This window comes from Vipera ursinii (genome assembly GCF_947247035.1).
Source record: "Vipera ursinii genome assembly, chromosome: 2".
Taxonomy (NCBI): Eukaryota; Metazoa; Chordata; class Lepidosauria; order Squamata; family Viperidae; genus Vipera; species Vipera ursinii.
The window spans coordinates 56,234,216-56,378,394 of NC_139513.1; the positions used below are offsets into that span (position 1 = coordinate 56,234,216).

General features: G+C 40.4%; 2 protein-coding genes across 6 annotated transcripts; both read right to left on the minus strand.

Annotated features, from left to right (window-relative positions):
• Window positions 1-17,162: 17,162 nt before the first annotated feature.
• LOC310635731 (protein SPMIP1) lies at window positions 17,163-22,538 on the minus strand (the record flags this gene model as incomplete). The annotated part of the gene is made up of 2 exons (XM_083354952.1): window positions 17,163-17,524; window positions 22,100-22,538. The coding sequence occupies 2 exons, from the start codon at window positions 22,536-22,538 to the stop codon at window positions 17,406-17,408; spliced, it is 558 nt and encodes a 185-aa protein (XP_083211078.1). The 3' UTR covers window positions 17,163-17,405.
• FLNB (filamin B) lies at window positions 22,329-120,665 on the minus strand. 5 transcript variants are annotated; one of them, XM_083354950.1, is made up of 49 exons: window positions 120,250-120,646; window positions 89,934-90,182; window positions 88,673-88,770; window positions 87,702-87,849; window positions 86,299-86,417; window positions 85,228-85,305; window positions 83,618-83,780; window positions 82,332-82,529; window positions 80,249-80,386; window positions 78,558-78,684; window positions 77,900-78,036; window positions 76,859-77,052; window positions 75,766-75,879; window positions 72,938-73,081; window positions 71,645-71,768; window positions 71,251-71,411; window positions 70,245-70,335; window positions 69,867-70,036; window positions 61,347-61,464; window positions 60,787-61,049; window positions 59,529-60,126; window positions 58,997-59,170; window positions 57,774-57,936; window positions 56,756-56,916; window positions 54,361-54,528; window positions 52,647-52,727; window positions 51,721-51,844; window positions 49,160-49,316; window positions 47,464-47,653; window positions 46,485-46,732; window positions 44,819-44,896; window positions 44,204-44,306; window positions 43,380-43,520; window positions 41,432-41,560; window positions 40,430-40,603; window positions 39,938-40,096; window positions 39,508-39,711; window positions 38,862-39,014; window positions 38,353-38,475; window positions 36,183-36,449; window positions 35,788-35,925; window positions 35,579-35,694; window positions 33,141-33,273; window positions 31,065-31,241; window positions 30,618-30,836; window positions 29,841-30,044; window positions 29,373-29,486; window positions 24,132-24,288; window positions 22,329-22,467 (listed from the first exon to the last, which is right to left on the minus strand). In XM_083354950.1, exons 1-48 carry the CDS (start codon window positions 120,539-120,541, stop codon window positions 24,167-24,169), a joined length of 7,944 nt encoding a protein of 2,647 aa, XP_083211076.1. In that variant the 5' UTR covers window positions 120,542-120,646; the 3' UTR covers window positions 22,329-22,467; window positions 24,132-24,166. The 5 variants fall into 5 exon arrangements, 4 of the variants coding, with proteins under 4 accessions (XP_083211076.1, XP_083211074.1, XP_083211075.1 ...); XR_014491492.1 differs by lacking the exon at window positions 22,329-22,467 and adding an exon at window positions 25,241-25,365; XM_083354948.1 differs by lacking the exons at window positions 22,329-22,467; window positions 24,132-24,288 and having other exon boundaries at window positions 27,903-29,486; window positions 120,250-120,665.
• Between the last annotated feature and the right edge of the window lie 23,514 nt (window positions 120,666-144,179).

Consider the following 144,179-nt stretch of genomic DNA (forward strand, 5'->3'; position numbering starts at 1 on the left):
AATTTTTTACACATTCCAAAAATTTCAGGTAATGTATCTGTTCCATATAAATATAAAAGCATGATAGGCTCTGTATTTGTACAATGGCCAATTATCTCAGTGTGCAGAAACATGGATAACTACAAACAGAAGTTGCAAGCCCTCTCCTTGACTTCAGAGTCATCCTGGTGAGATAGTCAGCATATAAATTGAATTTGAATGAAGTTTCAGAAAAGCAAATGTTCTGTGCTGGTGGTACTAAGCTCCCAAAGATCTACATGGGATAAATGAATTCTTCCTAATAAAAATAACTTCCTGTCTTTTTGTAATCATCATTTCTTTCCTACAGCAATTTGAAAAGTAAAACAAAGTGAAACAAACCACTACTCCCTCCATGCAGGGAAAATTTCCTTGAGTCATTCTTGGATATCCTATTTGCAAATAATATCTTACTTACCTAGTTGAGATGGTGTAGTTGGGGAGCAGGGAGGAGTGCAATCTTCCTGCCTTCACTGCAACTTGCCTGTGCAACATTTGCCTGCCGGGTCTTTTGGCAAGCTCAGCAGCAATTCCTATTGGCTTCCAAAAGCCAATAGCATAGCTGACTCAGGAATTCTGGGAGTTGAAGTCTATGATTCATAAAAGAGCAAAGCCTGCAATAGGCTTAAGCCAATAGCAGCACAGCTTGTGCAAAAACTTTTTTTTTTTTGCAAAAAATGGTGCCAGAACACCGTTCTGAGCGTTCTATGAGAAAAAAAAGCCCTGCTTATTCTTATTGAAAATTTGGGTTTTACTTACCAAAAAGAAGTAAAATTGGAAAAAGGATTATAAAAAATTGGATTAAAAAAAAAATTAAACAGTATGGGTGACATCTTGTGGCTAAACCTGATATTACAATTTGTTATTGTCTAAAAGAGACTTGGCTTCAAGCCCAGACTATAGATAAGATGTTTGCAACCTTGGCAGATATCAGCTGTGAGAAGCCCAGTTGTGTTCTATACTCAGTGAAAAAATTATTTTCATTCTCTGATTGTAAAGCTTTTAATTTAACACACCACTAAGAGAACATAGATAAAGATGAGGAACAGACTGTCATGTTGAAAGCAATTTATGAAACTGTTCTTACAGCTTCTGATGAAATAAGAAGCTACAGAAAAGAACAAGATGTCAGCCTAGATATATGAACCCAATCTTTGATTACAACTAAAGAATCAACTACACAGAATATAATAGAAGAAGTGGAACAAACAAATACTATGATAGAAGATTCAACTGATCAACAAACACAGTTAACGGAAAACCCAGAAAAGAGACTGACAACACTGACTTATTAGTGAGGATTAAAATAGAATATACTTAAATAGACAAGATGTGTACTTTGAATACTAGATTTTGTTATGAACTGAGATAAAAAAAACTTCGGTCATTTATAGATATTAAAATTTAAATTTGAATATGGATTTGTTTATAAAGGTTGAATGTAAAAGTAATTAAGATATATATAAGCTAAAAATCTATTGATAAATGTAATAAACATGTTTTTACTTAGCTGATATAATAAGAACTATACTAGCTTAAATATGAGATAGTAGACATTAAGAGAAAAAGAGAGGAAGTATTTGATGTTGAAACGAGAGAAACTTTGGTTACTAAATTTAAGACATTTGGAAATTAATAGAAAATAAGAATGTTATACTGTGTTATTAATTAGATGATGTAATATGGTGAGAAACAGAATATATTGAAATAGATAGGACATGTATCCTGAATATTAAACTTTGTGATGAATTGTGATAAAGGGAAATTTGGTTACTTAAAATTTGGAAATTATAAATATTAAATATTTATAATTAAATATTAAAAATATTAAAAATATTTATAATATAAATATTAAATATTAAATGTTAAACTTAAATATTAATGGGAAACTAAAAAATGGGAAAAACTAATTAAGACATTGATTGTCCATAAAGACTGAATGTTAAAATAACCAGGATATGTATAAGCTAGAAATTATTGATAAATGTAAGAATGTTTGGGCATGTGTGCCCAAAGAGAGTGCTTTGAGTGCCGCCCCTGGCACTCATGCCATAGGTTCACCACCATTGCCCTAGATAAACATCGGAATTTGATTGTCAATAAAGGAATAGGTGATTTTCTTTTCTTTACATATAATTTTTTTCTTCATTTCATCTTACTATTTCCACCAGAGGGCGCACAAACCTTTCCTTGCTTTAGCTCACAAGACACCTATTTAACTATAAAGCACTTCCTTTTTACTTTGATTTACTTAATCGAACAAAGGAGTATTTCTGAATTTTAACCAACTTAAGGTTCTCCTGAGCCTACAGAAGGGTGTTCCAAGTTACAATTTTTACTGCTGTGGTGATGATGAACTGCCCAAGCCCAAACTATTGGCCTTTTTTTTCAAATTGAGGAAATGCACAGCTTAGATAGGAAAAAAAGAGGATTCTGTATTTCATTCCTGACCTAGAACAAATTCCTATTTTATCCAGTGAAATCATTTCCTTGTGACTCAACTGGGAATATTCACAACAATAAAATTATTTCCCCAACATGGCTTCATTCCACTGAGGAGAAGAAGCCAGAAATAATCAATTGTTTCTTCCACCAAAAGGATCGACTGCTAGCCTCAACAAAACTCATTCAGATTTCAAATAAAGGCAACCTTTCCCCTGTAATTTTCCCTGTCATAATTCAATGTTTGTGATAATTTTCTGTTTTCTTCTATGTCATGCTATACTGAAAACTTCACTTGGTATCTGCCTTTGACTTTACTTACAGACAGCCTGACTAGCTTAGTGGCTACATTAACATGTTTTGCAGGACTGAGGGCCAATAGGATGCTTATTGAATATACTTTTTTTCCCCTGAGTTGAATATGTTCAATCATTCATCAAGCAAATGGACTGAGTTTGCCCAAGATCTCTGAGTCATAAGGCTATTAAGGCTTTAGCTTGCTTGGTTCAACATGAGACGGCAGGCAGACAAAGCAAGAATGAGAAGAATTTCTTATTAGCTGCAGCATGAACACTAAACAAGTTGTATATAGTAGAAAAATTACTGAAAAGTAAATGCTGTTACAAAAATAAGCATATACAAAATCTGTAAATGAAGTACAGTTCCCCAAAACTTGAGAGCTGATAAAATACTGAGGGATTACTAATTACAAACCCATATATCATTAGAATCCCTTGAAAAAATTCTTGAAGGACACAGGGCATTCATACTGTTAAATAGTGGGCTCTTCAGTGCAGGAATGACGACACGAGGCTGAGTTCAGGATAACTCATACTTTATTTCTTGCTAGAACTGTATGTTGTGATTCAGGGTCAGCCTGTGGGTTCGGCAGTTGGGTCGGATGACTCAGAGGAAGAGGAGGAGGGGGTGTTGAAGAGCTTGCTGAGGGGATTGTCTTGTCAGGGTTGAGTCGAAGCCTGTTCCTCCCCATCCAGACCCAGACCGCCTCCAGGCAACGGGACATCACGTTGAGGGCATCGCTGGGGTGGTTTGGGGTAGAAATAAAAAGTTGGGTATCATCAGCATAATGGTGATACCCAACTCCAAAACCACAAATGATCTCACCCAGCGGCTTCATATAGATGTTGAACAGGAGAGGCGAGAGAACCGATCCCTGAGGAACTCCACAAATGAGAGGTCTCAAGGTCGATCTCTGCCCCCCTGCCAACACCAACTGCGAACGTCCCAGAAGGTAAGAGGAGAACCACTGGAGAACTGTGCCTCCCACCCCTAACCCTCTGAGACGTCGCAGCAGGATACCATGGTCGATGGTATCAAAAGCCGCTGAGAGGTCTAAAAGGACTAGGACAGAGGAGCAACCTCTGTCCCGAGCCCGCCAGAGATCATTCACCAGCGCGACCAATGCCGTCTCCGTGCTGTACCCAGGCCTGAAACCCGATTGGTACGGGTCTAGGTAGTCAGCGTCATCCAAGAACAAAGGGAGCTGCTGCGCCACCACGCTCTCAACAACCTTCGCCAAAAAGCGAAGGTTGGAGACCGGATGATAGTTGTTTAAAATTGCTGGGTCCAAGGCAGGCTTCTTGAGGAGGGGTCTCACCACCGCCTCCTTCAAGGCGGAGGGAAAACTACCCTGACTCAAAGAGGCAGTAATCACTGCCTGGAGCCAGCCTCGTGTCCCATCCCGGGCTGCATAAGTCAGCCAGGATGGGCACGGGTCCAACAAACACGTGGTGAAGCTCAGCTTCCCCATGATCTTGTCCACTTCTTCAGGAGTCACAAGATAGAACTCTTCCCAGATTAAATCGAAAAGGCCGCCCGTATCCTCTTCGTCAGACTCTGCCCAGTCGGAGTCCAAACCGGTCCGGATCCGAGCGATTTTGTCCGACAGAAATCGGCTAAATTCCTCGGCTCGACCCTGCAAGGGTTCCTCCCTCACCTCCTGATTAAGAAGAGAGCGAGTTACCCTAAACAGGGCGGCCGGGCGATTATCTGCGGACGCGATGAGGGTGGCAAAGTGGTTAGACCTAGCCACCCTCAACACTGCGAGATAAGTTCTCGTAAACAACCTTAGTCGTAACCGGTCAGATTCGGATCGGCTGGACCTCCAACAGCTCTCTAGGCCCCGTCTCCGACGCTTCATCTCACGGAGCTCCATGGAGAACTATGGGGCCCGTTGGGATCTGCGTCGGGTCAAGGGCCACATGGGTACAACTTGGTCGAGTGCCTCTGTGGCTGCCCTTTCCCAGGCTTCCACTAGGGCATCGACCGAGCTGTGAGCAAAGGAGGCAGGTGGGGGCCCAAGCATCGTTTGGAACCACTCAGGGTCCATAAGGCGCCTAGGGCGGAACCATCTTGTTGGCTCAGCAACCCCACGACAGGGAGTGGCAAAACGGAAGACCATCCGCAGGAGATGATGATCGGTCCATGACAGGGGTGAATTAATTGGGGAACCCCCCCAAGATCATCTAACCACCGTCCGGATAGAAAAACCAGATCGAGCGTGTGCCCCCCCCCCGTGAGTTGGGCCCAGAATAACCTGCTTCAGGTCCATGGCCGTCATGGAAGCCATGAACTCCTGAGCTAACTCAGATGATCCCCCCAGGGATGGTAGGTTGAAGTCACCCAAAACTATAAGTTTGGGGAACTCAACCACCAACCCTGAGAGGATGTCGAGAAGCTCAGGCAGGGCTGCTGCCACGTGTCTAGGTGAAACGTACACCAGCAGCAAGCCCAACTGAGCTCTGGGACCACATCTCAGGAGGAGGGACTCACACCCGGCTATCTGGACTGTGGTGGCCTCCCGCGGACATAGGGTCTCCCTCACAACAACTGCCACTCCACCGCCCCTACCCTGAGCCCTAGGCTGGTGCAGCACCCGGAAACCTGATGGGCTAAGATCAACCAACCAGGTCTCCGTGATGCAAGCCAGGTCCGCATGCTCCTCCTCAATCAGATCACGAATGAGAGGTGCTTTATTCATAACGGACCTGGCATTGAAATACATGAGCCTGAGCTCAGGTGGCTGCACATCCTCGCTCCCGGTACCACGTGGTGAAATCAGAGGGTTGGAGCGCATCACCGCTTGAAGACAGCGGGGACGCACCCCCGGGAATTGATGTGGCCCTCTGTTCCTACACCTGTGGCCATTCCCAACCGCCGTGGGAATAGATAATCCCACACCCCGCCCCAGGGCCCCATAGGCCCCCAGCCCAACTCCCACCACGGCACGATCAATCCCTGACCTGGTCTGAGAAACGGTTGGTGGAACCCCCCTAGTTTCCAACCGAACCGGTAAACCCACCCCCCTCCCTAACCCCTCAAAACATTTAGCTAAAAAACACACCAGGGGCATCTTGTTAAATTTGGAAGAGAGGCTCCTGTCCCTGCCCAGCCATCTCTCGGGGTCCCAATAATTGGGCCCGTCATCAAGAGGTCCGATGGAAAGGCAGGCAGGTCGCACCCAGGAGAGGGGGGCACCCCTGAGCGCCAGTAAGGCTGTGCTGGAGTAAGATAAAACCATTAGTCCGGGGGAGTCCAGTCAGGCAGTCCATCAGTCAAAAGTTGGAAAGCTGAAAAGCTGGTCAAGAGTGTCCAAGGTCAAGAATGTCCAATTCACCAGCTCCCTGCCACTGAGCTGGGTACCAATCACATGACTCCGAAATAGAACAGGCACCTCCCTCTCACGAAGGGCCCAGATCTACCATGGGATGGACAAATACCAACTCAAAAAGGCATACCTCCCTAGATCTCTCACCTCTAGGGAGGCAGCAGATGGTAGTTGGTTGGTATAGATGATAACATACGAGCCGCCCTCTCACAGAGGCTCGTCCAGGATCTTCTTGCTTCAGTAGGGACCATAGAGAGAGAAAGAGAAGAGGACTTGACCCTCGATGGCCTTATCAAGGCCAGGACTTGACCCTCGATGGCCTTATCAAGGCCAGGCCACCAAAGTAGCTTCTAGCTAAGGCTTTCATTCTGACAATGCCTGGATTACCTTTATGTAAAGAGTGTAAGACCCTGTCTCTTAGGGAAGTGGGAATTATGACTCTGTTCCCCCATAAAATGCACCCTTTATGTACAGACAACTCATGCCTCCTGACAAAATAACTTTGAAATTCAGAGCCTGGACTTTTTTCTAACCAGCCCGTGTATACCCATGACAACACTCTACTAAATATTTTAGCTGTGGCAGTTTCAGCAGCAATGTCCCCTGCATGGAGGGGAAACTCAGGTATGTCCTGTATGGACAGTATTCTAGTAGCAGGAGCTGGATCTGGATCCATTAGTGGCAGTGGTAGTCTGCTGAGGCCATCCGCGTGGCCCATTTCTTTTCCTGGTTTGTGAATTAATTTAAAATTGTATGCAGACAGAAAAATAGACCATCTCAACATTCTTGGAGATAGTATGTGGGGGGTTTGTTTGTCTGTTGTGAACAGTCCCAACAGAGGTTTGTGGTCAGTGTAGACAGTGAAATCCCTGCCATATAAATAATCATGAAATTTTTTAATTCCAGCAACTATGGCCAGGGCCTCTTTGTCAATCTGGGCATAGTTGCGCTCAGCAGAGGACAAGGTCCTTGAGTAAAATGCTATAGGAACCTGTTTTTCATTTTTTTCTATGTGGCTTAAGACTGCCCCCACCCTATAGGGAGATGCATCACATGCAAGACATACAGGTTTAGACTCTATATAATGAGTTACAGTGGACTTTTCTGACAGAAGTGCTTTCAAATCCTGGAACCTTTTTTTGTGTAAGTTAGTCCATTTCCAAGGAGCTTTTTTGTCAAGTAGCCTGTAGAGGGGCTCTGCTATTGCTGCCTTATGAGGTAGGAATGTGTAATAAAAATTTAGGAGACCCAAAAATGCTTGCAGCTCTCCTTTTGATTTGGGCCTAGGAGCCATTTTAATGGCCTTCACTTTAGAATCAGCAGGGTGAATGCCATTAGCATCAATGCAGAAACCCAAGAATTCTGTTGATGAAACCCCAATACTACACTTGTTCTTTTTTAATTTGAGGCCTGCTTCGTGAAGCCTCTGCAAGACAGACCTGAGCCTTCTGGCCAACACTTCTGGGGATTCCCCAGCAATAAGAACATCATCAAAATAAGGGCAGACGCCCTGGATACCCTTAAGTGTACGTTCCATAATCCCTTGGAAAATACCCGGTGCAACACTGACTCCAAACTGTAAGCGTTTAACTTTGAATGCCCCTCTATGAGTCACGATCATTTGATCCGCAGCTGTGGACTCATGAACCGGCAATTGCTGATAGGCCTGTGCTAAATCACGTTTAGCAAAAATAGTCCCCACTTGCAAAGAGGCTAAAATATGGTTGACCACTGGAACCGGATAAGCATGCTGCTTGAGGGCCTTATTTAATGTGCATTTATAATCAGCACAAATGCGAATTTCCCCGTTGGCCTTAAGTGGAGTGACAATAGGAGTTTCCCACTCCCCACCATCAACAGGCTGTAACACGCCCTGTTCTACAAGCTTATCAATTTCAGAATCAATTTTATGTTTTAAGGCAAAGGGGACCCTGCGAGTTTTAACCCTGATTGGGACAATGTTGGAATCTAACTTAAAAGAAATAGGCAGGCCTGTGTATGTCCCTAGGGTTGAATAAAAAACATCCACGTATTCTTCACACACTGACATGAGGTCTGCAGTTTGTGTCCGGTTTATGCCAGTAATCTGAATACCTAAGGCATCAAACCAATCAAGTCCAATGAGACTCGTTCCCTGGCCCTCTACTACTATTACATCCAGGTACCCCAAAAACCCTTTAAATTTTACCAATACAGTGGCTTCTCCCTTAACTTTAACGTGAGCATTTTGAAAATCTGTTAAAATGATATCTGAGGGTCTTAGTTTGGCCCAATTGTTACTGCGCCTACACACGAAGTTGAATGTGTCTTGCGAAATGATTGAGACTGCAGAGCCAGAGTCCAATTCCATCTTACATGGAACTCCTTGTAGCTCTACCAAGAGCTTAAGTTTGGGTTTGAGAGGGCATCAAGCCCTGTTGAGGCATACGCTTCTACGGCTTCTGAAGAATCCCACACTAACTGGACCCTGGGCCCCAGTACCTCTTCTAGTCGGTTCTTCTGACTGGTGTTTGCGTGGCCGGTCTCTCTGGCAGGCTCTGCAAACCACCGTGATGTGGCCTGTTCTTCTGCAAGCTCTACATGTGGCCGAACAAAATCTGCAATTGGCGCAAATATGGTTGCCACCACATCCCTTACACCTTGGTAAGAGAACTGCCTTGTAACCGTCCTCTCACTGGTGGCTGTTGTGGTGTTGCGCGTTGGGTTGCTTTTGGAGTTGGTTGATTTCGGGTTCTTCTTCCTCTGACGATTCTCCAATGCATTTGGCAACCTCAAGATGGACCGATTCTTCGACTTTTGAAGGTTTGGTGGGCTGAACTGTCTGCACTGCACCCCTGGTGGCTTCATCAGCCATCACCTTGTCCTGTGCTTTGGAAAACGTTAAATTGGGTCTAGCAAATAGTCTCCGCTGAAGCGTTCTGTCCTGAATGCCACAGACGAGCCAGTTCTTCTAAATTTGAGAATTTGCATAGGCGTGCGGCCTGTCTTAGGCCCGCAATGAACTCCGAAGCTGTCTCCCTAGGTAGCTGCACTCTTTGGTCGAATTTGAATCACCAAGCCATCTCAGACATCTTGGGCTAGAAGTGCCCAGTTAGCTTCTTTTTTAGATCTGCATAGAAGACCGCTTTGATGGGTGTCAGCATAAAAAGATTCTTGGCCAAATCAAAGGTTGCTGGGCCACACACGCAAAGCAGCATTGCGGCCTTCAGTCCTTCTTCCATTTTCTGATTGGCTCTGAGATAGTTTTCTACTTGCAAAAGGTAAGATGGCCATTCCTCCGGATGTTTCACATCGAATTCTCTTAATTTGCCGACCTTTGGCATTCTTCACTCTGGTTCCTGCAATCTTCGGATCCTGCTTCAAGGCTCAGGAAATGCGTCCACTGAGCACGAGGCTGCTAGTGTAGCTTGCTAGACAGCCTTGAGAAAGGCGGGGAGGGAAATGCCTCTTCCCTCCGGTGTGTGCTGCCTACTCCTCGAGGACTTCAGCTCTTAATCAACGAAGCAGGATCCCACCACTGTTAAATAGTGGGCTCTTCAGTGCAGGAATGACGACACGAGGCTGAATTCAGGATAACTCATACTTTATTTCTTGCTAGAACTGTACTGAAGCAAGGCTGCAACCAGCCACAATATATAGTCTAGCCCAGGGGTCGGCGACCTGAAACAGTGAAAGAGCCACTCGGAACTGGTTCCCTCACAAAAGAAAAAACTGAGAGCCAGAAAGAAGGGGCGCATGCGCGCACATGCGCAAAACAAGAGGCTTGACAGAACAGTGGAGCCTAAGGGGAGACATGCAGCCACCCTGCCCCCTCTGCTCTCATTCACTCGCCTTTGCTTGGAAAAGCTTCTCTCTCGCTCTCATTCACTCATGTTTTGTTTCCAAAAGCTTCTCTCTCGCTCTCTCATTCCCTCACTTTTGCTCTAAAAAGCCTCTTTCACACTCTCATTCACTCACACTGCTCAAAAAACGTTTCTCTCTCACTCTCATTAACTCATCAACTCAAAAGGCCAGCCGCGGCACCTCCATTGACTTCCATGGGGATGCTTGACAATTAAAACCACTCCCGCTACTGCTGCTAACTTTTTCACTTACTGCTTGGTTCCAATTTAACCCGCAGAAACAAATCCCCGTGCCGGCCCCCATGGCAGCAACGAGCCCCAAGGAGCGGGGCGGCCCAGTGCGCTCACCGAGATGCTGGAGCGTCTTTGGTGGCAAGAGTAGCAACGCATGCCTGCCGGGTGGAAAAAACAGAAAGGTTGGCGGCGGCGGGGAAACACCGGACGGCCACCTCTACCAACCATTCCCGCAGGTCCGGCACACACACACACACACACACACACAGGAGGGAGGTAAACAATGCCGGACCACCGCCTCCCTAACAGACCTCTCCTGCGCGTGGAGAAATGCCCATTCCCTCTGCTGAGCCATCCCAGTTGCTTGCGTTGCAGAAGGCAAGCATTTGAAATGAAGACTCGAGATTCAGCATTTCTCCGCGCCCGCTTATCAGCGCACGGGGAGAAATGCCCATTCCCTCTACTGAGTCATCCCAGTTACCTCCCTGGAACACTATCTTGCAAGGGCGCACAGGGAATCCACATTTCTTTGTGCGTGCTGATCAGCGTGCATGGAGAAATGCCCATTCCCTCTGCTGAGCCGTCCCAGTTGCTTGCATTGCAGAAGGCAAGCATTTGGAATGAAGACTCAAGATTCAGCATTTCTCCGCACATGCTGATCTCGCGCTCCTTACAGTCTCCCTTTGTTTCAGCTTGCTTTCTGCATTTGGGATGGAGAGAGGGAGACTGTAAGGAGCGCGAGATCAGCGCGGGCTGAGAAACGCCAAATCTCGAGTCTTCGTCCCAAATGCAGAAAGTGCTGATCTTGCCCTCCTTACAATCTCCCTCTCTCGAGTCTCCAGTCTTCATCCCAAATGCAGAAAGTAAGCTGAAGCAAAGAGGTGGCCATCGGCATTTCCCCCCTTCCTGTGTGTGTGTCGGGCCCATGGGCTCGACACACAGAGAGACGCAAACACCAGACTGCTGCCGCCTCTACCAGCTGTTCCCCGTGGGTCCGACACACACACACACACACACACACACACACAAATGAGAGGGGGGGAAATGCCAGACTGCCGCCTCCCTACCAGCCATTCCCCATTGGTCTGACAGACACAGAGAGCCAGAGAGAGAAAAGGGGGAAAAGAAGGAGGGGATCTGGCAGCACCCGAGACTCTAAATGCTGCTCAGAAACATCACCACCACACCCGCATGCCCCATCCGACCGACCCACTACTTACCTTTCCAGCAGTCCTCCCGTCTCTTCCTCCGCTGATGCCATGTGCAGTCCAAAGAAGAAGAGGTTTGTGGGCAGTCCCACAAACCAAAGAACTTCAACAAATCAATTCAAACTTCACAAGTTTTTTTCTTTTCCATGAGAAGTTTGAATTGATTGGTTGAACTTTTTTAGTCCCACTTTTTTTTTGGACTGCACATGGTGGAGGACTGGGAGCTGCAGGAGACAGCTGAAAGAGCCGCATGCGGCTCCGGAGCCGCGGGCTGCCAGCTTGTGGTCTAGCCCCTAGGTGGCAGCCAATAGGTTTGAACCAACCATTGCTGCCTGGGGCTAGCCAATTGCAGGACAGGAGACAGTTAGTCTGGGTTGCTGGAGAGCCGTTAGCTGCTCCAGCAACCTACGTGATGTATCACCAAAACCCAGTACATAACACATACAATAAAAGCCTCAATTAGAGCAGCATTTCTGAACCTTAGGATTTTTAAGATGTGCTGACAATAATTCCCCAAAATTCCCAGTCTCCCTGCCTGAAATAAAAGATTGCACATGTGAATAATACATGATGGACACTTTTCTGCAGGTGATACAGTGAAAATTCTTACACCAGTATTATATATACTAGTAGACATCTTTGGAACATGGAACTTTACAGAACGTAGTGCCTGTGATCCCAGCAGCTGAGTCCGGGAAATCTGAGGAGGAGGAGGAGGAAGAGGAGGGGCCTGGGGAGCCATCAGAGTCAGAGGAAGGCTCTGATGAGCTCCAGGACTTATATTCCAGTGAGGAGCCTGGCCCTTCCGTTCGTGCTCAGGATGAGACGCAGTTGTATGGGGAGGCTGGGTCGGACTCGAAGGATGCACAGCTGAAGGACATGAGAGACACCCGCAAACGAAGACAGGCCAGGAGAGTAGGCCAGCAGGAGGCAATCGGGCGACTCCGGAGGAAGGGGAGAAGGCATTGAGAAGCCATGCCTTGAGGACTGAATTACAAAAAGGGAATGTGTGGGTGGTGCTGGTTGCTGAAGGCAACCGTTGCAAAGTACTTCATAACATCATGTTCTGTTGGTATTGGCAGTGAATAATTCTGTTTTGCATTGTGTTTCGTGTGGACAATTTTCTCCATTTGGATTGTGTTTTGTTGCCTTTGTTTTCAGACCATTTGGCAGGTTTGTTACCAATATTAAAAGAGGTTTGTTTTCTTCTGAGTCTCCAGCCTACTTGTCAAAAGGGGTTTTGTGCATTTAACAAGGATGTACATAGGCTGGGACAGAACACGTAATTTGCTTATTTTTACCTAAATCTTCTGATACTGACAATGGATAGTAATATACTTCTCATTGTAAACGTTTCTTACTGTGCTGGTGTTAAGATTTATTTTCCCAGATTACAAAATACATGGGAATAAATGCCTTCAGCAAATCCACAAGTATATGCACAAACAGACTTCTGTCCTGCTTGGAATGCAACCAAGGAGTACCAGGGCAAGCCAAAGTATAATTTAGAAAAAGAAAGAAAATATAGTTTCAGAGTTAAACCCAAAACATCTCTTTTATGATTCATGAAATGGCATGCATCAGATGGGCTTGTGGTATGCGTGTGGGTGGAGGCAGGCTGTGTTTTAAGCTTGGCAACTGGGTTCCAGTGGATTTGGAGGACATGAAATGGTTGCTGCTCCCTTTCCCGGAGCAGATTGAAGAACATTTCTGAAGCAAGACATATATCTTAACAATTATCTTCTCATTATGTCCCCTCCTGAGTTAATAGCTCAGACATGCCCATTAACTTGAATATACATTAAAATCTCTCACACAGTGTGGAGCTGATCTCCTGCTGAATACTGTCTTTGCCACAGTTGTTTGATACCATTATTAGGAGCCACTAAAAGTCTGCAAAGGAACATCTATGCATAAAATTCTCAGGAAGTTTTTATTAGCCAGGATATTGCTACAAGCAGAGGATGGGAAAGAAGCAAATTTCATAAAACAATATGAGTTGAAATATTGAGATCTTGAACTCTCTCAAGACAGATTGGGGTAGAGATATAGTCCAAAATATTCTCCAAGAGACTCGTGTCTTTTTTGTGGCACTTTCAGCAGAAGCCTGCCTAGAACCCATCACTCAGAAGACCAGCTGAAATTCCACCTGGAAGCCTATAAATATTATCTTGATCTACATCACTGATCTCTTCAACCTGGCTCTGAAGGATTGGAGTGACTCATCCTTTTATACAAGAGAAATTGCTCCCAAATTACTTGACTTACATTGCCACCACTTAACTCTAGAAGAGTCACAGGGTGAGTAGCTGATGAGCCAGAATGAAGCCCTTCGTTCTGACAGCAGAAATACCAGGTCATTTGGCCATGAAGCACAAAGAAAAGAGTCTGCTGAAATTTGGGAAAAGGGGGAAGAAGAAAAATCAGATTTGAACAGCCATGAGGGAAATGCAGTTTCACAGGGACAAAGGCTGATCAGCTATTTAATATGACTTCATTCTAATCTGCACTCAAGATTTTTATCCCATTGTGGCCAAGGCCATGCCTAGAAGTCAGATTAAGTTGTGTGGAATGGAATGACTGCTACCAAATCCTTGTCTTGCAAGAGTGACAGGAGGTGCATTCACATAGACTACTTAGGGTAGGTCATGATGTCATCCGTGCACCCTTAGGCAAATGTAACTTCCCAAACTCTTTAAATGGCTCTGAGCCAAACTAAGAGGAGAAATGCAGAAAAGAATGAGAGTTAAAGAACAATGAAAAGACCAACACTGGAACAACAAATGGAGTTTCAGTCCATCAACCAGCACATGCTAATCACAGAAAAGGCAGTAAATTAACCACATCAGAGAAAGCATCCTCAGTGTATCAGATTGTGCACTTATATTGTCATCCTTTATTCCTCTGGAGCACTTTGGACAACATGTAATAAATCACACAGTAAAATATATTTCATGTTGCTATCATCTTTCAATCAAGTCATTACACAAAACTTATAACTATGAAACCTATGACTATGAAACCTATGAATACAACCTACGTGTTCAAGTTAGACAGTGATTAATATTTATGTTATTTATAAGTAAGGGTGAAAGTTTATACATATGTTGTATATAGCATGTTTAAATGTGTTTGTGTACACTTTTGAGAGCAAGTAACTAAATGTCCTCTTTAATTTGTGCCAATGTGGCCACAGTAAAAAAAATGACAATGAAGGTCATCTTATCTTGCCTTGCCTTGCCTTGCCTTACCTTGCCTTACCTTATCTTTGCCAATGAAAGGTGAACTTTATTTTTGGTTAAAAAAGAGCCACTTTTCAGGTACATTGGAAGAGATAAAGAGATAGCTTGTTCATTACATTTATTTTGTATAATTTTGCTTTATAATAGTTTGCTGTGTTCCATCAATCACAGTGGAGCACTGACACACAGCATCTCTTCAAGTAAAAACTAATTTAATGAAAAAATATAAATTATAATCAGCTACGTTTTCAAATCAGACAGTGAGAAAAACTGGAGAATACAATAATAATAATAATAATAATAATAATAATAATAATAATAATAATAATAATAATAATAATAATAATAATAATATAAAGTTGGCAGGGATCTTGGAGGTCATCTAGTCCAACCCCCTGCTCAGGCAGGAAACCCTATACCATTTCAGACAAATGGCTGTCCAATCTCTTCTTAAAGACTTCCAGTGATGGATCAGCTTCTGGAGGCAGGTTGTTCCACTGATTAATTGTTCTAACTGTCAGGAAGTTTCTCCTTAGTTCTAGGTTGCTTCTCTCTTTGGTTAGTTTCCATCCATTGCTTCTTGTCCTGCCTTCAGGTGCTTTGGAAAATACCTTGATTCCCTCTTCCTTGTAGCAGCCCCTGAGATATTGCAACACTGCTTTCATGTTGCCCCTCATCCTTCTCTTCATTAAACTAGACATGCCCAATTCCAGCAGTCGTTCCTTGTAAGTTTTAGTTTCCAGTCCCCAAATCATTTTGTTGATCTTCTCTGTACTCTTTCTAGAGTCTCAACATCTTTTTTACATCATGGTGACCAAATCTGTATGCAGTATTCCAAGTGTGGCCTTACCAAGGCATTGTAAAGTGATATTAACATTTCACATGATCTTGATTTTATCCCTCTATTAATGCAACCTAGCACTGTGTTGGCCTTTTTGGCAGCTGCAGCACACTGCTGGCTCATATTTAAGTGATTGTCAACTAGGACTCCGAGATTCCTTTCACAGTTACTACTATTCAGCAAGGTACCTCCTAAAATATATCTGTGCATTTTGTTTTCTTGCCTAAATGTAGAACCTTACTTTTTTCACCACTGAATTTCATTTTGTTAGATAGTGCCCAATGTACAAGTCTGTCAAGATCCTTCTGTATCTTAAGCCTATCTTTTGGAGTATTGGCTATTCCTGCCAGCTTGGTGTCGTCTGCAAATTTGATGAGTTCCCCATCTATCTCCTCATCCAAATCGTTGATGAAGATGTTGAAGAGCACTGGGACCAGAACAGAGCCTTGGGGCACCCCACTACTCACTTCCCTCCATATAGATGCAGTTTCATTGAGAACTACACACTGAGTGCAGCCAGTCAGCCAGCAACGAATCCATCTGGTGGTGATTCTGTCTAACCCACATTTTTCTATCTTATTGAGTAGTAGGTTGTGATCTACTTTATCAAATATCTTACTGAAGTCCAAATAAATTATATCCACAGCATTCCTCTGGTCCTCTAATTTTGTCACTTGGTCAAAGAATGCAATAAGATTTCTCTAGCATGATCTTCCCAGGTATTGAGTTTAGGCTGATAGGTCTGTAATTTCCTGGATCCATTTTTTTCTCCTTTTTTGAAGATGGGAACTACATCAGCTCCCTTCCAGTCCTCTGATAGTTCCCCAGTGCTCCAGGATCTTTGAAAGATATAGTCCAATGATTCTGAGATCACATCTGCCAGTTCCTTGAGAACCTTGGGAGCGTAAGCCATCTGCTCCTGGTGATTTGAACTCATCTAGGCTGGACAGGTGCTCACTTACCATTTTCTTGCCTATCTTAACTTGTGTTTCTAATCTGTTTTTTGCGGTACTGCTTTTAATAGGTTGGGCTGTTTTTTCCCTTTGTGTAATATAAGCTGATGGCTGCAATGCCATTTTTCTTGGCTTCAGGAAGCACCTTCTGAGCGTGAGATTCTCAGGTTTCCTGTAAATTATATCTGCTAAGTGTGGAATCAGCTTTGCCAAGCATACCTGTGCTCTTTGCATAGCATGAGCACCCATGCTAGCTTGCTTTCCCTCTCGCATTCTCATGTGCACAAGTGGCAACAACAGGGCTTTTGTTCCCCTGTCTTGAATGAAGTATCTGGGATCCACAGGGGACCATCAGTTCAGAACAAGGGGTGTCTCATTTCTTCCCCAGAGCGGGGAAAGGTAGATCTGAAAATCACTTTCTAGGACACCCAAGGTTCACCCTCCAGCTTGCTCATGCCTTTCATTCTTGACCTCTGGGGCTCATAGAATAGAGCTCAAGTAGTTTACAGATTCTGCCAATTTTAACCCTTCAGTCTCTTCCCTGATTTTTTCATCCACCCCCCCACCCCCCGGTCCTCTTTTGGCTCTAATGGGGACTGGGCCCTGGAAGATTTAAGCTCTTTCCTTTGTAAATGATTGTCTTGTCAACTTGCAGAACATAATCCTGACACTATCCTGACATTGACAATGTTTCCCTAGTTTCATAAAGACAATGGAAGCTGCAACTGAAAAACTCATTATGGGAGTTGGGGGGGTTGCTGTGCATATGTTTTGTTTATTCGTTTCTTTGTTTCTTCGTACATTTAAAAAACCCTCTATTTTTTGCCCTTGGTATTTGAAAGGTTGACCTAGAGAACGTGATTCATTTGGACCTCGCTGGTTTAAATAGATTAAATAGATTAAATCTGGATCCAGTTCATGTAGGGCTTCTCATTTAATATCACAGCAAGCATATAGCAACATAGTGGAACATTTTTTTCTTTTTTTCAGCCAGTATTCATGCTAATTTGTCAGTTTTGGATGGAGTATAGAAGATCCCATTTTTGAAGTAGAAAGTACCCTTTACAATGCAAGATTTTCTGTGAACTGGTGCCCTGATGTCCTTAATGGCATCCCCTGAAATAAAGGTGAAGTTGAGATATATTAACAAGACAAATAGGGGTGGTCGTCTTAATATTTTACTCTTTTTAAATTAAAAACAAGATGGGCATGTAAATATTAAAAGAAAAAGCATGTCCTTCAAAGCAGAATAAAAAGGTATCCATGCGCTTTGTTGTTATTGCTCTATACACTGTCAATCTTCTTTAAGGTTAGCCTCTGTCCATGTGGCTGGGGAGGCCAAGGAGATCAAACCAAAAGAAGCAGCATTATGGCATTGCAGTGGAAGCCCCGCCCCCCTTTTAAATGTACAACACTGCTGTAGTCATTCTAATGAAAGAAGCTGGAACCCGCAAATACCACCATTGTGATAGGGGAGGCAGCAAGGGAGGGGAGGGGCTTAACATCAGCAAGGTGACAGGCACCAGGCTATAACCAACAGTCATCAGAAGGTAAACTGGAAAACTAATAAAAACTAGCAATTAATCCCACATCTACTAAGCAAGGATGATCTAGTTGCTTGGCAGTACTCAGAAGCTTGCTGTTTTATTTTGTTATGCGTTAACTTATACACATTGATGGCTTTTGGTATAGCAACGATAGAGAGATAGATAGATAGATAGATAGATAGATAGATAGATAGATAGATAGATAGATAGATAGATAGATAGATACTGTAGATAGATAGATAGATAGATATACAGATAGATGAGACAGAGAAGGTTTCTTCTTAATGTTTGCTGAGGTATGTTTGAATAGAAACCACCAACCACCACATCTGTACATAACATAATGCCGTAGCCACAGCTTCCTTGGAAAGGTACTTTCTTGAATAATTTTTAACAGAATTCAAACTGCCAAATGACGCAATGTTCAGATCCCTCAGCACAACAAACACAATTCATCATCTGGTAAGGCAAGATAACAGTAGACATGTCATCCATTTCCTGACATGATGAAATCTGCACCAGGGATTTATTTGCCCTGAAAGACAGATTGCTTGTGAGATCATCACCTATAGCTGCAAAGAGTGATGACCTATTCTGCTCAAAGCTCCAGTACAGACATCTGTGCATGCTTACAATTAGCAAGTAACCATGGTTTCCTCTTATCTGACAAGGAAGAGGAATCCCGTTTTGTTGGTTGCTCAATTTGAATACGTTTGAATTGCCTAAGGATCTACTGTTTTATAGCTGTCGCTGAGCAAAATATGGCTTGTAAAACAATAATGCACAAAACAACCCACTATAAAGAACAGAACTTATATAAGGCATAAGATAATTACAATTTGAAGAGAAACCAAAGGAAAGGGTTGGTGAACAAAATAAAAAGCATTTGTGGAAGAAACCTCAATGTCCACCTCTATAACAGCAGAAAATCATTTTTTCTTGCATTTTCAGACAGAAATCTTTACATTTAGAGCTGTAGAGACTGCAATTGTAGTTATCAAGGTAAACTTGTCTGAATAATGTTGAGCAGAAAACCACTTGTTAAATGACATAATGTCCAGTTTCCATTGTAAAACAACCATGATTCATTAGCTGACAAGAAAAGATAAAGTTAAATATGTCATCAGCTTCCTGACATGATAAAACAGATGTATACTTAGGCCTTACGACTCCATTGAATGTACTGGAACTTTATTCAGATGCCATCATTAAAAATGAATTTATGGTGAGTGGTTAGCTGAGCAAGCATAATTCTTTCTCTTAGCAATGCCAAATTGGCCAGCAAATCTCGAACAAGTCTAAAAACAACTTCAGAAGGATATGATGTGTGGGTTCCCAGACCTTCCGTACACAACCAGTTGCTTTCCAGATATTCCAGGAATTCCCAGCTGAGATTTCTGTCAGTTGTAAACTCAAGACATCTGGGGAGCATCAGCTTAGGGAAGATCTAGACCAGGATTTTCTTATCTTAGCAACTTTAAGATGTTGAACTTTAAGATGTTGGACTTCAACTTCCAAAATTCCCTAGCCAGCTGGAAAATTATTAAAGTTGGTAACATTGAGGAACCCTGGTGTACACCAACTTAACTTTATAGAAAATTTTATGGTCAAAAAACAAACAACATATTTAGAGTACTTTATTTATTTTAGCAATATATAAAGCCACCTGACTCCAGTAGTGGTGGTCATGCCACCATTACCCTACACACAGAGCTGTTCTGATTTCTGTGTATAAACTAGCAAAATGACTCCAAATTACAATAAAGCGAAGTTCAGAAGATAAATAAGCAAATGTATCACTTTGACCTGATCCATGGGCAAAGTAGTTATTTTGTATTTATCTATATGCCTTTATAATGCCAACCTCTTTAAATCCTAATCCTAAAAACCCTGGAAATTATCAAATTAGGAAAAGATTTGCCTGTGGCATATTTAAGGAATGTAGACCCAATGCAAAAAAAAAATAGGTTTGGAATTCCCACCCCTTAGTTAACACCTAAATTAACACCGAAGATGGATTCTTATCAAACAAACTGATCATTCAAAATAGAATTCCATTAAATCTGAACTTAATCATATTAAATACAGAGTGTATCTAGAAGGGACACTACGTCAAAAATTAACACAGTATTAATTCAACAACAACAAATTTCTTCTTCAGAGTGAGGAAGATGTACATTTTTTTGACAGAGAAAGAAATTAATTTTATTCTAAAATGAGACTTTGTTCTCTTCCCTCCATACATCTATTGCCTCCATTTCAATGACAAAAAAATCCATCATATGAGAATAATCGAACTTCCTCAAGTAATACATTTTCCCATGTTCTGTTTCCTGTGCTTTAGGCCACTTACCATTATCTTAACCTTGCTCCCAATCATAATAAATCTCAAGAATCTTTGTTGAGACACTTCACTTCAGAAGCTTTGTCCAAGTCTACACCCACAGTGTTGACCACTTGCTGGCACTCCTGACAGCCATTCTCCCCCTGGAGGCAGCAAATAGGATTGGGAGGGCGGTATTTGTGTAGTGCTACTCTTGCAGGGATCACTAATAGTGGATCCCTTGAAAAGAAGACCTGGGAAGCCCAGCAGGACACCTCCCAGCCCCACCTAGATCCTAACAGGTGGAAGAGTGGTAGGGAGGGGGTAGCAGTGCAACTGGGCTTTGGCTAGCACTGGATAGGCTGGTTGGAGCCACAGGGCAAGGGCAACTACTAAAATATCCTAGGAGAGGAAGACATTAATGAAGAGTGAGGTTTTACAACTACATGCATCTCCGAGTAACAAAACAACTATAGATACATAGTCTTCAAGCCTGCAGTGACCAGTTCTCTGCAGCTCTCTGTAGTCCAGCCAACTTTTCAAAAGCAGTTTTCCTTGCAGCTCATGTCCCCATCACAGTAACTGATGGTTTTCTGCACACTCCTAGTTATGAATGTGGGCTCTTTTTGGCATTCTGTGTTAAATGGAATCTTTTGCTTTGATATCTTAGATAAGCTAGCTAATGTTTTAGCAAAAAATATCATTATGTCCCTGAGCAAAATGTAGTGATGCACCTTTGCCTTTACAATCAGTTTCAGTTAAGCAGCAAACCTTTTTTTTTTAAATTCCATTTATATCCCGCCCTTCTCCGAAGACTCAGGGCGGCTTACAAGCTTAGCTTAGCTTTCCATGACCCACACAGCCTGTTTCTTTCCACCTCCTCGTCTTATATAACTTTTTATTTTACATATACACAACTGGGTCTATCTTCTCCTCTTTCTCTCCCCTTCTAACTATATGTGAGATTTCTGGATTTTTTTTATTAATACTCCCAGATTTGGAAAGCAAAACTCCAGGCAAATTAGAAGATTCTCTATCCTTTGCTCTATCAAAGGGTGGTCTGTATTTATTAGGTAGATTTATATGCTGCCTTTGATTCAGGCACAGTCCAATGCTGGGAAACTGAGATTTCGAGTCCTGATAAGACAGGAGAATGAAGCAAACATGAAGGAAGAGGAGAAAGAAGAAAGAAGGAGGGTCAGTGAGGTAGAGGGCAACTTTTTACAAATCCAGATGGTGGTGTAGGAGATGGGTAGCCAGAACAGGAATAACTCAGGGAGGAAGGAATGCGAGGAAGGTTGCATAGGAGATGCCTGCTCTGCTGCACCTAAATGCAGCTAAATATGCTGTGATATACCCTGGCCAGTGCGTAGAGATTCCTTTTCCTTGGTTGAGTTGAATGGCTCTCTATCCACCACTGAGTCAGTGGAAATCAGTACCTTCATGAAATTTGCTGCACCCATTACCAATATCTACCACTATTTTCCCACCACTCTTCTCTGTCCCTATAGTCACTGACTACCTTCCATGGCTGACCAAAATTTTACACACCTTGAGGCTGCCCTTCAATACTGTTGGAATAATGGGGAAATGCTACTTGAATTCCAATCTAGCTAAGCTTGGCTAGCTGGTGGGAAATGAGAGGAAGGAGATGTCATGGGAACAAATGGGGAAAAGACTCTTTTGTTTAGTAAAGGGGGTGTGAAATCTTAGGGACTGTGGTTGTATTGCCATCCATAAACTGGGTGCCCTTACAGCATCTCCATAACCTCTCCCGTTGGAAGCATCAGAGTGGGGAACCAGCAGTTGGGTTCTGCTTACCTAAGCGCCAACCATACTCCCATGAAGACAGCACTGGGTAGCAAAATTTTTCTTCAGGAGACTTCATCATTCTCTCTTTGAGGTACTGCTGCCTCCCTTTGCCTTCATGGGAGAAGCCCTTGTATAGCAGCTGTGTGGTCTCTGGGGTTGGGACCCTCATCTCTGGAAGAGGCTCCTGAAGACTCAGCCCAACCTTCTCTTCTGCTGGCTCCTGCCGGTCTTCCTTTTGGGGAGTTCCTTCTCGCTTTCTAGAGCTTGAGTGCTCCTTGGGAAGGTGGATGACAGGCAGCAAACACTTTTGCCTGGAGATGCCATAATTGGGCAGGCGCTGGGGGTATTTTTGTCCGTATTTTGCCTTCCAACTGGCCCTGCAGAAAACCTCCTTGTTAACCAGTTCCCTCCAGCCATCCTGTTCCTGACTAGTTAGTAGGCCCCTCATAGCCTGCAAGAAAAGCCGAGCACTGGTGCAGGATTCTTGGAGATGTTTGGTATAACTTATCACTTCCTGCTTCTGGTGTCCAAGGAAACAGGCACAAAAGGGTCTGTGAAGCCAGGCTCAAATTACAGGCCAATGGTTTGCCTCATTTTCCTGCTACTGTTGCTAGGCTATTGTTGCATTAAGGCTGTCTGTGCATGGAAGGAGAGAGATGTCAATGGGCCACTGACAATATGCGCAGGGGTTGTAAACCAAAGTGAAACAACAAAGGAATCTCCTTGAACATTTGTGTCTGTCAATGTGTACACACATATTCTCTCTCTCTTCCTCTCTCTGTCTCTGTCTCTGTCTCTGTCTCTGTCTCTGTCTCTGTCTCTGTCTCTGTCTCTCTCTCTCTCTCTCTCTCTCACACACACACACACACACACAAAGAGTAAGCAATGGATTTGCCAAATATATATTTTCCTTGGTTTTAAGTTGTATTGGAACTAGCCCAGGGAAAATGTAAATGGTTGTCAGCAGAAGCCGCAAAATGTTGCATTTGCTAACTATCCTGTGTGGAGAGTGTTTTTCTCCCTGAAAGAGCAAAACTGCCTCTTGTTCAGCCTTACAAAACAAGGGCATCTCAACTGTTGTTGTTTTTTATTCCACAACCTTTTAAAAAGCAGCTTTTTCAGTCCATCCCCCTTTGTAGTAGCAAAGGTACACCTTCTCCAAGACATGTACCAGCCCACGTCCTAAATCTGGAACTGATAAATCTCTTGTTTGCCTTTTAGTGTGCATTTGAATGGTTGCCTTTTGCAATCATGAATCTGAGTCCAACCAGAATTCAGCCAAGAACATGGGGTAGGGAGTGAGAAGGGGAGAAAGAAGGCTAATGAAAGGAAAGACTCGAGAACAACTATGCACTTTCCTTCTGTAAGGCTTCATCACTCAGTGGAAGACCCACTGCACCCTTTGAGAAATGAGAGTGTTTTGTTTTCAGGAGGTAAACTGTGACTTTAAAAGACTAATACCGAATACCCCCCCACACACACTCTAGTTTCAAGGAATACATGGTGAGCAAACTAATAAAAATGAGGAGGGAATAATTTGAGCCACAACCTCTAATTAAGTCTTGTGCTTTAGCATGGCATGGCAAACAGAATGCCACAGTTTGTGGTAGCTATATATAATTTTCATGTTATATTAGAAAACATGTCATAATGCTAAACCAGGCTAGAGAAAATGAATATTTTTATCCCCCTGCCCCCACTGCTGAAAGTAGGGGAAAATAATTTTTGTCATACGTATTACTTCTACCATAAGATCAATATCTGCCTGAAGGAGACTGCACCACTATTAAGTTAATCTCCTGTTGGACAGCTCTTATTATTAAGATTTTTTTCCCCCTAATGTTTAAAGTCTACCTCTTTGTAATTCAGACCTATAGTTTCTTGTCCTATTCCTTGTAACACCTAATTGTTCTACTTCCACATAAAAGCACTTTAGATACACGACAGCTGCCATATCACAAGCTGTCCAGGTTAAATGTACCTAATTCTTTTGGTAATTTTTCATGAGTTATCTGCTCCAGATCCTTTATTGATTACTCACCTCTGTACATACTCCAATATTGTAGAGCAAACATGTCAAACCCGCGACATCACGTGACATCGCACAACGTATCGGGACTGTTTTGCCATTGCTGGCAATGGGGTGGGTGCAGCTTCCACGTGACGCATCTGGCCTGCGGGCTGGCAGTTTGACACCCCTGTTGTAGAGAGTAAGGAAGGTTACCTTGGCAAACATACGCAGGCTCTGTTCCCTAGACATTTGGGACTAAGCATTTTTTTAAGTCCAGAAATATCCAGATACCATCTGGAAGTGGTTCAGGGAGAAACCTCCCAAATTCAGTGAACTATAAGGAGGAGGAGGAAGACAGCATAATCAGACTTGCAAGGTTCTTGTTATTGTAGCCAATCTCAATAAAAGTAGTTATAGACTACCTGTGGAGTTGATTTCTTGGAATAGTCTACCAGGAAGGGTGTAAGAACATTTGTCTTCACCAGTTCTTTGGGTTTAAGTTTTTCCTCCATGACTTCACAGAAAGAGTCTGTGAGATAATTAACTGAAGCTTCACGTTTTCAGATCCAATTGGTGATTTAAATTCATTCACGATACTGAATATGCTCTACCATCCCTGTTTCGTTTGGGTTGCAAACTCCCTCCTTGTGTCAATTGTTTTGTTTAAATGTATTTTAAAACAATTCCTTTTGGGGAGAAAATATACAGTGTTTCCCAATAATAAGACCCATCCAGAAAATAAGCCCTAGCCTGATTTTTTTTAGCATGCTCCTAATATAAGCCCTACCCCAAAAAATAAACCGGGAGGGTGGCCATGGCCAGCACAGGAGGCAGCAAGCGCACAGGGGCCGACGGCGTCTTTTGATGCCAACAAAAATATAAGACTGGATCTTATTTCCAGGGAAACAGAGTAGCAAAGTTGAGGATCTCTGCCCTATCAACTGTTAACCATCCTACAATTTATCCAAACAGTGGACTTACAATTTTATTCTTATTGTACTGATGGAATTAATAATTTTAAAAAGAGCCCTTTTATTGCTTTTGTTCCCTTTTTCTAATAAAAGTTCCTTCTGCACTTTAACTTTTTCTCTGTAGATATTAGGTGTTTGTTGGTACACCTCCTAAGCAATTACACCCACCTTCCATTTCTTATTCACATGTCTTTTAATTCGGCTCAGTCTTGAAAATTAGAGATTCCTCTGTAGTGCAGTGCAGGAAATTTTTAAAAGTCTAGATACGAGTCATTACAGGAAGGAACACCATTCTGAGATGAAACAAACAAACAGTGTCGTAACACTCATCCTTATGCATATGTACATAGCTCCCACTAATTCACTAAGGCCTGTTGGAGATACTACAGAATTTATACTCTGTATATACTCCCCAGTTTTTTGAAGTCATCCAAAACAAAACAAAACAAATTGGAAGCAAATGATTAGCAGTTGGAGAACAAAAGGAGAGCACCTGTTCTTGATCTAAATAAAGACATTTTTTTCCTGCTCATTCAGGAAATAAGTATCTCCTCTGGCAAACTAATATATTCAAAAGAATTAGATTGCTGTCTTTTGCTTCTGCTTAAGTTTATCTGGTTTGGGGTTTGGGGTATCTGTTACCCTGAAGATGCCACTTCAGTAGTCTACTACTGAAGAAAGAGACCAAGCATAGAAAGCAATGAGAATTTTTAGATTTTGGTTTAATAGACCAGCTCTCATGTAAACCCATTATCATAAATGTATTTGATGCTTGAAGACTTTTATAGAAAATGGTGCCCTTCTGGCTGGAGGAACTGTTGTTTAGGTCTTGGGAAATTTGCTAGAGGCACGCTAGTACATATAGTTATCAGAATAGGACAAGCAATACATTAACATATAACATGATGGTTTTGACTTTGGCTATTTTGTGTGACTTCAACCACTAGGATTTGTATGTCACAATTTATGGTTTAGTTCAGGGGTGTCAAACTACCGTCCCGCAGGCTGGAGGCATCATGCCAAAACCGCACCCACCCCATTGCCGGGAATGGGAAAAAAGTCACAATATGTCGTGACACGTGACGTGACATCGCGAGTTTGATACCCGTGCTTTAGTTCAATGTGTAAATTCAGCCAATAGAGGCTTGTATAACAAAACTTGGTTAAACAATGCATTAGTGTGAAGTAAACCCAATAGTGAATTGCTGATGGAAAATCTTCTCTGTCTGAAAAGCTGATTTTATCTGTCAGAGGCGATCACCTGGATATTTGAACTAGATATCCAGTTATGAGGCCACTGTTATACCCTCATAGCAACTTTACTTATAATTACACGGACTGTGTATATATGTTTACTTCTCTTGTCATGTTCTTCTCTTATGCTAAATAATAATATTCATTCATGAACTACCAAACTCAGAATTTCTTGCTTCATATTTATTTCCATGTGAAAAGTTAAATCCAAAGTGAATTTCTGGCCAGTCTTGAATGAAACCAAATTTTATTGGGCTTGGTTGGAGTACAAAAAAAATTGTCTTGTCCACTCCATGAGGATGGCCTGTCAACACTGCTAACATCGAATGTTCTTGCTTTGACAAAAGATGAAGAAGCAGCTATTTCATATGTTAAACTTGTGTGTTACTGTTAAAGCTAGGATTAGTTATTGCTGGGAGGGAGGAGGAAGAATGTCTCTCAAGGCTGTTATGAAATAAGAGAAGAATAGAATTTGGTGGGTTGTCTAACAGAAGGGAAAACTGACCCTTCAAATTAATTGGAGAATGTGATTTATGACAGCAATGCAAAGGAGGAGAATTGTGCTTAACATATTGTGCTAAGGGGAGGGGAATTCAGACTCCAGCTTCTCTTAGCAAGATTTGCTGATGTTATAGGGATAATAAAAGACTTTTAAGGTAATCATTGCCTCAGAGTCCTTTGAAAAACTCATTCCGTCAGAAACTTGACATGGTCTTTGAAGAGAGATGGGACCTTTAGATTTTAAAGGAAATCAATTCTGATAATCTGACACATCAAGTTGGATGTGGAGTGGTTGAAATTTTACAATATGTTTTTTCTTCTGCTTATGTTTGATCTCACCATGCAATCTGGAGATGGATAGCGCTGTTACCAGTATGCAATTTTCACTCATCTTTTGTCAAGAGCCAGCAAAACTATGGCTGCCTTGAATGTGATAGTGGAATGCATGTTGCAAACAAACAGCAATTCAGAGTAGTAGTAGTAGTAGTAGCATCCAACTCCCATACGGATTGGCTCACTTTCCCAACTAAAGCATTAGTTTCATAGTCCGTTACTTTTTATTAACTCAGCACCATCATTTAAGACTGTGGTTTCTATAGCTTAAGTGCCTTTTATCTATCTTTGGTCCATGTATAAACTTCAGTCTTTAAATTACTCACTAGAAGCAAGCCTTTTGGGCTCTGGTTTGAGCAGAACAAGATATCTACCACAGTATTTCAGGATTCTAAATCAATGCAAGCTTTATTTCCCTTTCTTTTCCTCTTGTTTTTTAACCATATTGCCTGATGAAGCGTTCTTGGAAATGTGACTTTGTACTCTTTCAGCTGGCTTAAAAAGGAATTGCCTTGGCATGGATTTTCATATCTTTTCTTCCCTCGTGGTCAACATCATGGTTTTTGCTTTTACATATATTGCTAATTTTTCTCCTTACTTAAAACTAATTTGCTTTGCCAAGCATCTGACTCCTCTATGCTATTTAATTTCTGCCTGTGGAAATTTCAGGTTAAGTCATATTATCCATTTGACATTAAGTTAAAAGGGAAAACTAATTATTGCAGAAACTCATCTTGGTTGTTTTAACATGCACATTTTATTTCTTGAAGCAAACATTCATGGTTTTTAATAAGTTATGAGATACAATATTACATTTATTCCAGTTTATTTTGCTTTTCTGATAGTTTACAATGTAGTGAGCATTTCACATTAAGGCACACAGTCCAGTTTTTTTTAAAAAAAATCTGGCTATTCCATTTCCTTTTCAAGAAGCTGTGCTTAGGCTTAGTGCATTGATATAAAACTATAAAAATAAAGCTGACCAAGTAGAAATCTTTTGCTAAACAGAAGGAAAAGAACTAAATTACTTCCATTAAGTGTCTTCATCCATCAAGCACATTTAAAGCTCTGCTAAAGGGGGGGGGAGGAAGCACCAGAGGCTTTTGAAAACCATTTAGTTCAATATTTGGAAGATTTATTTATTTATTTTACTTTCTGTCATTTTGAAAACCAGAATGGTCATAATGTTCTTTCCTTGTTCCCCCTCCCCCCAAAAAAAAACACTTAAGAGGATTTGTTCATAAACTCCTTGAACTAATTTTTTTCAATCAATTTTAATTTGCACTGTTGATTAGTAGAAATATTCAGAGTTTCACATAATAGTCAACTGCCTAGATTAGTCTTCACCTCATTATTAAGAGGCATTACCAAAGGAAATTATCCAGCTAAGATTATTGTATACACAAACAGCTGGAATAACGGTGATTGCATACAATCAGTCACAGCTTCAAGCACCTCTCAATGTGCATCTTTGCTAGAATATCAACTTAATTTGGCATTCTATTGCTCAAGGCAATCACAGTTACACCATTCTTTACCAAACCTGCATAAAACATCAGTGATAAAGGCTTCCAGAATAGTTTAATAGTTTCCTTCACGAAAAAAGATCAATTTTCCCCAATTGTAAACAGTCAACCATTATGCAAACTGTTTTAGTGTTTAAAGATAACACTAATTTCATTTTTCACTATTAGCTGTGAAAAAGTATATCAAGTAGATAAGGGCATATTAAGTACCAGGTTTTTCATCTAATGTCTTTACAGAAGAACTTTAACTGACAGCAGTCATTGTGATATTCTACAGCAAAGTGAAATGATTCCAATTGAAAAACAGAAAGTATTGCAAGTCAGTAGTTTAAGATACCAATTTATCCAAAATAAAATCCAGTTTAACATGTTAATTCCAGAATCTACCCAAAAGAAAAAAGAAAAAAACTATAGTGCCCTTATTTATTACATGATTGTGTTTTGATTCAGAACAGTACAAACTAAAGCAGACAATAAATTTACAAAACATATCAAAGATGCTTAAGGCAAAGAACAATTTTAATTTGGGTTTCATTAAAAGTAATCTGTATACATTGGTCACAAGACTGCTCACAGTATTGCAGGTTTCCCTTGAGAAGAAGCAAGAGGAATTTATGGGACAGTAACATGGAAAGGACTTCCAGGAATGTGTTCTTCACCCCACTTCACAGCTAGTAGGTAATCACCTTTTTCCTTGACAATATACGTTACATTGTACTGGTAATTTCCCAAGTGTTTCACAGATACTTCTTCACAAGGTGTTGTAGGTCCATGGACACCAACTAACAGCATATTTGAACCTAAAGCATAAAGAGGATGTTAATGTTACAGCAGAATTCAATACCTAGCATCATTGAAAATCACAGAATTTCAGTATTTCATTCCTGCAGAGACATTGTACCAATCCAAATAAACACAAACAACCCCGGTGACTACTGTATTAAAGAGAAATATCAATACTGCTCAATCACCGTATAGGCCTTTTACTGTGCTGTAGCAAATATCTGACTTCCAGCAAGCAAGGACAGTTAAAGTGGCACTCTGAGACATAAAAAGACATAATCAGCATTTATTTATAAAGTTTTCAGCAAACTTAAAAACTTAGGTACAGCTGTCAAATTAGTAATGAGCTCATGCTTTCAAAAATAAACTACCTGCTTTGCTGCAATCCACAGAGAAAGAATTTTTCTGGCCCACGAAGGCTCTAGACAGCCCTGCACCCCTAGCAAGAATTTTGCTTGTATCAGACGATGACTTGGGAATGCCTCTGTAGAAGGTATCTGTGGTTGACCTAGTCACAGATTCCACCATAAGAGAAGATGTTTCATTTGAGATGCCAGGGCTGACCAGTCGCTGACCTAAAAAAACACAAGATGTTTATTTATTTATTATTTTATTTATTTATTTTTATTTTAATTCCATTTATATCCCGCCCTTCTCCGAAGACTCAGGGCGGCTTACAAGCTTAGCAGTAGCCTTCATTCTATGTATATGCCTGCTTATTAGGGCTTTCACACACACCCCAAGCGGCATTATTACAAAGTCAGCTTAATTGCCCCCAACAATCTGGGTCCTCATTTTACCTACCTCGGAAGGATGGAAGGCTGAGTCAACCTTGAGCCTGGTGGGATGCGAACCTGCACTAATTGCAGGCAGCTGGTGTTACTTAAGGAGGCATTAGCCCACTGCTCCACCAAGGCTCTTTATGTTCTGCACAAGAATTCATAGCTATATAAAAACAGTTGTGAATCAAGTCTACAATCCTACTGGCCATCTTCTTCATTTTACAATCCTTCCACTCATACTTTTGATACAATATACTTTGGGCTTATTCACACACAGGGCTAAGCCATAAATGTGACAAGCCATAAATTCACCATTATGGTTTGTTGGCCATTACAGCCAGCCATTATGATTGTGATTATTCTTACCTGTCACCTTTGCTCTGAAAGGACTACCAGCAATATGATTAGGTCCTCCATATTTAATTCCAATCAAGTAGTTTCCCGGAGCCATCGGTGTATACATTACATTGTACCCCTCCGGAGCTTCTTGGCAATCCATTTTCACCTTTGATGGCCCTTCAATTGTAACAGCAAGAGTACCGGGACCAGCTTTTGTAGTGTCTATAGTAAACATAGATTGTAATCCTGGAAAGCAAAGTACAAATAAAAGGCATGGACGTCAAGTGCAGACCCATACAGTTCATGTAGCAATAAGCCACCATCCTGCTGCAAATTTGCTTTTTTCTTAATCAGCACTGCAATTCCAGTTGTAAACAAGAAGGCAGTGTTTGCAAATGAGATGAAAGATAATCTTACTCAGGCAAAAACCAAATATTAAATCTAAATCAAAAACAATCTAAAGGAAGAAATTACCTGTTGTGCCATTCTCCAGGCCTGGTCCATAGGCAGTAACAAGAGCTGGACTATCTGCAAGACCTGGCTCCCCCACTCTAATTTTGAAAGGACTGCCTACAACATGGCTCCCATTGAACTTCACGTCTATCGAATGAATGCCATTTTCCCGTGGAATGAATCGGACAGCGTATTTATCTGTAACAAATATTATTAAATAATTAGTTCAGAAGCTCATACTGGGGGGGAAATATTTAATATTCCAAACTTTCTCTTTTCCTCAACCCTGGTACACTCCCCCAGTTAGTTCAGACTGGAACTTCATGCATTCCAAAAGCCATGCTGGTGGGATCTTAAAATCCCAATTCAGCTGGAAGGAGCCCAGGTTGGGGAAGGCTGGCTCGGGGTCACAGGAAGCTGAAACACAAGACAGGCCTAACTACAGGTACTCATCGACCGCAACCACAAGTTGAGGACTACTTGTACCAGTAAGAATCAGTACATTCAGTAAAATCTACTCCTGAGTAAGCATGCAGAAAACCATGTTTTTATAGACCTCAAGAATAACTTTGTTTCCTTGGTGGCTACTGATGAGTGAATATTTTCTAACAAAGGGAATTATCTAGGAACTATCTATTAAAGAGAGTAGTGAGCTTGAATTTATTATATAGATTCTAACAGAAATAGGAGATCTATCTTTCTCAGCTTTTCAGAGTAAATCAGATGAGCAAAGTCATGCAGGCCAATACTATTTTTATTATAAGATTATGGTAACAGACCTTTGCGCGTCTGAATGCATTTCCCCTTTTAACTTCATGAGGTCTAGGGAGGGGAGTTTTCTCAGGTTATGCCCCAACTCAGATTTCTTTTATCTAATTGTTGTCTTGGTAGTGGCTCTTCGTTCTGTTCCTCAAAGTTAATCCTTCTGCCTACTGCAGGTAGTCTTCGACTTATGACCACAATTGAGCTCAAAGTTACATTGTTAAGCAAGGCAATTGTGAGTTTTGCCCCATTTTACAAACTTTTTTTTTGCTTCACTTGTTAAGCGAATCACTGCAGTTATTCAGTGAATCATGCAGTCCTTAAGTGAACCTGGCTTTCCCCATTGACTTTGCTTGCCTGAAGCCAGTTGGAAAGATTGCAAAAGATGATCACGTGACCCCAGGACACTGCAAGTGTCGTAAGTCCATTCCAGATGCCAATCACCCAAATTTTGATCATGTGACCATGGAGATGCTGCAATGGTCATAAGTCTGAAAACCGGTCATAAGTTACTTTTTTCAGTGGCCTTCTCACTTTGAACAGTCACTAAATGAATGGTTGTAAGTCAAGGATTACCTATATAGGAAAAGGCTCCTAATGGGATATTCATTCAGGAAGAATTTATTATGAGTCTACAAAACTGATCTGAACTGACTCAGAAAATCAATCATTAAATTTTGTGCATGCATGTATTGATAACATTGATTTGAAATCAGCCTAGATCAGTTCAGATGGCAGAACTGACTAGCATTTATGAATACTCGACTTGTCACAATTAAATCTGTTTTCACTGCTTTACTACCAGATCAGCTGCAACCTGTTTATTTTCTTGAGACTAGATATAATCACCAATGGCAGTAAAAGCTGACTCTCATTGATTACAGGTAAAAGAGATTAAATTCATTTATTCCACAATGAATACATCTAAATATTAGAATATTGTCCATGCTTAGAAAAGCAGTAATTTAACCTGGCAAATATTCTGGAAACGTGTTTAGAGTTATACAATGGATTAACCTCCATTAAGTTAAGATGGGGGCTAACTTCTTCAAATAGGATATAACTAGAAGATCTTTAAAAGGCAACAACAATACAATAGGATAAAAAGAGAGATCACTTGAGATGTTGCAGTAGCAGCATACTGCCTTGCATTTTCTTTTTTATTAAATTTCAATGAGTAAGGCTAAGATGGCAAACACTATTCTTTCTTCCAATTTTATATTCACATCATTCTGCTAAGTTAGGATGGATAGAGAGAGATGTTGGTTAATAACATTTAGCTATTATGTTCTAGATTGCTGGAGTTTTTTTGAGACCTTGTGTGCAGTTTCTCACCTGGCTCCAACTCAGAAACATGACATTCTTCTACTGCTCCAATGGGGCTGTGCACTTTAGCATCAATCTTGCCCTTTGCCCCATTAAGCCTTATAGCAAATGCTGCTGGCTGGTTAATTTTTAACCCAGATTCCTAAGAATGCAAGTCAAGATTAACCACAGGCATTGTCATTTGGTTAACATGGAATATAACATAATATATATTAATACTTTGCAACTTCTAGAGATAAAAAGACAGTTTGCCTAAAAAGCAATAGAAAAACAAAGCATGGTTATCTTCAAACTATATTGTACTGAATTTCTCAAAAATATTAGAGAATTTATCAATTTTATTCTAAACGTAACTCTGTGTTCCGTAAAATACTTGAATACCCCTGGCATGACTGCTTACTACTTACCTGTGTAACTTAATTAAGGGAGTGTCACTCACTGTTCCATGAAGTGAATAACTAGGCAGAAACATGTAAGGTCCTCTCTGTGCTTCTGAGTATAAACACACAAGTTCTGTTTAGGGGCTAATTCTAATCTTGAGAGAAAATACTGGACCACACAGAATGATAATAAGAGATAGTTCAGTTATTCTAAATTATTTTAATCACACACACTAGCCAGAACATTGACACTGCACGTCTAGAAGTTAGAATACTGACATAAAAACTAGTATCAGACATCTAATTGTTCCATAATAGTGGTGCAATCAGCAATTTAATTCCTGAAATATTTAGTTTTCTGTGGGAAATCTGAGTTTCCATAGTGTGGTTTGCCAATTAATATATTGTAGAATCCTTGGTACTGAGTTTGGTTGTTTGCTTGCAGACATTTCATTACCAAACTAAGTATCATCATCAATGCCACTGGGTGTGGGGTTTGCTCCTTGTTTATTTACATTTGCTTGTCCTGCCAGTATTGGTGTGGGTGTGGTTCTTCCCCTGGGTCTCTTTGATTAGGGTATTGTTTTCTGCTTCATTGTTTGTTTGGTGTTAATCTCTGCTTATCTGAGTTTTGGCTGCTGGGGATATGTTCTGGTCTTTTTGTTTCCTTCTTTGCTTTTTTATTGTCTCAATTTTGTAAACATATTGTTTATATATTATTTCTAACATTTGTTAACATATAATTAACATACGGTCAGTATGTAAATTATATTTTATATGTTAACGTTGGTTAACATATAATTAACATATTGCCAGTAGCAGCATGAGATAATGGTTGAATTATGATACTTGCAGCTTTCTCTTCATGGAAATCATGCTTTCCACCATGGGAACAGATGCAGTATTTGAGGATCCCTGGAACTATGAAAAAGGAACTAAAAGAATATGTAAATCTGTATCTGTTGGGCAACACTTAACACTACATACTTCTCCATGGCCCACTTTTGCCTTAGACTCTAAGAAAGTCTAGATACTTCACCACGGTTTTAAACTGCAATGCTCTGCTCTCAGTTCATAGCTTACTTGAGATTTCATTTTCAGCTTTACCCTCAAGAGAGAAATAAATGCTTATTGAGCAAACATACATATAAGGCATTAAAAGTGAATCAAGAGCTGTTCAAAATACAAAAGACTCGCTCTATAAGACAATTTCTTGTTTCACTGCCCCTGCCTTCCACTTAGCTTTATTTCCCTCTTCAGGGTTTTAATCAGCTGACGTGCACATTCTGTCAGGAGTCTTTAAATGAAACACAAGAAAAACATCGATACCATAGCAGCTAATTCACATCCTTGTAGTATTTTTAGTGTGATTTAGCTAGAAACCTGCATCAATGCACACATTTGCAAGGTGGTTTACTCAAGCAATACCTAATTTAACTAAATACAAGATTGTGTCACTTAACATAGTTACTTCAAAGTGCAGCAATAATTTATTCATGCTAGCTGGTCAAATGTTAATGTAAAATCTTCTGTGTTTCTTTCATCTTAAACAGTGGACTCAGCGGTCTAAGTGGTCTCTCTCAGGCCATTTGATTGACTGTATGACAGCTGGAATCCACTCTTCCTCTGGCTGATGTTGGGTGACTATTTGAACCATGAATTTCTAGGATTCATGAAGCCGCTAGTGTCAATTGCTGCTTTATAATCATTCTAGAGCCCTACTTGTTGCATTCTCAAAACATACTTATCATTAGTTTGCACTACTCTGTAATGGTAGATTTACTCATGTAGCCTTCTTGCTTGCTGCCAAGTAGTACTGTCCACTTTAGGTTCCCTACACTAAAATGTCTTGTGGCAAAATAATGTAAATAGCAATGTATATAAAGCTTAATCCACTAAGTAGATCAAGCTATGTTCTGCTCTACACTGTTTCTTAACTAAAAACTCTTATTTTCTCCAAGCAGAAAGATTTTGTCCAAAAAAGCAACACTAGGAAGGGTAGGAGCACTGAGAACAAGGATGAAATCAGCCTGTGGTAAATTACAGGGATATTTCCTTGTGTCTCACCTGAAGGCTCATAACAGTAAGCCTACGAGCATCATCGGAGGGTGCTATCACAGGAACCAGGTACGGGCTTTCAGGAATTTGCTCATCATTAAATTTGATGGACACCTCATAGTTACCTGAAAGACACAAGAACTTCATTAAGCAAACTAGAAAAGCAAATAACCTGTTTCCAAGTTATAATGTTATTCCATCACACTTAAATCTCATACCAGGCTCTTGAGCAGTATAGGACACACCACAAGATCCATCTTTGTGGTCTTCAAAAGCAATTTCTGCCTTACTTGGCCCTTCCACTGAAATGGAGAGACCACCAGCTCCGGCCTCTCTTGTCCATATGTTAAACTCAGCTGTTAACAAAAGAAACCAATTAGAGGCAGACACGTGACTCTCCCCATCCCCTTCTTGTAGTACTGGCATTTGTTGCCACAGAGTGGTGCTATCCCAAAATATATTCCAGCAGAAGCAGTTGTATGATAAGATTCATATCCAGTCAACAATTAATCATCCTGTTCTAAGAATACAATCATAGATACATCTCCAAAAAAAGATGCTCAGGTCAGTAAAAGGAATTGAGATGCTTGGAATAAAGCAGTAAAGGTCTTACCTGGGATGCCAGCCTCTGCTCTTTCAAGTCCTGGACCACTAGCTCTGACTTTATTGGCTCCTCCTTCACCAAGAGGCCCAACTGTAAACTGGAATGGACTGCCAGGCACATGCTGCCCTCTGTATTTCACAGCCACAGTGTGGACACCCATTTCTTGTGGCACAAAACGGACACAGTATGTGTTTTTGTCATGCTCCACTATTTCTGCATCAGTAATCCTTCCGGATGGGCTGGTTACTTGGGATGACATATCACCTATATCAATTTCTTTGGGGGGGAGAAATAAAGCAAATAACACTGGAATACTACAGCTTGTCAAATTCCATATAGACAGGTAATTCAGAGTGATTCCCTTCTCCCGTAACTACAGTCAGCGAAAGATACTTGTAAGGGTGAAGGAAGGAAGGAAGGAAGGAAGGAAGGAAGGAAGGAAGGAAGGAAGGAAGGAGGGAGATACAGGTAGTCGATGTACGACCACAATTGGTATCAGAATCTCAGTTCTTGAGGAAAGCAGTCATTAAATGAGTCTGCCCTCATGAATGCTTCAGTCAAAGACCACAACTCTGGCACTCCAGCAACCTGGCAGGTTGTTAAGTGGATGGAGTACAAAGTAAGGAGCGTGGGGTACCTCGATGCGGGGAGGAGACACTGGGAGGTTGTACTCAAGAACTTAAAATCTTTCTTGACGCTACAGTTGTGGACTCTAAGTTGATGTTGAACTTAGTTACGGCAGCAAGACTTTTGATAGGTCAATATTGGAAGAAAGAGGAACTGCCGACCATAGAAGAGTGGACTTTAAAGGTTTCCGACCTGGCAGAGATGGCGAAGATTTCAGCCTATTTGAAAGATCATTCGCAAGAACGTTATATTATGGAATGGAGAAAATGGATTGAGTTTATCCAGAACAAGTATAGGGTTAAGAAGTTTTATGTAGCATTCGAATGAGTCTTCTTTCGTTTCTCCTTCTTTTTTATTCTAGCTTTTTTATATATATTTATCATGGTTAAGGTGTGTTATATAAGCTAGAGAGTGATGGATTTTAGAATCTATAGTTTTTAGTATATGGTTGTTTATGATTGCTTTTTTATATACATATACCTTGTATTTAGCTCTGGGAAGTCGGGGGGGGAGGGGGGGTGGAGGGAGGAGGGGAGGGAGGGAGGTTGGGGGGAGGTAGGGGGGGTATAGGGAGGGGGAAGGGGTTTTTTTTTTTTGGAAAATTGTACTTTAAAACTTTTCAATAAAAAAAGAACTTAAAATCTTTCCTGCTGATGTCCAAATAGGATTTTCAGCCCATGAGTGAAGAGAGTCTTGTGCGCAGATTGTGTGGGCCTCCTCCACCTGCCTGAGGCACCCAGTGCTCCTTACTTTATTGCCAAGTCTCTCTGCTTGGATTTCGGCTCTCTGTTATCTCCGAGGGTTGGCTGAAGGAGATGTCTGCTGAAGAATTTCAGTTCCTCTCCATGCACAGAAGGGAATTCCTTCAGTGGAGTGCAGGAACAGAGCTCAGAATCTTCAGAAGAGGCCAGCCCCAAGAAACAAGGATCCCCTCAGCAAGTAGCAGCAGCCTGCAATCTTCCTTACTTGCTTCCCCGCTGACTTTGCAGAAAAGACTGCAAATGGCAATCACATGATCTCAGGGGCGTTTGGCAACCAGTCGTAAGTGAGAACAGGTTGCCAAGCACTCAGACTCGCAATCACATGGCCATTTTGCAATGGCCAGAAGAGCTTTACAGGATATAAAGCATTGCTTCCAAGGCTGTCCTAATTTTGAACCATCATTAAAGGTACAATTGTAAGTCCAGGACTACCTGTACCAAAATATACTAGATACAAAGCATGAAATCTGAAAGGCCAAACGCTTAATGCTTTTGCTCAAAAAACAAATGGGGAATGCAAAACAGAATATTAATTACGAATGGAGCACAGTCAGTGCTTTTGATGTTGGACTTGAATCTGGGGAGACCCAAGTTCAAGTCCACTCTCAACCAAGGGACCTCATGGAATATTGCGAGTTCTTTTGTGACGGTTGAGAGAACTCAAGTTGTTTCTGTTCAAACAAACGCAGTAGAACAGAATCAGTTAACAAATGTTAATAGTCCACTTTATTTAAATATCACCATTTTCTAGGCACTATTTATTTAAATGTTTATTAAAGGACAAAGCTTACCTGGAATTTTTAAGTTAAGATCACACAAACTTCCAACAGTGGCCACAGAGGGAGCTCGCCTGGTGCGTGTGATGCTTTCCTTGACCCTGCCTTCACCACTTATTTTCACAGTAAATGGGCTGCCTTTAATTAAAATATACAAGATCACACGGAGTTGCACTTATCAACAGGACAGATTTAGGTCGGTAAGAACTTTCAGAAAGATACTAGTTACAAGTCTACGTACAATGTATAATTACATCATAAACACGAAGCAGAAATGCTTGATAAAGACTGCAAAGAGAGCTGTCCTTTTCCACTAAAGAGTTCAGCCCTGAAAAGTGCTGAAATAACCTAGACTAGAGGATTATAAAGTGCACAGAATTCACCGTCCAGATAATCAAGCTGTTCCTTCCAGTGTTTTCAGTATTCTTCTACTCTACTAGTATTGTTAGGTATATGATAGGGTAATGCTGTGAGTTACCAAAACAACTAGCCTTAACTTACCTAACCTTCCCTTCTATGCTTACCTGGGATATGCTCATCAGCAAATTTAGTTGACACTATGTAAACACCAGGCACAGTTGGAAAGTACGACACTCTGCATGTTCCGTCATCAAGGTCTTCTGTCTGGATATCCACTTTGCTAGGTCCTTCTACTGCCAGTGATATTCCACCATACCCTAGAAAAGAAGATGCAGAGTGAGTGCCTATAATGATGAATAGTTGTGAAATATTTCCTGGACGTTTTATCCTTTAAAAAAATCAAGATATTACAAGTTTCTTCTGTCAGGGCATGTTCATGGACAGAGCTCACCAAATGTTTGAGTTGTGGCACTGCACAATGCTATGAGTTATATAAAGTAATATATTAAGTTATCAAAACTGCACACCATTGAACCCTTTTCTATTTTGTACACAGTCTCAGGAAATTCTATATTTTTTTCAGCTTGACAATTTATAATTCAAATTAAACCATAGTTTTAATTCTGTCCAGTGACAGAAACACCTATGTTATTTCTTACTGCAGAGTTGAACAAAATTGTTTCAAACAATGGCAAATCAAGTGAATTGTCAAGTGTATGTCTTTCTGTTTCTTACATGTATAGGAAGAGGCAGTTTCCTAGGTTAAGCCATAAGACATCCATGCAAATGAAAAGGCTTTGTATTACTGACCTGCATCTCTGGTATCAACAATGAAGTCACACATTTCAAAAGTGCGACCTTCAACCAAGCCACGACCAGAAACTCTCGCTCTACTTGCATCACCGATCTCAGACTGAACTACCATAATGGACACTGGACTGTTGGGCACATGACTTCCATTCTTCATTATGCTGACCAAATGTTCTCCCACCTCTCGAGGGATGAACGAGATACCTGCCAGATCAAGCATGTCAGGTATGTACCTCACAAAGCAAAGAAAGTAATGCCTTGTCCACTTTTCCCTCCCCCGCTCCCCCAGCAGTGGTCTGATATTACAGACAGCATTAGTACTCACAAATTCGAGACCCAAATTTAAGCTATTTATCAGCTTTTAACTGTGGTCCTGACAAAAAAATCATAAAAACAATTACACAGCCTCCCTAGAAGATCAGGGACTTACCAATGTGATTATTTGGCAGTCTTTTCAGAAGACAAGGTTCATCTCTGCCAGATGGGGCTTTAATACTGGCTGACAAGAGGCTAAGATCAGTCTCATTAATGTCCAGCAAGAAGTCAGCAGCCGAGCCAAGTTTAACTTGGGATCGCCTCCTACTGTCATCTTAGGAAAAAAAAATCCCATTAGGACCAGCAGATACATAAACAAGACTATTCTTGTTCAGTTGTTCCTAGATGGAACTTTAGGGCTGAAGAAATGGAAACTCTAAATGGGACTTTATCAGACAACAATCAAACTGAAAACGTGGATATGTTCCCATATTAATTTCTAATGCTTTTATAATAAATTGTTTCCACATTTTGCTGGTATCTCAAGCTCTGTTGAAATTTATGAAAATGTGACATACTTTAAGCGTTAAAGTGTTAGAACTAAACTGTGTAGTTATAAATCTAGCACACTATGTGGATCAGAAACCTAATCCTTATATTGTCATACCTGTGATTCTGGCAATGAATGGGCTCCCTGGGATATGTTTGTCATTGTACTTCACTAATATGCTGTAGTTTCCTGGAAGTGTTGGCAGGTAAGTGACCGTGCAAGTGCCATCCTTGTTATCAATGCAGCTGATCTCAGCTTTTGAAGGACCCTCAATTGCCAAATCCAAGCCACCTGTCACATTGGGTGAAAAGCATTACTAGTATTGTCCTTTGTATATTTCCAATACTCTGGCTAAAATCACAAAGAGTAAATTGCAGTTTCAGATGTTTGGGGCCTTCTTGGAAGATTTTCCGATCAAGTAATATGGTTTTCTTTTTAAACATCTCCATAATAAATTCATCATCATATTTAATTATGGGAATTAATTTTTGGCACGCTGACTGAAGTGGGAAGATGAACTCGATGTTCTACAAACATCCAATACTAATTTTGTAAGATAGCATGCATAATTTCTCCTAGATTATCACTGTTATATCTTCAATGTTGTGTTTGAACAACAGATTCCAAACTTAGTCACCAAGCTCACTCAGCGACTATGAGATACTCTCAGGCTATCCTTTAAATATGATGACAAGTATATTTAGTTAAGTTTAAAATATAGTAATATCTGCAAAGTAGCAAAACCCCTTGTAGAAATATTATGCTTAAGCAAGTAAGACTATCATAATGCACGCCTGTAGTTGCGGGATAAGATACTGAAATGAGGAATGATGCCCATGTTCATTGTTAAAATATCTTTATAACTCTAAGTCGGCAATTGAAGCCTGTATTAATGCTTACTTGGAAATTAAAGAACACACTCAAATAGAATTTGCTTCATCTTTGGTGTACTGAGGCTAAAAAGCTAATACTTACCTTCAGGGCTTTTTTTCTCATAGAACGCTCAGAACAGAGTTCCGGCACCTTTTTTGGATGGAACCTTGTAGGGTAGGTAAGGCGGGTTATATGACATGTGTGAGTTCCGGCACCTTTTTCTTTTACAAAAAAAGCACTGCTTACCTTCCCCAGCATCCTCTGTGACTATGGTGAAGGTTGCTGGCTTGTTTGCTACACCATAGACAAGACCCGGTCCATAAGCAGTCACATTTCCACTATTTGGATAGTTCACATAGAACTGCAAAGGGCTCTCTGCAGGGGATAAAAGTCTATCATCAGTACACAGATTTTAATGATTTTACTTATATTGCCTCTCCAAAAGGGATTATAAATGTTCTTCACTCAACAAGGGCTCAGGGCCAGAAACTCACTCTCGATCTCTCAGCCCAATTCACCTCACAGATTTGTTGTTGTGGGGAAAATAGAAAGAGGAAAGAGTATTAAGTATGTTTACAACCTTGAGTTATTTATAAAAATAATAAAGTTGGGATAAAAATAAACAAAAATAAAATATGACATCACTTGTTTGCCTTAACTGGCCAACGATAGACATACATGTATTTCTATAACCCTCTTGTCCCGTTGTTTTCTATCAACAAACAAACTACAGGTCCTGATTTTATTACTTACAGGGTCACATCTGTTACCGTATACAAGAAAAAGCCAAACCATTAAAATTGTGGAAGCCCTATAAAGGCTGTTTTTGTGGCTGAGTTTTAATGGTGCTTCTATCCCTAGCTTTACTCACCGGCTTTAAGGCTAACATAGCTAAGCATAAAACTGTCCATTCTAAATTAATCAACTCCATCTTAACGGGATGTGCCCAGAATATTTTTTTTAACATTACCCTGCCTACACTTTGGACATTTACTTGCATAAGCCAACATACAATCACTATCTGTCCATACCCCATGAAAGTATCAGGATGAGAAACTTAAATTATTCTTCTCACCACACATTAGAAAGTGGTAAAATAACTAGAATGATAGAAACCATCAAATCTGCCCTAAAGCAACCAAAGCACTACAGTTCAAAGCAGACTGTATGAAGATACATTGTTAAATGTCACTAGACCAGACATGTCAAACACAAGGCCCGGGGGCCGGATCCGGCCCACGAAGTGGTTTCATGTGGCCCGCGAAGCCATCCTGGAAACAGTGAGGGAACGGCCCCCACTGCCTTGGCCCTGGCCCTGGCCCAGAGACCCTCCTTCTGCCAGAGACCCTCAGATCTGTCCCACTACTGCCCAGGCCCCCATAGGCAGCCTTGATGCGAACGATGTAGAGCTGGCCACGCCCACCCAGTAGGCCATACGCACTCTAGCGACGCCCACCCAGTAGGCCACGCCCACCCTGGCCATACCCACCCGGCCCCCTGAGGGCAACCACAATGCTGATGCAGCCCTCAATGAAATTGAGTTTGACACCCCTGCACTAAACAGTCAGTTGTCTGACATGGTATAGGTTCTCCTGCTCGAGCAGGAGGCTGGACTAGAAGACCTCCAAGGTCCCTTCCAGCTCTATTCTATTCTAAATATATTCCAGGCTACTAAATTTTTCTCCTGTGTACAATATTAAGGGAGCAGAGCCAAGGATTTTCATACAATGTGTATTTTTAAATAATTTACACAAACCAGCAATATGTTACAAGCAGTCAAATATATAGTGATTCACAATAATTTACTTGAAATTCAATTTCTGCTATTTATAGTGTACAAAAGAGAGCAAACTGTAATTTAAGGAAAGTAGGCCTAATATTTTACACAAGCTTTTTGTACAGCTCTTAATCTTTATCCCCCCAAAATTATATGCTTCAATTGACCAAAGGGAAATAGTAACAAATTTCACTTCACAAAGCCAAAGCTTTTTTAAATCTGGCGCACACTCAGTAACAATTTGTGATTCTTTAACCCAATGTTTCTCTTTTTATGATGCATAATGCAAATCACGACTGCAGCCATTTACAAAGCTGAAGTTATCAACATCTAGAGTATTATGTATAATTACAATTCCCATTCACACAGGTTTTTTGCAATCCAAACTAATGTTAATTAGAATTAATTGGTACTTACCTGGAATATGGTTACCCATGTATTTGATATGCATTTCATGTAACCCAACCTCAACAGGAGCATATCTAACTGTAACTGTGCCATCCTTATTATCCACAATTTCTGGTGTTGCAGTCTTTCCTGAAGGCATGTAGACTTCCCCTAAAAACAGTAAGATTACATTATATTTAAAGAAAAAAGCCATCCAAGCATTTTCATACTCAAGCCTGTACAACATCAAGGGGCTATTTTGTAAATTATCTAAGGAAGAAGACAGTTGGACTATTTCTGCCTCCCATTTCTAACTTGATGCTATCAGACACCTTGGAGATGTATTATTTTCGTATCATATACTAGAGTATAACTAGTAATAATTTAAAATCAGCCTCTAAAACTGTTAGTTTTTAAAAAAATATTCGAGGGGAGAGGATCTATTATAGTTGCCTCGCAATTTGAAAATTATACTTTGAATTTGTACGATATGCCCAAACCTGATAGACTTAAAGAATTCAATCGGGAGTTGATGTTCTGGACTATAATTCCCCAACCTGGAGACTTCCAAGAGGTATACCATCCAGGAACTCCAGATAGCAACACTTTATCACAAGGATAGAAAAATGCCCTTTAGCAATGAAAGCAACTGAGCATGAACGGTCCACAACTATTTTAATAGGATTTATTCTCCATCATCGCCTTTTGGATTATATAGTAAGCAAATCAGACTGCAAATTTTATGAAGTTAGGTCTATACTTCAGATACATGAAGACTCTCTCACAGAGCAAAGAATTTTGAAGGATGCTAGCAAGCTGGGTGAACTAGGATTTGAAGGCAGTAAACTATTTACCAGTAATTTCCCCTTTTCTTACTGCAAAAGGAATGACCACATCAAAGGGCTTAAAGCCTACACCATTCATACCACCGTCAGGTACATATGCTTCCTCTGTGACCTAAAGAAGAAAAAAAATGTAATTTTATCTGTGCAGTTAAGATGTTGGGCTATTTTTTTTACACTGCTGCTTCCAGAATGAAGACGCCACTGAATCACAAAGATATTTAGAACATATAAATGGCACAATGAAGTTGCAAGACATTGCACATACAAGGAGAGTTCCATCTGAAAGAACAACAATTTGTCACGGCCTAGGGGAGAGTTAATTTGTTTAAGAAGACACCATAATATAAAGCTATCTGCTTTCATATGGCTAGAAGGAAATTGATGTGCGGTTTTATAAGGATAGAGTACCTTAAGAGCCTTGAAATGATTGTGATGTTAAAAGTTGCTTAAAAAGTCATTAGCACAGTAATGAATAGAAATTTCTGAATCAAATTTGGCTTCCTCCAAAGTAGCACTTGGACCACCACTAAGATATGACACAAAAGCAAGCTTAAGCAACCCCAAGAGAAAGGCAGGCTGTCATTTCTTGAATGGAACAAGGAAAAAAATTGTAAAATTGTGTACCCAGGGATGGAATCCAGGGGGACAGGCTGCATTTAGTGGCTCCTGAGACAATACTGCAACTTCATCTGCATCTGTGGCCTGGTTAGTGGCAAAAAGTACAGTTTACAAAAATGAACCCCTATTTCTTCGCACAAAGAATAAAAATACCAAATACCATAGAGTGGGAAAGAAGCATATGACAGAACAGGAATGTTATTGCCTAGCCCAAAACTAGCACAGGAGAATTGCATGGTAGTTCCCAGCAAGCCAATCTCAAATTTCTTTGTGCTTTCTCCAGTTTTGTCTGCTTTCCCAATAGCAGTTGATATTTTCTTTAACAAACCCATTAATGTAGGGAGCAGATAGGTAACAGAATACTAAAACACTAAAGAGAATAAGAGGTAGAAACAGCCACTTTAAATGGCAATATTTTATCCTATGTTCACACAGATAAGTAAGAAACAACTGGAACATCTCCTTTAAGATATGGAATGAAGATAGGTCAGAAAGGAATCCTTAGATAGCATTCACGGTAAGAAATTTGTCCAAAACCTCTTTTATGATTTGCTTTTCAATTTCGACAGTTCAGAGCTCTATAATATAAAATCTATCACTTTGCATTCAATTGTACTCAAGTATTAAGAATGAGTGGTAGCCCCAAACCAAATTGGTTTTCAAAAAGAGACAATATGGCTTTTCAGTTGGTAAACAGATACATGAAGATGCAAACTGGTGGTAGTTGTGAAGGCCTTTAGAAGACTGCTGGGAAAAGATGAGTGCCTTTCTGCATCTTCTCCTCAAAATGTCCCTCTCCCTTAAGTATTTGTTGAATGGAATTTTAGAACTTTCTGTAACAGCTTTAAAAATGCAAATGCTAATGTATTTCAAAAATTATATATATATATATATATATATATATATATATATATATATATATATATATAATGTATATGTATATGTATATGTATATGTATATATGTATGTATGTATGTAATGTATGTATGTAATGTATGTAATGTATGTATGTAATGTATGTATATGTATATGTACGTGTATGTGTGTGTGTATAAAAAATTACTTTTTGAAATACATTAGATGAACATTAAAATGTATCCCCAGAACTGTTGTGGGGGACTACTGTATGACCAAACTTGACCTTGTCCTTAGTCACCATATTTTACCTATACTGTCATCTCCACAGTCAAACCTCACTGGACAATAGGTTGAATGGAACTCTAACAAATAGCACAATCTGTGATTGGCTGAAATGACAGGGGAGAAAGCATGCATAGTAAAGAGACAAAGGGCATTATATCTTTGCAGTTCAGCCGCCCTAACATTTGCAAAATTATAACAGTATAATTTATGATCACAAAAAAGCTTACACTTTATGCGAATCTAAGGTACACTTTCATTGCTGGATACTGTATGTTTAATTCCATAATACAACTATTATGGAAATATATTATTTAGAATTAAACCAACAGATGCCATGAATTACAGGTGTAAAATATTCAGATATAGACACTATTTGCAGTTAAGATTTGGGAATTTTTATACAACTGTAAAACTAATTTGGACTATAAGCTAATAGCATGGGTCAAATTGCCTAACTAACATCGTTCCTCAATCTGTATCTCTATTTATGTCCACTAAGAAAATATTATTAAGCAGCTGGTTCTCCTACCATGACAGTGAAGGGACTATTAGGAATATCCACTCCACCAAAGCGGACATAAATCACATAGGTTCCTGGTTTAGCAGCTGTATAATAGATGTCATATGTTCCATCTTCATTTTCAATGACCTCTGCTTCAGTTTCTGTACCATCTGGTGTCAGGATCGTACATGTGACTTTACCCTTGCCTGCAGATTTAGCATCTACTACAAAGCCCACTTCTTCAGCTGTCTTCACTTTTGCTTCAATGCCAGGGCCTGAAAGACATTTGATAAGAGGATTACAGTAGTTTTCACATACTGTCATAAAATGATTATGCAATTTTCAATTGGATATGTGCATCACTAAAAAAAAATCCAATTCAACCAAAACCCTAATGCAGGTAACAATGATACCATAAAGCCTTTAAAAACAAGCAATCTTGTTTACAGCTTTGTAGAATGCAATACATGACAGAAATTAATCTGCTTTTTTATTTCATTACTTAGCATTCATAGTTAGCACTGTGTTAGAGAGATCTCTTGTATGCATACGCTGCAGATACTGACACTATTTTCTCACGGCCTATAGAATTTATCACTTTCCATAAGAACTTCAAAGGAAAGGGTACCTTTTGCAGTATAAATCTTATACTAATTTCTCTTCTCCTGGACTTTATTGGGCACCTTGAAACAGTCAAGAGGCTCTATTGCAAATGTTTCATTACTAATTGATTAAAGTAAGCTGGGATACCTCTTGGGACAACTACCTTTTTTCAGTGTTTGAATCTGAATAAGCTTATTGATTTCTAAATAGACCTAAGGGGAGACAAGAAACCAGTAACATTTGTTCAAGTAGCATCAAACTGCTATACTTAAGAATTATGGCAAAATTGTAAAATTAAGACATTTCTTTAATCAAATTTCCAGCATCCTCCATATATCCACCTTATTTGCAGCTTTTCAATATCTAGCAGACTGCTAATTGTAAAATCAAAGTAAGGACTTACCTGTTGCTAGACATTTGCTTGCATCTCCTGCTGGGGATACACGAACTCGATATGGAGAAAGAGGTATATCATCCTCACCATATTTAATGCCAATAGAATAACGACCAGTCTTATCAGGGATATATGTTACTGCATATGTGCCATCTTGGTTGTCATGAATATCTGCCCTCTTTGGTTTGCCTTCCTGATCCTGAATGCCAGACATGAAGCCATCATTAAAATAGCCAAGCTTTATCACAAACAAGAGACGAGGGTAAGGTGTATGAATGGAGGAAGAATTCAGACTTGCTTGAGTGCTTAGGTTGACTACATTCTTAATATACTTGTTTTATTTAAAATGGTTGCTTCAGAACAAAAAAGAACTGTATTGGCACACCACAGAAATGCAGGATGTTAGCTCCTGTTAACATTGCGCCTAATGACTCGAAAACCCTTCAGATAATATTCTTTGGAAAGTAAGCATGCATGTTTCCTTGATGATACAAGAAAGTTGAAATTTCAATGGCTTTAGATTTCCACTCACTGTGTAAATAGCTGGTACTACTGATTACCACACTTCATAAACCTATATTTCACCAGAAGCAGCAATGGGAAGTACACTAACTCAGTTATTCTATATGCAATCACAACTTCACAACTTCCCTAAGATGTTAACTGAATAGTATTCTTAAACAAAGATTATTGGCAAATACTGGTAGTCCTTGACTTTCAACCACAACTGGGGTCAGAATTTCCAATGCTAAGCAAGGCAGTTGTTAAGTGAGTTGTGCCTGATTTTAGAACTTTGTTTGTCGTGACTTTTAAGCAAATTGTAGCATTTGTTAAGTGAATTACCCGGCTGTTAAGCACATCTGGCTTCTGCCATTGATTTTGCTCATCAGGACCAGGTGAGGAGATTGCAAATGGTGATCAGGTATAACTCTGGGTTCCTGCAACCATCATAAATACATGATAGTTGCCAAGCACCCAAATTTTAACCATGTGACTGTGGGGATGCTGGAACGGTTGTGTGAGGACCAATCATAGGTCTCTTTTTCAATACTGTTGTAACTTCAAACGGTCACTAAACAAATGGTTATAAGTCGAAGACTACTTGCACTGCATTCTAGTATTATTGGAAATCTTTTTAACATGGAGAACTGTGTGAGTTTTCACCGGTAATAGCTGAAGTAGCCAGAAGTCCTTGAGATTCCCCTCCAATTCTAAAAAAACATCATTTTTTTCATAATACAGATAATCACATTGTATACTTCTTCATGAATCTTCTGCTTCTATTTTTGTTGTGAGACATCGCTTTAATCATTCTAGGCGCTAGCCAACATCTTTCTAAAGCCATTAAGTTTTTCTGAAAGTCTAACAAAGTGTCCCTGAAAGAGACCATTATGGTGAGTTCCAAAACATGTATGAGCTTTTCTCCAGACCCTTGTCTATGTTCATTCATGTTGAAAGCTGTAGACTGGCCTAATTTTAAGGAATTTGGAAGGGCCAGGAATAGTTCATATAAAAAAATGTTATGATTTATTACGATCAAATCAACTTCCATTAGGGTCAACAGGTTTTCCAAGTGGTCACATTACATTTTTATAATCAGTAAGTGAAATACACCAATGTAAAAGAAGCAAAAACTATGGAGGGGATGGAGGGGGCGGCGAGAACAAAAGAGGTAGTAGTGGTAGCAGTAGTAGTAGTATCTTACTGTTATGTGTACTGAGAGAAGGCCTTGTCCTGCATCTTTAGTGTCCACAACAAATTCCGTAGGTATGCTTGCTGGAATCCCATGGGAGACAAGGCCGGGCCCATTAGCTGTCACTTTACTGGCATCATATGTTGGAAGCACCTTTAATTTGAATGGGCTATTGAGAGAAAGAATTATTCATTCATTCATGCTTGTATGCAAATGAGAAGAACTCATTCAACTCGAGTTAAAGATGCCCGCTTATTATCCAAAATAAAAATACTGACTTCCTAAAAACGAGTCACTCAACCTTTTAATGTTTATAATATTTATAATAAAAACTCCATGAAACAGAATGTATCACTTATTTTGTATTAAAGGTAAGGTAAAGGTTCCCCCGCACATGCGTGCTAGTCGTTTCCGACTCTAGGGGCCGGTGCTCATCTCTGTTTCAAAGCCGAAGAGCCAACGCTTGTCCGAGGACATCTCCGTGGTCATGTGGCCGGCATGACTAGAGGCCAAAGGTGCACAGAACGCTGTTACCTTCCCACCGTAGTGGTCCCTATTTTTCTACTTGCATTTTTACATGCTTTCGAACTGCTAGGTTGGCAGGAGCTGGGACGAGTAACAGGCGCTAACTCTGCTATGTGGCACTCAGGATTCGACCCACCGAACTGCTGTCCATCTGATCAACAAGCTCAGCGTCCTAACCCACTGAGCCACCATGTCCCTCTTTTTTTTTGGTATTAGCTTGTTCCAAATTAGCTTTTTTCAGTATATTAACCATCAAAAAAGTTGCAGGAAGATTACCAGTTCTCTGGCCCAAAGAAATAACCTTCACTTTGCCACTGCTTCCCACACTCTTGCAACCATAAGGAAAACCTGAACCATTTCTTCAAAAACTATGGTACTCTTAAGCACCAAAGCTAAATAATGCACCAAAGATGCAACCTGCTCCGACTAAGGAGGCAGCCAAATGCACTTTTTAAGTCCTATTGAATAATTTATTTATTTAATTTATTTATTTTTGGGACTTATATGCCACCCTATCTCCCGAAGGACTCAGGGCGGCTAACAACAATAAAGAAATACAATAATACAAAAGTTAAAAAAGAATTAAACTAGCAGCCCCAATAATAAAATTAAAAACATTTTAAAAATCCCTGTCGTCAGTCCAGGTCAGCCTGATGGAAAAGGAATGTTTTAAGGCTGCGGCGAAAGGACCGGAGATCCGGGGCCATCCGGAGCTCAAGGGAAAGTTGGTTTCACAGGGCTGGCGCTCCCACAGAGAAGGCCCTCCCCCTGGGGGTCGCCAGTCGACATTGTCTAGCCGACGGCACCCTGAGGAGGCCCTCCCTGTGTGAGCGCACTGGGCGATGGGAAGTCGTTCCCGGCAGCAGACGGTCCTGCAAATATCCCGGGCCTAGGCCATGTAGGGCTTTAAAGGTAAGTACCAGCACCTTAAATCTCACCCGGAGGGCAACCGGTAACCAATGCAGCTCACGCAGGAGGGGTGTAATATGGGAGTATCGAGATGCTCCCATCACTACCCACGCGGCCGCATTCTGCACCAGCTGGAGCCTCCGGGTGGTCTTCAAGGGCAGCCCCATGTAGAGAGCATTGCAGTAATCTATACGGGAGGTAACGAGTGCGTGAGTGACCGAACGTAGGGCATCTCGGTCCAGATAGGGGCGCAACTGGTGCACCAGGAGAACATGGGCAAATGCCACCCTGGCCACAACTCCTATATGATCTTCAAAACTGAGTTGTGTATCCAGGAGGACGCCTAAGTTGCACGCCCTATCAACGGGAGGTAACACCTCTCCTCCCATAACCAAAGATGGAACCTCTTGGACTAAACGAGATACTGGTATGTAAAGCCACTCAGTCTTGGCCGGGTTGAGCTGGAGCCTGTTCTTCCCCATCCAGATCCGTACCGCTTCCAGGCAACGGGACATCACGTTGAGGGCATCGCTGGGTTGGTTCGGGGTGAAGATGAAAAGCTGGGTATCATCAGCATATTGACGATACCTCACCCCGAAACCACAGATGATCTCACCCAGTGGCTTCATATAGATGTTGAACAGGAGGGGCGAGAGGACTGACCCCTGAGGCACCCCACAACTAAGGGGCCTCGAGGTTGACCTCTGCCCTCCTGCCAACACCGTCTGCGAATGGCCCGAGAGGTAGGAGGAGAACCACCGTAAAACGGTGCCTCCCACTCCCAACCCCTCAAGACGTCGCAGCAAGATACCGTGATTGATGGTATCAAAAGCTGCTGAGAGATCTAATAGGACCAGGACAGAGGAATAACCCCTATCTCGGGCCCGCCAGAGATCATCCACCAGCGCGACCAATGCCGTCTCCATGCTGTACCCGGGCCTGAAACCCAATTGGTACAGGTCCAGATACTCAGTTTCCTCCAGGACCAAAGGGAGCTGCCGTGCCACCACGCTCTTAACAACCTTCGCAAGGAAGCGAAGGTTGGAGACAAGACGAAAGTTATTTAAAATAGCTGGATCCAAGGCAGGTTTCTTGAGGAGGGGCCTCACCACCGCCTCCTATTTTTCACCCATTTTTACCTTCTAGGAATTTCTTCATCTGCATATTTAACTGCAATTGCATAAGGGCCTTCTTGTGTAGGAGTGTATTCTACAGCATAAGTTCCATCACCATTATCAGTTATATGCACAGGTTCTGCCGATCCTAAGAAGGAGAGAGGCCATATTTTGATACATTCAGCGGCTGCCTTCCCAAGGGTCCAGAGCTGATTTGTAAAGAAAGGCCATCAATTCATAAAAAAAACAGATCGAAGCTTTTCAAGGAATCAGCGCAGACATCTATTTAGGACATGTTCAGCTACACGAATTTGTTTCTATCACTGTGACTTCACCAATTAGAGAAAAGATGATTCATTAGCAGTTCCTCAAGTGATTCGTAACTGAAAACTAAGGATCTTCTATCAAGGACAGATTGAAATAAAGTGTTTTCCCAAATACAGAGAATTAGCTAGGTCAGTAATGGGACATACTTAAAAGTTTAGCTTCCCATCTCAAACAGAAAAATTAGATGTTGATCCCAATCAGTAGAAATACTACAAAACCAATATAATTCTGTGGTTTGACTATAGAACTATTAATAATTGTACACATACTCATAGTATACCATTGAAAAGTTTAGAAAAAAAACAAATTTTCGTAGCCAATAAGTGTTCTATGACCTGCTAGCTAAAGATATGAAAAAGGTTAAAGTCTATCCCAGAAACCATGGATTTCCACAAAGCATGGATTTATGTAGAGAATCATTTCATAGGATTAATAGCAAACACAAGTTTGATTATCATAGTTAATTCAGCATGAAAGATTTTGGTAAAAAGGCATTTCAATATTTTATAAGCAGAAGCTTATAGAGAAGTCCACTTCTTATAAACCTCTCTTCTATTGATTAAAGCTACAGTTAGAGTTTAGAAGATTTATTTAAAGTATAGATAATTAGTGAGAATTCAAACCTGTCTCAGGTAGTTCACCTCTAAAGAACTCTGAAAGTGTTTTCAATGGACTGCGCCATGACTGGGAATCCGGCTCATCAGCTAGAATTAAAAAACTATTTAACTCAAATCATCCCCGCCCAAAAAAATTAGAGCTCTGTCAATTGTCAAATTTGTTTAGATGAAAATTATTTATAGCTGGTCATAAAACCATTCATACTGACTGAAATCACTATAACTACTTTCTTCCATCCATCTTTTAAAAAAGAAGCTAAGTTAGTTCTGTTAAGGGTAAAGATGCTCTCAATATAAGTTGAAAGCTGAGAGCATTATTAAAGTAGGCTGACACTATTATCTTTTGAGACGCTTTTTTGACTTCTCAGTCTAATCCCTAGTTCTGGTATTTCCTGGTGGTCTCCCATCCATGTGCAAACCAGGGCTGACTTTACTTAGTAATTAAACTCAAATAAGGTTGCTGAAGTGATTAACACTGCAAAATTAACATGGGTCAGCTTTAAATAGTTTTTCAAATGTCTACAGGTAAAAATCTGGTTTAACTTCAGAGAAAATAGGAAGAGAAAGGAATATTAGGTATGTTTGACTTATTTTAAAAAATAATAAAAGGCAGGATAAAAAATGCTATGATATTAAAATGTTGGATATTGATATTTAATACTCAATCTTTCACTAGAGTAAGTAGCATTGCTTACTTAATGTGCAATGGTGTATGGTTACACAATCTTCTGCCCTCCATATGTTTTGACTTACAACCCATGTCTGCTGCCATTCACACTTCTGTTCAGACTTTATGTAATATACAGTATTGAATTATTTTTTACTTATATCCCTTTTTTAAAATTTGTACTGAATAAATCTGCACTTATTCATACAACAATGCTTACCATTCAGTATTATTAGAATCAAGTTTGCTTTCTATTGCCCCACATTCTCATGAATTACTGACCCTCCTTTCCTAACTCTTACTTTGATGTATTTATGCATGTGGGTGTGTCTACTCCTGTCTGACTTAAGAGACAATCATTTATCACTCTTCAGTAACTATAAATAAAGCTGAATCTTCTCAGTCCCTTTGCATGATTTAAATATTACTGAAGAGAAGCATAGAGATTTTTTCTTAGTTCAACTGGTAGAAATATAATTATTTGTTGCCTAGAACACACAGTATTTTTTATTCTTATAATTTAGATACTTTTAAAGCACTAGATTCTTGGGCATATGTAGTTTGGGAAATGCCTGTTCAACCTAATCCTCTGTAATGCTTTTGATATACATTTATTGAGAAGACATATTGATTTGTTACAGCAGCCTTCCCCAAGATGAATGGGAACTCCTTAAATTTCCAGACAGCCATCTGGAAAATACTCTGTTAGGTGTAAGAGATTCTTCAGATGTGCTCTGAACTCATCAAGCAGACTAAAGCATTCCTAATTAATGTCTGGGTTTTTAAAATTACTTTAGGATTTCCAAAGATTATGTGTGTCAGGATTATCTTGATTATAGCAGTCTCTAACTTTTTGCAGCTCTATAAATAATTGGTCGGCACAAAGCAGTAAAATATATGCAGTGCTACTTTTACCTCCCACCATTTGGCACCATTTCTTAAATAAGTTCTTTATAAGTTTCAGTACTGAAATAGAGATCTTGCATTTGTGTATACAGTATCTATACATTCTCATTTAAAAGAAATACTAAGTTATAGATAGAAACACCCTACCTCTGAGTGCTGTCACTGTAACGTCAAGTGGGGCTACTCCGGCTTTGCTGGTATCCACAGTAAAGACCTGAGGAAGTCTGGCACGCACAGCTGTCCCCAAACCTGGTCCTGCAACTTTCACCTTGTTGGGGTCAATTACATCTTTTACAGGAACTTTAAATGGACTACCTACCAATAAAACAAAAGCAAGTTTTGGATAACAATAAACACGCAATATGATGCAAAAGGGATGCATTATAACCTCTGAAGATAAATCAGCAGCCACCTTCTCCATAGCTTAGCTCAACTCACATTGCTTTCAATTTTATATTAAGCAGAAAAAGCTCAACTAAAATCAGGTTAATGGCCCTTCCCCTAAAAAAGGAAAACCTGTTAGAAAATTTGTTAATTTACTTCAATCATCAAGAAAAGTATCAATTTGACTGGAATTCAAAACTACATTTAAGCATTAAGAATAACTTCGCTGACTAGACTGATGAGGGGGGTGGAAAAAAAACCCTCAGCATTCAGCAAAGTATTAATATGCAACTATGAGCAGAAGAGACAAGAAAACTATTACAGCAACTCAGTCCTGAGGTATGATTCAGACTGTACAATGAAATGTAAACAAAACTTTATATTGCATCTTAAAATATGCACTATTATAAGGAACCAAGAGAATGAACAACAACTGACCAGTGATGACAAACCTATGATACATGTATCAAAAATGTCATGCCACAAGGTTTTGAATAATGCACCAAAGGCCAGCAAGACCAAACAACTATGCTTGAAAGCACACCCTGTTCTTGCGCAGGTTTCGGAGACTGACGAGGCTACACAAGAATCGGTTGTGGTCTTATGCAGCCTCCAGAAGTCACACAAGAGACCCATGTTCTTGCATGGTCACAAGAGTCTCTGAAAATCATGCAACAACAGGGCATGGTTTTGCAGTTTTCAGACACTGCAGAGGCCCCAGGAGAGCACTGTCTGAAGCCGCTTCAAGAACGAAGGCCTCATATGAACCAGAGCAGCCTTGGGTAGGTCGCAAGGGCCTGTCAACAGAAAGAGAACATCACCTGAAGAAGGTAAGAAGTATGTGGCAGATTGTGGGGAGAGCTGGGCCAGGAAGCAACTGTACTATTCCCAAGGCTCACGTGCCTCATTAGGGCTGAAGTCAAGGCCCAGGCCTTGACTACAGGCCCAACCTCAATGCTGCCATCAAGTGCTGCTGTTGAGGGTGGCCTGGTGGGTGGAAGGGGGATAGAGAACTGTTTCCCTTTTATTTAGCTGAGTGTGTGTAACATGCTAGCAGAGTCAAGTTAGACATTTTCCAAATTTTTGACATGCCAAGCCCAAAAGACTCACCATCACTGATTTAGACTAAGAATAAAGAAGAACTACCATCTGTGGAATGATTTACAATTTAAGTCCATCAGATTCCAGCACTGCCAGTTATTAGAGACTTATCATTGTTCTGAGCTTTTATCTTTCCTTCAAATCATTGTTTAGGGGTGTTTTATCCAATTTGTGGGTTTGACGGTATTTTTAATTTACTGTAATCAGATCAGAGCTAGCCTAAAAATACTACTAAAATTGATAACTGAATAAAACTGCTGCATCTTATTTATAGCAGTGCAGGAGAGTTAGACCAGTGATGGCAACTTTTTTTCACTATCTGATTAGAGATTAGTAGCAGGTAGAGAGAGTAGTGAGTGGGGTGGAGGGAATACATGAAAATAGTATTTTACATATTTATTAAAATTAATCCAGTCATTTCTTCAGCCTGAGTACTAGTTGGATTTTTCCTGTTTTATCTTGATACTATATTTGATGTTAGGTTTTAGCTCTTTGACACACCAATCCATCTGAGAAACAAAAGAGCACATTATCCCATTAAGTTGCAAGTTCTACTCTACACTACCATAAAGCAAAATGGTCAAATAGGTTCTATAGAACCATTTAGTAGATTTTTTTTAACTGGGATTCCTGTATCGCATTGGGAGACAGACTCAGTGGCCTAAATTGCCCCTTCCAACTATATGGTTCTAAGTATATACAAAAGAAGAGTTAGGATGCATGTTAAAGTCTTGATTCTTTAGCATTCATCACATTTTAAGATATTATAAAATTGGAGGTTGGTAAAACATAGGGAAGTATTATATTCACTGGCAGAATCACTAGCTGACCAAAATCAAATTAAAATTTATTCTTCATCACTCTAAGAATAATTTAACATTTGCCTAGAATTCTGGAAGATCAGTATTTTCTGTCTGGATAGTATGTTCTATTTAATAAATTTAAATATGTTCAACTTTTCCCAAGTTTCATTATCAGTGTTTTAAATGTCCTTTGATAAGAAGAACAATTCATAGCCTTTTCATTTTCCATTCTTACAATGCAGGAATAGTCTTACCAGGAACATGTTCACCCCCATAAGTTATGTTGACATCATAATCTCCTGGTACATATGGGATATATTCTGCACTACAGCTGCCATCCTTGTTATCTTTACAGCTAATTTTGGATTCTGAAGGGCCTTCAACAGTTATTCCAAGACCACCAATTCCAGCTCCTCTGCAAAAATAAAGGAAAGTTATTATTCTTAATTATCATCACTTTATTTTAAGGACTACTTTGTTATGCTTGTGTATTGGACTTTGCTATCAACTGTGCCGTTCTACTATACTTTCTCACATAGCAACTATTGTTTAGGAACGCTAATACAGACTACGTAGGACAGAGACTAAAGGTTTTTCCCCCATACTCAGACTCTGATTAAGGTTGGAGAATGTTGAAGTCTCAGATGATGACATATATTGGCAGGTATACATCAGATAATAACTTCAAGGGGTGGGGCTGGGAGTTCTTAAGAACTATATTGTATCTTTCATTATTCATCATTCAACTTACAGTAATGCTCCAAAGAGCTCTGAATGTCTTATGATATTTATACACAGTCCAGAACATGTCCCTACTAAGCAGCTAATACCAAGAAGAGACAAGTGTCAGATTTAAAGGTTACACAGAGATACATCAGCCAGTATGGCTTTATTCTGCATGATTAATTTTGAATTTACTACACCTTTTTCAACCTGTTCCATCGGTTCCGGACAGCAAGGCTATTGATATTTAAGAGTCTTAGAAGGCCAGATCTTGAAGCTAAAACTTAAATACTTTGGCCACCTAATGAGAAGGAAAGACTCACTGGAGAAGAGCCTAATGCTGGGAAAGATTGAGGGCAATAGAAGAAGGGGACGACAGAGAATGAGGTGGCTGGATGGAGTCACTGAAGCAGTAGGCGTGAGCTTAAATGGACTCCAGAAGATGGTAGAGGACAGGAAGGCCTGGAGGAACGTTGTCCAAAGGGTCGCGATGGGTCGGATAAGACTTTGCAGCTAACAACAACAACAAAATATGTTCATAAAACTTACCGAGTAACAACAGTAAATGGGTTGGGTTTATTTGTGAAGGCTTCTTGTAACCCAGTTCCTTGGGCCACAACACGTGAAGGATGACATCCTTCTGTGACATCCACTTTGAATGGACTGTTTGGAACAGGAACATCATCATATGTCACGTCAACTGTATGAGGACCTGTAAGTAGAAGGTGTACCTTTATGGACAGGCTCTAAGAAGATTAATGTAGCAATCTATCATGCATTTATTAACTAAATATATACTTGATTCATACCCACATTTCTACTCTTTGTTATTTAATATCTTCATTTTTGTAACAATTTTTAATGCTAAAAAGACAAACTTTAAAAATATCAAAAGTTACAAAGAAAAAAGAAGAAAATTCTATCTTATATTTTATATTTATCAAGTCACTCATTTACCAATGAATTAACTGCTACAATATGAACAGTACAAGATGTTACTGTAAGAATCTCTGCCTCAACAAGACGTATGGCTGCATTCTTTGACTTAGAAAATATTGCTTTTTCCAGACCAGCTAGATCACACATTTTCAACAGTCATTCTCTGACATATAGAATAACAATACTTTTTTAATGCCCCAATATAATTGTGTTTACAACTCCCCATACCCAAACAAAATAAACAGATAAACAATCAAATTTCAAAGCTCTGGTATATAATTCAACATTACATTAACATCATTAACATTTGAGATTGGCCCAAGAATTGTACATGTCTCTCAGACTTTTCTCAATCAAGGTATTACTGCAGTCTTTAACCAATAAGGCAATATCTTAAGAAGACATTCCTTGCTCATCTTTTTTAACTATGAAGCCAATCTAATCCTGGCCAATTTAATCAGATGTGATATAAAAGGATCAAGTAAACAAGCTATAGAGTTTGTTTATCTCTACACATCCTATCCATATCAAGACATACAAGTAAAAAAGAACCCAAAATCATGAGACCAGAGGTTCTGAGTTTCCATCTCTATGATCTGCTCCAATGCTGCAGATCAATTTAAAATGGATCCAATCTCACAAAATAATGCAATAGCTTTCTCCTTCCAACTTCCATAGGATGAAAAAGCCCCACTAGTATGGGTGCAATGGAGGAAGAGAAGACAGCATACTTCCATTCACTGCAGTTGATTAAGAACTTCAACAGGTCTTTAGAAGGCCTCACAATCTATTTCCCACTGCTTTCCTCCAGAATAATAGCATGTAGTACTCACCTTTTTCAAATGGAGTAAACTCTACTGCATATGTGCCATCAGCATTGTCTTTGATAAGACAATCTGTGGAAGCTCCAGAGGGATTTGCAATTTGGGCTTTGATGTGATCTCCACCAGTTTTGGTTAAGGGGCTAGCATCGACAGTAAAATCTGTTGTAGCCTCACGGAAAACATCTGCAAAGTAATTATTGTGTCATTTGAACGAAATCATGCTCTAGGGCCATATATATTTACAGATGTTTTTATACAGGTTTAATTGCTCAAGTCCAGCAAGAATGCTGACTGTCTAACTGTAATCATAATCTTGTCTAGCATTATATAGCAATTTAGGTTAAAGCAACTCTACTACTCACTTTCCTCAAAATGCTCCTCTAACTCTATGATTTACTAGTAGTTTCATTATAAAAATGAGGAAGCTGTTAATTTTATATTGTGAAAAGTACAAAGATTATATTCTGTGACAGGCATATCTAAACTGGTTAGGAATTTCTGCAGCATTCCTATTAATCTAAAAAAAATTATACAAACCTACCTTTCCCTTCAATTCCTGGTCCAAACACTTGAACTTTGCTTGTGTCAACGGCAGGGTCAATTATGACATGTGCAGGAAAATTTGGCACTAGTTCTCCACCATATTTCATCTTGAGTGTGTGCATACCAGCATTAAAGGGTACATATGTAACTGTATAAGTTCCATCTTTATTATCTTTAACCCCAACATCAGCTTTAGAACCAGAATCAGATACAACTTCCATGTCTAGTTTTCCAGGTCCAGCTTTTGAACAATCCACATTAAGCAATCCAGCTTCACCCACTTTGCCATGTTGAAGTCCAGGGCCCGTGGCAATTACTTTTGAAATATCAAATGGCATTTCAATGTCAGCTTTGAAAGGAGAACCAGGAATATGGACTTCCTCAAAAAGAATGTTCACCAGGTATTCACCCGGTTTTGTAGGTAAATAGGAGACTGAACAAGTTCCATCTCCATTATCTGAGCACTCTATTTTGGCTTCACATGGTCCTTCAACTGTCAAGCCTAGACCACCAGTTCCAGCTCCTTTGGTATCTATTGTGAATTCTGCAGGTTTTCCAACAAGTCCTTCCTGGAGGCCTGGTCCATAAGCTCTCACCTAGAAACATTAGCAAGAGGTGCTGAATATAATACTTCCTAAATCATTTATCCTTTCTATAATTTTAAATCTAGTTCTGAAGATGCAGGTAGATCTATATTATTGTTTAGAAGCACACTGCAACACCAAGCTCAAATGCCAGTTTTATTTTCAAAAGGCAGTGACACTTTTCCATACTATCTAACTTAATCAGAATACTGCTATTCTTTATCATACTGATAGGCTCACAATTAGTTTTCAAACCAATCCAGACATAGACAGATGGATGTTTTAATCTTCTCATTTATTTAGCAGGTCTTTAAATCAAGAAAGTTATAGGGCTTAAGTGCTTAAATCATAATAACGTATACACAGATAAGATAAATATGCAATCATACCAGATCCAACTGTTGTACCAGTTTCTAAGTTATTGCAGCTATGCTAGAAAAATTTCAAAAAAACAACAACCCTCAAGCTAATTTTGACCAACTGGGATGCTTTTGGCAAGACATTTATGAGCTATGAAAACACGACCAAGTTTGTTCTTTACACACAGAACTTCCTTAGTAACAAAATATGAGTTGTCCAGCAGACATTAAAGCATTTGCTGTACATCATAACTAAAGGGCACACTTACAAATGGTACCAATGAATTATCTACCCATGAAAAAGGATTCTTACCTTAGAAGGATCTGGTGGTAAGATGGCTTCTATTGTAAAAGGGCTTCCCAGAACTGGATTCCCATCATAATTGACATCAATGGCATGAAATCCTTCTACTTTTGGAATATACATGGCCCTCCAATGCTGTTTTCCAGTGACAGGTTCCACTAAGCATGGTAACATTTTCTCATTTGGGGCAAATATGGCCACATCAAGTTTACCTTGTCCACCAGCTGCTTTTGTGTCAATGATAAATTCTTGATCTTTCCCTACTTCGACTCCTTAGAAAATAAAGAAAACAGACTGAAAATGGGTCTCTTTCCACCAGATGCCTGGAAAATCCATCAATGGTATGAGGAATAGACATAAATGCATAAATGGAATAGCACTACATCCAAGCATACTATTTATTTATTTATTTATTTATTTATTTATTTATTTATTTATTTATTTAACAAATTTATATGGTTGCCCAATTCACAAACATAAGGTTTTATCCTTCACTTTACAACAGCGTGTTCTGCAGTGAAGTTTTTCATTTGTATTCTAACAAAGTGTACACTAGATGAGTTACTTACTGTTTTCTAGGCCACTGATTTTAACTTTGCTCAAGTCAAGTGGCGCAGCAACATCTACAGTGAAAGGACTTCCAGGAATAGGATCACCACCATAATTCACCTGAATTCCCATCTTACCCTGGAATGATCAGATATATTTTTAAAGTCATTTCATACTAAGAAACCCAGCAAACACTGTAATAAATTAACATGTGAAGATGAACTTTTCCAGAAATCATGCAGGTAGATGATGCTCACTTCCAGATTTCTAGTGAAGAATCTTTCATAGTATATACCAACACATCTCTTAAGAATAACAAATCAGAAATACTGAGAAATATGATATTTTTATCAGCAGTTAAAAGTGATGTTTTTAAAAACAATAAAAGATGCTGTTTTCCCCTTGGGGGTTGTTATCATTTGTATAATAAAACCAATTTTGAATTCAGGCATTTCTGTAAGATTTCTGAGACCTGACAGATTATAATCTGGAATCCTTGGTTATCTTTGAGCTTGGTTGTTTGCTTGCAGATGTTTTGTTGCAAAATTAGATAATATCTTCACTGATATTATCTATTTAAGATGATATGGTTTTTATATCTGCACATCTGAACAGGCCAGGTATGCTCTGAATATACTTTGGTTATTATCCCTTTTCAGGGGCCCCCAGCGACGGGGGACAAAGAGCAAGTCTCCCAGCCATCCATAACGGCTGCGTGGCAAACCCGAAGAGGTGACCAGCAAGGAGGGGTGCTCGCTGGATCGCGGGAGAGCTGCAACTCTCCCATTAGATCTAGCGATCCCTCCAAACCAGCGGACAAAAGGACCGGCCATTATGGCTCATCCCTAGGTTGTGAACATTTTCCACCAGGCAACTCTTAAAGCAGCGCAGAAGAGACTGGGTGAGATCTACCTCTTTTACAACCTAATTACTTTCTGTACCTCCTTAAGCTACTAAGCATTCTCCCCCCTGTGGTGAGGGAAGGGGAACTTTAGCTCTCCCTCCAGAAAGAGCGGCAACTAAATACCCAGGGGCGTTTTAAATGTTGAAAAAGTAACTGAATCCCAATTGGAACTTTATTTCTTAAAGCATATGGACTGAAATATTTTTTTATTTCTTATTTTTCATTATTTACTTCTGTTGAAAATCTGGGTTTCTTATGAAAAAAGAAAAAAGAAAAACTAAAAAGATTAAGATAACTTTGGGACTCAAAGGGAAACTTTAAAAGGGGCCTGGCTGACTGCCCAGGGAAATAGATAAGATACATAATCTTGAGAGCTCTGAAACAACAGCTGTGAAAGGCTCTATGTTCCCTAACTAGAATTTTTTTTATCTCTCTTGGATTTTCTAAGTGCAAAGCCTTTAGTTTAAAATATCAATACGGAAGAAGGCCAGGAACAAAATTTCTTTATAGATGAAGATCAACAAACTCTCGCTATGTTGAAAACACTAATTCAAGCTCTTACCACTACCAATGAAATACTAAGAGGCTATGTGAAGGAACAAGAATACAGCCCAGATATGAAAGCCCAAACTTTGACCACAACTAAAGAACCATCTATACAAAATACAATAGAAAAAAATGAAACTTTCAAATACTATGACAGAAGAATCTACAATTCAACAAATATTGGTATTTGAAAATCCATAAAAGATATCGACAACTTGGGAAAAGGAAAAGGTTTCTTATACAACACAGAAGGAACTAGAGGATCTAGAAAAAAACAGTTGGATGAGAAGACAAACAACTCAGAACAACCACGTCGATATGGAAGAATAAAGAGACGACCCACTAGACCAGACATGTCAAACACAAGGCCCGCAGGCCACAAACAGCCCGCCACATGATTGAATCCGGCCCGCACAACTCTCCCAGAAATTACAAAGGTCCGGCCCCCACCACCTTGGCGCCGGCCCGGCTGAGCACTTGCTCAGTAGGAGGCAAGTGCACTGGGCTGGTGGAACCCAGCACTATTTGCATCTTATTAGTCTCCTGCGGCTCCAAAAAAAAAGTGGAGGAGGAGGTAGGAGGGAGTGAGGTGGGACGCGGGGGGGGAGGACGAACAACACCCAGCCGGTGAGGGGGAGAGATGCCCAGGCCAGCCCCAACCTCCTCAAGTGAAAGCAAGGGAGATTGCAATTGGCTCCTGCAATCTCCCTGCGGCCCGGCTTTGTCTTGCAGAAGGCAGGCTGAAGTGGAGCAAGGAATGCGAATCGCCCGATCTCGCGCTCCTAGGATCTCCTCTGCTCGGGTTCAGCTTCACTTGCTACAAGAGAAAGCAGGCTGAAACAAAGCAAGGGAGATTCCCTCGCTCCGTTTCAGCCTGCTTTGTCTTGTAGCAAAAGAAACTGAAACCGAGAAGAGGAGATCGCTGAAGCGCGAGATCGGGCGATTCGCATTCCTTGCTCCGTTCCAGTCTGCCTTCTGCAAGAGAAAGCCGGGCCGCAGGGCTGCCTCCGTAGGTACTGCTCTAACGCGGAGAGGGAAGGACAGAGAGGGAGGGAAGGAAGGAAGAAGGAAGGAAGGAAAGAAGGAAGGGACAATGGGAGAGGGAGGGAGGGAGAGAAAAATAGAGAGAGAGGGAGAGAGAGAGAAGGAGAAAGAAAGAGGGAGGGAAACAGAGGAAGAGGGAGAAATAGAGGGAAAGAGAAAAATAGAGAGGGAGAGAAAGAGGGAGAGAGAGAAGGAGAAAGGGAGGGAAATAGAGGGAGAGGGAAAGAGGGAGAGAAAGAAAGGGAGAGAGACAAGGAGAAAGAAAGAGGGAGGGAAACAGAGGAAGAGGGAGAAATAAAGGGAAAGAGAAAAATAGAGAGGGAGAGAAAGAGGGAGAGAGAGAAGCAGAAAGAAAGGGAGGGAAATAGAGGGAGAGAGGGAAAGAGGGAGAGAGAGAAAGGGAGAGAAGGAGAAAGAAAGAGGGAGGGAAATAGAGGAAGAGGGAGAAATAGAGGGAAAGAGAAAAATAGAGAGGGAGAGAAAGAGGGAGAGAGAAGCAGAAAGAAAGGGAGGGAAATAGAGGGAGAGAGGGAAAGAGGGAGAGGGAAAGAGGGAAAGAAAGAAAGGGAGAGAGGAGAAAGAGGGAGGGAAATAGAGGAAGAGGGAGAAATAGAGGGAAAGAGGGAGAGAGAGAAGGAGAAAGGGAGGGAAATAGAGGGAGAGAGAAAGAGGGAGAGAGAGAAAGGGAGAGAGAGACAAGGAGAAAGAAAGATGGAGGGAAATAGAGGAAGAGGGAGAAATAGAGGGAAAGAGAAAAATAGAGAGGGAGAGAAAGAGGGAGAGAGAGAAGCAGAAAGAAAGGGAGCGAAATAGAGGGAGAGAGAAAGAGGGAGAGAAAGAAAGGGAGAGAGAGACAAGGAGAAAGAAAGAGGGAGGGAAATAGAAGAAGAGGGAGAAATAGAGGGAAAGAGAGGGAGAGAGAGAGGGAGAGAGAGAAGGAGAAAGGGAGGGAAATAGAGGGAGAGAGAAAGAGGGAGAGAAAGAAAGGGAGAGAGACAAGGAGAAAGAAAGAGGGAGGGAAATAGAGGAAGAGGGAAGGAGAAAGAAAGAGGGAGGGAAATAGAGGAAGAGGGAGAAATAGAGGGAAAGAGGGAGAGAGAGAAGGAGAAAGGGAGGGAAATAGAGGGAGAGAGAAAGAGGGAGAGAAAGAAAGGGAGAGAGAGACAAGGAGAAAGAAAGAGGGAGGGAAATAGAGGAAGAGGGAGAAATAGAGGGAAAGAGAAAAATAGAGAGGGAGAAGGAGAAAAAGGGAGGGAAACAGGGAGAGAGAGAAAGAGGGAGAAATAGAGGGAAAGAGAAAAATAGGGAAAGAAGGAAAGGGAGAGAGAGAAAGAAGGAGAGGAGAAAGAAAGAGGGAGGGGGAGAGAGGGAGAGAAAGAGGAGAGAGAGAAATTAAATTAGTAACATGATTGTTAGGTGAATCTGGTTTCCCCACTAACTTTGCTTCTCAGAAGGTTGCAAAAGGCGATCACATGACCCTGGAACAATATGACCATCATAAATATGAATCGATTGCCAAGCATCCGAATGTAAATCACATGACCCTGGGGATGCTGCAACGGTCATAAGTGTGAAAAATGGTCATAAGTCACTTTTTCAGTGTCGTAACTTTGAACAGTCACTAAGTGAATCATTGTAAGTCGAGGACTACCCTGTACTTTATCTTTTTTTTTCCTTTTTTAGGGGGGGTTAAGTTTTTGACACGTTGCTGGGTGACATTGCCTTGTCCTAAAAGTGGTACAATGGATGAAAAGGTTGAAAAGCCCTGTTTTAGTATACTGGTACTATTTGGTTCAGAATATTTTTTTTCTTGTTTTCCTGCTCTAAAAACTGGGTGCGTCTTATGGTCAGGTGCGTCTTATGGTCCGAAAAATACGGTAGCTCGCACGCAAAACAAGCACGGCAGAGGAGCCCTTGTGTGAAAGAAGCCTGGCAGAGGAGCCGGAGCGGCTCCACTGCTGGGGGCGCGTCTTGGCTGGGGCCTTCCAGGATCCAAGCCGGGCGCCTCTGCTCGCCACTCCGGCTCCTCTGCCGGGCTTGTTTCGCATGCGAGCTACTTTGCCGGGCGCTGCTGAGGGCGAGCAGAGGCGCCCAGCCCAGATCCTGCAAGGCCCGGCCAAGAGGCGCCCCCAGCAGCGGAGCCGCTCCAGCTCCTCTGCCGGGCTTCTTTCACGCATGGGCTCCTGTGCTGGGTGCTTGAAGTGCAAGGATCACATCCAGGCAAGAATGTTCAGCTCACAGAAAATGAGATTCTGGGCATATGCCTGAAGTCACGAGAGATCTTCCTGAGCCAGCCCATTTTGTTGGAACTAGAAGCCCCACTCAAGATTTGTGGTAAACAGCGGTATAACATAAAATTATGGAAGACCTTCACTGATTGCTTCAACTGCCTACCTATCACTGCCGAGGGCAGAATCCTTTAATTCCAGGCTGTGTTACGGGTTATTTTGCAGGTGCTGGGTTTCTGCTGCACAGGGTAAAGCTGTAAAATGGAAACTGAAGTGGGATCCCCTGCTGCCGGTGTGGTTTTGAAAAGCTGGCATGGGTACAGAAGTGTGATTATGTGTTGAATTGCTGTTCAAGTGTGTGTACTTCAGGGGCACTCCTAGCCTGGGGAAAGTAAGTCTCTGGTCCTTTTTAGGAAGGTTTCCTGAATTTGAAGCCCTCTACCACACCAAAAAGGACATAGAAATACAGGTAGTTCTCATTTACCGACCACAATTGGGACCAGCCACTTGGTTGTTAAGCAATGCAGTCACTCAGTGAAACTGCAACTGACTTAGGTTCTTACTTCAGCTGCCATTTGCCACACAAACCTGAAAAAGTTCTAAATGCAAGGATTGGCTGCAAAGTTACTTTGTCACCATTGTTGTAACTGTACTGTTGCTAAACGAGGACTACCTATCTTACGGCTATGCAATGCTCATCGGGGTGCCTGCAAATGAGCCAATATCCGGCCCCACCCCACTAGGCTTTTTCGGGGGACTCTAGGCCGAAGGGGGAAGTTGGCCCTCTGGGAACCAGGTTGAGTGGCACTCTGCCTGCTTCAAGTGCACCTACCTACAAGGGTAACCCTGGTGTGATTGCTTGATTTGCTGGTATAGTAGAGCTGAGCGCTAAAAACTGTTTTTGCCACCCTGCCTGCCCCTCAGGGGCAGTGCTGCCAACTTTCTTTCATTGAGTAAGCTGCGCTGAGTGAGCAGCATTGAGCTGGCCACGCCCACCCGGCCACGCCCACCCGGCCACACCCACCCGGCCCCCCGAGGGCAACCATAATGCTGATGTGGCCCTCAATGAAATTGAGTTTGACACCCCTGCACTAGACCTACAAGTCCTCTCAAAAAAATGGCGACCGGATGGTTTTGGCAACATCAATTAATATACATGATACTACAAGGAGATTGGTCTGATGACCCAAAAACAAGGACATGGAAGATGATTTGGCAAAAGAAAAAAGCCAGAATAAGACTCAAGAAGAATGGAGTTTTGACCATCTTACTGAAATCTAAAACAGAATGTACTTAAATAGATACGCTATGCATGTTGAACACAAGACATTGTTATGAACTGAGATAAAGAAAAAATTTCAGTCATTAAAATTTAGCAGTATAAATACTAATAGCTAATTTGAATATTGATTTGTGCATAAAGGTCATGTAAATGTGAATAATGTAGATAAGTTAAAAAATTATTGTTTAAAGTAATAAATAGGTCTATATGGACCGGAAATTATCAGTTTAAGCAAGAGATAGCAGATACAAAGAGGAAGAGAGGAAGTATTAAATACTGAAATAAAAAAGAAATTTTGATTACTACTTAAAAAAACAAAACTGAAAATTAGCAAAAAGGATGGGAATGATAAATATTAAATGTTGAATCTAAATGTTAGTGCAAATTAAAATTGAAAAATTTATCAGGTCATTGATTGTCTAAAAGATTGTATGTTAAAACAACTAGAATATGTGTAAACTAAAAACTATGGATATATGTAAGAAAGTTATTTTTTATGTGACTGATAGGATAAAACCTGTCTTTAAATTCACAAATAGACAGTACATATGAAGGGAAAAAGAGAGGAAATCTTTATGGTAGCAATCTGAAATCTGTACAAATGATATTTGTATGTAATTGAATTACTGCTACCTAGCCACCACGATGCTTTTCAAATATGTAAATGTAATATTAGAAAATCAATAAAATTTGTAAAAAAAAAATTTGGTTAGCTACTTTTTTTGGTTCACATTCACCCCCCACTGTCACTTTGTATACTGTTCTGAAGTTTCAATAGCAACTATAACCACCCTCAAAGACAGAAGGACAATTGGCCTGTTGTTTCTGTTTACCAGTTTAGTTAAATGCTTAGAAGGAAGAAATGTTGACTGCCCTAGAAACTGCCATTTAGCTGCTTAAAATATGGGCAAGATGGGCATGGGCAAGATTAATATACCCAGAACCACCCTTTTCTCTTTTATGTGGAATATTAGTATAGTATAGCTGGTGTGGTAGGATGGAAGGTTTGTTGTCACTGTGTGTTGTGGGGAGAGAGCACGGGGGGGGGAGGTTCAGCTAATCTCAATGTACACATGTTGTACTTTGACAATAAAGGTTTATTATTATTATTATAGAATAGATATTTTCACAATTTTTTAACAAAGTTACTTGGGCAAGGGCCAGAACAGCATAATAAGATAACTCCTTGTAACCAAGTTATATATCATAAGACAGTTCTGGTAATTAATTCCTTGGAAATTGAAGTTATATTTTCACAGGGTTAGACACAGCTTAATGTTTAATAAGTAGATTTCTCATTACAATATTTACAAATCTGACAGCAAGGACTAAGTTGCTTGCCAACCTCACCCTTTAAATGTTTTATCTCCCATTTCCATTCAGAGCGCTTTCCAGAAATACAGAAATGTATATTGTATACCATTTAAATAAGGCAGCATTATTCAAAACTGTCACTAGCCAATGTTAGGTTTTCAATCCATAACAGAACGATAATAGAATTCCATTATTAAATCTCCTTTAATCTTTTATTTTATATTATATTATTAGATATCATCTATAAGTCTATTGGCGTGTATCATGGATTAATTGGCTTTGAAAAAGGCTTGACTTTCTGAACAGTAACCAAACCAAGAAATGTTAACTGCTGCCAAAAGACATTTGACAAGAGTCAACCATATTTTGAAGACAGTTCATCAAATGTAAGCTACACTTTCAGACATGCAAGTTGCCAGAGTTAATACAAAGAAACACTGTTCAGAAGTTAAAATCCATTTCCACTTACAACAGCAGCATGCCTAAGATAAAATTGGCATCAATGATGCTACCAAGATCCAACTAAAACAAAGACATCACTGAATTTAATTACTCCAAAGTAGAGACACCTACAGTAAAAGTTGTTGGGGTCAGCAAGATAGCCTAGAGATCATAACAATATGAAAAATATCTTAGTTTACTTTGAAAACTGTCTCTGCAATAATCACCCTTACTGTCTCTCTCAGCACAGAACTAAATGACAGCTCATCTAACAAGCAGATGAATTACACCAGGGGTCGGCAACCTTGGCTCTTTTATGACTCGCGGACTTCAACTCCCAGAATTCCTGGCTCAGGAATTCTGGGAGTTGAAGTCCGCGAGTCATAAAAGAGCCAAGGTTGCCTATCCCTGAATTACACCAACGTGTGTGGATTCCAGTTCAGGGTGAACAGTAATCTTCAGTTTTGCTTTGCTGCTTGCTTGATGATGTCCCAGAGCCAACAGTAACATTGCACACTGTTAGAAACACATGCTAATTGGAAACTATGACTTAAATTCCTATAAACAAAATTCAGCTGAATTCAGAGTTTAAAATGTATTAAACAGCTTTCACAGCATTATTTAATAAAAATACATGTGTGTTAGAAACTTGCTGTGTACAGAAGAAGATCTGAAATTATTGCAGAACACCTACACATTTTATTTACAATGATAACTGCCTCAGACTTGTAGACTTAAAGAAAAGTAAACCACATTTCTGTCTTTTCATAGGAGAATTTACCTGCTGTACAGGAGTGTATTTTACAGTGTGGGAATAATCATAGTTGTCAATGAAGTCCAAATCTTTGACAGCATCTCCTTCCATTGGTCCACTGAACTGGACATCCAGAGGGGCTTTCCCAGCACCTTTTGTGAACACAGTGAAGTGCGTGGGCTTCCCATTTTCCACACCTGGATAGATAAAGGAATGGAATTCATGTCTAGACACATTGTGGAAAAAGAAGTGCAATACTTTTTGGATAAATATTACAAATATCAAATTTAATTTTTCATACTCCAGATTTAATTTTCTAGAATCCATTTATGGGGCTTGACAAGAAATAGGGTTTTTTTAATTGACTAATTAAATAGTTGCTTAATAATCAAGCAGAAATCTTACCTATTGCACCTAGTCCAGGTCCTTCAGTTTTCACCTTGTTTGCATCATGTGATGGTTCCACTTTCACTCTGAAAGGACTGGTAGGAATTTCCTTAAGTCAAATAAACAAACAAAAAATTGATATTACATGCAGTAACTTTTCAACAAAGCCTCCATAAAGAAGAAAGATCCTGAGGCTTGAATAGTAATATGTACTGTCCCTTGAACATACTTGCTCTTTAAACTACTAGATTTACAAATTATTGCGTTTCCCTGTAAACAAACCAAAAATGAAAATATTTGTTTGTAGCACATTTGTGAATAACCAGGAGATCAAAATAAATTAATCTTCTACTACTAAGTTTTTCTAGAAACATAAGACAGCAGTCTTTGTCCTATTTAATCATAAGGCCATCCACGTTTATTACATCACTTAAATAAAATAAAAGTCACTGTAGCTGTATATATTAGAACTAAGGCCAATTTTTATCAGATTGCTTCTGTCAATCTGTTCCAAGTACGTGTTTATTAAGACATGACATATTTTTGTATATTTTGAGTGCCGTAAGCTATTCTATATGCTGCAACTAAAATAGAAGAATGAAATACATATTAAATATATCACTTAATACCATACAGAGATACTGTATGGGATCAATCTGAATCAGTCACTGGGATCAAAGGCTTAGTCCTCCAAGCTTTCGCATTTGTGCTGGAGCCATCCTCAGGGAATGGAGGAGAGAGAGAGAAGTTCCCCGAGGATGGGCTCCAGCACAAGTCTGAAATCTTGGAGGACTAAATCTCTGATCCTGGTGACCAACTCAGATTGGATCCTGCAACATTATCCCAGGACACTTATATTTGCCCTCATTCATGATATGATTACAATACAATACAACCACTAATCCAACTTTCTCTATCCAGATGGTTTCAGTCTTATACCCAGCATTAGAAATCATACATCTGAGATATTTTAGGGACTGGAAACAAGGATTGGCATCAAAAGCCTCATGATTTAACGACTTACCTCTCCAGCAAATAGTACTTTAACAGTATAGCGCCCAGCTGCAGGTGGGTTGTATTTCACTGTGAATGTATCATTAGCATTGTGAATGATGCCGAATTCTATGTCTTCCTCTTTTTCACTTATTACATGAGCATCACACTTGATGCCCACACTCACATCACCTAGAAAGAAACAATTCACTAGAAATTGTATTGACAATTGTCCCTCTATAACATCTTTTGCTGCTTAAATATTTCTTCTTTGAAATACACTATTTCTATCAGCCACTAGAATGAGAAAGCACATCCACCTAAAAGCAACATTATGGGAATCAAGCATTCTCTTTGAACGGCATTTCAGCTTGATTACTGGGATGTCACTATTCAACAATTTGCTATACCAATCTGTTTTTTACCTTCTCCCGCTTCTGTACAGTCCACAGTGAAATGAGTAGGCTCGTTAGCTTTCAGACCACTTCTTGCCACCCCTGGTCCAATAACTTTCACCTTCTGAGGATGAGTGCCTTGTCCAATCTGGACCTAGGGTGACATATATTTTCAAAATGTGAACTTAATAAATATAGATTAAGCACTTTAGAATATTCAACATTGGTCAGACAATCCTTTACGTTTCTTCTACTGACATTCAACATGTTGTTTTAGGTATTCGTTGAATCTATTCTCTAAGAACTCAAGGAGTCATGCAACTTTTTCCAACAATCCTCTGGGAATGGACTGGGGGTGGACCTTCGGTCTCTGGCCCCCATCCAACACCTCAGCCACATAGGAAAGACTAGTGGCTTAATTAGTTATTATTTACTTTTCATAGTGGCCAACTGGAAACCCCTGAGGAACCCATGTGAACCAAAGAGAGTTCCTATTTATCTTCTCTATCAACTGGCATTAAGGACATCTACTGGCACTACTGCCTCAGACAATACATAGCCATTATTTGCTCAGTTTGTGCTTGCGTAAACTACATAACATTCACCACTTTAATTCCTCTAGTTTTGTAGTCCCTTTTTAGCCATGTTGAGTTATTTAACATGATCTCCAAAGCTGACTAATTAATACTCTAAACTCCAGACATTTGTTCAGGAATTAAAAAAACACTGGTCCTTCATTTAATCCAATTTTCCCACTCCTAATCTGAGTCTTCCTAATCTCATTTTAGAATTAATTTAATTTAATTTATTGAGATTTCTATAACAGTAAGACTAAGATCTATTCAGAAATACATGAAAATGTTAAAATTTTTATAAATATTGTGTATCAGAGTACAACAAAGGGACAGTTAGAAAGTAAATATTCATAATATTTTAGTACTTTTCATTCTTTTTAAATGATGTTTCTGAATGACAAAATAGTGGACTGACACTCTATTCAGAGATTCAAAAATATCTCTAAAATCCTTTATTGTTAACAATAATGTAGTTTTATGGTTAATTTTTCATTAACGATATACTGGGAACTAAATGTACAACTTCTCTAGCATTCTTCCTCTTACTATCTTTGCATCGATTATTTTTTATTTTCACTTGTTCCTTTTTTTAAAAAAAATGTGATGAATAAAAAGTGATTTAAAAAGAATAGGATTTGCTTTCAAGTAAATATCAGTTAATCTAAGCAGGTGTTTGCAAAAGGTGTCAGGAAGCACACTGCAACTGGAAAACAAGCAGCTGGAGATACTTAAGCACTTTGCTACTTACTCTGCAAGGACTGTTAGGGACATTTGCTCCTCCCCAAGTAACAGCAATAGTATGCTTGATGGGTTTGGTTGGAATGTAAGAGCAGGCATAGATGCCATCAGGCTTGCTCCTCATTTGAACATCAATAGGATTTCCATCTGCATCCTAAAAAAAAGGGAAAAGCATGCCTGGGTTCCATGAAAGCTGCTAAATATGAACTCAGTTTTAACATTAGTTGTACAAATGAAGTCATGCAAGGGGAGGCAGGTACATAGTTTAACGTAACCAGTAAAGTTAGGCCTTCCTTTTATGAAACTTCTGTTCCCCGTACATTTGTGCTTGTTCTGCTACAGCTGGATTATCTCTTCCCCACCATGGTCAAGTATCACCAACTACCTTGTGGAAATGATTCCAGGAGAGTGAGGCACTGGGATCAGTTCCCCAGAGCTTATGGAAAAGATCTTGATTTCTATTTTCATTATGATCTCTACATCACGTTCAGTTGTTATTACCTATCCTGAAAGTATTTCTAAATTGAAAGGCAGAAGAAGGTAGCATATCAAACTTTATTTCCAGTCTATTATTTTCTTTCCACTTAGAAATAAGATGTAGATTGTAGATGCAGAATCAATGAATTCTATTTGCTTAGCAAAGCAAATGGTTTATATTACCTTGATTGAGGTGCAAATTGGTTCTCAGTGAGGTGATAGAAAAGTCACATCATTGTAATAAAAATGTGTTCCAAATCAAATCTTCAAATACAGAGATGGGGCAGGCCCTTATGACGTATTCTATAATCAGACATGTCAAACACAAGGCCCGGGGGCCAGATCCGGCCAGCAAAGTGGTTTCATGTGGCCCATGAAGCCATCCTGGAAACAGTGAGGGAACGGCCCCCACTGCCTTGGCCCTGGCCCAGAGACCCTCCTTCTACCAGAGACCCTCAGATCTGTCCCACTCCTGCCCAGGCCCCCATAGGCACCCTTGATGTGAACGATGTAGAGCTGGGCATGCCCACCCAGTAGGCCATACGCACTCTAACCACACCCACCCAGTAGGCCATGCCCACCCAGGCCATACCCACCCAGCCCCCTAAGGGCAACCTCAATGCTGATGTGGCCCTCAATGAAATTGAGTTTGACACCCCTGCTTTAGCCCCACTATACAGGGAGTGCAGAATTATTAGGCAAGTTGTATTTTTGAGGATTAATTTTATTATTGAACAACAACCATGTTCTCAATGAACCCAAAAAACTCATTAATATCAAAGCTGAATATTTTTGGAAGTAGTTTTTAGTTTGTTTTTAGTTATAGCTATTTTAGGGGGATATCTGTGTGTGCAGGTGACTATTACTGTGCATAATTATTAGGCAACTTAACAAAAAACAAATATATACCCATTTCAATTATTTATTTTTACCAGTGAAACCAATATAACATCTCAACATTCACAAATATACATTTCTGACATTCAAAAACATAACAAAAACAAATCAGTGACCAATATAGCCACCTTTCTTTGCAAGGACACTCAAAAGCCTGCCATCCATGGATTCTGTCAGTGTTTTGATCTGTTCACCATCAACATTGCGTGCAGCAGCAACCACAGCCTCCCAGACACTGTTCAGAGAGGTGTACTGTTTTCCCTCCTTGTAAATCTCACATTTGATGATGGACCACAGGTTCTCAATGGGGTTCAGATCAGGTGAACAAGGAGGCCATGTCATTAGATTTCCTTCTTTTATACCCTTTCTTGCCAGCCACGCTGTGGAGTACTTGGATGCGTGTGATGGAGCATTGTCCTGCATGAAAATCATGTTTTTCTTGAAGGATGCAGACTTCTTCCTGTACCACTGCTTGAAGAAGGTGTCTTCCAGAAACTGGCAGTAGGACTGGGAGTTGAGCTTGACTCCATACTCAACCTGAAAAGGCCCCACAAGCTCATCTTTGATGATACCAGCCCAAACCAGTACTCCACCTCCACCTTGCTGGCGTCTGAGTCGGACTGGAGCTCTCTGCCCTTTACCAATCCAGCCACGGGCCCATCCATCTGGCCCATCAAGACTCACTCTCATTTCATCAGTCCATAAAACCTTAGAAAAATCAGTCTTGAGATATTTCTTGGCCCAGTCTTGACGTTTCAGCTTGTGTGTCTTGTTCAGTGGTGGTCGTCTTTCAGCCTTTCTTACCTTGGCCATGTCTCTGAGTATTGCACACCTTGTGCTTTTGGGCACTCCAGTGATGTTGCAGCTCTGAAATATGGCCAAACTGGTGGCAAGTGGCATCTTGGCAGCTGCACGCTTGACTTTTCTCAGTTCATGGGCAGTTATTTTGCGCCTTGGTTTCTCCACACGCTTCTTGCGACCCTGTTGACTATTTTGAATGAAACGCTTGATTGTTCGATGATCACGCTTCAGAAGCTTTGCAATTTTAAGAGTGCTGCATCCCTCTGCAAGATATCTCACTATTTTTGACTTTTCTGAGCCTGTCAAGTCCTTCTTTTGACCCATTTTGCCAAAGGAAAGGAAGTTGCCTAATAATTATGCACACCTGATACAGGGTGTTGATGTCATTAGACCACACCCCTTCTCATTACAGAGATGCACATCACCTAATATGCTTAATTGGTAGTAGGCTTTCGAGCCTATACAGCTTGGAGTAAGACAACATGCATAAAGAGGATGATGTGGTCAAAATACTCATTTGCCTAATAATTCTGCACTCCCTGTATTTAGGAAGAAACTTATGAATATTGCCAAGCATTTGTATACACAACTCAAGATGCCTAAATAATCTATGGATAAAGCTACATGGATTAGGAGCAAAAGTCGCTTGGATCTTTGCCTTACTTGTGCATAAATCTTCAGAGGAGCATTCCCAGCTTCCTTTGTATCAACTACAAAGTCTGCAGGATTGTTCACAATGCAGCCAGTTCTTTCAAATCCTGGGCCATAAGCTTTTACCTAAAAAAAAGATTAGCAAGATAATAAGGTGAGAATAGGCCAAGATTCCTTTACAGTCCATTATATTACCAATACTGCATTGTCTTCACATCCAGTCAAACAGGTTGTCTGATTGACCTAAGTATTAGGTCAAATATACAAGTAAAATAAGTAATTTATAGAATGATCAAGGGAGCATCCTACAATGTAAATGAAGCATGCACATTTCTATTTATATATTCCTCCATCAAATACATTTCTCAAGGATTACATTTCTAAAGCTAAACTAGAACAGAGGCTTGTACCTATTATTCACAAACTGGCCAGGATGAGGCAGAAACAAATGAACAACAACAACAAAAAGAATTATTATGAGATGTGTTATGTAGCGGGTTCTTCAAGCAGGAAAGGAGACGAGGCAAGTGAGTTCAACAAAGCTCATGGTTTATTGCTTGCAGAATCTGAACTGAGAATTGGGCTGCAAATAGCAGCAATTTATAGCCTAGCCCCGGGCAGCAGCCAATAGGTTTAAAGCAACCATTGCCGCCTAGGGACAGCCAATAGCAGCACTGGAGACCTGGAGTCTGGGTTGCCGGAGAGCCATTAGCTGCTCCAGTTAACCACGTGGTATTACAATTGAGCCCAATACATAACAAGATGGCTATTCATTTAGCCTGTAACATAGATTGCTCTTATTTAAAAGGCCCAATCCTGAATTTAACAATACAGTTGTAAGTAAACAGCTCAGGCCTCTGGCCTAATCTGATGGAATCCAATCCCCCAAACTACCAAATTCTTACAATTTCTAAAAATTTTCAAAAGAAAAATTGTGAGTTCTGGCCCTCCTTGGGGCCTGAAAGCCAACAGTGTGACTTTTGACCAATCACTCATTCTCAGCCCAATCCACCTCATAGGAGGCAGGTTTATTAGATAAGTAATATTTCCTGCCTTGAGTGATATATAAAAAGGTACAATCATCATTATCTCTTTGTATCCTTGCCTTGTCAGAGTTGAAGTCTAAAGATGCTGGCTGGATGTATGCCATGTAAGGGCTATCTTTGATGTCTTCATCATCACACATAATGTGAACAGCATATTCACCAGGCTCTTTAGGCCAATATTTCACATCACATGAGCCGTCATTCTGATCATCACACTCAATTTTTGCTTGCGATGGGCCTTCAATGGCAAAGCCTGAAAAAAAAGTTTTTAGCAGTTAGAGCCACTCAAATTTAGGATTTTTAAGGCTGTGTATTAAGCTGCAATGTCAATACAAGAGTCTGTTGAATAAACAATAGTTGGTTGGATCATACAATTCATTAATCATAGCCATGAAAATTTCATATATTAGAATAATATATAAACCCAGTCTAACAAAATGTGTGAGCCTGATTATCTGTTCAAAACCTATTTTCCCATTTACAACAGCAATCTCTCAAAGTTTTTTTTCCAGCCAATATCTACATGACCTCAATAGCTGGGTTAAGAGATTGTACCTGGTGATAAACAGTACCTGTTTGCTTAGTTTAGGTTTTGTGTGATGTCTAACAGAACATTATAGTTTATAAGCTGCCATTTATGGTTTAGAATTTTGTGTGATCCCAGCCACTTTCAATGAGTCAGCAAACCATAGTTTAGTGTGATGTGTGAATTAATTTAATCTACATATTGCACTGTAATTCCGTACCTGTAATCCACAGTGCTAAGCATTAATATTGCCTATGATTTTTGTTAGGATGTTCTTTCCTACTATTATATTAGATTCTGTTTCAAGGCAAGGCTAATAATGTTATTAGCTTGGTAACTTTGAAGAAAAAAATGATTGGTCATTGCTTATTGCTAATCTCTCTCAGATGAGAATAGGATATAGACTTGACATCAAAAGTACTCTGCAAAGCCAATTCCATTTAAATATAGTTAGAAAATAAGATTCAACCCATTAGTTCAACCACAGGAAATTCTTACTATTGAAATAATTAGACATCATCTATCATGTAACATCTGTTTTGGAAAGAAGCAGTGTAATGAGTCAGGTTATTACCTAGGGATCCAACTTCCGGACCAATGGATTCTACAATGAAGTCTGCTGATTTACCAACAACTCCTTCATGAAGGCCTGGCCCCCAAGCTCTTACTTTCTGAGGACCAGCTTCAGGACCGACTTGCACTTCAAATGGGCTAGGAGAAGAAAGTAGAATTAGGAAAAATGAAGAGGCAACAATCATGGGCACAAATATATTTAATCCGTATATGTTTATTGAGCAAGAACAGTCAGTAACAGATTGGAGCTAAGATGTTTCAGGAACAACCAAAGGGCTATCAAAAAGCTTACCAAACAATTTAGAGCTAATATCCAATTCCATACCTAAGTCACTACAAGAGAGTTACGATGAAATACCAAAGAAAACCATGTAGACATCCATTAGTATTTTCAAGAAAAGGGAGAACACAAAAATTAAATTGGGAATTTGATATGCTAAACATTTTTCTGCTCCAAAGTCTTGTTTTTAATTGTCTCTTAGTACCTATTACCAAATTTAGGCTAGACTGGAAAGACAGGATATTCCTTTGTCCCACAGTAAAGCTTAGAACTAAAACCGAAACTGTCACAAATACAATATTCTTCCAACACATATGATTTGAAAATAATTTACTATGGAATCACTTTCAATTACAACATATGAAATATTTCAACTCACCTTTTTGGGATGTTGTGACCTCCCCAAGAAATTGTGACAATGTATTTCCCTGGGGTTACTGGATAGTATTCAAATGCATATACTCCATCCATGAATTCCTTTTGTTTTACAAGTTCTTCTAATCCTTCTGAAGAAATATCATTAATTTAGCATTAGTCTTTAATAACTCCAGCCTATATTCTCTAGATCTAGGTAATTGCATGTTTCAAGATCAATTGCCAAGAATGAAGTCATTTTTTCTTCTCATCCAAAAACTGTTGCAAAGGGGAGATACTACCCCTAGTCATGTAATAAAGACAGCATAAACATTTCCAGAAGAATGTGATGAGTAAAAGTGTTACGTTACCATGCTTAATACATTTCCCTATGTTATTCCTTAGTCTGCAACATTATGCATGTCATATGTGAAAACAAAGAAAGCTTAAGCTTTGTTGGACCTCATGACCACAAATATTTGGGGAATGCCTACTTGATTTAATTTTCTTGAGAGTCTAAATATTCTAAAGTTTGTTGACACAAGCCTATTCTCTTTACTATTGCACAGTTGGCAACATTTTCTAGCCAATGCTCAAGCAGCATTGTGTAAATATTACAACTCATTTTATCAAAGGCTCCCCAAAATCTATACTAATTTATATGAAATTGAGATGGAACTCCATTTGTTTAATTTGGAGGCCAGAAATCCCTTTCAAACCAGGCTATGTTCCCAAAATTGAAGAGATGACTGTCACATAGATGATCTTTCAGTTCATTGCGATTTCCACACTGACGTAGTTTTGTTAAACTGAAGAACAAAAAAAAAATCATATGATGTCTCAGTTTAAAGACCCTAGTTTTTTGTGGTTTTTCACTCAAGGGAATATGTAAATGTAATGTTCTGAGTTATTTTTGTCTTCAGTCTATAGACAAGGAAAAGAATGACTGCTTTGAAAACCTGATATGATCACACCAGTTGCATTCAACATATGTAAACTATTTCAAGACTAGTTAAAAAGGCTAGCTACATATAGCAAGTCAGGCTTGTTATGCAAATCTCTTCTGCTAATGTTTCTATCTGAAATAAACCTTGCGGGTTATCAACGTTTCCATAAGATATCTCTTTCAAAAAGGATGAGTGACTCCACCAAAAGTTGATTCATGTACTGTGATTTGGCCTACGCACTCACAAACACACACATACACACAGAGGGAATCTCAATCTGGAGATAGAAAGTAGCTTCTGTCCTATAAATTGGAGAATTGAACTTTGTCTGAGAGTCTGTCTTTTCATTTTGCATATCAGAATTATTGGGTTTTGCTTTTTTTCCCCCCCCAAGCAATGTTTTCCTACAAGTTTAGTCTCATCTTAGAATAAGGATTTTCCTGCACAGACATTTTGGCCAAGAGCCTCATCAAATACATGATTCCATATCAAAGATTACAAAAAACTTACACAGGGGTTATGCAGTTCAAGTTAATTCTATATGAACATGTAAACAATATGTTATTTTAAGTGAAATTAGTGTTTTCATGCTTCTATCCATATATTAAATAAATATCTCAGTGAAAAGTGGAGCTCTATTTCACTTCTAGAGTTCTCTTGAGAAGTAAAGTCAACATGCAGATAGCAGAATCAGTGCCTGATTGGAGTTATTTGCAAAAGACTCATATCACTGTGCAAAGCAATGCAAAAAAAAATGTTCAGCACTTACTTGGTCCTTTTATTGCCACATGGATATCTCCACTCCCTGCGGCTTTAGTATCAACCTTGAAGTCTGCAGTTTCTCTGATCCTAACCCCTTTGGGTTGGAGGCCCCTACCACTGGCACGGCAGGCATTTGGATTGCAGGCTACAAGCAAATTGCAGACAGACATGAATGCAGTCTTTGATTCCTAAAGATATTTAATTTAACCAAGCCAGGCTGGAACAGCTTCTCTTGGCTTCCTTTAAGATGGATAAGACATTACATGAAATGCAAAACCTGAATACCATTTTGTAGTCTTAAGAAGCCTGTTCTTGGTTAAAGTCTTTACTTTGTACGTATACAAGTATACTGAATATTAATAAGCCTTTTGTCAATGGTTGCTGCAGAACAGCTATGTATTTGAGAACAGTAAAAGGCAATCAAATATTCCCATTTCCAAAGCTCCAATTTTAGAAACATGAAGCTTTCTAGCTTAAACAAATTTTCAGAATCAGTTTCAAGAGTTTTGGAAGAGGAGAGGAAGAAGAAGAAGAAAGCACAATATAGTGAAAGAGTTCCATAGAAATTAACCAAATAATCCAGACAAGCCCACCACAGGTGTGTGCTTGGCATAGGAAGCTCTAATGTAGCGGGAAAGTAACACACAAACAGTCTTCAAATATTACTAGATATATTGGAATAACTAATAGACAGAAACTTTGAGGGGGGGGATAGAAGGCAGCTTAGAAAATATTAAGCCAGGGGCATTTTGCGACAGAGGGAACATTTAAAATGTTGAGGATATATGATAGACGTTGTAACAAAGCAGTTTCATGGGGAAGGCCTGTCTGGTAAATTATTATGATGGATGCATAGTTAGTCACAAACCAGAAGATTATTCCCTCTCAATTCTTCTTGATACCAGATATTCTCTGATACTCCATTACTTTTTCCTAAGTAAGTGTGCACAGTTCTAATCACAGAACTTTGCTGCAGCTATCAACTGTTTTTATTTCTTGGAAGAATGTCTTTAAAAGTCACAGGTATAAGCTGACTCACTGCTTGCAGAATATGCCAATTTCCCATTTATTTGTTCTTATTATTTTTATTTAAACAATTAAAAAACCAAGAGACAAAGTATTTGGCAGACTCTAGACTGCTTCTCCCTGGCTTAAGTTAAGAACCTACTTATCGGCATTTGTCTCATCATGATATCGCAGCTTTTCTAAACATACCCCAGGCATCTTGCAATAGCTCAATTCAGTACATATCTTTCTGCACTCAGCCACTGTTTCTTTGAAGGTTTTTAGCACATACTCCACAGCAACTGCTCTGACCATGCATGTATACCATCGCGCTTTTCCTAAATATTTTTTCTATAGGCATTAGCTGTTCTTTGCCTGTTTGCTCACTCTAGCAAAAGGAAGATATGAACAGCAAGCTAAAGTTTAAGTCCAATTAACAATTTTCTACTTTCAAGTCTCCTACAACCAAGTTGGCTATTTGCGTTAAGGCAGTTCAACATCTTGAAGACTGCTTGCAAGAATTTCCCTAATCTGAGAAATTGCTTGCAACATTCTAAAGCATTTCTTTAAATTGCAAACTTACAGAATAGATTTCCAGGGATTAAAAAAAGGCAACACATACATGGTCACCCTGAACACATCTTACCGACAGAGCTTGCTCAACTAGGAAGTCAATAGCAGTGAAGTCCAACTTCCCACAAATTGAGAGTGGCTCAGGAGAAGTAAGCAGAGGTCTGAAAGCACAGGAGTAGGCAAGGATGGAACAGAAAGCCAGTATCATTTCAGAAGGGGGGAAAAAGAGTTATGATACAAAAATAAAGAAAATATAGTGGGTTTAAGAAATATAGCAAGAAGGTACTCTACTGCAGAAGTGCCAAAAAGAAAAACATGACCATTTAAAATGGCAGATCAATTACATTTAGTTAGTAAAGAGTTTTCAAGGAAGAATTTAATCACTCTTCACCAAGCCAGAATGCTGATATTTTTTTAAAAAATTAGCTTGCATTTGTAATTTTTTTTAAAAAAAAAATCTGTATTCATATAAATGCTAATATGCACATATTTCATCCATTTCTAAAACATACCTTCACCAACAAGAATACCCCAAGGACTCTTTGGAACATGCTCTCCAGCAAATACTACTTTTATAGTGTGAGGGCCAGCTTGAAGAGGTTTATAAACACAGCGATGAACTTGATTTCCTTTGTCTTCTACCATAACCTCAGCTATGTTTGTTCCTTGGGGATCTTCAACCTCTACGCCTATATCACCAACACCAGCACCTAGAAGACAGAAAAGATAACCTCAAAATTTAGCTTCCATAATTAACCTGACAGCTAGAGGCCAATATGAAGGGGAGAAAAGGGAAATGCATAATATTAAAAAACTGATTAGTAACGATAAAAATTGTACAGGATTAACAGGAAGGATCTTAATATGATGCAATTTTGCCTTGAGGGGCATCTGATTTATTGCAAATGTTCAACACAATGCATTTGAACATAAAATCTGAAAATAAAAATCAAACTGGCAGAGTTGAAAGATGCTTTCTACAACCCTAATATCTGAGACAAAAATGCTAGAATTTTTTTTAAAAAACCTAGTTTTTTCCCCAACTAGGTATTCCTAAAATTATGTAGGCCAAAAGAAGCAAATGTTTCTTCTGCAACACAGCCTAACAAGACACGCACCCTGACTGGGACATCTTTGATATCTTTAAGCAAAGTAAAGCTAACCACAAATTAAGTTTCCATGCAAACTTGATCAGCAACAAAATGCCACACCTAGTTACTTCATCTTCTAGCAGACTGTGGAGAAACATTAGCCAAATCAACAATGAGTGATGCAATTCAAAAGGAGCACCAATTCAAAATGCCTTCCCCCAATGGAGAAATAAATTATAAATATGGAAGAATTAGTAGAAATGGCCAAACTAACCTGCCTGGTCAAGGATAAAACAACAACAAAAAATTAATAAAAGACTGGAAAACTTTTGTGGACTTTTTGCTGAAATTGGAAAAAGTATTTGCCATTTTTCACCTGTGATTTTCTGAGGAGAGATTTCTGAAAACAAAGGTTTAATCTAAAGTAGACTGAAGAATCCATGACCTCTGAAGGCCTAACCAGTCCCTTTCAAGTGTTCTCCCAAACTATAGTTTTAAATGTTACTATAATTACATAAAGAGTGAATAGTCTTATTAATTTTATCTAATTGTTAAATAAAATTTAAATTTCCACAAAAATCTTAGTTGTTTCATCTTCAAATGTGCAAATAAAGGGTTCAGTAAATCTCAGTTTACTACAGGTTATTACAATGTGGCATCATATACAGTTTAAAAAAAAACCTACAATTTTGTTTAGTCCACCTTACCTGCTGTGTAGATGTCAAAGTAAGTAGGTTTATTAGCTATATTTCCTGTTATTTCCAAGCCTGGACCTTTGGCTGTTACTTTACTGGCATCTCCCTGGGCTTTATCAACATCTACTTCAAATGGACTCTTTGAAATATGCTGGCCAGCAAACAGAACTGTAACCTAAAAAAAAATTAAGTGTTCATTTTAGATATAACAGAGAATGCGTGTGGCAAGTGATGCAAAATGTGACAGACCATCTCCTGGCCACTGAAAATTGTGGTGGTCATATACCATTCAAATATCTCCAAAGCCATCTCTTTCCACAACCAGCTCATCATACAAACTGCTTTTCTTAAAATAGCAATAGCACTTAGACTTCTATACGGCTTCAGGGAGCTTTACAGCACTCTCTAAGATGTTTACAGAGCCAGCATATTGCTCCCAACAATCTGGGTCCTCATTTTACCGACCGTGGAAGGATGGAAGTCTGAGTCAACCTTGAGCCAGTCAGGACTGAACTCCTGGAGTGAGCAATGAGTTAGCCTCAGTACTATATTCTAACCGCTGCGCCACCATGGCATTAAAAAGACATGTTTAAAGTCCCTGCCATTCAAGAGGATGTAGACAGTGTTTCTGTGTTGAGGCTCCTTTTCTTAGAAAAGACTCCACACATCCCCTCAAGATTTGACTGGTGTCCATTTTCCTATATTCTATAAAAGTAATGAAAACAGTGCCTCTGGAGGGTGATTATTGTCAGTAGAAAAGATACCACTGCGAGGAAAATAATTGTTTCAGTTAAGGAAGCATCAACATGGAACTTTGGAAAGAGCACAGAGCTGCTGCTGGAGCCTCCTTAACTCAAATGTGTATTTTCTTGGGATCACAATGCAGTTGTGAGCATAGACACAACTTCTTCAAAGATGAATTAATAGATGTACCCCTGCTGCCTCCAAAGCAAAGTTTTGGGTTTGCATCTGAAAGCACTGCAAATCCCTGAGTAAAACCTGCATCAAAACTGATATGGTCACATGACTGTGACATGTCACATTTTTTGCTGGAAATCAGCATTTCCTTCCACTTTACATTAAAAAATGCCCATTGTGGACACTGGATTCACTTAACAACCAAGATATTTGCTTAACTACTGTGATAGTTCACTTAATGACTGCTGCAAAAAAAGGCATAAAATCGATTATGGTCATGTCATGACCCACTTAACAACCAACATGACTTACAACCATAATTCCAGGTTCAATTAAAATTTAAAGTTGAGGGCTACCTATAGACATGGCTGAAAATATATTTAATACTTTAAATAATAGTGGGTGAGGTGAATCTAAACAAATCAAAACCTTCACAATTTATTTGGGCCAAATTTCAAGAAGCCCCAAAATACAAGACAAGGTTTTTGATTTTGCTTCCATGGGATGCTTCATAAAAATTGGTAAACCAAACTATCAAGATGCTGGGGTGGCAAATGCATATTTCAGAAGGAGTTTTATAAAGCATGATAAATATTGCTGTAGCCACCATACTCTGAATGTATTACAATCCTACATTTACAAAAACATTTCTCAGTTCAGTTCTAGTTCTCCTCCCTACGTACAAAGTCTTCAGATTGCCTTACCTTGTGAAGACCTGTAACTTTTGGCACGTACTGAACAGCAAATGTCTTGTTCTTGTCATTGTCAGGTGTCACTTTGGCCTAAAAAGAAACCATTAGCTCAATATTTTCACTCAGAATTGCAATCTTTTCCTGGTATCTAAGCTTAAAATAGCACTTTTGGGGAAAAATGCTCCTCCGCTAGAAATTTACCTCACAGTATCTCTTTCATGCCAAACAAACGAAATTCTCCCACTGAAACAGTCTCCTCCATTAGAGCAGCATTATAAAAGATGACATGAAAGAGCCACTCTTAATTTTCTAGTTAAGGAACTGTCCAATATTGTTTTGTAATGCAACAGCCACTGCAAAACTTATTTACTGGATTCATACTCTAGTCTAAATTTCCATCGAAAATGTCACTCAGAGAAGCTAACAAGAGTAACAGAATGGTAATCAAACATCCAAGTCAAACCTATTTCAATTTTAAATCCATCAGTAAAGAGTGTTACTGATTGAAACAGATATGATTTTGCCTACCAAGAGGATAACAAGGAGTAAGCTCTCCCATTATAAATCCTGAATGGCTTAGGACCTGAAAAAAATCTTTTCCATTATGAACATGTCTAGATTAAAATCAATAGCTGAAGATGTCCTAAGAATTTGTTGAGATACATGGAAAAGGCGGTGCTCGATCAACTTCTCCTGCATCCCTCAGAGAATGTCTCTGGAAGATCTATTTGGCCTCCAGTTTCTCTGCCTTTAGAACAACCAAACACATTTTTTTCCATTATTTTAATTGTTAATTTTCACATTCATTTTTGCATTTTCCTCTATTTTTGATATACTGTATTCTAACTGTGTAGCTTGTCTAAGAATTCAGACAACTGAGATAAAAATTGAATAAAGAGCTTAGTACCTGAACTGGAGATACCAAGGAGTAAATCCCAGTTCTTATACATGTACTATATTAGTCACACAATAGTCCCATGAAATTCATTCTAATTACTATCATGCAAGAATATCATTTTCCAATTACGAGAGAATAACCCAAAGTAATTGTTTATTCTACTCAACATTCCTCAATATGCACACCTCTTCTCTGTTTCCTTCTGGATCTTCTATGAAAACCATTACTTCACCTTGACCAGCACTGATAGTATCAACAGTGAAGTTGGCAGGTTGTCTGACCATATTTCCATGAGGTTCAATTCCTGTAAACATATAAAAAAGCCACGCTCATGTGTAAAAGTATTCATTTACTAAATCTTGATATGCTCTCAGAGTTAACACTGAATTAAGCTATCATGACAAATCACCATTGGCAGATAAGTTTATGGATTTGCTTAAGTCATCCAAAATAGTGGCCAGCAATCCCATAAACCTAGCTTTGCAATGCTCCAATACTCCTGACCCAGTAATTCCCATTGTTTCAATGTTTTCTTCTCCCTCATGTGTCTATGAGATTTCTAAAAACAAGTATTTATACAATCTTCTCCTACAGGATACACTTCAGTATCCATAAAATACAAAAATTAGAGCATAACTAGCACAAGAATAGCTGCTGAAAACTGCCTACATATAAATTGAAGTGGACATGGTCCTAACACCTACATATTCTGATAGCTTTGTTCCTTAAAACACAGGCACGTTTCCATTATCTTGGATTATTCTATCCTCAAGAAATCTTGTTTTTCTCCAGGGAGACCTTTGTCCACTATTCTTTCCATTGTTTAGAGGAGTCAAATGATCCTCCAATCAAACCACCAAAAGATGAGTTAATGTAAAGCTGAATCAGTCCAGGTGCTCCCCTAGATTTGAAAAAGTCCTGCAAGCTTACTACTAATAAAAACAGCTTATAATATACAATAAAACCAACTTATACCTTTTTCCAAAACCCTATGTGTGTACCTTTTAAAAAAAAATCCTTGGGTTACGTGATCTTGCTGCTAATAATATCTATGACTTAACCGTCTCCATGTTTTCATCTACTTTTTCAAGCTAGTTACATCTACCTGACAGTGATGGAATACAAAGGCTTAAGTCTAGGGACATCAACAGTAATCTACTCAAGAATGTCATGTAAAGAAACATTACAGATACAAAAAATAATAGCCTTGCTGAACTGGTTTCTCACAGGATTGGGGAATTCATATCAACGTAGGAGTGCCTTTTGGACAATTTCCACATTTCTGAATGTTAGCAGTGCACCAAATAAACACAGTGAAATATAGATGTTTGGTTACATAGTAAGAATCAACTAGCTTTTCCATCAGAGTTATAAATATGCTAAGTGTTGCCTATTTATGATTTAAATTTATTATAGCTGCCCAATTCCAATAGAACGCACAGTGTAACAAACAAATAAAAACCTATAAAAACATATGAAACCTAAAACCACACAGACAAATTCAAACAAAACAAAACAGGGCTCCAAAAATAAAACCAATACATTAACTCTAGTCCAGGAACCAAAGCCAGATTACATAGGACCTTACCTCTGCCATATGCTCTTGCCTTCTTTGGATTAAGTTTAGGTTTTAAAGGAGCACCTGGTTTCAGCTTTGCTTTGGGGAACTGTGACAAATAGGTCATTACAGAATGCTCATCCACATTAGGATGTATGATTTCTTCAGGAGTGATGACCTAAAAAACCATTAAAGGACAGTGTTAAGTGGGCCTTCAACTTCCTTGCCAACATTCCTGCTTCTTAACTATTTGCTTAGGTTTGGAACTACAGTTAACTAAATGCATTAATAAGGGCAAATCGCCTTTTCAAAAATGTACATCAAGTTGTAATCTACCTATTAAAATGATGCTATTACTGCTATTCAAAATTGAGGAAGTTTTATCAGTTTTACCATATATTTTTAATAATATACGCCTATATATTAACATGTTTAGATATCTCATCACCCCCAGAGAAAGCCAATTATAAATGGCATGATCTGAAATGTACATAAAAACATACAAAGTCTTTATTCTACTTTAGCAACATCCCATCCAGGTGCTATTTACATGTTGGATCACAGTGCAAACATTTCCAGCCACATTTTTTCCCCTATTTTTACAATAGAAAGACAACTAAGCAGCTCTGTAGGCATTCAGATTGATTACTGTACACTTATAAGCTCTGATGTAAATGAATCCTTTTGTGAATAGAATCAATCTGAATTTCTGACAGAGCCAAAATGAATTTTCAGTTAAAAATGGAATTGGTACTCTTTGTTAAAAAAAATTATTGAAAAATGAGTCCTTCAAATTCAAATATATTCTAAAGAAGCTTTCATAAAGTAGCCACTTCTATTTCATGCAAGAAGTACATTACTTGCATAAAGACATTAGAGGATTAGTCACATTCCATATTCTGACAAGTGAATAATGTTGTTCCTAAACGTCAATCAAATGTGGCTGTTTAGTTTATAGGCTACTCCTTAGATATATAGTGAAGCCTCTCCCTTTTTCATACCTGAGGGACACCTAACCAATCATCTGCTTGCTGCATAGCTTCACGAGCATTATTTACAGGCTTCTTAGGATCCCAGCTTTCCCAGTCTGGGCAGAGACCTGAAGATAGGAATTAGGGAAAAGTTAAATCTGTCATTAAAAAAGCATGAACACTTAGCCAAAGAAAAATATTTTTTATTTATTTTATTTTATTTTTTATTTTAATCCCATTTATATCCCGCCCTTCTCCGAAGACTCAGGGCGGCTTGCAATTTAAGCACAAATCAATGTGCTTAGCAATAGCCTTCATTCTATGTATATGCCTGCTTATTAAGGCTTTCGGGGCACCCCCCAGCGGCATTATTACAAAGTCAGCTTAATTGCCCCCAACAATCTGGGTCCTCATTTTACCTACCTCGGAAGGATGGAAGGCCGAGTCAACCTTGAGCCTGGTGGGATGAGAACCTGCACTAATTGCAGGCAGCTGGTGTTACTTAAGGAGGCATTAGCCCACTGCTCCACCAAGGCTTTGAATGGCACAAAATTAGAAAGTGGAGATTGGCAGCCAAAGCTATCAGTGCAAAGCAAAGCCCAAAACCCACCCAATCCACCTGCACGTAACAAGTCTAAAGATTCCAAAGTTGCGGGGTTTGCAAGAAATACTGATGTTGATGGCAACCAGTACAGCCTCTAATTGCTGTGGCTCTTATCAAGCTCAAAGCTTTTCTTAGAAAGGAATACAATTTCTACCGTGGTTAAAAGACATGCTCTGAAATCTCATTCCATGATAGCCTTAGCCATGAAAGTCAGCTAGGTGACTCTGGGCCAGTTACTCTCTCTCAGCCCAACCCATTTCATAGGGTTGTTTTTGTGGAGAAAATAGGAGGAAAGTACATTTAATATGTTTGCCGCCTGGAATTATTTGTAAAAATAATAAAGGGAAACAAATAAATAAATACACAACTCTCAAGCTTTTTTGAGTGGTTCACAAAGAACCCAGCAGTCAAATGTTAACAGCATGGTTCCCCAATATTTTATAACAGAAAAACTAAAACAGTAGTGTACACTCTAAAGCTGTCTCTTTTTAAAAAAAGTAATTCTGTGACATCAAACACCAATACTGTACAAAACAGTTCTGTTCACATAGCACTACCCAATGTCTCCCACAGCTCGCAGTCTACAAAATGCTGAGTGCAAGTGCAGGTTACAAAACAGTTATTTATGTCGAAAGCTCTCAGTTATTGCTAAATGCGATGTAAAAAGACAAACCACAGGAGGCTTACCTGGAGCACAGCTATCAACCAAGGCGCCTAGTGCTTTGCCATCTTGCCAATTTTGGTTGAAGTTTGTTATTGGGAGATATGGGATTTTGTTCTGAATCCATCCCAAGAGTCTCTGTTTAGGCGTTTGTTTCTTGGCATCATCATCTCCTTCATCTTCCCACACTGGCATAGAGATTGAATAATGGAGGATAAGGGTCCATACTAACCCTAGGATTAGTTTCAAGTTTCCATCAACAATAGCTTTACTGTCTGAAAAGAGAAAAAGAGAGTTGCCGTTCTATTAAGTGCCACATTTATACAGGCAGTACTCAGGTTAAGAACAAGTTGAATTCCTAATTCTGTATTTAACTTGAATTTATAGGTAAGTCGGAATTCGTACTTATAAAGAAGTTGCCTATTATTAAAAATGGCAGACAACGTTGTCTTTCCTCAACCTGAAGAACCGCTGAAGCTGCACCATGCCGCTGAAAATAGGCTACATATTAAAAACACACAGCTTCAGTGGTTTGTGAAAGCACAAACAGGTTCAGTGGTTTGTCAGCTCAGGGAAGGCGAATGCCATCCACCATTTTTAGTAATAGGCAGCCGGTTTGTATTTAGTGATTGTCCTTAAGTGAGATGTTCTTAGCCCAGGGATCTTTTCTTTATGTGAAAGAAGATATTTAGTCTGCTTATAATGAATCACAGTCAGGAGCTTGGATTCCCAATGCACTCATGTGGACATCAACATGACCACAGATTCCTTTCTTGGCATCTGTCAAACCTCCATACCCATATTGCTGATTATTTAACTACACACTGCAAAGCCAAACAGCAGTCTCAACCATAACCTTTATTTCCAAAAATAAATATGACACAGAGGCTTTCATACAAAAAAAAAAAGTATAGTTTTCAGCCCAATGCTTTTTTTGGCTGCCTGCCAAAACAAGACATACTTAAGCTAATAGAGAGCATTATGAAGAAAGAGAAAGGGATGAAGAGCAATTTCAATAGGAAGATATTTTATGACTGGCCATGCCCACCATGGCATGCCCTGCAATATCTCAATAAACTAAATGGGCCCACTAACTAAGAACAGTTGGAAATTCCTAACTTTGATTCAATTTAGCCCCAGGCAGGCAATGAAGGTACTTACGAAGTTTAAGCATATTATCATCTCAGCAGAAAGTATACTGATGACCTACTGACAATTTCTAAGTGATCTGCAAAATCTGCACCTTGATCCTATTTGACAGATATCAGGGCCATAGTGAAACACTAAGTAGATTCTATGAATCTAAAGCCTACTCAGTCTGAACTCCGTTCACAATTCAAACAACATCAAATTTATCATCTTTAGTGTAATACCTTTTCTCAGAAAGAAAAGAATGTTTGTATAGCTTCAATGGACTGTCGTGGTAGTGACAGTGGGCAGGAATATAAGCTTATGCTTTTGATAGATATACATAAAGAAAGGAAATATTTACTATCACTCTTCCTGAAGAATGAATTGTTCCTGAGGCTTAATGTTTCACCTATCTTCCTAGAAGCTCTGGCTTAATATTTAACTGAGCAGGAAGCAGATTGCAAGCCAAAGAGATGAGAGTGAAGAGCTGGAATAGAGATTTCAAGAGGGTTGTCTAGCTGGCTAGTAACACTAGGCAATTGCTCTTCTGTCAGATTACAGTTCTGTTTTGGTTTAAATAGTGGACCTTGGCTGACAAGAATGAGTCTTGTGCTGTATAGGAACAATGAAGATTAGAAATCACTACATCTAAGGATTAAACACAATTTATCACACAAAGGTTTGAACCATTTGTTTTTCAGTTCATTCCAAAGCAGTTATCTCACATTTGAGTTTTAACCCAAGGTTTTGAAATTTAATTAGATTTCGGGGGGCGGGGGGGGGGGTTGTACAAAATGTTATGGAATAAATGCTTAAAATGGCACAATGCCTAAAGTTTGAGCAAAAGAATTCCACTTGCTTAAAACTACTAGCAAAATTTTCTTAACCAATTGTTTAAGAACACAGTGATATCATACCCAAATAAAACTCTAAGCCAAGACCCAAGGCCACTTCGCATTTGGTTTCTCATTGTGTCCAAGTAATTGCCTTTGGGATGCTTGTAGTCACTGTGGGTCCTTGTAGAGACTACTTCAGCCCAGAGGTAACTGATTCTTCAAAACCTTTGGTAAGACCTCTTCCTCATTAATTATACAACTCCCCTTTACAGCCATCCAAACTAGCAGCCATCACCATGCTTTGCGCAAATGAATTCCTGAGGTTAATTATGCACTATGGAAGATGTATACCGTTTAGATTAGATAGGTAATATTTATCTATATTAACTACCACTAGCTCTGAAAAAAATCCATTTCTAGGCCTTTCTAGGCCTGGAAATGCAAGGTTTGAATCTGGGATCTTTCAAATGCTAAGCTTATGCATGATGCTGTCTATTGTTCTTTGGTTCTAAATAACAGATATGTGGGGAGTAGGAAAAATCTAGAATGAGTGAATTATATTATTAATAATTTAAATTGCAAGGGTGCTGACTTGACAATTCTGGCTGGCCTAGTATGATTCTCAAAGACTGCCTAGACAAATCCCTAGTTTTCTTGTCAGTTTTTCAGAAATGGTTTGCCGTTGCCTTCTTCCTAGGGCTGAGAGAACATGACTGGCCCAAGATTACACAGTTGGCTTTATGACCAAGATGGGAGTAGTACTCATAGTCTCCTGGTTTCTAGCCTGATCCCTTAACCACTATATCAAAATGTGTCTCCAGTGCCCATTACCACATCTGTATAGGTTGTTTCAGTGTTAATAAAACTGAAAGCAAATATATTGTGTTCCTAAATGATATTTTGGTGGCCAGTTGGATTTGGAAAGTCAGCTAACCCACAATAAATCTTGTGTGTGTGACCCATTTATTGTTGTTAGAGAGTATATACTCTTAAAATGCTGTAACAACAACTGAATGCAAAATTTAAATCAGGTTACTATAAGTTAATAGGATTTAAGCAATATTTCAGATTTGATTTGGAAGAAGTTCTTCAGAATGCACAGGAGTACAAACTGCACCATCTGACTTTGTTTCACTAAGTCAACTATATATGTTTCCAGAATTATGCAGCTGCAATTTCTGCATGATCCCAGAAAAGACACAACTGCTTTAATGAGTCATAAACTGGAGCTGCATTTGCAGCTACCTGAAACATTTCTAAATTAAATCCAAAGCATTCCACAGCTCTAATAATTCAATATCTTATGAAGCAACTTGCAATGAACAAGCACTGTGCAGAAATTATAGAAAAGAAGCCCACAGATATTAGGATATGCAACACCTGGGATTCATGCAACACCAAACAGCAAAGTTTCTTTGTCTTAATTTGAAATGCAAGATGTGTTTGGTTTCAAAAGCTGCCACCAGGTGTGTGTCCATGCACAGGTTAAAGCCCTTTTTTTGTCCTTTCAAATCAAATATGCTGCACAATCTTACTAAACCTGACCTAGTAAGCCTTCCCCTGTCCAGCTGAAGTGATCCAGATGCTGCCACCTGTAGGTTTTATTCGCCAGGTAAGGTTAAGAGCAAAATCTTACAATGCAAGCGGATTGCAGCTAAGTGTTCAATAATAAAACTCCTTCCATTGCAGGCAATAATTTTAACGTTAATGGCTTTGATTTCTTGCCTAGTCAGAGTGCAATTTGCACTCAGACACTGTCACTGTTGATTGTAATCTTAAATTACTTAGGCAACTAAACTAAGTTATTAAGTTAACCTAAGGCCTGAGAAACAATGTTTAACTACCGTGTTTCCCCGAAAGTAAGACCTGGTCTTATATTATTTTTGCCTCCAAAAGAGGCATTAGGTCTTACTTTCGGGCGGTGTCTTATATTTTTCGTGACATCTGTCTCGCCTCGCCGCAGCAGCACCAACAACCCCATCCAGCAGGAACTCACATGGCTGCTGGCCCACTTCTGCTTTGGTTGCTCGCAACAGGAGGCTGTGCGACCTCTTGCCCCACTGCGGCAGCCAGGTGGGAGGGAGTGGGTGAGTTCCTAATTAGGGCTTAATTTTGGAGTAGGGCTTATATTAGACCCACCTCCACGAATCAGGGTAGGTCTTTTTGGGGGGGGGGGGTTATTTCCAGGAAAACACAGTATATTGCAATATTTAATAGTAGATGCGAAAGTATGCTTACAGAGCAGACACTGGTCTCCAAGAGATGAAATTCCCCTTGTAGCTTCATCTTGTATTTTAAAACAGTATTGTAAAGCCTTAAACATGCCAGATTACAACAGCAATTGCTCAACAGCCAAAATGTACTTTTAAAGTATAAGGACTGTGACAATTTCCACCCACAAACTGAACTTGCACAATGCTGTGACTCTGCTAGAATTCTATAATTTACTGAGCTGTTGCAAAGTGTAAGAATTTATATCACATTAGGAAACATAGCCAAAAAGAAGAAATGCTGTGCCAAACTATTCTGGACACTTCAATCTATGAGAAGCCCAGTGTATGATTTGCTCAGACCTCCTGAAGATTTTCTTAAACAATTGAAGTTTTTTTTACAGAAACCAATAAAATAATACATAGTAAGTGATCTATTTTCATCTCCTTAAATTTAAATTATACAGTAAAAAATCGCAGTATTACAGTTGTATAAGAATTGTAAAAATTACAATCAAATATTGTTAAACCTTATAATAGACTTCTTTAGTCAAAGCAGAGGCAGTAAAACTTTCAGAAATCAAGAGACTACTTCTGAAAAGATTGCCAAGAAAACTGTACAAACTTCTCTCTGTGGTCATCAGGAGTCAGCAGTGATGTGTAAGAGAAGAGGATGAGATAGAATGATTTAATTTCAGGATTCCAAACACAGCATTCATGTGCCCACTGAACGTCACCTCACCCACTTCCCTGCCCTTCTGTTTACTTTTTTAAATAAATTGTACATACTGCAAAGCACCAGCCTAAAGCTTACATTTTATTTCCAAGCTTTCTCCAAACTTTGGAAAAATGACACTTTTGATAGTAACGATATTTTGTCCAACTCCTAACCATGAGTTGTCGTCTCACTGAATTGTATTCTCAACCATGTGTACAACCGTGAGTTGTAGTCTTTAAACCATGAATTGCAAAGCATTATGAGCTCCAACTGATGAATCAATATCGAGACTCAGCAAATGCATAGTAGATATTTTTACCTTTGAAAATTGCATCCTACAGACTAACGTTAAATATTTACTAAGGAAAAAGTCCCTTGCAGAAAGATTATTCAAGTTGCAATTCAAATAACTCTTTTAAAGATATTGTGTGGGACTTTGGTGTGTGTGTGTGTGTGTGTGTGTGTGTGTGTGTGAGAGAGAGAGAGAGAGAGAGAGAGAGAGAGAGAGAGAGAGAATTAATATATCATTATTACCAGAATGCAATCTGCTTTCAAAAGTCCCTGAAATGTAAGATAAACTCACATTCCAATTGTTACACCATTGGAGATAAAGCTCATGTCCCTGCTTAATCACCGTAGTGTGAATTGGGACCCATAGACTCTAACAATGAGCAAAAGACTTGATGCTTTTTTAAAACTTTGTTCTGCTTCAATACAAGGAATTTGCAGACAATCAGCGGAAACATGATAAATTGCCATAGTCAGTTCCCTTAGCAACTGCAACACAGAGAAGGGCTGTGTTTTTTACTGACATGAGCAAGCAAGTGCTAGAAGAGCATCACCAATGGAAGAATAAAGTAAGCAGACCTGCCAGTCCTTAAAACAAAAACAAAAAACAGGCTGGTGACTGTCTGGAGAAGTTCATATAGCTAATGGATGTTACAGGTAGCAGCACCTGGGAACTCATAGGATCTTCCACCTTCCAATACAGCCTTCAAACTTTTAATCATTTGCCAATGTTGTAACATGTACGGGATTTGCTCAGGGATTAAATAGGCTTTCTTTTTGAGTAATCTCCTCTGAGAGATTTCAAGGGTTCAGGAAACAGACTGTCCTCTCCACTTGTTACCTTCTTCAAGCTAAATTAGCACAGTATCTTCCTGTAATCACAAGGGAGTCCTGTAAAAGCTGCGGGGTACTGTGTATTATGTAGCATTTTTAGTTTGACCAGTGGGACAGAAAGAGGAGATCAGGGTGCTACAAGCTGCCTATTACTACAGTTCATTCAAAAGTACTTGTAAAATCCCCAATGAAGGATGCTGCTGGTTTTGCCAAGAAGTGAATGCAAGGGAGCTGGACAAACTCAAACCCAGGAGTATAACCTTCTCCTCTTTCATCACTGACATTCCTTAGGTTTGAAGTGTTGCCTTCTCCCATTACAGCTGGTAATTACATATCTGCAGTTGTGGAACACATGCTTCATCCTTGAAATGATCAGCATCAACCCATGTTTTTCATTGTGTTGCTTTTTCAAGGTTAGTAATCATTTCAGAAACTGAATAGAAATTACTGTATGTTTTAAGGGACAGAGAAGTTTTTGTTACAAGCACAGTGTATATCCACTTCCACAAAAAATATTCTGTTAAAATCGTTATCCTCCATAGAGAAAATAAACCATTAAATCAATGTGAAGCAGGGGTGCTGTAATTTTTGTGAAAAAAAAATGAAGAATGGAATTGAAGAAAACATCAACCAAGACCATTCATAGACATCAAGTAAAAACTGTTCATATTTCAAAAATAGGTATAGTAGTCTTCCCTTAACAACTGGTAGCTTAGCATCCATTCAAAGTTATGCTAGACCTCCCCAGAGAAACTTACAACCCAGTTCCTGAGTTCTGATGGCCATGTCATCCCCGGTCGTATGATCATATTTGGAGAGCTTATCAACCAAGCTTGCATTTATAGTCATTTATAATGTCCAAGTCACATAACCACAATTATCATAGGCTAATTTCCATTCTCATCCCAAACAAGCAATAAGCTGTCCGTTTTGTTGCTGCTAATAAGTTACCTTGCAACACATACAGAGGACCAAAGGATATCCTTGCAATCAGAGGTATTCTGTAAAATAAAAGGAATACTTCCAGTGAAAATGATTTATTCTATCTACAAAGATGAAAGACTCTGAAACCACCTTATGTGATGTCATTTCAAGCCACGGTATAACATTACAAAAATGAACCATTATGCATATATTTAGCTTATACCAAATGGAATAAAAAGGAAGCATCTGGAACCAATTGTATTTGTTTTTCAATCACTTTGACTAAGCCTAATAAACACTAATTCAGCTTCATCAGCTATGCTTGAAACGACTCAATTCAAACAAACCATTAATTAATGCATTTAATTAAGAACAAACCCTTCATGGTTATGACATAACAACAGAAGAGGAATGAGCACCATAACTCAAAACTTTACTATGACATTCCAGGACTCGTAAGAGTTTAGAAATAGCAACCCTTGTGTCCATGTGTAACAATTGGAGTGTCAGGTCCCCCAACCCTTATTGCTTCCCCGGCATATGTGCTCTCGTTTCGGGCCTGCCATTCTGCGGGGGGGGGGGGGAGATTTGCTTTCACTTGGGATAACTTTTGCTTTCTATTTTTTCTCTCTGCCTCTCTCCACTTGAGAAAAGAATGTGTCTCCCTTATCAGGGAGACAGTTACTGAGAAACGAAACTGGAGAAGACCTTGAGATGCCACATCAACTGTGCCAGTTACCCAAACATCGTGACAACTGTGGATTGGCTGGATTTCGAATGGACACTATGACTTTGGTGGGAGGAGGAAGATCGCTAGCTTAACTATGCCATTTAAGTGGGATTTTCCCCAGATCTGACCTTGACTTTCCTACTGTCACTAACCCCTAATAAAAGTTTCCTTTTGAGACTATACCTGTTTCAAGAGTTCTGCTTTCTTGGGTGGTTAGCTGAGGTGGATCCTTACATGGAGGGAACTTTCCAAATGATTCCATACAGGTACTCCGTGATTTACAACTATTAGTTTAGTGACTGTTCGAAATTACAACAAAAAAAGTGATTTATGACCATTTTTCACACTTACGACCATTGTAGCATTCCCATGGTCACATGATCAAAATTCAGATGCTTGGCAACTGGCATGTATTTATGATGGCTGCAGTGTCCCGGGGTCATGTGATCACCTTCTGTGACCTTCTGACAAACAAAGTCAATGGGGAAGCCAGATTCACTTAAGAACTCTTACTAACTTAACAACTACAGTTATTCACTTAACAATTATGGCAAGAAAGGTTGTAAAATGTTGTGGATGTTATTTGAGGACTACCTGTATGAGTTAGCTAAAATAAGAACAAACAAAATTCTACAGAACAGAAAAACTACCAATGTACAGAACCTTCTGGAAAGATTCAGTTGACCTTTCAGCCAGCAATCTAAAGGTATCTTATAACAGAGTAGGGCAACCTTATGACAGCCCACCCTGCACTTAACAATTGAAATCTTAAACAAGTTCTGAACATAGGAAAAGCTGCTTTTCTGGAACAAAGCCAGCTTCATAAAATCTAAGGTTGTAATAAATTAGACTTTCAAGTTATCAAGCTAGTAGAGACATGACACTGCACGATAAAATTTGTCTTTTAAGAGGAGGTGGAGATAGATATTGTGGTCAAGTAATGCAAGGAGACATGTCAGTTGCCTCATCATGGGTGCAGTATATTTACAGCTATTTTGCAAAACAGAGAACATTTGGCTGCTCAAATATACCGCAGAAGTTCAAACTGACAAGAGTTTATAATTGTCAGGGTTATTTGTAAATTTATGGATAAAGTTTTTACACTTTAATTCCTAAAAGGGATATTATTGTGACTTTAAACTACATCTATTTTATTACTATTCTAGCTTTTGGAAAAAGTGTTAGTAATTCTAAAATTTAACGGAAATCAGCTGTTTATATTTTGATAATTCTTATAATTTCTTTTAAGATGTTTTAGCCATGGAAGCACTTTGTCTCTGACGTGGAAACATGCTGCAGCCTGAATGATAAAGAGTTTGTTTATATAAAGCAATGAATGACAAATTTCAGTATTTGAGAATTTTACCCAAAACCAACCTATTTGCTAACTCAGAATAACTTAGCGACTCAACAACAACAACAAATAGTAACAGAAAACCCTGAATTTATTGAAGTATTTGGGAAGAAGTGGTGTTTGTTAAAGTTATCCTGTTAAATATGAGTTTACACAACTGAAGTGAAATATGTCATTTGTGTCAACTCATGTCATTTGTTTAACTACATCAATTGTTCAAAATGCTTCAAGAAACAATGGACTTTGTCCATTACTTGGGAGTGAAAACTGAATTAAAGTATCTGTTGTATCCTCCGGAGGCACACTAAATTGAGGTTTTACAGTACTGGGAGCTTTTAATTTTCAGCCTTGATCTGAAACGTAACTGGGAATCTACGTTTGGCACAGAGTCTTAATGGAACAGCATAAAAATAGGCCTGTGGCCATAAATTATTTTGCCCAAACTCATCATTCTCTTAGAGGAACTGCCAACCTCTGCCACAAGATCCACAAAGAACTTGTGGCAGATCTCAGCAGGAGCAATAGAAATGATGCCCTGTCACCGGCAAAGACAGGGCTGCATATTTGCACCAACCGACTGAGGCAGATACTTAGCAAGGTTATTTAGATCTGGGAGTAGTCAGCCCCTAAAAATGTTTCAAAATTTTGCTATAGTCATCCTACAGAATTTTTGCTTCAAAGTTTGCTTCAAAACGTTTTTGGATAAATGACATAACTGACAAAATCATTATACTGACAATTAACTCCCAGGAGTGCAGGCCCTCTCTTATACTTCACAAAGCGAATTGCTTATAAGTGAGGTCATCTCTTCGTCCTCATGTATGTGAAGGGAAGAAAAAAAAAAGCTGGAGATGAGATCATTTTGCTTTATTTCAGCCTTGACTGAAATGATGTCTTCAGAAGCATCTGAAAATTGATGCAAGTATGTATTCCAGTAAGATTTTCTTGGCAACTATTCTTGCCTATACATGCAGATATGTAGCCTCTTGCTCAAAATTGCTATTCATTTCAAATCAGGCCACCTTAAGTGCTTAGGGATCTTTAATTCCCACCAGATTTGAGGGGACTTTGGGCAAGATGCCACAGGCATCCACTACGCAAATCACCACCTTTTTAAAAGGTTGCTGCATCCACTGTTCGTGCAAAATGTTCAGCTCAGAGAACTGGGAAAACAAAGGTGAGTGACTATAAAAATTAAAAGAAAAGATGCTTTAGGGTTCTGAGCTTCTTTTCAAACAAGTCCAACCCAAACAGCTCCACTGTTTCTTTTGATTTATGCAATTATTTTAACTCCAAACTTCAATCTAAGATCTTGAAGCACACCAAGATGCTTTGTCCTCCCTCTTGTAGCACCTGCCCTCTGGAAGACCATCCCACCTGAGATCAGGTCAGCTCCCACCTTGATGACATTCCAAAAGTCCCTGAGGACCTGGCTGTTCTACCTAGCCTGGGGCTGCCATGGGTGTCAATCTCTGTTCCTGTATCTGTCCATGGTTCTTTTCCTATTTTAATTGCAAGGCGGTCAGGGTCATTTTGAGTCGGGCAGCCTCTAAATTTAAATAACTTCTAAAAAAAATGAAGCACATTTTCAGCCTGCCGTGGAATTCAGCTGGAAATCATGAAACTACTTTTTAGTGTTCCAGTAAGTAGAACGTAGTGAAATATATAGACTGTAGAACAGAGCTTTTCCCCAATTTTACAGTCCAAAGATGAAACCTCAAGAGGGGGTCTTCCTAATTGTCCTTTTTACAATATGGAAGGACTATCCAATCTAAACTTCCATAAGAAAATGCTAGAAAAAATAAAACCCATCCTTAAGTTTATATGAGCAGCTTTTGTTTGTTTCCACTAAACAGCTCTTACTAGCCAAATACTGTCTTCTATAGAAAGCAGTCTTTCAGTCTGATATTTCACAAGAAGTAGCAGAACAAGGCAAACTACGGTAAGCAGAGAATGCTGAAGCTGTGGGCTTTGCAGCCTATATTCTTTGCAATGACATAAACTATGATCCCATGCCTATCCATCTATACCGATCATCATCTCCTGCGGCTGGTCTTCCGTTTTGCCACCCCCCGCCGTGGGGGCACGGAGCCAATTAGATGGTACCGCCCCAAACGCTTAATGGATCCTGATAGATTCCAAGTGGCGCTGGGGTCCCCACCTGCCTCCACTGCTCACAGCTCGGCGGATGCCTTAGTGGAAGCCTGGGAAAGGGCAGCCACTGAGGCACTTGACCGGGTTGTACCCTTGCGGCCCCTGACCCGGCGCAGATCCCAGCGAGCTCCATGGTTTTCCGCGGAGCTCCGGGAGATGAAGCGTCGGAAACGGGGCCTAGAGAGCCGCTGGAGGTCTAGCCGATCCGAACCCGACCGGTTGCGGTTAAGAACCTATATTAGGTCTTATCTCGCAGCGATGAGGGTGGCGAGGTGTAATTACTTCTCCACCCTCATCGCGTCCACAGATAATCACCCGGCCGCCTTGTTTAGGGTGACTCGCTCACTTCTTAATCAGGAGGTGAGGGAGGATCCCTTGCAGGGTCGTGCCGAGGAATTTAGTCAACATCTGTCGGATAAAATCGCTCGGATTCGGACCGGTTTGGACTCCAGCTGGGCAGAGTCAGGCGGTCAGGACACGGGCGGTCTTGTCAATGTTACCTGGGAAGAGTTTGATTCTGTGACCCCTGATGAAGTGGACAGGATTATGGGGAGGCTGAGCTCCTCCACATGTTTGTTGGACCCGTGCCCTTCCTGGCTGGTTTATGCAGCTAGGGAGAGGACACGAGGCTGGCTCCAGGCGGTTATATCTGCTTCTTTGAGTGAGGGTTATTTCCCCACCGTCTTGAAGGAGGCGGTAGTGAGACCTCTCCTCAAGAAGCCTGCCTTGGACCCAGCTGTATTGAACAACTTTCGTCCAGTCTCCAACCTTCGCTTTCTTGCGAAGGTTGTCGAGAGTGTGGTGGCGCATCAGCTCCCTCTGGTCCTGGATGAAGCGGATTACCTGGACCCCTACCAATCGGGTTTCAGGCCCGGGTACAGCACGGAGACGGCATTGGTTGCTCTGGTGAATGATCTCTGGAGGGCTCGGGATAGGGGATATTCCTCTGTCCTAGTCCTATTAGACCTCTCGGCGGCTTTCGATACCATCGACCATGGTATCTTGCTGCGGCGTCTCAGGGGATTGGGAGTGGGAGGCACAGTTCTTCAGTGGTTCTCCTCCTATCTCCTGGGACGCTCGCAGTCGGTGTTGGCAGGGGGGCAGAGATCGGCCCCTAGGTCTCTCGTTTGTGGAGTTCCTCAGGGGTCGGTTGTCTCGCCTCTCCTGTTCAACATCTACATGAAACCGCTGGGTGAGATCATTCGTGGTTTTGGAGTTGGGTATCATCAATATGCCGATGATACCCAACTTTTCTTTTCGACCCCAAACCACCCCAGTGATGCCCTCGCTGTGATGTCCCGTTGCCTGGAGGCGGTTCGGGTCTGGATGGGGAGGAACAGACTTCAACTCAACCCTGACAAGACTGAGTGGCTGTACATTCCGGCATCCCGGGACATTCAAAATGTTCCATCTCTTTCTATGGGGGGTGAGCTCTTACCCCCCCGTGGATAGGGCTCGCAACTTGGGAGTCCTCCTAGATTCACGGCTTACCCTGGAAGATCATATAGTGGCCGTGACTAGGGGGGCTTTCGCCCAGGTTCGCCTGGTGCGCCAGTTGCGGCCCTATCTGAACCGGGATGCCCTGTGTGCGGTCACTCATGCGCTCGTGACCTCTCGCCTTGACTACTGTAATGCTCTCTACATGGGGCTTCCCTTGAAGACCACTCGGAGGCTCCAACTGGTACAGAATGCGGCCGCGAGAGTTGTCTTGGGAGTTTCCCGGTACTCCCATGTTACACCTTTGCTCCGCGAGCTGCATTGGTTACCAGTTGTCTTTCGGGTGAGGTTCAAGGTTTTGGTTATGATCTTTAAGTCCTTACATGGCATGGGTCCGGGTTACCTCGGGGACCACCTGCTGCCGGCATCAACTCCCCTCCGCCCTGTGCGTTCCCACAGAGAGGGCCTCCTCAGGGTGCCGCCAGTCAGGGAATGCCGACTGGTGGCCTCCAGGGGGAGGGCCTTCTCTGTGGGCGCTCCGGCATTATGGAACCAACTGCCGGTGGAGCTCCGGACGGCATCAGACCTCCGAACTTTCCGTCGTGGCCTGAAGACCCACCTATTTGAAATAGCTGGTCTGGCCTGACGGGGGATTATGGGTTTTAATTTGTTGTTTTAGATTTGTATTACTGTTTTTAACTGGGCATGGGTTTAAACTTTTTTAATTTTTGTATTGTCTTTTTTATATATGCCCTGTGAACCGCCCTGAGTCCCTACCAAGGAGAAGGGCGGTATACAAATTAAATAAAACTTGAAACTTGAAACTATTGCAAGCAAATGTTTTAGTATGAGTAAAGACTTTCCAACAGGACAAGAACAGTTGCTGCCTCAAAGCAAAGTTGGAAGGAGCACCTCCGGTATCATACGCTCAATTTCATCTATTTGAAACAACAAACCTTGACTGCAGCCCAAAGTTATATTTAAAAGCTGTTTGGCTCAGAGTCTATGGACAATCTTAAAGCACCAAAATCGGCTTAAAACCAGCTGCTGCCTTCTCATTTGTCCAGAAAAAATGCTTTATCATTTTTCTTATGTCAAAACAGATTTGGACAGATACCTATTGATCTGCATAGCTTACATGCAGAAATCTTACCTCTATGCCAGAAACAGAAAATGAAGATCAGCAAAAATATTTTTTCTAGTTAAACTGGTTGGGCGCATTACCTTTTGTGTTTATGTAGCAAATTTTCAACTGCTGTTTCTCCCATCCCTCACCCAAAGAAGAAAAGTAGAAAATACCTACTTGGCATTTCCTGAACTGGAACTCATTACAACTTGTTTGATTCAGGCACAATGTAATATTTAAATTCCATTCCCTTTCTTCAACGGCTATTTAAGTGAATTTTTTAGTGTAAGAGCACATTAGTTCCTGTTATTTTTATTAAAATGTGGGATAGTAACTTTTAGTCCTTGCCAAAAGATGATGATTCAAATTTCAGATGACAGTCTGATTAAAAACAAACCAGAAGGCTGATCTTATGCAAAGAGGCAGTTGAACAATGCTCATAAAGAATCTTCAGAATGTATTTCATAATATTCTAGCGTGTCCAATATTATCCTAATGTTGTGCTTAGTTTGTCTTTTGGCTAGAAATCCATTCTGGTCCACATGTATAAAATCATTTAAAAACCTCTTTAATCGCTCAGCTATAATTGTTATAAATATCGTCAGAATTAAGTAAAGATATTGGTCTATAGTTCTGAATTGATGTATGGTCTGTGTTATCTTTTGGAATCGAAACAATATTCGCCTCTGACCATGACTTCGGGGTTTTTGCTTCATCCAGGACTGCATTAAACACATCCAATAAAGGTTGTCCTAAAATATTTTGTTGTTCTTTATCAAGAGGCCGTCAGGACCCGATGCTTTATTATTATTATTTTTATTAATGGCCATTATCACTTCTGATGTCCTAATTTCTTCATTCAACTTATTTTTAATTTCCTCTGTAACTTTTGGTAGTGTTGCTTTTTTGAAACATTCCTTCGCTTTCTCCTCATTTTCCTGGCTATTTTCCTTATATAATTTCTCATAAAATTCCTGGGCTATAATTTTTTTCTCCTCTTCTTGATAGTATATTCTCCCTTTGTCATCACATAACAAATGGCATTATTATTCCTAGATGCCCAGAAGGCCTTTGACAATGTTAAGTGGCCATTTATATATCAACAACTTAGGTATATGGATATGGGTGAAAAATTTATAAATATAATAAGGGCAATACATACTAATCAGGAAGCTAAAATATTAATAAATGGGGAAACAACCAGGAAATTTCAAATACAAAAAGGAACACGATAAGGATGTCCCTTATCCCCATTACTATTTATACTGACGCTAGAGGTTCTAACGAGGATAATTAGAAATAAACTGCATATAAAAGGATTAGAAATTTAAAAAGAAATTTTTAAACTTCAAGCATTTGCGGACGATTTGGTCTTTATTATGGAGGATCCACAACAATCAGGACCGAAACTGTTGGAAAAATTAGATAAATATGGAGAAGCCGCTGGGCTGAAAATAAACAAGGATAAAACTAAAATGATTGTTAAAAATATGACGAATAAACAGAAAGAAAACTTGGCTAAGATTATGGATATACAAATAGTTAAGAAGATAAAATATCTAGGAATTACTATTACAGCCAGATGCACCTCAATCAAAGAAGACAATTATGATGAAATAGTGAAACAAATAAAAGAAGACCTGGAAAGATGGGGAAACTTGAGCCTTTCATTGTTAGGGAGAATCGCTGTCGTAAAAATGAATGTATTACCTAAAATCCTATTCCTCTTCCAAAATATTCCTATACAATTTGATCAAAAATTTTTTGGGAACCTGAACAAATTGACATTAAATTACATATGGCAAGGGAAAAAAACGAGGATTAAAATGAAACATCTTCAGGATGTTAAAGAAAATGGAGGTTTTGGACTACCAGACTGGGAAACATATTACCATGCAGCGGCATTAACCTGGATTAGAGAATGGATAATTTTAAAGAACAAAAGACTATTAACTCTAGAAGGCAATGAACTGCAATTAGGCTGGAACGCATTCCTATGGAATGAGAAACGAGGGCTATATTAACATTTTCAAAACCATCAGATTAGACAAGCGTTAGTTAAAATTTGGAATAAAATTAGAAAACAAAATTACATTAAAGTACCAGTCTGGTTGTCCACCCTTGAAGCGATAGTTTACCCAAATTTGTTTAATTTGGAAAACAGTATTACATACAAGGATATTACGAATGAAGTGGGAGAATTGAAATCTAGACAGGAACTAGAACAACAAGGGATAAAATTGGAATGGTGGGCTTACTTACAGATACAAACACAATATGGGAAAGATAAGAAAGAGTGGGGGATAAATATTCAAGAAACTGCATTGGATAAAATTTTATTGGGGCCAGATGAGAAAAAAATAAGGAAATTGTATAGTTTGCTATTGGGATATAAAATGTTTGAGGAACAAATTAAAGAACCAATGCTGATATGGGCTAAAAATTTGGGACATGGCATAGATTTTGATATTTGGCAAACTCTCTGGGATAGAAATAAAAAGATAATGCTGGCCTCAGCTTATAAAGAAAATTTATATAAAATGTTTTACCGGTGGCATCTCCCCCCAGCACGATTAGCCAAAATGTACAAGATAATATCCCCTAGCTGTTGGAAGTGTTCCGAAGAATTAGGTACTTATTTTCATGTTTGGTGGTTCTGTAATAAGATGCAAAAGTATTGGCAAAGGATTCGGATATGGTTAGAAGAAATATCAGGACGGAGTGTAGATCATAGACCAGAATTTTTCCTGTTATGCCTACCAGGCATAACAACAGAGAAGCATACTAAAGAAGAGTTATATATAATGATACACATCATCACAGCAGCAAGGATGACATTCGCCCAGAAATGGAAAAACAGTGAAATACCAGACGAGAGGGAAGTGATAAATAAAATTTGGGAGTGCGCAGAAATGGACAAGTTAACTCTGGAAATTAAAAATAAGGATCAGTCAGATTACTACAAAATTTGGAATAAGTTTTATTTGTGGTGGGAACAGAAAGGAAGGTCACAACAGAAACACACAGGATGTTGATTTCACACATTACTAGAATAAGGTGGTTGATAAGATTGAATATTCTATCACTGTATGTAAATGACATGTACATAAAGTGCATATATGTATATAAAACACAAAAATGGTGTAAGACAAGAAGGAATGTCAGACCGTTAACACCTTGTCCAAAATTTTAAATAATAAAGTTTGTTTAATAAAATAAAAAAGAAGAAGAATCTTCAGAGACCAGCCCCTTCTGTGCTAGATTTAATTCAAGTCTCACTGCTGTAGCACCTAGCATCAGAAATGATCACAAGGGGTAAGAAAGATTCTATGCAGCTGACACTGCAGGACAAAACACTGTTTAAAACACTGTTGCCAGAAATGGAGAGAAACACTGCACAGAAATTCAGAGGAGAGTTAGAATTTGGAAACCATGCCCAAAGAACAACACTACAAGGATATAGGTATATTTAGCTTATTTTTTTTAAAGGCAATTAATGTGATGGCGATAGGATGATGCGATAGCAGCCTTCAAATTCCTGAAAAGCTTTTGCTACAGAAGAAAACATAGGAGGATCCAGTAAATTCTGCATTGAGTGGCAGATTGGAATAAAAGACTTCTAAGATCTCTCCCAACCCTATTATCTGAAGGTTCTATGATTAAGACGAGCACCAGTTGCTGAGGAAGTTAAAATGCCTTATGCTATTCCTGGATGTATATAAAGAAACTTAAGATAATGAGAACAGGAGAAGGATATCCTGACTATGTTGAAGGGGATTTAAAAATGGTTGTGCTTCCCATACTCCACCTTCCTTAGTGGTTTATGCTCAACATCCTCCCTCTGATTCAGAAATATAGTGTTTTTTATTTCAATTAGAAGCCATCAGGATATCTGCCTACTGCTATTTCAAAACTCTTCAGACACTCATTTAGAATAACCGATCTTGATTCACCCAGCACTAGGAATCATATGTTAATAAAAAGGTCTAGGAAGCTTTCAGGTCATAACATCTTCAGTATTAACAAGTATGTTTCCTTAGCTGTGTATGGATCAAGATACATCTAGGCAGCTGCCACCAACAGAAGCGTGCACAGATAAGTAAAGCTATTCGGATATAGTTTAGTCAAGTATCTTCTGTGCAGCACACGCCAAGCACTGAAGGAGAATGGATAGGTTTCAAAGCCAAAACCAACACTTTGGAAGTAATCAAAACTGATTACTGTTTGGGGAAATCCTTGACTGCAATGTATACTTTGATTCACTTTTTCCATCTGAAACTATCCACAGTCACAACATGAACAAAACTGGCAAAAGGAAATCCCATTCATGTAAGAATGCACAGTTCAGCCAGATTTTATCAGCGCCAAAGAAAAGCATTTTGAAAAAATAACCCTGAACATCCTAAATTCATGGGAAACAGTTTACAGTTTACAGTGTGTTACACCTTTTAAAATGTGGTGCCATGAGATACTTCCTCAAATTAAGTTATTTTAAAACATCTTATTCATGATTATGCTAGAAACTTTGAAGATATAATATCCCAAAATAATTTTAAATCAGGTAAACAAAATCACAAATGATAGCTCACTTTTATTACTCATATTTTACCACACATAAGCCATAGATTAAAGAAAAAAGGAGTCTTGATACCTCCTTCAAAAAAGATTAGATAATCAACATTGTTAAGGCAAAAGCAGCAGCAGTTTTAATTATAGTATTTCTCCAACCTTATCAAACCAATACTACAATACAGGCCTTGATATTTTGCATATTATCCTGTTTTTTTGCAACCATCCTGTTTTTCAACTGCCTTATCACCTACTGCTAGAGGAAATCCAGATGTTTCCCTTAACAGCTGGCAGCCTTGACACATAACTGACGAGCAAGGGTTATTCGTTTACTTTTTATATGTAGTAGTATAAAAAAGATGCTTTAGAAACTGAATTCCAAAGCATAATTCACAAAAGCCAATATTCTGTCAAATAAAACTTCGCCTGTGACAATTAAACTATTTCTTAGCGGTCACTGGCTGTCTTTGAAGGATAGTGTAACCATCTAAAACCTGAAGATACAGCATCAGAATTAAATGGATTCAGAGTTGAAACAACACTGAATTTTGAATCCCTCTTTCCCATGTATATCATACCACTTCAGCTGACTAAGAAGCTACAGGGGGATTCCAAGGCTTGGATCTACATTAACACTCCAAGAGTATTTTGAATTATGTCAGAGTAGTCTCTTCATACTAAGAAGCAATAAAGAGAGCTACAGTGCTGAAAATAGCAATCTATATTTTAGATATAAATCCTGCTTTTCCTCCAGGGGCTCAAGGCAATATGTCTAGCCTTCTTGCAAGTTTCCTCACACCAATATATGAGATTATTCAGTAGAGTACCTGCAATGGCCAGGCTTACGGCACTAGTTTCGAACAGATAAGAATGTTGGCATGAGGCCCAGCTAACTTGCTTGATCATGGAGGTTACCGTTTGCTCATTCCTTTGAAGTATTCCTAAAGCACAGTATAAATTGAGCCTGAAACATACATACAACTCTCTCTTTCTTTCTGGGTGGTCTCTATCTTTGCAGAAGGCCATGTTTTGCTAAAAAAAAAATTCTCCTTACAAACCAATCAGTTAAATTTTGTCTACATAAATCTCAACAAAGTTATCAGCAATGAAAACCAAGCCATGGGCTCACCTCTCCTCCCCCTTATATCAACATCCAAATTAGTATAGCAATTAGCACTTAGACTTATATACCGCTTCACAATACTACACATCCCCCTCTAAGCCAGAGGTCTCCAACCTTTTGGGCACCAGGGACTGGTTCTGTGGAGAGAGGTTTTTCCATGGACCGGAGGGTGTGTGATTTTGTGTGCTGCCTGCATCCTTCAGATAGGGCTTTGCTTGTTTGTGCTGGCATGCTGTGGACCAGCACTGGTCCACGGTCCGGGGGTTGGGGACCCCTACTCTAAATGGTTTTACGGAGTCAGCCTATTGCCTCCAACAATCTGGGCCCTCAATTTACTGACCTTGGAAGGAGGGAAGGCTAAGTCACCCCTGAGCCAGTGAGGATCAAATCCCTAGCAGTCAGCCGAAATAACCTGCAATACTGCATTCTAACCACTGTGCCACCATGGCCTTCAGACACTTTGTGCCAATGCACAATTCAACATGCCTAGTAAGCAGGTTACATGGAAACCAGCTCATGTACATAAATACACCCTACAGCAGTCCAAATACAATACTGTGTAGACCAATTTTACAGTGACAGATGCAGTACAAATTGTACATGAAATGTTTTATCTCTGAACACAGTTCATCTACACTGTTAGACTTTTCAGTTCAAAATAAGAGGACATTAAATTTAGCATCAGCCTTTATTAAAACTGAGCATGTCATTAGAATCCTATTTTAATCTAGTTTAATCCATATGAAAGAATCTATACATTTAAGCAACATAAAAGCCTCAATAAATAAATAAAGAAGGAATGCCATTATGAAACTATAGAAGGTCAAATCTGATGGGGAAATATTTGTTCTGAGATGCATCAATCTGAGCTTTAACTCACCATGATTAAAGACTTAGTCATCAGGCTAATATCAACCATTGAACCTTGTCCCTTCCACAGAAGGTTTACTGTATTTTAAATCTGTTTTAGCACCAAAAGTGTTGAGTTGTCCTTTATAGTGATAATCCCTAAACAAAAGTTCTCCTCCATAAAAAAAACCCTTTACAGGAAACAGACAAGAGACAAATCTGCTAACATTCCTTTCAACACAGAATCTTAACATGTAGCACATGTTTTGTTAAAACAGGCCAAAGGAGAACAGAACTTACTCTATGTAATTTGCTTTCTGAAGCAGAATCAGCAAAGCCATTTTCATGCTAAGCTCTGAGCTATTACAGCTATATTTTATTCTGACTAGCTGATAGGATATTTCCACTTTTAGTTTCATCATCATCATCATCATCATCATCATTCTAGCCATTGTCTATCTACTGCAGAATGAAGGCCTCTTCCGCATGTCCTGAGCTTTCTTTTGCCAATTGGGCCCGCAATACTTGCTGATGTCGTCAATCCATCTTGTTTTAGGTCTCTTTCATGGATGCTTTTTATCAAGTGGGATCCATTCTAAAGACTGCCTTGCTCCAACTGCCATCAGTTCTTCCTGCTATGTGACCAGCCCATTTCTATTTCAATTCTTTTACTCTCTTGATATCATTCGTATATTTTTGCTTCTCTAATCCAAATTAATAAATAATTAACAATAATTTTTAGCTTATTGGTTGCAATTTAAACAGTGCTTTCCATGTTATCAAACAAATTCAATTTATGAAAATTTTTTAAAGTCTTATGAAATTTATTTTCCCTATTAGCCCCAACACTGTTTTCACTGCATTCCTTTACACCCCTACACACTAGAGCCTGAATAACGACATTAATTCACAAGTCTGATATAAAGTAAAAACTATGTTTTGTATTGAACGGAAAAAGTCCTTTTTTTTCCTCTTAGCCAAACGGCTTTTACACCAAACAAAGAATTTCCACTAAACATTGACTTCATTATCAATATTTCTTTGCACAGCGAAGGGCTTCCTCCATTGGGCTCAATGGCCTAAATCAGGGGTGTCAAACTTGCAGCCCATGGGCCGGATGTGTCACATGTAAGCCATGACCACCCCGGCTCCACAAAGGCAAAAAAAACCTCACGATACGTCATGTGACACAGTCATGTTTGACAACTGTGGGCTAAATGGTCTCTTTCAACTCTATTATCCTGTGAGTAAGAGTTTTCTACCCCTTTTTGCATGTTGACATAAGGGACTATGCATTTCTTAACATCATCTCTTGACTTTCTTAGCACTTACTCAGAAACTTTCCCAGATGGGTGATAAATAGACTTGTGACATAAGTGAATCATCTTTAACCTAACAAATTAGGGGGACTGGTGGCTGCAGAGAGATGCAAAGGCAAGTAGAATCAAGATTTCCCAGGTATATGTGTTAAGCCTTAGTTCTTAATATTTCACTCTTCATAAATGTCCCTCCTCAAGTTGGGAAATGTTACCAATTTTGAAAATTCACACAATCAAAATCCAGCACTGGGATGAGACAGAGCTCAGAATCTCTACCTCACACACATACATACATACACACCCACACACACTGGGGGGGTTCATTCTCCTCCCTTACCTAGAATTTGACTCATAACACATATATCAAATTCCAAATATGGCAATTTCTATCCTTCCTCCCTCTCCCAAACTGTATAGCTGATATCATTCTACATTGTAATAACTAATTCAACTGTTACCTAGGTATTTTTGTATGTATAAATATAGGGTGTGAACATTAGCTGCCAGTAATAAAACCACCTTCCTGATTTAATCTATACTAGTTTTACTTACTAAGGAAACTGCATATAAAGAAACCCATAAATCAAATCTTTCAGTTAAACAACTCCACCCAATACTCTAAGTTAAAATACAGGTTGGTTCTTTAAACCAAAAGGAAGACTGGAAGTTGCTTGAATAATAAATTAAATGCAAGGTAATTGACATGCCTTAGCAAACACCCTGCTGAGCCACTGATAAAAGTACAAGTGCTACCATGTTTACCTGAAAATAAGACCTGGTCTTATATATATTTTTTGCTCTCCAAAAGAGGCACCAAGCCTTACTTTGGAGGGGGGGGGAATGCCTTATTTTTTTCCCCCGACACCTGCTTCACCGGCACCAACAGGCCCATCCAGCAGGAGGCCGTTTGGCCACTGGCCCACTTCTGTGGCTGCTCGCAGCCATAGCCTGCCGCCACAAGGTGAAACAGATGGGGGAGGGGTGGAGCTGCTCCAAGCACCCCATAGGCACCCAAACACTTTTTGCCCAGAGGGAGACTGGAATCTTTGTGCAAATGGGGCACTTGGAAACCAAGGGATTTGTTCCATTTCCAACCACCCCATTCACAAGTAGACAAAGGTTCCATGTCCCTCTGGGTGAAAAGTGTGTGACGCATCTGGATTGCCTGCCTCTCCTCTGCCTCTGTGCTGGACTTACCTGCGCTGCTCCAAGGGGCTGGCAGCTATGGCTGCTGCCAGAAACCATCAACCCCTGCACGCTCACTGCAGCTTGTGCTGGCCACACCCACTCCCCCCGGCTTATTTTTGGGGTAGGGCTTATGTTAGGCCCACCCCAAAAATCAGGCTAGGGCTTATTTGGGGGGCAAGTCTTATTTTCAGGGAAACATGCCACATGAATGGACTACTAAAGTATTACCGTGGAGTGAGTTTGGCACATCTCCCTGTAACAAAATCATATCAACAATGCTTATCAATAATCCTGATAGAGTGATTCATGCCAGTATGTTGCATGATATGATGCATTTCTCTTTTACAAAGAGTTACAATACCTTTTGACAGAGAATTGCCTTTTTTGACAATATAGGGAAACATGATCACCAAGACAGTAGCTAAACATACGTCCCTCTCAGGAATACGTAAAGGTAGTCATTGATTTACCGCCACAATTGGAATCAGAATTTCTATTAAGAAATTCAGCCATTAAGCGAGTTGCACCCAATTCTGCGACCTTTTCTGTCAAGATTGTTAAGCTGATCCAGCTTTGTTAGAAGCCCCCTGGGAAGCTTGCACATGGCAATGTCATGATCTCAGGATGCTTAGCTTGGTTGCCAAGTACCCAAATTATGATCACATGACTAGAGGGACACTGCAAGAGTCATAAATCACTTTTTTCCACACTGTTAAACTTTGAATGGTCATTAAAACAATAGTTGTAAATCAGGGACAACCTGTACCTAGACAGGATTCTACAATTAGGACCTCATATAGAGAGATACAAGCCATTTTAAGATTATAAATTAAGAAGGGAAAATAGACAGATGCTTCAATTTGCTTCATTTTACTGGAACTTGTTCACTCATTGGAGACATGCATCTTTCTTGTATGAGTGACACTTCAAAATTTTAGTCCAATCACTGATCCAACAACTATCATTTTACTGGTCACAAAAAAAGCCCGCCATGTTTATGGTGGGAAAAGTTTCCATATATAAATATGGAATGTATAGTTAATAAAACATATCACAACCTGAACTTTAAAACTGGGACTGCCAATCGTGCATCATTCTGTGTTACATTTGGATGGATTACCACTTCAATAAATCTACTAAACTTATATTTCTGATCCAGTTGTCAGTATGAGAAAAAAGATAAATCAATAAATCATTCACTTCATGCAAGTGAACAAAAATAGTTCAGTGTAATATAAGTTATTAAATTTGATTGCTAGTCATTAACTATGCTTACAGAGCCAAAACACACAGGTGCTTAATTATTACTTTATTTACTTTTCAACAAAAAATCCCTGTTTAATAGCCTCTTATGTTGTGTGATGCAACTTTCAATTTCAAGGCAGCTACTTGCATTTTAGATGAATAGTCGTACACAACGCCAATACTAATAGAATTTATTGCCTAAAATAATTTACATCTACATAAGTGAGCAATCTCTCTCTCTCTTTGTGCGTGCGTGTGTGTGTGTGTGTGTGTGTGTGTGTGTGTGTGAGAGAGAGAGAGAGAGAGAGAGAGAGAGAGAGAGAGAGAAGGCCAAATTCTAAACAAATTCACTACTTGATAATAACATGTAAGACATTTAACTTTTTGCATACACTCCAGGAATTCTGGTAATACTAGGGCCAAAACATGGTTTTGTCCAATGGCAAGCTAGTAAAATAACTTAAACAGAGGTAAAGCTGCATACTTATTATAGCATTTATAGTTTAAATTTTTCTCCTTGGCCTAAACTGTAAATCTACAGGCACTTGCCAGCTTCATTAAATTTAGTGTGCTTTAACTCTAAATAGACATGATTGCTCAAGCTATATCATATGTTCTCAAGATCATTGGTCCCAGAAAAAAAAGAAATAGAACTTGAGAAAAAAGAGATAGTCATGCAGGAAACATCCATGGGAAGCATTTATGTATCTTGTGTACCCACCTTTCTTCTTTGCAAGTATGAAAGGAAGCTAACAAAATGGTTATTTTAAATTTAAGTACAAACAAAAGCTAGTAATCGGCATTGAAAACTAATAGAAGTGATACAATTGAAATAGCAAGGATTCAAGCCACTCAGGGCTTTGAAGAATAACATTAACATCTTATGGCACTAAGAAAGATCAGGCACCCCAGAGACATGAGCATCTGCAGGGAGAAAATTACAACACCTGTATGGCATTATCACACATTTTCCACAACGTACACATTTGAGTTAAACATTATGACATAAACATGTAATTGTAGCTTTTGCATGTTGACCTCACCACACAGTCATTTTGATGACACCGCAACATGTCATGGATGCCAATGCATATGTTCCTTATACTTTGCATCAGTTACATTATATATTTCATACCGATTGCAACTTGAAGACTTTTCCTAAATGTGGCAAGTTGCAACAGTCAACAGGATATAATCAAGGCACAGATAATAGTTGTCAAGTTTGATCAGTTTGGAAATGGCCACAATTGACTCATTAGATGCAACTGTGCAAATGCGCTCCTAGCCAACCTACTGACAGTTGAGAATTCAGGAACTTGCTTTTTCAAGGTTAGTAAACTCCCATCCAGTCCCCTAATTCAGTTCCTTATTGATAACAGAGTCTCTCTCTCTCTCTTTCTCTCTCTCTCTCTCTCTCTCTCTCTCTCTCTCTCTCTTTCTCTCTCTCTCTCTCTCTCTCTCTCTCTCTCTCTCTCTCTCTCTCTCCCTCCCCCTCCCCCTCTCTTTCTAATTTCTCCTTGTTCTCCCACATGAAGTCAATAACTGAACAGAGAAAACATTCAAGGCTATTTCCAGAGAGAGAAATGATAAGGAACCACACACCTAGTGCCATCTGATTTTTTAAAGAAATCTTCAAATGACCACTTGCCGACCTGAAACTGTAATAAAAGGGTTTAAGCAACTACCCTATTATTTCCTAACCCTTAACCTCATGCTACAAGTTACCAGTGAATGGCGCTGAAAAAATAAAGTATACATTTCTATTTTGCAGCCTAAGGTAAGTGTGCTTTAAACATTTTACAATAGAGATAGTCCTCAAGCTATAACTGTTCATTTAGTGACTGTTTGAAGTTACAATGGCACTTATGGCCATTTTTCACACCATCATTGCAGCATCCCTATGGTCATGTGAACAAAACTTAGACACTTGGCAACTGGCAGGTATTTATAACAGTTGCAGTGTCTTTGGGTCATGTGATCACCTTTTGCAACCTTTTGACAAGCAAAATCAATGGGGAGGCCAGATTCGCTTAATAACTGCAGGGATTCACTTAACAACCATAGCAAAAAGTGCTGTAAAATGGGGCAAATTCACTTAACAACCGTCTCGCTTAGCAACAAAAAATTTAGATTCAATTGTGGTTGTAGGTCAAGGATTACCTAGTAATAGTCTTCACAGGTTTTAAAATCCAATACATTGGTATTCTATAGCTTCAGTTCTAACTATCCAAGATATGATATACACGTAGATACTGCATTTTACAGTAATCATAATCCCAATTTTAATGAGGGTTTAAGCAGCCTCTCCCAGTATAATGTAAAAGAAGCTGTCTTAATAGTTGTGTCAAGTTTCTGCTAGTTATAGCAGCATAAGTAGTACAAGAGTACACATGACTCCTATTGTGCAAAGTGCCAACTGAGGTAACAAGTTATTCTACTGTTAATTTTTAAACTGAAAAAGAAGAGTGAAGTAATTTCTGGAAAAGCAAGTTTATAGCAGCTGTCAGAGATATGTTTCTACGAGGAGACTCCATCTGAGATCAGCACAGTTCCCTTGCTTCAAAACATATGGGTTACATACAGAGAGCCAGCATTCCTTCTTCTATACTTCTCCTTGAAGCCTCAAGTCTATTTATACAGACACAACGTCTCTAAAGTTATGCTTCAGGTCTCTAATTCAAGGTCACGTTTTGCTCGGAACAACATAGTTTTATACCCTGGAGACACAACTGAAAAGAGAACCAACTAACATCCTTAGCTAGAATTCAGACAGAACTTCAATTCATCGAACAGGGTAACAATTGTTAAAGAGGTATGTCTGAGCTCCCCACAGACAAATCGTAGTTTTATTTTCCTTGTAAATTCATCACTTCTATGCTACTACTCAGCTTTTCGGTAGCAGCAGGAGAGTCAGGCCTCTGCCACTTTGTCAAAAAACCATTTTATCCACACTTCTTTCCAACATGTGGGGGCCAGAAACAGGGAGAGGCTCTTTGGATATCAGCCAGCCTGTACCTGCACAGTAACCCCATGGTAGCTTTACCACAGAGATGCCAGCAGCAGACTCCTACGACTCAGGCACACACACACACCCTGCACACCTTAAGCCAGGGGTGTCAAACTGCTGGCCCGCGGGCCGGTTGCATCATGTGGAGACTCTGACCACCCCAGCTCCAGCAATGCGAAAAGTACGATACGTCACAACACGTCACGTTACGTGGCGAGTTTAACACCCGTGTCTTAAGCCCTGCAGTTGCAGGAAAAATGTCCAAAAGTTGTCTGGCAGTCTTCCAGAAGATCACTGCACATACATCAAGGATGCCTCCCAACTGCTCCAACTGTGCAGCAGCTAAGCTGCAATAACTGGATGGCTGTTCTTCAAGTGCACCTTCTCGGTATGGCTGCCAGGGCTCCTTTTCGTGCAGTGGTGTCAAAGCTGCAGAGGGCATTCATGACATTTGTCTGCTGTAGGATACTAGACTTCTAAAGAAAAATTACAGCAGGGCTCTTAGTTCTTCATTTAAACCAGCCGAGTTTTCTGCCAATTCCTGCACGGGATAACAGCCCTTTAGGGTTGCCCTGTGGAAAAGATACCAGGCTACAGATATGCTGGGTGGGTCTGCAAGGATTTAACTTTTGCTTTAGGCTGAGCCCAGAACATTAAAGACATAGAAACAGGAAATCCAAATACATTCCTCATTTATGTCCTAAGAATTATTAGCTTGCAGTCTAATTCTCCTAACCTTGAAATTTAGGGTTACTGTGAGGCTACTTTATTCCTTATATAGATCTAGGAGAGTCACATGCTATACTAGGCAATTTCTCAAGGGGAAACAAAAATTACAATCATGAACTGGTGGTACATTTTAAAGCAAGGAATGGAGTATGTGTCTTCCAAATAGTGTTGGTTTATAACACAGCCTTTGCCACCATGGTCAATATTCTCAGTAGGACTCCAGTATCTGTAGGGTCACAGATTTCCTACTTGTTCTCAGTGAACTGGAACAGATCAGTTTCCAATTCTCAGTTGTTTAATCAGAAATGTTTAAAACCTTCATATTCCCTTTAGGATGTTATACAAGAGAAACTGGTGTGGTGAAAAGTCTTGCTAGCTGCATATCAGTGCTCATCATAAATTCCTGAGATAAACATCTGCTCAGAGGCACCTTGTTCCTTAATTCTTTACATGTGTCTCCCTGTACCTTTATTTTCCACTTGGCTCCAATTGGAGCTTATAGATTTAGAAAAGAAACTAAATCATTCCCATAAGCCTGAAGTCTGTTCACCTTTAGCCTAATATTTGAAGTTTCATATTGAATTAACTGCCAAGCTCTCTGATATAATGAGACAAAGTTCACCTAAACAGATAGCATATTTTGACATTGAAAACTGAAAGATAGATCTTTTTGTAAACCATTAGGATATCTTAGTAATCAACAGGATAATTTTAATTAATGTTAAAGAGCATTAATTAGTGTAGTGGTTAAATATCTGAGGCTAAACTGGAGACCATGAATTTCACCTTAGGCACAAAGCATGTTGGCCAACTTTGGGCCAACCATTTTCTCTTAACCCGAGGAAGGCAGCAATGGTAAACCACTCCCCAAACCCTTGCCAAGAAATGCATGGACTTCTTAAGACAGTTGCCAGGATCTCAAAACTGACTCAAAGATACCCAAAAGAGCCCACTGTAAAGAGTTTCTGCTCTGTTTATTTAGGAAGTTAACATTAATCTGGGGTCATATACGTTAATAGCCCAGAGTTTGATTTATCCACCTTTTTTTCTTAAGCAAGACATGTCCTGGTACACAAACATTAAGCCTTATTCTTAGTTTATCCACCACAATGGCTAACTCCTCACATCACACAAAGCCAAAACCAATCAAGCCATTTTGGGGTTTAGCATAATGCAGGACCTGTTTGCTTTAAGTTAATAGAATTACAAATATAGGCACTTTAGAATCCTTGCTAAAAATATTAATATTGCACCATACTGCAATTAAACATAGTACGGTATGATTTCAAGGCATATTTTCCAGGGTAAAAATTAAGTGGGTTTGTTTTTTTTACACATTACATACAAATACTTCCCTGTCAGATTGCAGTGTCTACTTTGTGATTTTGGGCAACTCACTTCTCTTAACCAAGCTATCTCACAGAGTGCTGTTGATTGGAAAAATGTGTGTCATCTTAACATATTTTTTTTTCAGAGAAATACAAACATAATAAATAGATTGCCATAACAACACTTTTTTGGTTTTGGTTTTGAAGAGATACAAAGACGGTTTTGATACCCGCTTCTCCCTGAAGTTTTCAGAGGCTGGATCTTTTTACAGTGCAAACTCCTCACATTTCCAACACAGGCGGCCAAATCCTGCAGCCTAAGGGAAAGGGCTCTCTACCTGCTGGGAGGGAGGCACCTCAGGAAATCCTGTCTGCCAAGCTATAGCCACGTCGTCTGCCCTTCCTCGGAATTTGCTCTGACCCCCTCATAGAGCCAGCCAGAGATAGTCTATGCCAGGGGTCTTCAAACTTGGCCCTTTTGTGACTTGTGGACTTCAACTCCCAGAATTCCTCAGCCAGCCATGCTGGCTGAGGAATTCTGGGAGTTGAAGTCCACAAGTCACAAAAGGGCCAAGCTTGAAGACCCCTGGTCTATGCAATGGAAAAGCCGGATTTGGGGAAAGGGGAGGGGGGAGAGAGTGAGAGGAGCGGATATCCCAAACTTAAAAGCGCCTTTCCTTCTTGACTAGAAAACTTGAGCGGGTTTGTTAGCGTTAAGAAAACGGTATCCTGGATATCTTATCGCCCACAGCGGCGCCTTACCGAGCCGCTTCTAAAGCCAGGCTGGCGGGTATAACAAGCACCCGGCAGGTATCCGCCCGCGAGTGGCGGGCTAGGCTTCCCCAACCTAGAGCCCCACCTAGTCTCCTCCTGCTGCCGCAGGCTCTCCGACACCTCCAGGAAGAGGCTTGGTGGCAGCTGGCGGGACAAAGCCAACTCACACCGGCTCGTCTCTACCAACCCTCAAGCTTTGAAAGGGGTCCCGCTTTCACGCAAAAGGCGACCTCAGCGGCTGCAAATATTGGGAAGGGGCTCTCGGGGTGGGGGTGGAGGGGCGACGCCAAGCTGGTAAGCGGAAAATTAGGGTCTGCCGTGACGCTCGGGATCTAAAACACCTTAAGGGCGAGGAAGCGAAGCTGTTTTGCCTTCCTCTGGCCAAGTGCCACACAAGCCTGGGAGGCGAGGCTCCCCCCTCCCTCCCTCCCTCCCCCCCGTCCCGGCTTCAGCTCTTTGCCCAGCTCACCGATGGAGACCAGCTTGATATTCTCCTTCTCCAGGAACTCGAGCGCCACCGAGACGTTCTCCAGCTGCATCTGTCGGAACGTGGGTCTCTGGTGGTACTTGCGGTACATGCGCTTCTGGCTAAGCACCTCCAGCAAGGCGATGAGGCGCAGCCCATCACTCAGGTCGAACTGCAGGTTGCCGATGCGCTTGTTCACGCAGCGGAGGTGCTCGTTGCACCAGCGGGTGAAGGTGTTTTGCTGGATCCGCTTCCAGGGCGCGTCGTCCGCCAGGTCCTTCTCCGTCACGGGCATGGCTGGGCAGTCCGCCTCGAGGTCGCTACGGCCCAAAGGATACTGGTGCTCCTGCCACCGAGGGTGCGAGCCCTGACCGAGCTCGCCGCTACCGCTCCCACCGCCGCCGCCGCAGTCACTGCGAGCCGCCTGGCCCCGCGCCTGCGTGCTCATGCTGGGGCCGCCCCGCCTTCTCTTGTCTGGGCTGTAACGAGCGGGCAGACCGACCAACCAACCAACCCCGCCGGTCCAGGCCGGTGTCTCGCTCCCTCCCTGCTTCCAGTGGGTCGCGGCCAAGCGCAGGCGGTGAAGCGGCAGGGGCGAGAGAAGCCCGCCGTCAGCTTAGCAACGCCGACCGAGCAGAGAGCAGAGAGCCGCGCGCGCTCCAGACCCACGTGCCGACTTACAAAGGAGTAGCGAGGGCGTCTTTTTTTGGCGAGACCTTAAATACCCCTCTCCGATTAACGGATTGGATCCCGGCCAAGGAAGGGGCGGAGCCTGCGAAGAGGACAATCGCAGCAGGAGGGCAGGGACGAAGAAAATCTTGCCCTCCACCCACCCACCCATCCACCCCGCTTCAGAGGCGCCGCCGCACTAAGCGTGGGGCAAGGCGTTAGAGTGCCTGCATTGTTTACTGCAGAGGCAAACAAACTGTGACCCTCCAGCTGCCGGACTGCAAATTAGCCAGGCCAGCATAGTCGGGTTAGGATTAATGGGAGTTGTAGTCCTGCAGGAAATACCGTTCTTCGCCCCGGGGAGATCAAATGCAAAGACGTTTGTATTTAGAATAATCTCTGGCCCCAATTGTTGGTGAACGGGTGGGTGGCCTGTATAAACTCCTATTGTTCTTGTTAGTTGCGAAGTCGTGTCCGACCCATCGCGACCCTATGGACAACGTTCCTCCAGGCCTTCCTGTCCTCTACCATCTTCTGGAGTCCATTTAAGCTCACGCCTACTGCTTCAGTGACTCCATCCAGCCACCTCATTCTCTGTCGTCCCCTTCTTCTCTTGCCCTCAATCTTTCCCAGCATTAGGCTCTTCTCCAGTGAGTCCTTCCTTCTCATTTGTTGGCCAAAGTATTTGAGTTTTAACTTCAGGATCTGGCCTTTTAAAGAGCAGTCAGGGTTGATCTCCTCTAGGACTGACCGGTTTGATCGCCTTGCAGTCCAAGGGACTCGCAGGAGTCTTCTCCAGCACCATAGTTCAAAGGCTTCAATTCTTTGGCGCTCAGCCTTTCTTATGGTCCAGCTTTCACTGCCATACATTGCAACTGGGAAGACCATCGCCTTGACTATACGCACTTTTGTTGACAGGGTGACGTCTCTGCTTTTTAGTGTGCTGTCTAGATTTGCCATGTCTTTCCTCCTATAGGGCTGCCCTATTTGGGATCCAAAAATCCCCACAACTGCTAGACTAAAAAAAAAAAATAGAGAATATTCTTAACTGCCATAGTTCGGATTTTGCAGCCCAGGTATAATATACCTGGAAGAATTGTGGGATGTATGACTAATTGTTACATATCTTTATTTCATGAAACGTATTTTGATTTTTTTAAAAAAAACGTCATCAAAGTGTATTGATCTGTGTATCAAACTAAAGGTAGCAAGTATAGAAGAGACTTTTAGCTGAGGCAGTTTATTATAGGGGTAATGGCAATGGAGAAAATCATTTGCTGAGATCTCCCATCCTGTACCAATTAAATCTGCAGGCCAGAAATGCTGCTTCTGATTTGGTGCCTTTTTCTATTGTTTCTCCAAGCTAAACAACAACTGAAAGAAAATACAGTAGTTGCATGCCAGATTCTGTTGGATGGTGCTTTTGTTCCTAATAAAAAGCAAAGTAGATCACTCAAGCACAAAGCCTGTTCAGTTCTGGTATAGAAATGATATTTTAACTCAGAGGTCACAAAAATCTCCCAGCTTTCAACATCCTTCTCTTCATTAGGAAACATGCATTTATTTAATACAATCTTACCTTGTAAGAAGAGCTGGGCTTTTTGAAAGCTTGCTATTTTATTTACCTTTCTAAAAATCTAAAGAAATTCTTATGCTCATATGGATTTTTTTTCCCTTATGACCAGTAAAATTCTTTGTTTTTTGTTACGCTGGTGAGAAAATTCATAGAACGATCAAAAATATTCACATGGCAGGTCAAAACTGTAGATGGACAAAATTCCCAGTACAAGACCGGCATAAAACAAGCAAGACAAGGCATCAACTTCTAGATTTTAAAAATTATATACTATATTAAAAAAAGGTTCCCCCGCACATGCGTGCTAGTCGTTTCCGACTCTAGGGTGCTCATCTCCGTTTCAAAGCCGAAGAGCCAGCGCTTGTCCGAGGACGTCTCCGTGGTCATGTGGCCGGCATGACTAGACGCCAAAGACGCACGGAACGCTGTTACCTTCCCACCGTAGTGGTCCCTATTTTTCTACTTGCATTTTTATGTGCTTTCGAACTGCTAGGTTGGCAGAAGCTGGGACGAGTAACAGACGCTCACTCTGTTACACGGCACTCGGGATTTGACCTGCCAAACTGCCGACCTTCTGATCGACAAAGCTCAGCGTCCTAACCCACTGAGCCACCACGTCCCTATATACTATATTGGTCAATAAGAAAAGCATAGGAGGAATAATTCAACATTTTCTCCATTTTTAAAAGTTGTCATGACTATATTACTATTATATAACTTTAGTAATATATTTTATGCTATTTTAAACTATTTTCTATTTTTAAAAAGCAATTCCATTCGGTTAACACAACCTATTTATTGGTGAAAGAAAATAGAGCAAAAACTAATCATCATGCTGAAAATATGAAAAGTTAAATCCCTGAAGAGTTGAAAATGTTTTAATGTATCATCAAGAAGAAAATACTGTTTCAGTGTGGGCATACCTCTGTCTGGAAGTCTCCAGTGTTGAAGTGTCTGCTAAGAAAATACTTTTCTGTATATTGTACCTAATTCCTTTTACTGCATAATTTGTTTTGTATGATGATTGTCTTGTCTTGATTGTGTTTTAGTAATTAGTATAGTCACTCTGACCAATGTAGCAGCCTATGTGAATGGTGCTAAATTGATTTTCTTTAAATGGAACCTGTATATTCATGAATCCTCCCTGTTTTTAGAGTGAGCCTAATAATCATCCATGGGAGAGCCCCAAAATGTGCTGGTTTCACCTAATTGGTAGACCCCAGTTCCTCTTAAATTTAGCTTTCCATGAAACAACCAGTATGTGGTCCCGTTATTTGTATTGAATAGGTAAATACTTTTTCTGCTGAATTGGCTAATAAGACGCTCAGACCTGTTAAGCTACTTGATTCTACTCCTTAGACTTGTTTTTGAGTAAGATTCTTTCTATTTGAGTCTACTGATGAAAATGACTAGAGCAGACATGTCAAACACAAGGCCCGGGGGCCGGATCCGGCCCACAAAGTGGTTTCATGTGGCCCGCGAAGCCATCCTAGAAACAGTGAGGGAACGGCCCCCACTGTCTTGGCCCTGGCCCAGAGACCCTCCTTCTGCCAGAGACCCTCAGATCTGTCCCACTCCTGCCCAGGCCCCCATAGGCACCCTTGATGCAAACGATGTAGAGCTGGCCACGCCCACCCAGTAGGCCATATGCACTCTAGCCACACTCACCCAGTAGGCCATTCCCACCCTGGCCACACCCACCCAGCCCCCTTAGGGTAACCGCCATGCTGATGCGGCCCTCAATGAAATTGAGTTTGACACCCCTGGAGTAGAATCTAAATCGTACACTCAAATTCTTGTTCTTTCTGAGTTTCCTTTATGAGGCTTAAGTCCCTTGCTCTATTTTTCCCAAGGCAGTTTCCTTAAGAACTGTCTGCACTGTAGCTGGCCTTTGACCAAGCCAGATTTATACAATAGATTGTGTGACCAAGTGGCCTATGCAACCGACAGACCGTTCTCCTTCACTGCAATGTTATTTTGAGTCCCTTGTCTTAAAAGGAGGGAAGGGGAAATAGATTCCAGCAGCCTCTGTCTGAGGTGTTTTTCGGTATGATCCTGGAAGCCTGTCCTTGAGATTTAAGAGACTATGTCATACTTGGATTATTCTTTTTCCTGTCAACAGGCCAGTTAGAAAAGGATATCGCATTTCCTAGCCGATCCCTAAAATGCGGAAAGAGCAAAGTCTGCGAGGTGCCCTTTGAGTTGATGCCAAATCCAAGATGTTTTGGAGATGGAAGAGTTGTGGGGTTAAGCAATAGGAGGTACACACTGTGTTTCAGGTTGCAGGGAGAGCCACCTTCTTTTAAAGATTGGATTTGGAGCCATGGGTACAGTGGTGGGATTCAACTATGTGAGCAACCGGTTCTCTGTGTGGATGCCGCTTCCAGAAGTCTATTCTGGGCAACAAAAAATTAGCTACCGTTTCTGCTGAAATGGTGCGAACTGGCTGAATCCCACGACTGCATGGATATTATTTGCAAAAGGCATTTTTGTAGCTAAAGAAATGAGGATTGGCTATTGCTAATACAGTTTTGGGTTTCTATGGCTTCTGTGTTATTCCAGATAAACATCTACAAGCATCCTGGGACATAGCACCAAAACAGCAAAACATGATTTTAAAAAGAAAAATGAAACAGAGAAAGGAGTAGGTTTGCAAAAGAGGCCTTCTAGAATTATGCTTATCCATTTAGCAATAAGCCAAACTTTCATATGGTTGCTCACAATGTCAAAAGAAACTATTCTTAGGAAAGAAGGAATAGGTCATGGACAGCCTTCCCTAAGATATTTATACAGTGCTTCAATAAGATTAGTTGGAAGTACTGTCAGCATTCACGGTATTTCATAATACCTTACAAAATATTTGTTTTCTGAGTCTTGATGTTACTATGCCTAGAATGCACACCTTATTAGATATAGTGAGGGCTAGCAGACCTGGGCTGTAAAGATCTGGAAAAGATCTTGCTGTAGAGATCTGAGAAGGAAAAGATAGGGCAAATTCTTTCCTGCCTTCTTGTATTCATTTAGATTTTTGCATCCCAAATCTGATGGCCCCGTCATTGTCAGTAACTATATTTAAACTATATTTCTGCTGTTGCCTTGTTCAGGTTTTGTGAACAAAATAGTCTTTTAAAATATGAAGTTTATGCTAATGCTAACTTATGTGTCAGATGTGGCACATCTGTGAAAAATATCCAGATAGCTAGTTGCCAGCTGAAGCTCATGGTTATTAGCATCCCCTCCATACTTCCTTTCCCCTTGTTCTTCTTATGGAGAAAAACATCGATGCCAAGGGGAATACTTGCTGTTAATTATTGACATTATGAAACATTAATACAGAATTTTAATTAAAATTAATAGATGTTTAATTAAAAGTAAACAAACTATATTTTGCCTTTGTGTGATCTGTAAACACTATCATTAATTTCAATATCCAAAATCAATTTGTATCATTTTTTTAATGTTTCATATTTTTCATCATTATGCATATAGATGTATGGCATTTTTCCCCCTTGAATAGGGTTTGTGGAGAAAAATCAGTTATTTATGATGATGATGAGGTTTGTTAAGTTAAACCAAGCTGAAAAATTCATCACTGGGCCTCTAACTTTTGGATGGAGTTTCAGCGTTCTGAAACTTTTGCCCATTGCAGTTTCCCAACCCTTCTTGTCACTGCCTGACCAATAAATACATCCTTTCCTCTACTGAGCTTATTCTAAGCCAAAGTGGTCTTTCACTTCTAGCTTAAGGTTTTTTAAATAAACAAATAAATAGGAAGAGGTATATTAAGTTATTTGGCCAAAGTCTCCATGGGTGGTCATGTTACTGATGGCTTTCGTATGCCTTAATCGATCTTATTGGGAAAACCAAACAAATTTACTATGTTTCAGAATCTCTCATTTAAAAATGAAGATTAATGAAGTATTTTATAGACAAGGGTCTTTTTTCCCAGCGAGTGTAGAAAAACCGAATTGCCAGAGAGAGAGATCTCTCTTCATAACAAAAGATGTCATAAATACCCAAAAGAACATGGATCTTGTGGAAGTCAGAAGAATGTGCATTATCAGATATATCCATTAAGATATTTGGTATAGTTTTCCATCAAATTAAGAAACAAATCTTTGAATACTTAGCTCGTAGAATGGAAAACAAATCAGCACCTTCTAAAATTAGAGCCTTGGTTTCAGTATGAATACTTAAGCATTAGCTTGAAAAATCTTTTGTGACATGGAATGATGAATTACTTTGTTAATTTTTCCAAAATTGGTTTGCCATTGTCTCCTTGCTAGGGCCAAAAGAAGTGACTGGTCCAAGATCATCCAGCTGGGTTCATGCCTAAGGCAAGACCAGACCTCACAGTTTCGAGGTTTCTAGTCTGGTGCTTATGAAATGAGGTTTTACACAGTCCCTTAGAAAATTGCTTCAAAATAATAACCAAGTAGCAGGCAGACACTCCAAATGTTTGGTTTGTACCCTTCTGTTTCCGATATATTTAGATCACAGTCTTCCAAACAAGCTCATGTTTTTGCCATGGCTAGTGAGTTTGCTTTGTATACAACTAACTTGCTAGGTATGTATTTAAGTCAATCAAGGGTCATTTCCCCACTGGATGTATTATTGCAGCTCAAAGCAAGACTTACAGCTATGTAGGTGGCAACTCCTTCGCCTCTTTGCTTTAGGAAGATGTGTTGGACCTCCCATGAATACATACACACTGCAGCCATGAAACAATTTACAATTGCTTTCAGGCTGGCCAATCTTGGGGGTGGGTGGGCTAGGAACAGAAATTCCCAAGTGGGCAGGATTTGATCCCCAAACCTGGAACACCTTTCATATGTGCTCATAACCACAATATATGAATGCTCATTGACAATGAACACATATTCAAACAAAACATGCTTTGGAAATATGCCCAGATTTGCTGGCAAATTTTTTAAGTGCTGTGTATTATTACAAGTGAGCTAGCCCTCAGAGAAAGACCTTGGCTGTATATTGTAAAAGCAAATGTATGTGCATGTATGTAGATTACATGCATGTGTATTTCAGCAGTATATCATATCCTGTTCCTTTTTTGTTTGACTTCTATAGCAAATATTGAGTAAGATAGTTTCTTAGTCAGCCTTTGCATATTGCACAACCAGATGTCTGTCTAGAAGGCACTTTCCCTACATATGGTTTTTTTATTTCTTCCTTGAATTAATAGAGATTTTATTAAATTACTGAATACATCCCACCCACAAACCAATAACAATGATGAAATATTACTTTATGAAAATGTAGAGTGCTATTGACTGTCAAAGTAGCTGTTAAGAACAATGTACACTATTGGCAAGTACACATTTTGCTGGTTTGTTGGCATTTATTTATAAAACCTTAAGTCTGAAGGAGACCTCCCATATTGTCAGGTTGTATTCATTATACTGACACAAGATTCACAAAGCCTAAACCATACCAGTAGTAGAAATTTTGAAAATTGCTCTAAAAAGATATATATGTGTTAGCAAAAATAAACTTTGGGAAAGGGGCAATTGCTCTTTACATTAAGAAGGTTTTCTGTAAGTAAAATTAAAGCAACCAATTTTAATGACCATAATGCCGGAACAACAGAATGAGCTCTAGCGAGGTGTGAGTTGTGTTAAACAAGTGATTAATATATTTAGTGTATATTAATATATTTACAAGCTGTGCAAGTGATTAATATATTTAATGCAAAACCAGGCAGGAGGTTGTTACCTCCACTATTACAACTTCATGTACCAATTCTTCAAATTCATCCTCCCTACATGTTGTAGGGTAACACCAAATGTCCAGAAATAGGCAGCTTTCCAGAGATGGCAATTGCAGATCCCTGAAATGGAGCAGGGGAGAGAGACAAATCACACTTCTGTATGTACAGTACTACAGAAGTCCCCAACCTTTTGAGTACCAGGGACCGGCTTGGTGGAGAGAGGTTTTTCTGCAGACCAGAGGGTGCGTGCCTGCATCTCGCGGATGGGGCTTTGCTTGTTTGTGCAAACCGGTTGCTGGCATGCCACGGCCCAGCACTGGTCCATGGACGGGGTTTGGGGACCCCTGCAGTACTACTTTCATTTGCTTTAATAGCCACCAACAGCACAATTCCTGCAAGCCCCTTATAAAGCTGGAATTGTAGAGAGTACAGAAACATAGAGTTCAAGCAAGCAAGCAAGCATCTTTTAGACATTTCTGAGGTTTAAACAGGAGGAAGAAGTTTTTGTTCTCGTTATTTCATTAAGGAGTGGCCTTTCAGCTTTGCTTCCAACGGAAGAAGGGTGTGGGAGAGAAAAGCATTGCTGGCATTCACTGATACTAGTGAAGAAAAAGCATATGACAGGCTGACTAAGGCAGCTCCATAGTAACTCTTTTTATTGTAATGTTATTTGATTATATAGTTCTGATGGTCTCTGTGTCAATACTGCAGAAGGCTTGATCTGAGACATGCTTTCACTATTTGCAATATTTTCAGTCTTACATTCCACAATTTTTCTACAATCTATGGAGATAAAGGAATCAAGATTACTATTAAATGATAACATTACAGCTGCAAATCTTTAGGAGATTTAGAATCAATCCACTGTATCTTAAAACAATCCTGGCCAAACAAATACACACCCCTTATGTATTTCACACAGCTGTTACAGCACGGGCTAGGTCCACATGTTCAGCTAAACTGATTTGTTTAATTACGGTTGTTGAGTAAGTCATATAATATGTTAAGCCATAGGGCATAATTTAGAAACTCTAATGTCTGAGACTAAGGTAAAACCAAGCAAGCCACATTATGGCATACAGTTTGGTATGAAGCCATATGCATTGTGTTAATCCATAATAGTTTAATCATAGCTTGTTGAGTAAGCTACAATGAGTGAGAGGGAGGGAAGGGAGGAAAGAAGGAGAAAGGAAAAAGAAATCTTGCAATCAGATGTCTTGGGGAAACTAATAGTTGATTTAAAATATGAATAGGTGTTCATCCATATAAGACTTGTACAAACACATGCCTCTTGGTATGTTTCAGCAAAACACATCTATGACAACAGTTGCAGAATCCAAATAATACATTGCTTTAACATATTTTATTACTTAAGCATTACAGTTGTATACCCGCGAGGTAACTATTGGGGTGTGTGTGTGTGTGTGTGTGAATTACACGCTTTCATTTTTGGGGAATTATAACAGGTAAAATGTATGAATAAAGCATGGTATATACCATTTTCTTATCACTGCCATGCTAATTTAATATTTCTGCAAAGAAACCTACTAAAGACAACACAGCCATACAAATCTGCATAAATTAATTAGCCAGGTTTTCAGACATTCCACCTTTGGCATTTTATGGTTAAATTGTTTAATTGTGAAACACTGGCTTACTCAACAAGGCATTTAAGGCTGGCACTTAGTGGTTAAAAAGTGGTTCAGCTTCCTCTATTGTATATTTCTGCTTGAAACTTCCCCCTGCCCTTATGATTTAGTATAGCAAATACAAGCAGCTAAATGAATCACTCGGTGTGTGGACATTTTGAAATAGAGATCATTGGGTTTAAAAAATATTTAGCATTGCAACTGCAGCCTCCTAATAATGTAAATAATTTTGCTTGGACTGTGAATATTTAAGCAAAACACATACCGGTAATATGACTTGATTTGTCCTGGAATCTTTCAAACCCTGAGACAAAAACAAGGATAAAGTATGGGACTCCGGTTTTCCTTTAGACCTCTAAAGGAACTTTCAGAAGGGATCTTTCAGTGCAATAAAGTTCGTGCAGCTTAATCTACTTAATTCACAACCAGCTAATCTTTTTCACAGGTGATGCAAACTGGTCACTTTTTAAAATCCACACAAGTCATTTTCTGTGGGTTCATATGGGGGATGCATACAATTTATTCAACTATATTCTGAGAACATTTGCAATGGCACCCATTTATCTGACTCACCCTATCCCTAGATGATCAGTTTCCTGTCTTAGGAAGGGTTAGAATGAGAGCAGTAACCTAGTTTACCCATCATCCTATAATATTAGGCAGATAAATATAGAGGGACACCTTGTAGTGTTTTTCTCATGACTGGAAAGTAAGGAAAATGTACTGTAATCCCAAGGGTTCGTGATCCTAGATTAGTTACAAAGAAGTAGAAGTCTAGGCAAATCATCTAATTACCCTCCAAAGCCCTTTTGGACTTTTTAAAGTTTGATTGTTCTCTTTAAAATATGACTGTCAACTGGCACCCTAAGCAGTCTCCTAGTTTAGCTCATGGGTGGGTGACTCCAGTTTTTAAGAAATCCAGAGCATAGTAGCATAAGAGAAGCCTTATTAGAAAATGGCCATTATGTGGTTTGTTTCTCTGTGGTTCACTGGGATGAATTACAGACACAATTGTGGTTTTCAGCACAGTAAAGAAAGTCTGACTCATTCCAAAGTACAGGCCAAGTCAAGAAAAGATAGCAAACAGTTAAAAAAACCCCAGATACTTATATTGCTGCTATAAGGCTAACTGAGGCCCTAACAATGACAGTTGTGTGTGTGTTGGCATCTGACAGAAAGTGGCAAGTCTCACATAATCTTGTTTCAGCAAAGATGTTTTTCAAGTGGAAAAGTAATCGTGCAGGTAGCCAGGTTGAATTCCCTTGGACTCATATAAAAGACATTTGGCACACTGCTCCCGGCTGCACAAATCACAGAGGCCTTTCCCTGCTTGTGAAGACAGAACCTGGGAGACGGAGAAGTAAAAAAAAATAATTATTATTATCAACATTGAAATATCAGGACATACTTCTCAGACCAGTGTTCTAAATCAAATATCATTTAACAGGGCAAGGATACACTGCAATTAGCACTTTAAGGCTGGAAAGTTACATGGGAATCTTTTTTGCTGTTAGTGACACATGGCCCAGCTGACAGCAATTAGGCCAATTTTAATGAATGATTTGATGTTTGTCTCTGCATGCTTCAGGAGCATGGAGGAAAATTCTGTTCAAGCAACTGCTGAAAACACATAGCCCAAGATGGGATGAAGGAATACAAGGTAGTTGGGTCATCTAACAAGCAAATAAAATGGCTTAGCATATGTGTTAATCCAGCTAGTGTGGTTGGTTCAACAAACCATAGTTTAGTAATGTGAATCCTGAAACTACAGGTAAGTTGCCTTTATACATTTTGTTCAGTCCGAAGCAGTTATAGATTATATTAGCTTCAATACTATTGTACATTATCCCAAAAATATATGCTAAACAATCACACATATCAAGGTCTTACCCAGTTATGTGTGGCTCTTTCATCAAAGCATAAGGTTTGCAATATTGTCCAACCCCCAAAGGACCTTCATTTGGTCTTTTGGAAACTGGCATTAGTAACCTACAATGAAATTTCAGTTATAACAAACTCATATTGATGACTGGTCTAAGGCCTGATGATTCAGTAAACCTAGGATAGTTTAAAGAGCCTCATATAATGGATAAAATGGCAATGCATAATGGATGTTTAATGAAGCATTTTTGTTTAGAATGCCTTATGAATACTGTAGAGCTTTTGATTTACCCTTGTTAATCAACTGACCCAGTTTGCATAATACAGTATATAGTTTGTTAATTAAGCCATAAAGGGTGGGTTCGCACATGACATTTAGCTGTACTCATTTTTTCTAAATCTCAATTCATACAATATTCAAAGCCAAAAATAAAGTACATTTTGGCATAGCAAAATGTGTAAGCCTAAATTTTGGGTGACAAAAGAAACACATTTTTTTTGTAAGTCCATATATTACACTCACACACCCTCCTAAATAATAAGGTAATTCATTTGCCATTGATTTAGCATGCTGTAGGTTTCCAGATGCTGTAGTTCATGGGGGTGTGTGTGAAAGTTATGGAGTAAACCACAGCAAAAGGAATCATTGCTGAACCTGTCTATATTTTCCTTACCAAAGAGGGGAAGCTAGAGAAAAAGAGTCCAGATGAGACATTCATAAGGTGGGACCAGGTGTTAATCCTTACCATTAGGGCTTGCCAGACAGGTTGAACCTGAAAGATAAGGCCCTGCAGCTGTAGCTAATGATTCCCTAAAGTATCACAGCAGCCATTGGGAGGAGACGTTTTGGCAAGGCTGAGAGGGGATTGATTTAACCACAGAAACATCTATACCCTGGAGTGCCATGCCAAAAGGTGGGATTGTGAAGCGATTAAATGATTTTCTCACTCATACAGCTGCCTTATGACATGTTAAGGCAGTTAAGCTGAAGAGTTTAGTTCATCCATGCAACCACTTCATCCTGCCCTGTTCTTAACCAAAGTATTAACTTTACTACATCCTCTGGACCTGGTTGCCATTATAGAATGTAGATAATATACACTAAGCCTGTCACTGGCTCTGTTTCTGTAAATCAAAAAAGTGGCTGTTTAATTGCCTAAGATGTTGGTTTGAGCGCTCTTTTATCTGGCTTTTCATTTGGTGTGGTGGATAGATGCAACCAGCATCCAGAATAAGACATCATGTTAAGCTATGGTTTATCTGGTGTTTTTTTTAGGTTAATGCAATTTACTAAGGAAGTATCAAATCATCCTGTAGTTTTTGAATATTGTGTGAATGGAAACAGTGTGATTTATAAATTCTGATTTAATGTGTCATGTAAAGCCAGAAAACTAGTTAAGCAACGTGTCTCAATGTGTGGAGTGAAGAAAGCCAGGATCTTTCTTACCATAGCAAGAAATCTGTGGGAGAGAAGTGAAAGGCTCTGCATTTTTCCTACTTTTGCAAAATAACCTGAGTTTTGCGGAAGTGGTGGCTCAATGGGTTAGGACACTGAGCTTGTCGATCTGAAGGTCGGCAGTTTGGTGGGTCGAATCCCGAGTGCCGTGTAACAGAGTGAGCGCCTGTTACTCGTCCCAGCTTCTGCCAACCTAGCAGTTTGAAAGCATGTAAAAATGCAAGTAGAAAAATAGGGACCACTACGGTGGGAAGGTAACAGCGTTCCGTGCGCCTTTGGCGTCTAGTCATGCCAGCCACATGACCACGGAGACATCCTCGGACAAGCGCTGGCTCTTCGGCTTTCAAACGGAGATGAGCACCGGCCCCTAGAGTTGGAAACGACTAGCACGCATGTGCGGGGGAAACTTTATCTTTACCTTTAACAAGAAAGTAGGATTTCTAAGAGGCAGCATGAAAGATAGAGGTCCCAAACTTTAGTGAATGGGCAGAAGAACGAGGTATAGGCACAGTCAGCGTATTGATGAAACATTTTATCCACATTCATTTTGTGTTTTAGGGCTGTTTTATAAATCCACAAACAGTGTTTGTCTTCATTTTACGTAATTCAGTGTTCAGGAGAGACTTGGACCACCTAGTTAACCAATAAAAAGTCAGTTGAGCGGGTCTAGGCGAGCAAGTTCCATCCTTTCCCCTAGCCCAGGAGTACCACACCTTTACCACCTATATCCAGGTGGGCCCTTTTAAAAACACTGATGCAAGTACTCCTTGCTGGAGGAATCTGACATGATTAACCCTTGTCCCCACAAGAAGCTTGCAGAAGAGCTTGTGTGAAGAGCTCCTTCATTTGCTGGTTAAAATGTATTTTAAATGTTTGTGACCCACACCATCCACTTAGCTCAGTCACAGGGCTCCATGTTCATCCAGGCAAGGCTACAGATGCAGCTTTCATTGCCCTACATTTTAGAAAAATAATGGCTGTGTTCATAGGCTTCCTCGTGATTAACTAGAATGTATTCCTGTTGTCTGGTTTACATAGCCTATTGATCTTTAAATTAGTCATATGGGCTGGGTTCATACCATACTAGGTGGCTGGCTGCTTTGTAATTCAGTGAAGGCAGAGCTAAAGCTTGTGTCCTGACATCAGATAATCTAGAAAGGAAAAGTTCCAGCCTGCCTCTCCCCTGCGAACGCTGATACTAGACCTGATAAGAGTTCACCGAAAGAACAAGTCTCTCCCTTCCTCCCCATAAAAATCCTCATCAGCCATGCTGCCTCTCACGCAGAAAAGGGTTTGGTGTTTTCCAAGGATGGCAAGAGGAGAAAAGGACTTTATCCAAATTCTGGCTGATATAATTATAGGGCTCTCTCTTATTGAACAGTTTGCCAGTAGGAAACAACGCCAGTAGCTCTTACAAGGCAAACTTGAGCAGATGAAGGAGCATGGGTGCTGGGATGGGGACTATCTACTCTTCAAGTTTCCTGAGTGAGAGATCACTTGTATGGAAGTGCTCCATCTGGTTTTGTGGCACTTGGACTACTTCTCACAACAAACCTATCCATCAGCAAGAAGGCTAGTGGGGCAGAGAGGGGAATAGGGTGAAGCAGGAGGGAGATCGCACATATATTGAAGGCACCCTACCCTCTTCCTTCCTCCCTGGTCCTGAATTGCTGGATGGGTTGTTTTGGGACCCAGATCTTCCTCTCATTGAGAGGACTGCAAAGATACAGCAGTGCTGAGGACAAGTGGTGCACTCCCATACCTGGCAATATGCCATAAAGTATACAAGATGGAATTATGATAGGCAAGAAAGTGCCAGGTCCACCTCTCTGAAATCATCATATTCATAGATGGCCAATCCATTTGATTTCCCTTCTTGGCAGAAGCAGCGGAAAACTTACGATGCTCTCATTCTGGCATAGAATTGATGGCATGTCTCTTTCCCAGTTTAAACTGATTGCCAACCTTTTATTTACAAATATGTCTAGCAGTCTTTTGACAGACCAGGAACATACATTTAATAACAGGTTTAGCAATCCTCCAGAAGATTGGTATAGCAGTGTATATTTTATTTTCATTTATTTTATTAATCACATTTCTATAGCCACCCATCTCATAAAATCAGTAAAACAATTGTTACCAAAAGCCGCTACATATAGTCATTAAAAGAGCAGTAAAAATGATAAAATTGGGACCAAAACAAAAAAAAGGACAATAATAAATGGGATGTTAATAATGACAGAGCCACTTCACGGGTTCACCCATCTCCCGGGGTCCCCAGGCCTGCTGGAATTACTTAAGTCTTGTGGGGCTTTTGACCCTCAGGAGTCATGAGGCTGACCTCATCTCTGGGGAGAAAAGATTCCACAATGCAGACCCCAAAGCAGAAAAGTCCCTCCACCTAGGACCCACCAAACGTAACTCCCTCAATGACAGAATCCATAACAAACAATTCCATTGGCTCTTGTGGGATTGGCAGATGAAATTGGGATGGTGTGGTCCCTCAGATAACTGGGTCCTATGCCACGTAGGGCTTTAAAGGTCAACCCCAGCATTTTGAAACAAATCTGTATATATAAAGTATATATGTATATAAGCAGCCCATGAAACTTCTGAATAGCCTTTTGAAAAGTTCAGATTAGACATTACATAGGCAATGACACCTAGAAACTGCCTAGTCCCTGCCGAGCCAAAATAAGCCCGAATACTCCCCTTCAGCTGGCCAATACAAGTTTGGCAGAAACCAGCACATCTGTATTATCACCAAGAGAATGAATAGGTTGCCACAAATCATATTTCAAGAGACACCAAGAGAAGCTAGAATACACTATTTTACAATTGAAAAGGCTGAGGCAAATATAAGCTGAATTAGGGATACAGTGAATGATGCACCATGTGTACATCAGCGTGTCCTTCAGCGTGCGGTGCGCTTCCCAAGTGACTTCAGCTTCTTGTCGGCAGCAATCCCATCCTCGTTGCCACTGTAATGTAGTGGGTCCGACGCAAGGAAGAGACGCCAGCCAGAGTACGTGTTCAGCTCTTTATTGAAGGGGGTAGTGTACTGAAGAATGAAGGTTACCTGGCCTCCTTAAATACCTAGCCAGGTAAGCGGACAGCCAATAGGGTTGGCCCTAGGTTTCCCGCCAAAACTGGGTTTCCCACCAAAACCGTTCAGGCCAACGCCCCCTGGTGGCTGTTGCTATGCAGGTGCCTGCATACATAACACCCCTCCCCCCTTAGAGAAGAACCACATAACAACTATAGAACAATTTTGCAACTAGCTACATAACTATATACACTGTGTGTCAATGCAAGGCAACTGTGGGGTGATCACTTGCACACATAGTCCGCCAGGTAGGCAGGTGTCCTGTGGGGCTGGGTGGACCGTCTGGGTGTGGCTTGGCCCTGCGCTTGGACAGCTGGTTCGTGAGGCCTCTGTGCTGGGTTGAGCAGAGCTGGGTTCAGGAGGCCCTCCTCCTCTGGTTCCTGTTCTGTGTTGTTTCCGGCTGGGCTGACCTCTCCTGGGGTGTGGCTATCCTGTTGGGCGTGTGTGGTGCACTCAGGGACCCTTCCTCTGAGCTGGTCGATGTGTCACCTTATGTGTCTGTCCCCCTCCACCCCCACGATGTAAGAGAGGGGCCCAGTTTTCTCAACCACTGTCCCCGGAACCCATGGATATCCTGCCCCATAGTTCCTCGCCCAGGCCAGGTCCCCCACATTGAGAACTCTGTGCGTGGATGAAGATGATGATGATGGTGGTGGTGATGGTGGCCTATCCGTCTCAGCTGCTACTCGGTCTGGGTGTAAACGGTCCAGCTTGGTAATGAGACACCGTCCCCATCAAAGTTCTGCTGGGCTTTTCCCGGTAGCGACACATGGTGTAGTGTGTTGGGCGAGTAGGAATTTCACCAGTCTGTGATGCCAGTCCCCGCTAATGATGTGCCGGAGTGCGTCTTTGGTCGTCCTTATCATCCGTTCAGCCTGCCCGTTAGTCGATGGATGAAAGGGCACGGAGGTGGCGTGCCTAATCCAATTCGCCTTCAAGAATGCCTGGAAATCATTAGCGGTAAACTGAGGCCCGTTATCAAACACAATTACGTCGGGGAGGCCGTGTGTGGCAAAGAGAGCTCTGAGCACCTGGATTGTCCTACCCGAGGTCATGTTGGGAACAGGGACTACCTCCAGCCACTTGGAGTGGCTGTCCACTACTACTAGGAACAGTTGGCCCTGAAATGGCCCTGCATAGTCAATGTGAATGCGGGACCAGGGTGTGTGTGTGGCCTCCCACCTGTGTACTGGTGCGTGTGGCATCTCTGGCCTGGATCTCTGGCACGTGTAACAAGCCTTGACCCGTTCCTCAATGTCCTTGTCCAGCCCTGGCCACCAGAGGTAGCTTCTGGCCAGTGCCTTCATCCTAACCACCCCCGGGTGTCCCTCATGTAAGGAGTCCAATACCTTGCCCCGGACTGCGGTGGGAATGATGACCCTGCTTCCCCAGAGGAGGCAACCCCTGTGTGTGGAGAGCTCGTTGCGCCTGGTAAAATAGGCCTGGAACTCAGGCCCCGGGGACTTGTCCTGCCACCCTGTGCAAACCCATGCGTGTACCCTGCTCATGATGTTATCGGTGGCTGTGTTGCTGGCAATGTCCTTGGCATGGAGTGGGCATTCTGGTAGCTCCTGCAGGGCTAGGATCTGTGTTGCTGGTGCCGGGTCTGGTTCAGGGGTGTCAATGGGTAGCCTACTTAGGCCATCTGCGTGGCCCATCTCCTTCCCTGGCTTGTGCACCAGCTTGCAGTTGTAGGCTGCAAGGAAGATGGACCACTGGAGCATTCTGGGGGACAGAATTTGGGGCATCTGCCTGTCCGTTGTGAACAGGCCCAGGAGTGGTTTGTGGTCCGTGTAGACAGTGAACTCCCTGCCATACAGATAATCATGGAATTTTTTGATTCCTGCCACGATTGCCAGGGCTTCCCTGTCAATTTGGGCATAGTTTCTTTCTGCTCCAGACAGTGTCCTGGAATAGTAGGCTATGGGAATTTGCGCCCCATTGGGCTCGAGGTGACTGAGTACTGCGCCCACACCGTAAGGGGATGCATCGCATGCGATGCATATGGGCTTTGTCTCGATGAAATGGGTTACTGTGGACTTATCCGACAGTAGTGCTTTTAAAGCCCTGAAGCTTTGGTCGTGGACGGAAGTCCAGACCCATGCTGCCTGCTTGTCCAGTAGCCTGTGCAGTGGCTTTGCAATGGCTGCCTTGTGTGGAAGGAATGCGTGGTAGAAGTTTAACAGGCCCAGGAATGCCTGTAGCTCTGCCTTGTTCTTGGGTGTGGGTGCTAGTTTGATTGCCCTCACCTTGGACTCTGTGGGGTGGATCCCCCTGGCATCTACTCTGAATCCCAAGAATTCTGTGGAGGGAACACCTATGCTGCATTTCTCCCTCTTGAGTTTGAGGCCAGATGTGCGCAGCCTGGACAGTACCTCCCTCAGCCTACCTGCCAGCTCTTCTGCTGATGCTCCTGCAATCAGGATGTCATCAAAATAGGGGCAGACTCCTGGGATGCCCCTGAGTGTCTTCTCCATAACTTCCTGGAAAATGCCAGGAGCAACGCTGACCCCAAACTGCAGCCTGTTCACCCTGAACGCTCCCCTGTGTGTTACTATGGTCTGAATGTCAGCTGTTACCCTAGTAACCATGAGTTGTTGGTACGCCTGCACAAGATCGAGCCTTGCAAAGATGGCACCGCCTTGGAGGGAAGCGAGAACGTGGCTGACCGTGGGGACTGGGTAAGCGTGCGGGTTTAGGGCGCGGTTCACCAACCACTTGTAGCCGGCGCAGATCCTTATTTCCCCATTGGATTTGAGGGGGGTGACGATTGGAGTTTCCTACTCCCCCCCATCTGCGGGCTCTAAGATTCCCTGGGCCACCAGCTTATCCAGTTCACGCTCGATTTTGTGTTTGAGCGCGAAAGGGACTCGCCACGGCCGGACCCTAACGGGGTGAATGTTCGAGTTAAGCTTGAACGATATGGGGGGCCCTGTGTACCTGCCCAGCGTCCTGTCGAAGACGTCTGCGAACTCTTTGCAGACAGCCTCGACAGAGTCTCCCTGGATCCAGTGGATCCCGGAGACTGTGATCCCCAAGGCCTCAAACCAGTCTAGACCGACCAGGCTGGCTCTCTGGCCCTCTACCACTACAACATCCAGGTGCTCTTTGCGACCCTTAAACCCCACCAAAACGGTAGCCTCCCCCTTTACCTTGACCGGCAAATTTTGAAAATCGGTCAGGGTTAAATTTGTAGGCCGTAATTTAATCCGCTGCTTGCTCCAGCTATTAATATAGTTAAGGGTCTCGTCTGAAATGATCGAGACCACTGATCCGGAGTCAAGCTCCATGCTGCAAGGGATGCCTTGCAAGTGGATTGTTAGTCTAATTTTGGGTTTGAGCAGCCGGCGGCTACCCGTGTGGTTAATGGCCAGCTGGCTCTCAACATAGCCAATTCGCGTTTTGGTTGGGCCCCAGTACCTTCGAACGGTGAATCCTCCAGTTTCAGCTCGTGGATCTCCTCTCGGGTGCGGCGGCTATGACAGACCGCGGCTATGTGGCCTGTTTTCTTGCAGGCCCGACACATGGCCGACCGGAACTTGCAGAGGCTGCTCACTTCTGGGGGTTGGTGGTGTTGTTAGGAGGCCTGGGCTTGTCTGGCCGTCTGACTCGCTGGTCGGGGGTCAATGTCCGCTGGAGGAGGTCGATGCTCTGGGCATCCTCGGCTGTGGCGACCTGCCGGTGGATGCTGGCCGCCTGGCTGCCGGTCCGGGTCTCCTGGACTGCTTCGACGGCCCCGCAGGCCGCTTTGTGGGCCAGGATGGCATCTTCGGCTTCCTGGAGGAAAACCTCCTCTCTTTCGAGCAGGCGCTCTTGCAGCCGCCTGTCTCGTAGGCCGCAGATCAGCCGGTCCTGTAGCCGCTCCTCCAAGTTCAAAAACCTGCAGGCGACGGCGGCTTCTCGTAGGGCGGCAAGGAATTCGCCACCGGACTGGTCCCTTTTTTCGAACTGTGACCTCGCGGCCACTTTGGAGCGCTTGGGCCGGAACTTGGCGTTGAGCTTGGCCACGAGGTCCCGGTACGCAACGGTATTGATTGCTTCTGGGGCGAACAGGTTCGCGGCGATCTCTAGGAGTGCAGGTCCCCCGATGCAGAGCAGGGCTGCTGCCTTCGCGCCGTCCTCCGAGATCTGGTTGAAGCGCATGTACAGTTCGGCGTGAGCCAGGTACCGGGCCCATGTCTCGGGGTGGCGGGTGTCGAATTTGCGGGGTTGTCCGGCCCTTGCCATCGCGGCGTCGGTTTTGGGTCTTGAATCACGGGTGCGGTGATCGGTGCGGTCTGGTTGGCTGGCGGTCGCATTGGGAGGAAGGGGAAGATTCCTCCTTCCTTCAGCGTGCGGTGCGCTTCCCAAGTGACTTCAGCTTCTTGTCGGCAGCAATCCCATCCTCGTTGCCACTGTAATGTAGTGGGTCCGACGCAAGGAAGAGACGCCAGCCGGAGTACGTGTTCAGCTCTTTATTGAAGGGGGTAGCGTACTGAGGAATGAGGGTTACCTGGCCTCCTTAAATACCTAGCCAGGTAAGCGGACAGCCAATGGGGTTGGCCCTAGGTTTCCCGCTAAAACTGGGTTTCCCGCCAAAACCATTCAGGCCAACGCCCCCTGGTGGCTGTTGCTATGCAGGTGCCTGCATACATAACATGTACATGTTCTCTCAAATGGATAGCAAGATACCTTTATGCTATTTGTTTATTTAGATTTCTGTGGCTGTCTGTCTCGCCATAATGACTCTGGGCAGCTGACAGTAAATAAAATCATGATGCAAAATAACCCCAAATGCAATCAGTATATCAAGGCTATAATGAACACTGAAATGAAAACAATTCTATGATTAGTAGGATGTGAGAATGAGTCCTTGGATGGTTTAATGTTTGTTTAGAAGGTCTGATTGGCCTAATGAAATCAAAGTGCCTTGTCTGCCTACTGCAAAGGATGGGGTCACATGCATTGTTGTACATACTTATTTGTTCTGGTTTAGATGCAGAGAAATCTCCAACTAAAACTAGAGACAGGTGTCAAAGTAGCCTGAGTTTTGAGCCTTTGCAGTGCAGTAAGAGGCACAAGCTAGACCTTCCTCAGAATCCTTGAAGCCTTATCTTGCCGTTCCCAAGGGAATTCAGTCAGTCTAATGAGATTCTTGTAACCTAGACGACTAGCAATAAACTACTGTACAGACTCTTCATGAGTAGCTGAAGGCCTGCAGTTTAATGTCCTGGATTGCACTAAAGGCCTACCAGTGATGTCATTGTGAGCTGTGCGATTGAAAATAATTGATCTTTTGGGATATTGGATTGAAATTCTGACATTCCAATTTAGAGATTTAAGTCATTTCTTCCTTCTTTTATTTCTGCTGATTTGCATCTAAAATCATACAATCAAAAATTGGCCATTTTGTTGCCAAATTTTCTTGGACTACGTTGGCGTAAAATGGAGTGCTGAGGAGATGCATCTGACTGAACAAGCAGCAACATGCCCATCCTGGTTTACTGCAATCTGTGAGCCCAGGTGGTATTTCAACTGAATTTTTACATTAGACTGGAGGGTTGGACCTTTGATCCAATAGTCTAGCAGTTTCTTTGTCACAGGGATCAACCATTGTGCAAGGAAAACCACTAGTCTCCCAGAAGATGGTCTTCAGAAGCCATTAAAGCTATGAATTTGCCCAATCCTTTTTTTGAAGCAGCACCACATTAGAAGATGCCTAATTTGAAATGGCCATAAGATGAACTCTTACCTTCCTGTCCTGTTAGTGAATTGCAGTCCTGACCTCATTGCTTCACAATGTGTGAGTGAATTATTTTCTTTGTGACAATAATAATAATAATAATAATAATAATAATAATAATAATAATAATAATAATAATAAAAAAGTTGGAAGGGACCTTGGAGGTCATCTAGTCCAACCCCCTGCTCAAGCAGGAAACCTTATACCATTTCAGGCAAATGGCTGTCCAGTCTCTTCTTAAAAACCTCCAGTGTTGGAGCATTCACCACCTCTGGAGGCAGGTTGTTCCACTGGTTAATTGTTCTAACTGTCAGGAAGTTTCTCCTTAGTTCTAGGTTGCTTCTCTCCTTGATTAGTTTCCATCCGTTGCTTCTTGTCCTGCTTTCAGGTGCTCTGGAGAATAGCTTGGCTCCCTCTTCTTTGTGGCAATTCCTGAGATATTGGAACACTGCTATCACGTCCCCCCTCACCCTTCGCTTCATTAAACTACACATACCCAATTCCAGCAACCGTTCCCTATATGTTTTAGCCTCCAGCCCCCTAATCATCTTTGTTGCTCTTCTCTGTACCCTTTCTAGAGTCTCGACATAAGATTGTGTGCACTCAAATACTTTGTCACAGAGGAAAAAATTAATCACAAGCTCATCAAGACTTAGTTCATGTAACACTGTAAGGTCATAATATTCTTTGGTTGGTTTTGATTGAATATTTTGAGTGCACTTTAATCAACAAATCACAATTGAGATCTGTTTATGAGCAGAGCCCAAATTTCTCTCATCTAATGCAAAGAAAGAAGAAAACACTTAAAGATTTCATTGCCATTATTTTTAATAAACTAAATGGGGGACTTACTCATTTCACTATTAATAGTAATATTCCCTTAATATACAGGTGTAAAACTGAGGCTACTCTAATCTCATAACTTTGGTGCCATCTACTGCCTGTGGAGAAAACCAGCAAAGGATTGTTAGCATGCATGAAAACAGACTTCCCAACATTACTCGTGAAATTCAGTGCTCTTCTTGACAATTCAGCACTCTTATATATGATACATTAAACAGGTTGTGTGAACTTAGCTATCATAGTTTGTAAATCTAGATTTATGCTTTATTATGCAGTGTATGAATGCAGCAAGAAACTGGCTTCAGATTCACTCTTCCTCACAGCTTCACAAGGATTTGAGCTCATCATACAAGTCTGGTGATCATGAGAACGAGGCAAGATGCTCTAATGCTCCAGGAATGTGGTTGTATGATGTTTACTCAGAATGGCCTCCAAGAAAAGTCTCACGATAAGCTTCTTACAGTAAGTAGACTGGGAATCCATTTAAAGTTGCTGAGAAGTCTTTTTTTTTAACCAGGAAGTGCTGTCTGATTGCCATAACAGACTTGCAAAACAAGAGAACAATCATGCCCTATATGAACCAGGAGGAGAAGAACCTGTTCTTTGATGAGAAAAAAAAGTGATCTCCATTTTAAGGGAAAAGAGAGGGCTCTTTGAAAATGTTTGAAAAATAGCTGAATTTATGTTTATCAGAGAGACCTTATGCCCATCCCCCAAAACATTAGCAGTAACTTTTTAGTTTATTATCAATGCAATGTAATCCATAACTTCTATGTTTGATTTGAGAGGGGGAGAAAGTTAAAATTCCCGTCATTTTGCCTTAAGAAAGAACAACTCCTTCACACCTATCATTTGAAATGCACTAATTGTGTAACAAGTAAAACAGGGTGCATCTTAATTTACATACCCATTTCTATGCCTTTTTTTTTAAAGAACTAATTGTGGGAAAAATAAAGAAAAGACAAGAAATAGAACAACCAGCAGCAAAGTGGATAAACATTTTATCTAAACCTGGTTTCTTTGAAGTCAGGCATAGAAGGCCATTAACCAATCATTGAAATCAAATTTGTCATAGGTGGATGCACACATTGGGTGGGGAACCATTTTGTTCTACTTCAAGTAGGAGGGATGATCCTTCTACTTAGGCCCCAGACTTTTTTTTTTCATTTTTCCACATGGAGAGGTGAAACACAAGTACAGGAGAGATAAGAAAGTCAGCCACTTTTTTGGCTTTGACACCTATGAGGTGCCTTTTTATTATTTTAAAAACAACTTGAAATTGTAAGGAAAAATACGCCATAGGCCA

Bases quoted from the DNA above. Each gene is read 5' to 3' on its own strand.
- FLNB (XM_083354950.1), bottom strand. From the start codon at position 120,541: ATGCCCGTGACGGAGAAGGACCTGGCGGACGACGCGCCCTGGAAGCGG. The intron at 78,037-78,557 runs GTGAGTTGAAAT...TTCTTCTCCTAG, and splicing joins GGTCACAACATCCCAAAAAG to CCCATTTGAAGTGCAAGTCG. The intron at 43,521-44,203 runs GTAAATAGTTTA...TACTGTTTTTAG, and splicing joins AAGAAAAGGGGAAATTACTG to GGGAAGTCTACATGCCTTCA.